Source organism: Microcaecilia unicolor, chromosome 3 (assembly GCF_901765095.1).
Source record: "Microcaecilia unicolor chromosome 3, aMicUni1.1, whole genome shotgun sequence".
Taxonomy (NCBI): domain Eukaryota; kingdom Metazoa; phylum Chordata; class Amphibia; order Gymnophiona; family Siphonopidae; genus Microcaecilia; species Microcaecilia unicolor.
In genome coordinates, this window is record NC_044033.1 from 96647407 (window position 1) to 96791585 (window position 144179).

The 144179-nt window shown below is 41.1% G+C and overlaps 1 long non-coding RNA gene across 1 annotated transcript; it reads right to left on the bottom strand.

The window, feature by feature from the left end:
• Positions 1-56216: 56216 nt before the first annotated feature.
• On the bottom strand, positions 56217-74287 carry LOC115464259. The gene is made up of 3 exons (XR_003941256.1): positions 74214-74287; positions 67871-67875; positions 56217-56233 (listed from the first exon to the last, which is right to left on the bottom strand). It is a non-coding gene; the product is annotated as an uncharacterized LOC115464259 (long non-coding RNA).
• Between the last annotated feature and the right edge of the window lie 69892 nt (positions 74288-144179).

Consider the following 144179-nt stretch of genomic DNA (forward strand, 5'->3'; position numbering starts at 1 on the left):
CCTCAGGTTCAGTATGGTATAGGTCAGTGTTTCTAAGCTTAGTCCTGGAATACCCCCTTGCCAGTTAGGTTTTCAGGATATCCACACCAAATATGCATGAGATTGATTTACAAATACTGTCTCCACTATATGCAAATCTTTTTCATGCATATTCATTGTGGATATCCTGAAAACATGACTGGTAAAGGAGTACTCCAGCACCGACTTGGGAAACCCTGGTATAGGTTATGGAGATGAGAAGAGCTGGTAGATGCCATTGATGTATTAATTTATACCGTAACTATCGGCTTGCTATTTTACTAAGAATTTAGATAGAAAATAATGAAAAACTGTTGTTCATCAGCACAAAATAAATTTAGATCAAAATGGTCTCAGTAGTGCAGCTTTCAGTATCATGTTTACATACCAAAAGACCTGCAGCATGTCGCTTGTCACTGACCAAAAGATCCAAAAATTCTATTTTCATAAATTCACCCACAATAACTATCAAATAATTAAACATGTTTAGATAATGTCCTTAAAGTATTTCTAATATATACTCATCTGAATAATGGAAAAGTCGGGTCAGAGACTTAACCATCCAACATGTTCTGCTAAGCACTGTTTCAAGGATATGTCCCCTGAAACAAAACAAAAAGGGAGAAAATATGCTAAATTCTCCTAAAATAATAAATAGCTGCTAGCTAACTGATTGCATTCATTTTAAACATCAGAAAAGATGGTGGCAGCGTCTTTCGGAAGCTATTTAAACTGCCCACTTAAAAATATCATCAGCTAATATCAATAAACAGAAACTCCTTCCACAAACTTTGATGTATTAATGTGCATTGATGTTTGTTTGGTAATGGGCCAGAAATCTGGAGGAAGGGAATAAGTTGTATGTGTAATATTATGGGGCCCTTTTACTAAGTTACAATAAAAGGGGCCCTGCACTAGCGGCGGCAGCAGCGGCCACTTTTGCCATGCGCTAGGGCCCCTTTTACCACAGTGGGTAAAAGATGGCCAAAAATGAAATGGCCATGTGGTAAGTTTGCACTTTCTGTGAAGCCATTTCGGAGAGAGCACTTACCACTACCCATTGAGTTGGCAGTAAGGGCTCCCGTGCTAACCTGGTGATAACCGGGCAGAGTGCGGCACTGGACAACTACCACCAGGTAATTCTTTCCACTAATGCCAGAAATGCTGTGCGCTGGGGGTGATAGTTCTGGATTGCCACACGATAAGCTTGCATGGGCTTACCGCTGCTTAGTAAAAGGACCCCTCTGTGAAGGTTAGTTCTGTAACTTACTTCAGCCTCTCTTGGTGAAGTGTATTCTCAAGTTCTGTAAAACATACATACATAAATAAATAAATCTTGATTTAGAAGATTGAAAGAAAGGCACATTGTATCTTTTTGCATGCATTCTATCATTCTTGGCTTCACTCCTGACATCAGAATGTGTGCATGCTCACTGTAGTCTCTACATTCTTATTCCACATGTGCTAGGCATCAGCAGAGGAGATGCATATTCTAACAGGGATAATAAAGGTTAAATCCAGAGTTGCTAAACCCTTGAGCTGCAGTTCATTTTTATTTGTATCCTGTCATTAAATTTGACCTTGCATTGATTTCCTTTTTTTTTGTTTGCTATGGACAACCTTGTGTACTGTATATTAATCAAGAGTTCCCAGTTTTGGTCCTTGAAGGTTATAAGCAAGTTTAGTTCTTAAGGTTAGTAAGCCTTGCAATTTAACCTTTTTCTTAGACTACATGCATACATATACATCTGACGGATATTCATTGTGGATATCCTTAAAAAAATCCAAAACAATTATGAATCTCATTGAGAACCAGCCAGGGGCGTAGCCAGACGCCCAATTTTGGATGGGCCTGAGCCCAAGATGGGTGGGCAGAAGAACCCCACCCCATCCCACAGGTGCTTTGATCTCTCCTCTCACCTGCATGCCATATGGTCTCTCAAACAACCCCTCTCTCCCATATACCTTTTAAACAGCAGATTTCCACTGGCAGCAAGCAGAAACTAATACACACTGCTCATGTTGGCCCCACAGCCTTCCCACTGATGCAACTTCCTGTTTTTACATAGGTGGGAATATGTCAAAGGAAAGGCTGTGGGGCCAGTGCTTGCTACAGGCGAAGATCTGCTATTTACAAGGTATACAGGAGAGACAGTTGTTGGGAGATTTTAGTTGGTGGTGTTTGGAAATCCCTGCCAGTCACATCATAGATGTGCTAGTACTGGGTGGGCCTCATCCCCAACCCACCCGGGCCCACCCTTGGCTATGCCACTGAGAACCACTGATGTAATGGAACTTTCAAGAGTAGTTACAGATAAAAGGCATAGTTAATTAGTGAAAAGAAACTAGTAAGTTCCAACAGCTTCTTGGGCAGGAGGACCAGTGTGTGAGGGAGAAAACAAAGGGCACTGGGTGTTGTATACTTTGGAGAAGAGACAGGACTCCTCACACAATTGATGGAAAACATGTCTCAGTGTCAGGTACAATCTCTTACAACAGTCCTAGAGCAAGTGTTAATGAACACATCTACATTTTGCAAATACATGTACAAATTATATTACAATCAATGCACATACTTACTTGCACCACCCACACTGTGCCCAATCCCTGCCCGTGTGCATTTCTCAAATGAAAATGCATACCATGCCAACAACACATGGACTTCTACATGCATAAAGGTTTCATTGATCCCCATTTATACTTGTTCTTGGTGCCTAATACTAGGCAGTTACTAATACAAATTTCCCCTTAACTGCATTTTAATTTGCATATTAATAGGGAAATGTTTAAAATAATGGGTACATTAAATTTTTGGTCCAGCAAGCATGTTTTCACAATGGAATCTCCACACAGAGTTTCCCTTTGAAAATATAGCCAATAGGGAGAAATGACATTGGGTCTTATGCATGCACATCCATATACATTTGCTTTAAAACAGGACAGAGAGGGTTCAATAGCACAAAACACTATACAAAGCACAAAGCATACCAAGAGCCTTCAAAAATGGGACAAGTCATTGTATTCCACAGCATAGATCAATCTTGTACCCCAATGACACAATCTTGTACATCAATGACACAACATGGGCTGTGTTTCAACTTGATGTACCTGCATCAGGGTTTGTCTGACTTCAAAAGTTCAATATGGACATGCTCAGCATCTCAGCAACAGTGTGTAGAATTATTGATGTTAACTGGCACCAATTAGGATTAGCATGTGCATCTGGTTGCACCCTATTCTATAGCACTGGGTGCAACCCCAAAGGGGGTGTGGCCATGGGAGAAGCATGAGCAAATCTGGGGCATTCCAAAAATTTGCAGGCAGTGTTATAGAATAATGGGTCAGCCAGGATTTACACCAGGTTCAGCAGGCATAAATCTGGCACCCGGAGAATCGGTGCTAAGCACTATTCTATAAATGGCACACACCCTTTATAGAATAGCGCTTAGTCGATCTTTTCCAGTGCCCATTTTTGACCACCATTTAAAGAATTTCCCCTAAACCCCAGATTCTATATTTGGCACCTAGATTCCTCATGGAGATAAACGTGTATCTTAATTGGCAGAACAAGGTAATCAGCATTTTTAACAGCACTTAACAAGCAATAATGAGCACTAATTGGCAATAATTACACAATTTATGTGCAGAAATCACTAAGCATATTCTATAAAGAACTATGCCTAAATTGCAAAGCGTGCAGTTCAAAATAAATGCGCATAGCTTAAAAGGGGCATGTTTATAGACGCATTTATGGGCATTCTAAAATTTCCACGCATAATTATAGAATACGGGTCAGTGTGCCTAAATGACGTGCACTGATTTACACCAGGTTTTTACTGGCATAAATGAATGCACATAGATTTAGATTCTATGTTATCGACTATGTTTAGAATATGTTTAGTTCTGTGTGGATGTTTTAGGCACTGTACATAGCATCTAGGCATAAGTGTATAACGTTCCTTCACTGAACTCTCTCTGCCCTGACTCCATCTGTATTGGACATAGGAAAAAGTAGCACCATTTTTTCCCATCAGTACTGGGCACAGAAGGGTGGAATTTCCAGCAAGACTTTTTCCATGAGCTTTGAACTAACAGGAAAAGCTATGAAAATATCCCTTTATTTTTTTTTCTGACTTACATGTATAAATAAAAAGTCAGCTCAAGTGTTATTGCATATATCTCGATATCTCACTTGCTGCACAGGGAAATTACACTATTTTAGGTAAAAAAAATCTAATGTTGATACAAGCGACTTGAGTTGTGAACCTGTTATTAAGAAAGCACATGGCAAGCTTGCTCAAACAAGAATAATTTACTGCACCATAGAAAGAAACAGAATGCATATTCTTTTTCTTAGCAAACAAGGGACATGAGGTACTTGAGCAAGGAAAACAAACCACTCTGAATGTTAGGATACCCCTAATGAATATGCATGAGATGTATCTGCATACAATGGATGCAATACATACAAATATATCTCATCCATGCTCACTATTTTCAAATGAGTATCAAGATTTTCACCTAGATACACTAATGTTTCTATCTTAAGTAACTATTCCACAAGGTTTTTCAATGTATCAAAACACTTTTATTCTTACTCCACTTTATTATATTTTATTATACAAATGAGACGGCATGCTCTGCTCTGAGTATGTGGAGATGGCTTTGGTGTTGTGATGTCACTCTATTTCCTATTCATCAAATTAAGAGCCATGCTTGCATCACTTTATAAGCAGATTCAATGTGGCTTACAACAAACTATAGGATATATAACAAGGAATAATGCATGAGAAAGTAATTGGTTGTAAGAATCCAATTTCACAATACAGTATCATAAACATACTGGGATAACTATGGCAGAGCATGCCATCTCATACCTCAAGCGTTCCTCCTTGGGTTGAAGAAATGTCTGAAACCACAACCAAACGTAAAAGAGTATATTTTTTGAAGAAAATTTTTACATGTGCGTAGAAATTGGATGTCTAGCACGAACTGGACATTTGTTTTTCATGTCAGATAAGTTTATTATCACCTATGAATACTATGCAGGACTGTGATTATGGCTGCAGAATTTGAACTTTTTCCCGTTGTTGGAAGCAGTTGAATATAGCATGAAATAATAATATGAATAAGACACTGTAAAACATGCTGTGATGTTGGGAAAATAATAGAAGAAATGGTATTGGCAATCTGGTAATCAAGTGATGATGATGTATAAAACAAAAGAGTAGATCTGGAGATCAGTCCAATTGATTGTTTGAGAATGAATGGGATAGTGAGTGATTGTTGAGGTATTTTGTAGTGTTTTAAATTTGTTTAATAAAATTTAAAACACACGGTGCTCATTGTCTAAGCAGATAGATGCTAAAAGTGTCCAGATCCTGATTTTAGAAAGTCAGAATTTGGATGCCTCACACTGAAGTTCATTTAAATAGCAAGAGGGTAAGCTATGGAAATGTTTTAGGTTGGATTAAGGAATGCCCAAAAGTTGGACATCCAACAGGGATTTTCGAATGGGAAGAAACATCCGTGTCTAAAAAAGAAGGATGTTTTTACCTAGACCTGTTTCAATAATGTCCAAGTTGCAAAAGGTTGCTCTAATTGAACAGTTGACCACTGGAGGGATTAAGGCATGACCCCTCCTTAATCCCCCAGTGGTTGCTGTCTTCTTCCCTCTCTCCTGAAAGTGAAACTAGAAAGGAAAGCCAATCTCTATGTCAGCTGCAGGTTTTATGGCCATTCTGAACAAAACTGCTAGCATGTCAGAGAAGTAGCCTAGTGGTTAGTGTAGTGGTCCTTGAACAAGGGACTCAGGTTCAAATTCCACTTCAGAACTTGATGCCACACACTATAGTTCTTCAGATGTGAGTCGGAGGCTTTAGCAACATGACTGCAGGTATCAACATGTAGGCAAGAGGCATTTTCTTTCTATTCCATCAGCACTGGGACCTTCATTTATTTATTTATTTATTTACAGTGAGTTTAAAAGTACTGCCAGATATAATGATGACTCCAATTCATTTGGCATCTGTGGGTTAAGGCCCCAGCTGAATTGGCAACACAGCTGTGCTACTGTATTCATGATTTAATGCACTGAAGAAAATGTCAAACAGAAGTTAAGGTTATTTCTATTTCTAACACCAAAGACATTATTAGGCTTTCAACAAAATCAACTCTAGCATCTGCAAGCTAACAGAATCAGAACTACAATGGAAAAACTGGAGTATCAGCTCTCCTATGGGCTTGCAACTTATCAGTGATGCTGTTACAAGTTTAAAAAGGCTGCACATACTATTGAGAAATAACTCCCTAGGGAACTCAATAATTAGATATATGAACCTTCACAAAAAAGCTTCAGGCAAATCCTGTATTTTGTGGGCTTCCAGTGATTAAAGTAAAACAAAAAAAATTGCATTACATGAATGCCAGTACATTGATATAAATAGGACCATATGCAGTAAAGATTGTTTTAGCTACACAAAAGTTTGCATGCTCTGGACGCCTGTGGACACTGTAAACTGGGGTAAGTGAGGGTAACATTAGAAGCTTGGGAGCTGATAAATATCCAGAGGAGTGACTGCTACCCATATATTGACAGACTGGGAGAAAGACCTTGGAGTGATAGTATCTGATCTCAAGGTGGCAAACCGCTGTGATAAGGCTGTGGCCACAGCCAGAAAGATTGAAAGCTACATAGAGAGAGAGACATAAGCAGCAGAAGAAAGAAGTTTCAATGCCATTGTACAAGTCATTGGTGAGATCCTAAGTATTTATTTATTTTCTTTTTTTTTTTTAAACTTTCATCCCGCACTATCTTACTACTAATAAATTAAAAAACACAATATGCAATACATAAAACACAACAGAGACAAAAATGGTATGGGGTTTGTGCTACAAGATGTATGAAAAGAGACTTGAAGACCTGAATATGTATTCCTTACAGGAAAGAAGAGATAGGGGAGATATGATACAAATATTTAAAAACTTGAAAAAATATTAATATGCAAGCACATTTTTTCCAGAGACAGGAAAGCAGTAAAAAAGAGAGAACATGAATTGAGATTGCAGCGTAGTAGATTTAGGAGTGACATCAGGAAATATGTTTTCATAGAGAGATTGGTGTATGCCCAGAATATCCTCCTAGTGGACGTGGTGGGCACAAAATCGGTGACGGAATTCAAAAATTTATGTTAGATATAGAGAACAAACCTGTATATAATATGTAAACTGCTTTGGTTGTACCACAGAAAGACAGTATATCTAAATGTATTATTACCCATTACCCATAAATGCAAATGAGTCCTACATGGTTTTTGCATATTCCCTCTTTATTTTCCTGTACCAACCTTTTTGAGGCTTCTACGCTGCATGCATGACCCTTGAAGCAGATGAGTTTGTTCCGTCGAAACACGGCCCCATATCGGATCTGGTACACCAGTGGTGCTGAATAAAGATTGGTGCATTTTATATCTGGCTGTGAAGATTTCTTGGTCCATCTCTTCTTTTTGGAATTCTTCTTCCCCAAAATTGCAAAGGTAGATCAGGATGGGCTGGAGTGGGCTTCAATGGCAACTCCAGTAGTTGAATAGTGCTTAGGTGACTACTCCAAAAGTTGGGAAGTAAGGCCAGTGCCAGGCAGACTTCTATGGTCTGTTCCGAAAATAGCAAAAACAGGTCAGGATCAAGTATGAATATTTTATATCACATCTTTATCATATGCTATGAGTGTGGGTGTTATATATCTCTACTGGGAGGGGAAGACATCTTAAAGTTGAAATTAGAGTGTAATGTTAATTAACAATATGATTGGATTGTTGGTTTAATTGTTATCGATAATAAATGTGGAACCACTCTTCATATTATTGGCATGGTGTTGTTAAACTATTAGTATGTTCTATCATTATCATGTTTGCTTGTTAAACTACTATTATGTTCTATCATTACCATGTTACCCAAGATCCTTCTATAATGCTAAATGTATATCTTCTTATATGCTTCCACTATTCATGATGTATTGTAAGCCACATTGAACCTGCAAAGAGGTGGGAAAATGTGGGATACAAATGCAATAAATAAATAAATATTATGGCATGATATAGAACTGTCTATCCAGCTTATTTTCAAAAGAGATCGCCGGCCATCTTCTGACACAAATCGGGAGATGGCTGGCCATCTCCTGAAGCCGGCCAAATCGGTATAACAGAAAGCCGATTTTGACCGGCTCCAACTGCTTTCCGTCGCCGGGACGGCCAAAGTTCCAAGGGGCGTGTCGGAAGGGTAGTGAAGGCAGGACAGGGGCATGCTTAAGAGATGGGCACCCTCGGCCGATAATGGAAAACAGAAGGGCGTCCCTGGTGAGAATTTGGTCCACTTTATTTGATGGAAGAGAGCCAAAATAGCTCAGACAACAACCACAAAGGGTAAGAGCACCAAAAAAGTTTTATTGGGTCCTAATAAAACTTTTTTGGTGCTCTGTTCCGCTCTCTTTGTTGTTTTGTGTGTTTTTTTGTGGGATACTTGGACTCTCTTTTTGTCTGTCCCACTTTCTTTGGTCCCTTTTTTTCAGGTCCAAATCCCAAAACAGTACCCGAACTGACCAGATGACCACCGGAGGGAATCGGGGATCACCTCCCCTGACTCCCGCAGTGGTCACTAACCTCCTCCCACCCTCAAACAAACAACTTTAAAAACTTTTTTTGCCACCCTCAAATGTCATACTCAGGCCCATCGCAGAAGTATACAGGTCCCTGGAGCAGTTTTAGTGGGTGCAGTGGACTTCAGACAGGCGGACCCAGGCCCATTCCCCCCCCCTACCTGTTACTTGTGGTGAAATATGGGAGCCCTTCAAAACCCACCCGAAACCCACTGTACCCACATGTAGGTGCCCCCCTTCACCCCTTAGGGCTATGGTAGTGGTGTATAGTTGTGGGGAGTGGGTTTTGGGGGGCTCAGCACCCAAGGTAAGGGAGCTATGCACCTGTGAGCTATTTTTATTAATTTTTTTTAATTTTTAGAAGTGCCCCCTAGGGTGCCCAGTTGGTGTCCTGGCATGTGAGGGGGACCAGTGCACTACAAATGCTGGCTCCTCCCATGACCAATTGCCTTGGATTTGGCCGGGTTTGAGATCGCCGGCGTCGGTTTCTATTATCGGCGAAAACCGAGGCCGCCCATCTCAAATCCGGCCATCTCTGATATTTGGCCGGCCCCAACTGTATTATCGAAATGAAAGATGGACGCCCATCTTGTTCGAAAATACGGTCGGCCCCGCCCCTTCGCGGCGCCGTCCTCGGAGATGGGCGCCCTTAGAGATGGGTGTCACTGGTCAAAAATGCCCCTCCACATGTGATAGACATGGAAACACATTACCAACTGCCCTGGTTGTGATGCCAGGGTTCAGTCATGAAAGAGTGTAACCTGCAAAGAATGGCCAGTGCAGCTCTGGCTGCCTTGTTGGGCTGACTGGATGACCATGCAAGTTTTATCAGCCTCATTTATTGTATAAATTAGGGGCAATCCTATAAAGGTTGCAAATAGTTAGGGGCCAAGATGCAATGCACTAAGTGTTAATTTTATAACAGCATCTGGTTATCAGATTACATTATTGAATACTAGCATAAGCAAACATTTATGTGGAAAGTTCTATATATATGGTGCTGAATATTAGGTGTTACTTCCGCAACAAACTTTCAGTAAGAAAAAGTGTTCTAAATGGGTCAGAAACTGCAGATCCACACAAAAACACACTTACGTGCACATTTATAGAATAGCGCATAAGTGCTTCTGCGCAGATCTGCAGAGGGGCATGGCCACGGGAGTTGCATAGGCAGGACAGCGGCGTTGCCTTAAAATATGCGCAGTGTTATACAATTTGAGGGATCTGCACATAACCTATGCGCTGGGATTTACACCTGGTTTTATGTGAGCAAGTGCAAGGTGATGCACGTGGGAAAAAAGAACCCGAATTATAGCTACGTCATGCAAGGTTCCACATTAGGAGTTACAGACCAAGAAAGGGATCTGAGTGTCATCGTTGATAACACACTGAAACCTTCTGCTCAGTGTGCTGCTGCGGCTAGAAAAGCGAATAGAATGTTGGGTATTATTAGGAAAGGTATGGAAAACAGGTGTGAGGATGTTATAATGCCGTTGTATCGCTCCATGGTGCGACCGCACCTTGAGTATTGTGTTCAATTCTGGTCACCGCATCTCAAGAAAGATATAGTAGAATTGGAAAAGGTGCAGCGAAGGGCGACTAAAATGATAGCAGGGATGGGATGACTTCCCTATGAAGAAAGACTAAGGAGGCTAGGGCTATTCAGCTTGGAGAAGAGACGGCTGAGGGGAGACATGATAGAGATATATAAAATAATGAGTGGAGTGGAACAGGTGGATGTGAAGCGTCTGTTCACGCTTTCCAAAAATACTAGGACTAGGGGGCATGCGATTAAACTACAGTGTAGTAAATTTAAAACAAATCGGAGAAAATTTTTCTTCACCCAACATGTAATTAAACTCTGGAATTCATTGCCAGAAAATGTGGTGAAGGCGGTTAGCTTAGCAGAGTTTAAAAAGGGGTTGGACGGTTTCCTAAAGGACAAGTCCATAAACCGCTACTAAACGGACTTGGAAAAATCCAAAATCCCAGGAATAACATGTATAGAATGTTTGTACGTTTGGGAAGCTTGCCAGGTGCCCTTGGCCTGGATTGGCCGCTGTCGTGGACAAGATGCCGGGCTCGATGGACCCTTGGTCTTTTCCCAGTATGGCATTACTTATGTACTTCTTGCACCCAAAGTTGAACATGAATTCCATCACTATTACTACTACTACTACTACTATTTAGCATTTTTATAGCGCTACAAGGCGTATGCAGCGCTGCACAAACATAGAAGAAAGACAGTCCCTGCTCAAAGAGCTTACAATCTAATAGACAAAAATAAAGTAAGCAAATCAAATCAATTAATGTGTACAGGAAGGAGGAGAGGAGGGTATGCACTTATCCTGGGATGCCCGTTATAGAGTACTATTCAGCACCAGTTTCTTTTTGGCACTGAATATTGAGAGTCATTTACAGAATTTCCTCCTTAATGTCATGCCAACAGCAGACCTGAAAATTCCATGTGGAAAAAAACACACCTAGGTGTATTCTCTAAAGTATGCCTAAGTTTTATAGATTAGGCTTAAATGTTCTTATGGTAATAAAATACATCGAGCACCTCTCCACATGATCAAATTTAGTCGTGGCCATTTATGCTTCATTTTACTTGGCATAAATCTTGAAGCCTAAATTAGGTGCAAAGTGGGTTTATTCTATAACAACATGCATAGATTTTAGAAACACCCATGACCCGCCAATGGCCATGCCCCCATTTCAACTAAGCACGTTACAGAATACGCTTAGCAAGTTCTGTGTGTAAATCTTAATGTTAATTCGTGCTGATAATTGTTTGGTAAAATCCAATTGACAGTGCTGATTAGCTAGTTAACCAATCAAGTTACATGCATTGATATTGAATATGCTTTGATTTTCACGCAGAAAATAAAGTGTGATATATAGAATCTGGCAGTGAATGTGCACACCTAAATGCAGCATTTTAGTGCATAACTTACAATATTCTGTAAATTACACACAAAAATGTGGTATACACTCCATGCACCTTACCCTGTTCATGTCCCCTTTTCTTGTTATTTTGTAGCAAAAAAACAATAAAGCATCTGAAATTATGTAAATAATTTTAGTTGAATATTTAGCAGGCCATTCAGACAAATCTATGACTGCATATCGCCAGAGAAATTGCATGCATAAATTGATCTACTTAACTTGTTCTTCTATCTTGACCAAGCCTCTGTACATACCTTTATTCAACCAGTGCCCTTATAAATGTACATGTGCTCTCAAATATTAAGTGAGAAGTTAATCCCTGAGGCAGTGTGAGTTATGAAACTTGAATAGGGAAGACAAACTTTGAGGGCAAAGAGTTGGACCATTTATGAGAAATAAAAAGTTTCAAATTGCATTTATAAAAGTATAAAAATAGACTTACAATGGACTGGACTCTCATGTTAATTTTCTTATTTTGAATTATGAGCCTTTCTCAGATCTCTGTTTTTGCAGGGACTTGTAATTTAAGTTATGCAAATACTTTTATTTGCACTTTTTCCCCCTGTTTTTCCTTTTCTTCTAATTATTACTGGTATGTGCTTATTTGAAAAAAGAATTATGGGGTAAGTTTTTAAAATCCCACTCTTCACTTCCTTAAGAGCAGAAGTAAGGGGAAGGGACAAAACAGAAGCCAGAGGAAGGAAACACAACCTAGTGGTGCTGTGTAGCTGGGTTGGATTAATACTAGTAGGTTACAACTGCCAGAAATCAACCATCTCAGTACCTGGAAGCTGGTGTTGGCTAGGTACTATCCAACAAAACCATAGGGGCAAGGGAGGCCAAATGTTAGTTTTGGTCACTCTTTACATTGTTACAAAGTCTAATGGAAATACATGAGGGAAGGGGTTAGAATAAGAAGGGAGTATAGTATGGTCATCACAATAATAAATATAGTAGAAATCCTAGCTGAAATGCAAGCACTAAAATAGTAGAGATGGGCTGTTGTTTTCAATGAAATGTTATCTGCCAAAAATAGTGCAACTTATGTGCAAAGAGGTTACACTCTCCTTAAAGAGTGCATACTCACGATAATGCACACCTGCACATGCATGCTTGATGATTCATGCATGCACACATTATCAGGAAAAGAGTGCACACCCTTCAAAAAAAGTGTCCCCTCTTTACATAGGGGTCCTTTTACTAAGTTGTGGTAAAATAGGGCCTGCGCTAACATCAGTGCATGTTTTTGATGCATTCTAAGGCCCCCTTTTACCACAGCAGGAAAAGAAATGGCCATGTGGGAAGTGAAGCACTTGCTGTGCGGCCATTTTGGGGTGATTTTTAAGTCTCCCAGGCTAACCTATCAGTAACTGGGCAGCACATGGTACTGCCCAATTAATATCTGGTAAGCACCGGAGCTACAAAATAGAAACTATTTTTATTGCACCAGAATTGGCACGCTTGGGGTGGTAGATTGACACGCGGCAAGCGTGTTACTGCACACCAATCCATAGTGCGCAATCTTTAAGAAAAGTGTGCCCTCCTTATAGGTAGTGTGTACTTCTTGGCAAAGAGTATACACTCACTATGACATTTTTTTCTGGAATGGAAAAAAAAGTGGTGGTGGGGGGGAACAATGGAAACATATTTTGGTTACCCATCCCTATTAAATAGCTTGTCTGGCAGGCTACAAAGAGAATCTAGGATGTTGGATATCCAGGGAACAGCTCCATTAGCCTGAGATGATAGAATTCAGTGAGCAGCTAGATCTGTCTGGCAAGCATCAGACAGAAGTCCTAGTGAAAATGGAGGCGTTCATATAAGTGGGTGAACTAGCAGGTTGCAAAGAAAACCTAGGAGGCCAAGTGTTTAGATAATGGCCATAAAATATTAGCAGTTAATAAGATCACTAAAAATGTTGTGGTTAGACATGGGAAAGGAAGGGAGATGTACATGAATTAAATGATGAATTAATATGCTCATATACTTAGGATACTGGCTTACAAATGATAAAGATGTTAGCGGGTAGCTGAGGTGTGTCCTTGCTCTTGACAACAGGAATAATTGTGCAGACTGGAGGTGCCACTTGGTATGTTTCTGTCACCACCTACATTTTTAGTAGGAAAAAAATATTTCCATTATCGGTCCAATATATTTAAAATATCTGCTTTTAGAACTATTTCCAATCAGGTATTTCTGATATTTGCACTTCAGAGGCCAAAAACAATTTGGATGAATTGAATCTGCTGTGATGATAGCTTTCTGCTAGTGGTCTGACAGCTTCATTCAACATTTCAGTTGCTTTCCCAGCACACATCCTTTGAATTCTTTGCAAATATTGCTTTCCATTATTTAAATGTAGAAATCGCACCCGTTAGGTGGACAATGACAGGATGCAGATTTAGAAAGAGGAAATCAATGCTCAAATCAAAGCAAATCTTAATTTTAACCTACCTTTCCTTTCAAAGCTGAAGGCAGAGAATAACATATGCAAAATGCTTGCATCTCAGTTGTTGTGCAACGCAGTTTGACAAGCAACCGTTATTTAAAATGTATTTGAATCTTTTAAAATTCTTGTGGATGATCGCCATTCATACCAAAAGAGAACAGTCTATAGATATTTTATATCCTCAGGCTGTGCATTAATTTTGGAACAGAAAGAATGAGGATTCTCATCCCTTTGAAACTTGCCATATATACATGTACCTGAGAATATTTGCATCTGCCTTTTGTGTAGATAGATTTTCTTTGAAAAACAATGCACTTAGACTTGAAAATCCAATCTGCCTGCATTATTTCCGCAACATACATCACCAAAATGCCTCTCCTAAATGGACTACACCTATGAATGTTGTGGAACAATGTGAATTTTTTTAGCTGCTTTAAAGGAGGACAATTTCAGAGAGCAATTTAAGCAGGTAAATTGTTACTTGTCTTTAGAATTTTCTTTGGATATTGTGTTCTAAGTGGATGATAATCAGGAGATTTAGACGGATAAAAGCATGGTTGACTGCATAAAACCCCCAAAAGATTTTTTACCTACCTCTCTCTATGTGGTAAAAGTACACATGCAAGTCATCGTGTTTATATTTCCTAGGCTTCATTAGCTATTTTAATGGTACCCAAGCTTTTCTTTTTCTCTTGCCAATTGTATTTATTTAACATGACATGCATGTTTTTCTAATTTCATGGGGTACGATCGAACCAGTGGTAGCATTTGCAGTACATTATAATCATTTTAGCACAATAATCATGTTATTCATAAAGACCCAGTAAGAGACAAGGAAACAGAATGATATTGATGCAGGGCATTTCACATAGAAAATGCATATTGGGATCTCCTTGCAGTAAAGTTGGTGAGTATTTTGCATTTTCATTAAGGATGTGCTTTCATTTTTTGATATATAAAGCCATTTTCAGTTCATATACCTCTAAACAGGCTAAATTGACATGGGTCCTGAAAATCCAAGTGTTTTTAGGACCCATCACACAGCATTTGTTTTTGTTTGTTTGTGTGAGCTCAAGAAGGGATCAACCCTATCACCCTTGGAAGTAGCAGCTCAAAAGATTGCAATTGAAGCCAAATGACCTGTATAACAAAGTAAAAGTCAAAGAGCAGTTATCCCCTGGACAACAGAATGGAGGATCATATTGGACCAATTTTTGTCTAATCAAGCTGGTCCAATGGACACTCCTTCAGGAGTACAATGTGCTATCTGCTAAACAGATAACATTCATTCATTTCTAGCTTTACTGCATAGTTTCAGTGGTTTTATCTGCAAGTCTTCAGCCTCTGAGCCCAAGGAGGGCATGGGTTTCAGTCCCAATGGGTTTCCTAGCCAGGGTAGAACTACCTTGTAAAAGCTCAAGGAATAAGCATGAATTGTTTCACTTTTCTGCTGAAACCTTTTGACATGAAACCTGCCTCAGCCTTAAATACAAATTCCATGTTGATGATGTCATCATGAATAACATCAGCACCATTTCCTTGCCATTCCCCTCTTGGTTTTCAGAGGAAGAGGAGTTTATGTTAGTAATATGTAGGTTTCAGAAAGAAAAGGGGCATAAATTATCAGATTTAGAGAACCCATACAGGGCTTAGGGTATAGCAGGACTATGAATGTGTTTGAATTTATACCAGACAAAAGTTAGGATCTGTTCTGCAGAGCAGATAGATATCACAGCGAGAAGCTTGACAGGAAATACATTGAAAAGAATACTGCCATAGGAACCAATTTTTCAGAATTATTGGGGTTGCTAAGCCTAATGCCAATAACCCCTCCTTGGGCACATACAAGGAATTCTCTCAATATTGAGAGTGCTCAAGCACCCACAGCACCCACAGAGCCTTCTCCTAGGACTACTGCTAAAATTGGTGCCATGTTATCCCTGTTCTGGTAATTTGGGGTCTTCCTAACAATGTTTTTGCTGATTTGCCCCTCTCCTACTGTCTTCAGATATTCTTGTTATTATTGTTGCTACTTTTTTTCTACCACTGTTTGTTCCACTTTGCCTTTCTTCCAATGTCTTGGACACTTCATGCCACTATTAATAAACTTTGTCCCTCTTTTTGTGCTGTAGTCCCTACTGGACCTCCTGTTTGTTGCTTGTCAGTAAGTATTCTGTGCTTGTGTCTCCAATGGGGTTCCTCTGCTTCCTGCTCCTAAGGTTCTGGGTTTGAACAGTGAAGACCTGGTAGCCAAAAGAACCTGAGACCTATATCCAAAGGGAATATGATCACTACAGGCAGAAGACCCAACCATATCATTCCCTGGACTTGAGGGGCCATGAACTGTGGGGGGCTTGTTCATGGACTTAGCCCGCTCACCACTTTGGGGTTTCCTCTACTGATGAGAACTATTATCGCTCCACATGGAAGCTCGGTATTGTCCTTTCCATAATTAACTTCTAAGATGTTGCATATGGCATAGATATTCAACAAAACAAATAGAAATGTTAAAAATATTTGCCTTCTTTTTCAGTGTTCATATTTTCTGCTATGAATAAGCAAACAGTTAATTGATTTTGACCATGGGATGAGAAACACACAATCTCTTGTTTCTGTTTTCATCCAGTATATTAAGCAACTATAAAATTCACAAAAGATCTTGATTACAAATGCTTTTCAAAAACTAATACAAAGAATCATGAAAATCACTACACAATATACTCTCTCCTACAATACGTACCAAAAGACACTTAGATTAAAAGACCGACCCTATTATCAAATAACAGTTCAAAACTGATGAGCCATGTTTTCATGATATCTTCTATCTTGAATATTTCAGCAATTTCAGGGTTTTTAAATGTTGTCGCAATCCACCTGGAATAGACACATTTTTTTAAATATCTCAATAAATCAATCATTGACTTTTTTAACCTAATCTACATGGATTAGCATTGCACTTTACATTTAATCAAGACATCCCTCTTCTCTCTGTGGATGCTGTATTACTACCTTCCAAACCAGGACTAGATTACATCTGCAGCCTGCAGCATGTGCAGGACAGCTGAGGTAACAGAACTCAGGAGAACACCTCATATTATTAAAAATGTTCTATGAGAAAAAAAGATATGTTATAGCCTGATGCGATTCCATTCATTTGCCTAGTCTAGCTGAGTACTTTGTATGTAAAACCTAAATGAAAAACAATCTTTTTATGTATACAGCATATAATGCCAATTTACATGAATGACTTTTTCTCCCTAATAAAAAAAGTAATTTGATAAATATACAAAAGCAAAACAACCATGCGCTGGCGTTCCTGGCCTGCATGGCACCCGGGGCGGCGCGCCAATGCGCCCCCCCCCTGGGTGCAGCGCCCCCCCCCGCTACATGACACCTCTCCCCCTCCGGCGAAATGACACCCCCCCGGGTGCACGCCGCTGGGGGAGGTGCCGCGGCACGCACCTGCTCCTCCAAGTTCGCTAAACTTCGTTCATTCGCTGCAGCTCCCTTTGCCCCGGAACAGGAAGTAACCTGTTCCGGTGCAGAGGGAGCTGCAGTGAACGAACAAAGTTTAGCGAACTCTGAGGAGCAGGCGTGCGTCGCGGCACCCCCCAGCGGCGTGCACCTGGGGCAGACCGCTCCCACCGCCCCCCCCCCTTGGTACGCCACTGGTGCTAAGGTTAGCTAGGTTTGATATTTGTGGGTCGATATTCAAAGGAACTTATCTATAGAGAGGTAATTTCTATAAAGTGGGTGCTTAACATTTATGTGCCAATTGTGCATATAAATGATTAAAATAACAATCCATAATTGGTGTTAATTGGTACTCATTTGGATGTGTGCATGGATCTGCCCTCCACCTTATTCTATAAAATAAGAACATAAGCATTGCCATACTGGGACAGACTGAAGGTCTATCAACACCAGTATCCTGTTTCCAACAGTGGCCAATCCAGATGACAAGTACCTGGCAAGATCCCAAAACAGTAAAACAGATTTTATGCTGCTTATCGTAGAAATAAGCAGTGGATTTTCCCAAGTCCATCTTAATAATGGCTTATGGACTTTTCTTTTAGGAAATTATCCAAACCTTTTTTTTAATTCAACTGCTTTTAAAGCCAACTGCTTTTACCACATTATCTGGCAACAAATTCCTAAGTTTAATTACATGTTAAGTGAAGAAATATTTTCACTGATTTGTTTCAAATTTACTACTTAGTAACTTCATTGTGTGCTCCCTAGTCCTAGTATTTTTGGAAAGAGTAAAGAAGTGATTCAGCTCTACCCATTCCAATCCATTCAGTATTTAATAGACCTCTATCATATCTCCCCTCGGCTATCTCTTTTCCAAGCTGAAGAACCCTAGTCACTTTAGCCTTTTCTCATAGGGAAGTCATTCCATCCCCTTTGTCATTTTCATCACCCTTCTATGTACCTTCACTAATTCTGCTATATCTTTATTGAGATGTGGTGATCGTAATTGTACACAGTATTTGAAGTGTGGTCACACCATGGAGCGATACTAAGGCATTATAACATTCTCATTTTTCTTTTTAATTCCTTTCTCTTATAATTCCTAACATTTAAAATGTTATGGTGCATAGCTCAAAAGAGGGCATGACCATGGTAGGGGCCTGGGTTGGTCAGCGGTGATATCAGAAATTAGGCGTGATGATATTTAAAAGGGTCATTTATGCACCCAACCGCCATTAGCTGCACGTCAGCATTTACACCAGGTTTCCAAAGTTGGTGCAAGGTCCATGCTAAACTAATAGAGCCTGTTATTCCAAAAGATTTAAATAGCCAGAAGATGCTCCTAGCCTTTTAAATCACCTAACAGGGCTAACTGGACATTTTCAGTGGCACAACTGGATAGTGCTACTGAAAAAGCTCAGTTAGCACTCAAGCAAACCAACTATTTTGGGGGTGTACCAGAAGTGGAGTTTGCAGCCATTTAAGTTCTGATATTTGGCACTTAACCGGTTAAGGTGGCTGCCTAAAATACAGACCTATATTTATGCAGTTCTTCATATGTTGTTAAGTGTCAAATATCACACTTAACTATGTTTGAGCCAGCTCTCTATATCCAGAAATTCAATGCTGGAGCCTGAATATGGCCTGGAATTGAATTTCCAGGTTTAATCCTGGTGACAGTTGGCAGCTGAATTCCGGGACATATTCTCTAAAGGGCGCTTCACATAGAGCCCTTTATAGAATTTCATTTTAGCATGGATCTTCTCAGTGCCAAATTTTATGTGCCATTTATAGAATTTCCTTCATAGAGCCTCTACATATCCTGTTTCATTTCCACGGCATTATCTGATTAATGATGGGTTGGTCTTGGGCAGAGTCAGGACAGAGACTGGAGTTGCCTGAGCACTGTCAATATTCAGTGGTGATATACATATGACTATCCAGCAAAAAGGTTGTCCTATGTTAAAGGGTATTTATCTGGGTACCACCTCTGAAGATTGGCAGTACCCAGGTAAATCCCAGCAGACTGCTGAATATCTAGATATTTGGTCCTGGTACCTAGACTGAAGCCAAGACTGAGTATCTCTAATTCAGCCAGTGATATCCAGAATTTAAAAACATTCCCGCCGATATTCAAAACCATTTAACCTGCCAGGAACGGCATCTAGCTGGTTAAATGGTACTTAACCGGCTATCCGCAGATATTCAGTGGGAGATCTCCGGCTGTCTCCCACTGAATATTCCCAGTTAGCACAATGTAACCAGCTATCAGCCAATTTTTTAGCGCATCGCTTGCTAAGTTTGTGGCCAAATGTGGCCAGCGTCAATAGCAGTCTATCTTTGGCCGCTATGAACTTTGGCCTCTATGTTCTTGGGTGCCAAAAATAAGCCAGATATTCAGTGCTGGTCACCAGAATCATCCCGGCATTGAATATGTGGCATCACTGCCAACCGCAGGAATTAGCCAAGCTAACTCCCATTGTCTGAATATTGGCCCCATTGACTTCCACTGGTTGAGTATTGCCCCTTATGTTTTTTGAATGACTAATTTTATACACATATATATCCAGGTGATTTTGTAAGAACCTACTCCCCAGAGCTGGAAATGTAATATACAGTGTATGAGATGTGCACATATAGAAATGGCACATATATGCATATTGTTAGGGTTATGCAATGCACACCATTTTATAAAAAGGATAATGTGGGTATACTAGGGATGGGCAGCCAGAAATCTTTGTTTTGTGTCTTTTCCCATATCAATTTTATTCCTTCTCCTATGTTTTATCATAGGATGAAAGTAATCGAATATGCACTATTTTGAAAGAGAGAGCGCTATGTGCAAAGAGGGACATCTATTTCTGAAGGAGTGCACAGTATGCATGCATGAGCAATGGGTTGTGCATGCGTGATAGTTCACATATGCGCAATGGGTGCCCTCTGCAAATAGTACACACTCACTCAAAAGAAGGTGTACTAATATTGAAAAACAATAGAACATGAATTGCAGTGCTTTTTTCTGTTTGGTTTTGATTGATAATGACATAAGATATGTTGTTGACATTTCCCATATTATTCCAAATGAATGCCCATCCCCGGTGAGCACCATAGGTGGCATGCTTACATTGGGCTGGGGGTTGGTTGTATACTGGGCAGGAAGCATAACATATAAGTAGGTTATAAATGCCTGATTACACTAAATTAGATATGAACCTACCTCATAAAAGGGCCCTTCTACAAAGCTGTGACAAAAAGTGGCCTTAGCGTGCCCTTACAGGGGTCTTTTTTTTGCGGCCTAAGGTCACTCTTTGCCATGGCCGTAAAATGACCAGAGTTTATTAATTATTCCTACATAGCATTCATTATTCTTATATAGGGTTAGATGTACTAAAGCATGCAACCATCTGAGTATGTGCTAATGCATTTAATGCATTTTGGGGCTGTTTTACAAAATGCAGGAGTTTAGCGGTAGTTCAGAAGTTGGTGCGTGCAGTTTCTCTCGGTAGAAAATAATGTTCTATTTGGTGCGTTCAGTTTCCCTCGGTAAAAAATAATGTTCTATTTTCTACTGCAGGGGGCGTTCCCAGCGGTAATTGGCAGCACGGCCACATTGTCGCACGCTACCCGATTACCATAGGGTTAGAGCATGAGCCCTTACCGCCAAGTAAATAGGAGGCAGTAAGGGCTTACGCGGTAAACGGCCAGGCACTAATTTGGAACTTAGCGCCTGACCATTAATGCCGTAAATAGAATTTCTCAAACTAAAAATGCTTTACTTCCCACAATTTCTCAAACTTCTACTCAAAATGTCAGTAGATTCATGATAGGATCTATCAGACAAGTGTACCTGCCTCCTCTTTGGCTAAGTGAGCCAGACATATAACTAGGGGCGGTATTACAATCTTCATTGATCCATTTTAAGTTTTTTTCTAATATCCCAACTTTATTTAACCAAAAAGATTTTTTTTAATCATTTATACTTTTATGAGTATCTCTATCATTCTTTATAGTCCACATTCATAAGAGGTAACGTGGAGGGCATAATCGAAAGGGGCACCCATGTTTTCCTGAGGAAGTCCTCGCAGGACATCCCAGCGAAGGGGGTGGGGAAACCCATATTATCGAAACAAGATAGGCGTCCATCTTTCGTTTCAATAATACAGTTGGGGACTCCCAAATCATGAAATTTAGGTCAACCTTAGAGATGGTCGTCCTTGGAGATGGTTGTCCCCGATTTTTGGCAATAATGGAAACCAAGGATTCCCATCTCAGAAATGACCAAATCCAAGCCATTTGGTCATGGGAGGAGCCAGCATTCATAGTGCACTGGTCCCCCTCACATGCCAAGACACCAACCAGGCACCCTAGGGGGCACTGCAGTGGACTTCACAAATTGCTCCCAGGTGCAAAGCTCTCTTACCTTGAGTGCTGAGCCCCCCCCCCCAAACCCACTCTCCACAACTGTACAGCACTACCATAGCCCTTATGAGTGAAGGGAGCACCTACATGTGGGTACAGTGGGTTTCTGGTGGGTTTTGAAGAGCTCACATTTACTACCACAAGTGTATCAGGTAGGGGGGTTGGGCCTGGTCTGCCTGCCTGAAGTGCACTGCACCCTCTAAAACTGTTCCAGGAACCTGCATACTGCTGTCATGGAGCTGGGTATGATATTTGAGGGTGACATAAAGGCTGGAAAAAATATTTTTTTTAAGTTTTTTTAAGGGTGGGAGGGGGATAGTGACCACTGAAGGAGTAAGGGGAGGTCATCCCCGATTCCCTCCGGTGATCATCTGGCCATTTAGGGCACATTTTTGTGGCTTGTTCGTAAGAAACAAAGGACCAGGTAAAGTCATCCAAGTGTTCGTCAGGGACACACTTCTTTTTTCCATTATGGGTCGAGGATGCCCATGTGTTAGGCATACCCCAGTCCCGCCTTCGCTATGCTTCTGATACGCCCCCGTGAACTTTGGTCGTCCCTGCGATGGAAAGCAGTTCAGGATGCACAAAATTGTCTTTCGATTATGCCGATTTGGGCGACCCTGTGAGAAGGACGCCCATCTTGTGATTTGTGTCGAAACATGGGCACCCTTCTCTTTCAAAAATAAGCCTGATAGTATCTCTTGAATTAAAGATGAGTATTTAGCTTTTTAGCTGTAAGCAGCAGTACAAAATGGAGACCAAACACTCCATTTTGTACTGCTGCAACAGCTAAAAAGCTAAGTACTCATCTTTAATTCAAGAGATACTATCCAGCTTATTTTGGAAAGAGAAGGGCGCCCATCTTCCGACACAAATCAGGAGAGGGCGGCCTTCTCTCAAGGCCAGCCAAATCGGCATAATCGAAAGCCAATTTTGGCTGGCCTCAACTGCTTTCCGTCGCAGGGACAACCAAAGTTCACGGGGGCATGTCGGCGGTGTACCGAAGGTGGGACGTGGCGTGGTTAAGAGATGGCCGTCCTCGGCCGATAATGGAAAAAATAAGAGCGGCCCTGACGAGCATTTGGCCGACTTTACTTGGTCCCTTTTTGTTCACGACCAAGCCTTGAAAAGGTGCCCGAATTGACCAGATGACCACCAAAGGGAATCGGGGATCACCTCCCCTTACTCCCAGTGGTCACCAACCCCCTCCCACCCAAAAAAAAAAATTAAACATTTTTTGCCAGCCTCTATGCCAGCCTCAAATGTCATACCCAGCTCCATCACAGCACTATGCAGGTCCCTGGAGTAGTTTTTAGTGGGTACTGCAGTGCACTTCAGGCAGGCGGACCCAGGCCCATCCCCCTCTACCTGTTACACTTGTGGTGGTAAATGGGAGCCCTCCAAAACCCACCAGAAACCCACTGTACCCACATATAGGTGCCCCCCTTTACACTTTAAGGGCTATGGTACTGTTGTACAGTTGTGGGGAGTGGGTTTTTTTGGGGGGGGGTTGGGGGGCTCAGCAACCCAAGGTAAAGGAGCTATGCACCTGGGAGCAATTTGTGAAGTCCACTGCAGTGCCCCCTAGGGTGCCCAGTTGGTGTCCTGCCATGTCAGGGGAATCAGTGCACTAGGAATGCTGGCTCCTCCCACGACCAAATGGCTTGGATTTTGGTCGTTTTTGAGATGGCCGGCCTCAGTTTCCATTATCAGCGAAAACCGAGGCTGTGCATCTCTAAGTCTGGCGATCTCAACATTTCGGTCGACCTAAATGTTGAGATTTGGCTGGCCCCGACCGTATTATCGAAACAAAAGATGGACTCCCATCTTGTTCGATAATACGGTTGGCTTCGCCCCTTCCTGGGGCCATCCACGGAGATGGGCGCCCTTAGAGATGGCACCCCTGTTCGATTATGTCCCTCCAGGTTACCTCCTTATGAATGTGGACTATAAAGAATGATAAAGATACTCTTGAAAATATAAATGATTAAAAACAATCTTTTTGGTTAAATAAAGTTGGGATTATTAGAAAAAAAATTTAAAAATGGATCAATGAAGATTGTGATACTGCCCCTAGTTATATGCCTGGCTCACTTAGCCAAAAAGGAGGCAGGTACACTTTGTCTGATAGATCCTATCATTTCTCTATTGACCTTTTGAGTAGAAGTTTGAGAAATTGTTGTGAAGTAGAGCATTTTTTGAGATTTAGATATAGAGCAAAAAGAGAGGGAGAAACAGCATACACAAAAATTATACAAACCAAAAAAGCACAACTGGGCCTTCAAGACTGAGACATAGGAGTCCTTTATTAATGAGTGACTCGACACGGGCCATGTTTCGGCATCAACAGCACCTGCCTCAGGGGTCGATGTGCAGTGAAATTCAAATCCTCAGAGAAAAATGCAAAAATATTAAAATAGCATCGGCTGTCAAAAGAGACGATGCGTCGGAACTCTCCTGTGTGAACGTCGTCGGCCTTGCAAAAGCCAAAGTGCTAAGAGGTGGCTGAGCACACAGGAAAATCACATGCTAAAAGTAGTACAGGCCACTTTTTAGCACATCTTTATAAAAGGGCCTCTTTATTAGTATAAAATCCCATTGCATAAAATAGGACCAACAGTGTCGTAAGCAACATGCATTACAGATTTAGATTGTGAATTGTGTCCTTACTGTGCATTATTCCTGCATAATGTGTGCTATATCAGTGTGATTTATTTAAGAAGAACAAGCACTAATAACAAAAGCACTACCCAAATAAAATGTAATGCTGGCATTAAACCAGTAGGTAACTTGTATTACCTTTTTTTTTATTTAAATTTTGCTACACCTTTTTCAGTAGTAGCTCAAGGTGAGTTACATTCAGGTACTCTGGATATTTCTCTGTCCAGGAGGGCTCACAATCTAAGTTTGTACCTGAGGCAATAGAGAGTTAAGTGACTTGCCCAAGATCACAATGAGATTTGAACTGGTTATCTCTGGATTATAAAACTGGTGCTCTAACCACTAGGCCACTCCGCCACTCTTTGCCAGTTTTGACACAATACTTACATGTAGATATATCTGGCAATGCAGTTGGGTAATATATATTGCCTCATAACTATAATATAATAAATATCACCTCATAACTAGCTATCAATAAAGATCTCCATGAAAGAAAACTTAAAAATCATTTAAAATAGAATACCAAGAAATATTGAGAAAATCCACTATTACAAAATCCAAGAGAGAGAGAGAGAGAGAGAGAGGAGAGAGATGAGAGAGAGAGAGAGAGAAAGAGAGAGAAAGAGAGGCTTTGAGCCAGTGTTAAATTCATAAGGACTACAAAGGCTCAAATTGAAATTATCTCACCCTGCAGTGATAAATAAAGTAGCTCTGGTACCTAAATCATGACACTAACTATACGTTTCGATTTTTTTAAGTAGTGATTAGGTAGATACTCAGGGGAACCCACTAGCCTTCACAGAGATAACAGCCTCAATATCAACTTAAAAAGAGACTTGAATTCTAACCAATCTCATGTAATGAATTGAAATTCTATAGCTTTCAGAGGAAAAAAAAAGATAAAAAAGCAATGTGGCTCCATTCTCTAACTTGCTGTCAGGAAATATAATTTGTGCTCTCGGTGATTCACCTAGCTCATATGCAGCATGCAAATTTATTTCCCTAATAATCAGACCTGGAGATTGCCCAAGAGGATTAATAGCATCATTCCTTATGCACTGGCTGCTTCTTGGACCGCCAGGATATTATGCACCTCTGACATGGAAAAATTGTGTTAGTTCTACAGAGAAAACGCAAGGATATTTGTCCTGCAAGACAATATAATAGGCTGGTGCATCATCAGATTGCAATGTCATTTCAAAAACCTTGAATACAAATAATGTACAGTTGGGGAAATGTTGGTGCAGCATCCTTTAATTCACTGGCCTTTAATTCCCAAGTATTTTTACATGTTATTGTTGTAGACTGCAGAATAAAACAGGCAAAGAGAAAATATTTTTTTCAAAAATAGAATTTCTTCATTGCTATAGTTTTACTTCTACTATTATTCCACTTATACTAAAATATAGGAAATTATTGATTGCTCTTTTTAAAATAATCTTCTTCCTAAAAATTAGAAATGCAATGCAGTTTAACAGGACCTTATTCAATAAAATTATTCCATAGGCACTAAAATGGGGAGAAGTCATTTATGAATAAAAACCAAAGGGTTCATCTTCACCAAGACTAATGCATACAATAACTAAATAGTAAGCCTTTGTATAAGAAACACTGCACTTTTTTCATGGTCTGCCATCTTTTGCATTCTTCATGAGATCTGAATGATGTTCAGAGAAGGGGAAATGACTCATTGAGATGATAGGATGGGAGAGAGAGGAAAAGTTATCTCTGCAAAGAGTTATTATTGAGCTTTCTCATGCTTCTGGCCTTGGTGGAAGGAAGACAAAACCCTAGGCAAATAATTCCATGTTTTATTTTGTGTTATGTTACTTATGAGCAATATGTGACATCGTGGAATATGTGACATAAAACTCAGCAAGAATTTTTGTGAAATTTAGGTATGGGATCCAAATGAGCTCTTGACTCATTTATATCCGTTGGCTGAGTTTTATAACACATTCTTCACATGTTAGACAAAAAAACAGGAAAACAAAATCCTGATGAGTAAATACAAATAGAAGTACAATGAGAGTAAAAAGAGAAGGAGCAAAGAGTCCAACATATTAAAAAGATAACTCCAACTTATTCATGATTTAGAGATGGGAGTTACTAGCGAGGTAATTAAATTTGCTGATGACACAAAGTTATTCAAAGTCATTACCTTGCGACAGGATTGTGAAAAATTACAGAAGGACCTTACGAGACTGGGAGACTGGGCGGCTAAATGGCAGATGACGTTTAATGTGAGCAAGTGCAAGGTGATGCATGTGAGAAAAAAAGAACCCGAATTATAGCTACGTCATGCAAGGTTCCACGTTAGGAGTTACGGACCAAGAAAGGGATCTGGGTGTCGTCATTGATAATACACTGAAACCTTCTGCTCAGTGTGCTGCTGTGGCTCGGAAAGCGAATAGAATGTTGGGTATTATTAGGAAAGGTATAGAAAACAGGTGTGAGGATGTTATAATGCCATTATATCGCTCCATGGTGCGTCCGCACCTTGAGTATTGTGTTCAATTCTGGTTGCCGCATCTCAAGAAAGATATAATGGAATTGGAAAAGGTGCAGCGAAGGGCGACTAAAATGATAGCGGGGATGGGATGACTTCCCTATGAAGAAAGACTACGGAGGCTAGGGCTTTTCAGCTTGGAGAAGAGACGGCTGAGGGGAGACATGATAGAGGTATATAAAATAATGAGTGGAGTGGAACAGGTAGATGTGAAGTGTCTGTTCACGCTTTCCAAAAATACTAGGACTAGGGGGCATGCGATGAAACTACAGTGTAGTAAATTTAAAACAAATTGGAGAAAATGTTTCTTCACCCAACGCGTAATTAAACTCTGGAATTTGTTGCCGGAGAACGTGGTGAAGGCGGTTAGCTTGGCAGAGTTTAAAAGGGGGTTAGACGGTTTCCTAAAGGACAAGTCCATAAACCACTACTAAATGGACTTGGGAAAAATCCACAATTCTGGGAATAACATGTATAGAATGTTTATACGTTTGGGAAGCTTGCCAGGTGCCATTGGCCTGGATTGGCCGCTGTCGTGGACAGGATGCTGGGCTCGATGGACCCTCGGTCTTTCCCACTGTGGCATTACTTATGTACTTATGTATCAAAAATATATAAGATAAAGAACAATCCATGCATCAATTTGGCATTAAGCAAAATAACCGAATAAGCAAGACTCAACACAGTTGTGTTTCAGTGTGAGTGCCTCCGTCAGGAGTCAAATGTTCCAATTGCTTCTTATTCTAGATACGGATGCAAGATTTTCAATATAAACAAAATGACTATATCCTGTATTGCAATGAGGCACACAGAGGGGGATAATTGAATGGAGACGCCCATCTCCATGGCCGCCCATCTCCAAGGACGGGGGCGCGAAGGGGTGGGACAGACCATATTATCGAAAAAAGTTGGCGGCCATCTTTTCTTTCGATAATACAGTTGCTGCCGGCCAAATGCCCAGGATTTGGGAGGATTTGAGATGGTCAGCATCAGTTTTCAGCAATAATGGAAACTGAAGCTGGCCATCTCAAAAAACGACCAAATCCAAGCCCTTTGGCATAGGACGGGCCAGGATTCGTAGGCACTGGTCCCCCTACATGCCAGGACACCAACCAGGCACCCTAGGGGGCACTTTTAAAAATTTTAAAAAAAACATTAAAATACCTCCCAGGTGCATAGCTCCCTTACTGGGTGCTGAGCCCCCCAAAACCCACTCCCCACACTCTACACCATTACCATAGCACTTATGGTGAAGGGGGGCACCTAGATGTAGGTGCAGTGGGTTTTGGGGGGAGGAGTTTGGAGGGCTCCCATTTACCAGCACAAGGTGGAAACAGGTAGGGGGAGATGGGCCTGGTCCACCTGTCTGAAGTGCACTGCACCCGTAAAAATGCTCCAGGGACCTGCATACTGCTGTCATGGAGCTGGGTATGTCATTTCAGGCTACATAGAGGCTGCAAAAAAAATGTTTTTAAAGTTCGTTTATTTTGGTGGGAGGGGCTTAGTGACCACTGGGGGAGTCAGGGGAGATCATCCCCGAGTCCCTCTGGTGGTCATCTGGGCAGTTTGGGCACTTTTTTTGGGATTTGGACCTAAAAAAAAGGGGGTCCAAAAAAGCGGACCAAATTCTCGCTAGGGCCGCCCTTCTTTTTTCCATTATGGCCTTGGGCGCCCATCTCTTAAGCACGCCCCGGCACGCCCGTGTCCCGCCTTCGCTACCCTTCCGACACACCCCCCGGGAACTTTGTTTGTCCCTGCGACGGACTGCAGTTGGGGGCGTCCAAATCGGCTTTCGATTATACAGATTTGGGCACCCACGAGAGAAGGGCGGCCATCTCACGATTTGGGTCAGAAGATGGCCGCCCTTCTCTTTCGAAAATAAGCTGGACAGTCTCCTCTGAAGAACATCTAAAAGTCACAGATATAACAGTAGCCTGTTAGATACTCTTGGAATATTTGACTCCTGATGCAGGCACTCACACTAAAACATGGTTGTTAAGAGTCTTGCTTCTCCAATTGTTTTGCTTAATGCCAAATAAATGCATGGATTGAAGTTTATCTTATGTGTTTTTGATGAATAAGTTGGAGTATCTTTTTTGGTCCCTCTTTTTTTTTTTTACCTCATACTTTTCATTCATTCTTCACATATTGTTATAGCTGAACATTTCTTGTGTTCTTGGCAATGACAACATGAGACAATATTTTTTTTATTTCCTTTCTCTCATGGTGGAATTAAGTCTTAAATCCAATGCCCATGATCTCTTTCTGCTAAGGATTGACCTCAAGTACCTGGTAGATTAGGGGGCATCAAGTTCCAGTCTGTGATTCAATAGTTACAAATAGGGTGCACCCTTCACACAAGCTCCACCTCTTCAAAGCAAAAATGGTCTCTGGCTTAGGGACGCCATGCATCCCTTATTTCTCCCAAGCTCTGATTCACCCCATAGTGGCTAAATTGAACACGGGGCAGGAGCAGTTCCACTTTCCTCCTGCCCTGGCCATGCTTTTTTCCAAGATGAGGTTCCTTATCCCTTTCAATACATTAAAACCTGTATGCAACAACTTTTCTATTGGTTGGTTTTCACAAAATTGCACATCAATAAGCAGCTGTCCACAAATTTGCATCACAGCAGCTTACTAATGTGAAGCTTACATAAACATTTGAATGCTGTATACTTCATGCAAAAATTGACTATGATTGTGAAAAAACATTATTGCTAAAAGGGATTTACACATAAAGGACCAACTTCTATAAATGGCACTGAAAATTTGGCTTTGAAAAAAAATAGCACAAAGTGCTATTTTATAATCCAGTGTTTCTCAAGTTGGTCCTGGAGTATCCCCTTCCCAGTCAGGTTTTCAGGATATCTATAATGGATGTGTATGAGATCAGTTTGCATACACTGCCTCACTAACTTTGCTGCGAGGATTTACACCAATTGAACCCTGGTGTAAATCCTAGTGCCTAAATTAGGTATGGATCCCCTTATTCTAAAAGAGCATATGTAAATTGCAGGAATGCGCTTAAGCCTTCCATGACCCTCCCATTTTTGGCCTAAGACCCTACTGCCACCCATTGACTTAGTAGTAAGGTCTCATGAGGTACCTGGGTGGTAGGCATGCAGTGCGAATCCACTGCCATTTACCACCAGGTAAGTGCCACACAGTAGAAAATAGGAAAATATTTTTGGCATGTGCCAAATTCAGATTACCACCGGGGCACGTGGTAGCCAGGAGGTAATGCTGATTTGGTGTGCGCTGGAACGCGCATAGGCCCTAATATGCCTTTGTAAAAGGGTCCCTTAGTATTTAATTACCTGACATACTCCTGACCCACTCATGCCCCTCTCATGTTAATGCCCCCCCCCCCTTTGTAGTTATGCACCATATAACTCAGGCACTAAGGGGTCCTTTTACTAACTAACAGGTTTAGCATACGCTAAGTGATGCCTATAGGAATATAATGGGTGACATCATTTAGTGCAGGCTAATCATTAGTGCTCACTAAATCCATTAGTGTACATTAGTAAAAGGACCACTAAATTAATAGAATAGCTCCTAAGTAACTGTAAATTGGTACCAGTTCCTTTCCTTTCCGAAATATTTTAGATTGTACACAGCTCTGTTCTGCCATGGCAGCGAGAGTGGTATAGCAAGTGTTAATAAACCTAAACCTAAATAGCACCCACTAAAAATGGCCTTAGTGGCCTCCCACTTAGAGGGGCATAATTGAATAAAAACGTCTATCTCCATGGGCGTTTATCTCCGAGAACGGGTCCGTGAAGGGGCGGACCGAACCGTATTTTCAAAAAAAATAGACATCCATGTTTTATTCGACAATTTGTGAGCTGGGCGTTTTTGTTTTTCAGTGATAATGGAAAATGAAAGCGCCCAGCTCAAAAACGAATAAATCCAAGGCATTTGTTCGTGGAAGGGGCCAGTGCACTGGTCCCCCTCACATGCCAGGACACCAACCGGGCACCCTAGGGGGCACTTTTACAAAAACAAAAAAAAAAGGTAAAAGAGCTCCCAGGTGCATAGCACCCTTCCCTGTGTGTTGAGCCCCCCAAATCCCCCTCAAAACCCACTGCCCACAAGTCTACACCATTACTATAGCCCTAAGGGGTGAAGGGGGGCACCTACATGTGGGTACAGTGGGTGTGGGGGGGGGGTGGATGACTAAGCATTAAGCAGCACAATTGTAACAGGTAGGGGGGGATGGGCCTGGGTCCACATGCCTGAAGTCCACTGCACCCCCTAACAACTGCTCCAGGGACCTGCATACTGCTGCCAGGGAGGTGGGTATGACATTTGAGAGTGAAAATAAAAAGTTGTGAAACATCATTTTTTTTGTGGTGGGAGGGGGTTAGTGACCACTGGGGGAGTCAGGGAGGTCATCCCCGATTCCCTCTGGTGGTAATCTGGTCATTTAGGGCACTTTTTAGTGCCCTAAATTCTAGCTACAAACGCATACTTTTTTTCCATTATCGGTGAAAGGCGCCCATCTCTGTTCGGGTGATAACCATGCCCCAGTCCCGCCTTCACCACGCCTCCGACATGCCCCCGTCAACTTTGTACGCTTCCGCGATGAAGTGCAGTTGAAAACGTCCAAGTTCGGCTTTAGATTATACCGTGTTATTCATTTTTGTGAGATAAACGTCCATCTCCCGATTTAGGTCGGAACTTGGGCGTTTTTCTCGTTTGATTATAAGCAAGATAGGTGCCTACACGGCTTAGTAAAAGGGCCCCTATGATACTAGGTTACTGATGCTCTTTGCTTCCACAACGCTGCTGATCTTTGTCTTCTAAATCCCTGAAGCCACATCTGCAATTAACCTAAGCACCAAATCTGATCTCCTGATGTTTGTTTGCTCCTGGGGACTGCTATACCACTGCAGAAAGTAGGATAAAGACGTTTTTCTAATGTAGGTATGATGGATTTGTTTTTAGAAAATGTGCTAAAGCTATAGAATGGAGGGTAACAGGCCTGGTAGCCTTACTTGCACATTTTACAAGTAGGTATACACATAGATGGAGACTGGGCAGAGTGTAGGTTGCCATAAGTGCTCATGCCTGAATTATAGGTTTCCTGTTTCATGCCCTTACCCCCTATGTCCCTATTGGTGTCCTTATGCAGTGATAGGAGAATCTCATTATTATACTGCATGTTTCTATCCCATTTCTGCTTGACAACTGAGAGTCATCTTTTCCACCAATTCTCACTCTCTGTGATTCCCATCTCTTTGGGCCAGTGTCTCTGCCATGCACTCTTATTGAAATTCATGCACATTAATTTTATGTGTATATAGGGGAGGAGTTCCTGTGGATGGCGGTGGGGAAATTTCAGACTAAAATCTAGGTTTCCTTCCAATAAATATGTGAACTGGTCTTTGCCCTATTCAGATGGTCAATCTACCACCATCAGTCAAGTCCTGGGGAATTCTTCAAGTTTAACTAACAGGAATTCACTCTCCCTAGGATTATACATTGGAACTGGTTCCTAACATTTCCTGGAAGAACCTCAACCAGTTCAGTTTTCAGGATGACCAAAATGAATATACATGAGATAAATCTGCATGCAATGCATCTATTTTATGTAAGTCTACCTCATCCATATTCATTGTAGATATCACAAAAACTAGTCTAGTGTCCTCCAGGGCAGGTTTGGGAAACACTGCATTAGAAGATCTGCAATAATCAGGCTTGAGTGATAGACCAGAAGAACACAATTACCACATCTCCTCCCTATCAATCAAGTCTAACTTTAAGATTCTGTTTCAGTCTTAGGATTTCTTCTCATTAACTCCCCAAATTACTCCATCTGTCTTATCAAAGACCTTTAACTGTGAGCTTTCTTCTGCACTTTCTTAAAAACCTTTTTTTTTTTTTTTTGCAGGGTATACCCTCGTTTTCTCATCTCCAAGTGGCATGGATAATAAGCAATGTATCAATTCTTTGAGATCCTGACTGATATTTGTAATTTGGACTGGCATCTGCTGGAGACAGAATGTTGGACTTGCTGCACATTTGTTATGATGGGCTGTCTCTTCATGTTCAAGTGTACAGTGCTGCGTACGTCTAGTAGCGCTATAGAAATGATAAGTAGTAGTAGTAGTATGATCATTATGAAATCTTATGTTTTTAGAGCTGAACGCTTTAGACTTTCTCCACTTGAGCAGCTACAGACTTTCTCTTCTTTTGAACCAAGGGTGCTTACAGGAGTAAGTAATTACAAATATGTTTCAGGAATACAGAGGTCAATTCCATATATGGAGCCAAAAAAAAGCTGCGCTATTCTAAAAATCTCACCTAAAATTAGACACAGTTTCTAGAATATGTGGAGCGCCTGTTCCCACAACTAAAATTTAGGTGTGACAATTTACGCCAAATAAAACATGGTGTAAATGCCTACTCCTAACTTAGTTGTGAATCGAGCATATTCTATGACAGTATGAATGTCCATGACCCACCCATGGCCACACCCCTTTTGAGATCTGTGCATTAGAATTTATGTGCACCATGTTACAGAATATGCTTAGAACGTTGCGTGTGTAAATTCTTATTAGTGCCAATTAGAGCAGATAATTGCTTGTTACTGGCCAATTATCAGCTCCAATTGGCTTGTTAACCAATTAAGCTGCATGTGCATTTTGGCCACACTACCAAATTTGTATGCACAACTTTAGGTGCTATATATAGAATCTGGGGGATAGGGGCAATTCTATAACTAGATGCCTCCATTTAGGTGTCCCAAGGCAGCACAGTAGATCATTTTAATATGAAAGAACCAAAGCATCTTTGTTCTGTTATACAATGCTAGTGTTAACCCAGTATTGATGCACCTTACATTGATGCATCTGCATTTATGGCAGCCATAGAACTGGCATAAGTACAAACTCCTAAGTGTGGCAGGTACCTGCATAACTATCATTATTCTGTAAGTTACATGCATAAGTGGGAGCCCATCTATGTCCCACCCATGCTCCACCCCTGTGTATATCATTTTGCAAATACATACTATGTAAGTTAAGCAGGGATTGACAGAATAGCGCTTAGCCAGAATTTTTGCATTGAAATATGTATGTATGCGTAAATGCAGGTAGTGAAGCTATAGAACTGGCTTGATAGAAGGTAAATCTTTAAAGTGGGAAACAACACTTTATGTATGTATGTACTGTTTATATGTGTAAACACCTAGAAGAATGCATATAAATACCAAAACTCTACCTAAGGGCCACTGTTCCCCCTAAGCTTAGCAGTAAGGTATCTAGCATTGAGAGAAGGATTTTGTTTAAATACGGGAAACAACATAACATTAATATTTTGAGGCTGCACACCCCTTTAATTTATACACAATCCTGCCAGTGGGGGTGCTGTTTCACTATCAAATTTTCAATAGTGAGGGACAAGCAAGTTTTGCAGGACTCCAGGAAACCCACCTGTCCCTCGTGACTGAAAACATACAGAAATGTTAACTAATAGTAGTAGTATTGAAGCATCCCCCACCCCCACTGGCAGCAATGTAGTTAGAGGACTCCCACCCAGCTTAGAGGGAACAGTGCTAAGGGTCATTCTGCAAATAAGCACACATCTCAAATAGTGCACAATTTACAGATAGGTGTACACATAGGTGGAATCTGGGCAGAGTGTGGACTGGTGAAAGTGCTCACACCTGAATTACAGGCATGTATTTCACCTGTTACAAAGAAAAGTAGGCACCTACTTTCCTTAGTAGAATAGGTACCACATAAGTATCCTCTGCCACACAAGTGTATATTTGAGGAATTATCCTTGACAGAGGGCCCACAAAAATTAGAACTACTATTCCATCTTTAGAACAGCAGTTCTACATTTGCATTTTACTATTGGGTCTATCGGTATGACATTATCTTCATTTTTATCTCTCTCTCTCCCTCTCACTTTCTTTGTTTTCTCCAGTGATACATATACAGTTTGTTTTGGTAGAGTATAAACCTTTGTGTACTTCATAATTGGTATGTGTATTTCTAGTTGTATTCTCACTATGCATTATTAGCATGCTTCTTTCACTCACTTATTTTATTCTCTGTTTACTTTTATATTTCCACTATTTTTAATAGACATCTCACACACCTTTTGAATATTTTATCATTTTTAAATATTCTTGAGCACTTTTACATGATTTTATTCACTTATTCTTATCACTGTTATTATATATTAATATTCATATTTGCACATTATTTTTGTGTTTCTTAAGGACCCCTGAAGAAGGCTAACATTTTGCTGAAACCTTCAGTGTTAGGTCATTTATATTATTTTAGAGTACCTTCTGTACGCTACCTTTTTGTTCCTGATGAAGATTGACCATTTGGGTCATTTGTATCATTTGAAGACTGACTATTTGTGATTAAAGAGAGCCTGTTTTTACATCTTGTCTTGTGGCTATTGGCACCTCCTGTCTCCTTTTTTTTCTTGTTCTACTATTGGGTCTAATTCCATACTTCATTAAAGTATTGAAATCAACTGTTCACTTTGTTGGCATGTGATGTAACATTTCCTTCAATAAAAATATTTTCAATAAAAAAAAAAAAGAAATCAACTGTTCATATCTTTCCTCTCTAGCTGACATCTTCCTCAATATCTTCTTGGTTTTTCATGCCAAGTACAACCTGTCCACTTCTATTCTTTTTTTTCAGTTATTCCCTTAAAGGACAACTAATAAAGCTTCATTTGAAAGAGCACAGAAACACAAAGAGAAAAAGACCAATGTCCTTATACTCTACCTTATAAAACTGGAACAAACAGTCCAATGTGTCAAACAAAGTCAAATGCAAAATCTGTCCAAATTTTAATCGATAGCACCATAGTGGGAAAATTGCAATCTCGTGAACATTCCATAAGTAGGTGCTATCAGAGAGGCCAAATAAATTGAAGAACTCTAGTCATTTATTCACTTGGGTGGCTATTTATGCATGTAAATGGCCTTTAAGAGAAAGCCAGCTAGTAGAAAAGTATGAGCCATGATCTGATTGCGTGTACTTTGGCAGTGGGTGTGTGTATGGGTGGAGTCTTGGCAGAGCATAAGTGGGGAGAAAGGTGCACATGTACATTTTACAATATTAAAGAGACAGATTTTAGAAAGGATGTCCAACTCAAAATTAGGATGTCCAAGTAAGTACATCACATATGGATGTCCATTTCTCATGTATTTTGGAACAGGATCTGCAGACATATAGCCTGTTCTAAATATATGAGAAATGGATGCCCAAGTGCTGGCTATGCCCAGCATGAACATCCATTTTACAAACTGAAACATCCAAACAATGAATGGAGCAAAACAGAGGACATGGGAATCTTTTTGGCAGCATAGGAATGTAATAGTCATGTAGACATTGATGTGGAGGAGTAGTTTAATGGTTACAACATCTGCTCGTGAATTAAAGGATTCCTGCTCAAATCCCACTGCAACCCTTTGTAATTTTCCTTTTTTAAAATAGTGATCCCTCCAGGGAAACAAAAATACCTACTGTGACTCCCTTGCACCCTCCAGTGGAGAACTGCTCAGTTGGAGCACTTTTCTGTGACTTGGCCATGCCAACTACCAGTTCTAAATGCAGGTGTCCAACATTTTGGACATAGATGTCCCTTCTTCTTTTGAAATTGGAGTTGGACGTCCATATTTTGGCTCCACCAAAACACATCCCCTTGCCATGTAGACTTACTGCAGTTTTAGATGTCCATATTCTATCTTTATAAAATTGCAGTATTGATATCTAAATGCTGGTTTATAGACATCCAAAACACAAGTACAGCTTATAAAATAAGGGCAAAAATATTTTAGGGATGTGCATTCATTTGAAACCAAGAAGTAGTAGAGGATGACGCAAACGACGACAACCTGGGAGATGAATTTCAAAGTTCTTTATTGAAAGCACCAGAAAATATGAGTGCCTGTTGGTCACATTGCATTACCACCATTGATACATCAGACAGCAAGCAGTCTGAACCAGTAATCTATGCTGCAGTCCTGCAGCAGGCACACTTTCCAGCTTATAATCGAAAGAGAAAAACGCCTACATTGCGACCCAAATCGGGAGATGGGCGTCTTTCTCCCATGGGCGCCCAAATCGGTATAATCGAAAGCCGATTTTGGGCGTTTCCAACTGCAATCCGTCGCAGAAACAGGTAAAGTTGATGGGGGCGTGTTGGAAGCGTGGTGAAGGCGGAACTGGGGCGTGGTTATCGGCCAAGGAGAGATGGGTGTCTTTAGCTGATAATCGAAAAAAAAGGCGTTTTCACCGCGATTTTGGGTCACTTTTTTTGGACCGTTTTTTCACGAACAGGTCCCAAAAAAGTGCCCCAACTGACCAGATGACCACTGGAGGGAATCGGGGATCACCTCCCCGGACTCCCCCAGTGGTCACTAACCCCCTCCCACCAAAAAAAAACACTTGAAAAACTTTTTTTCCAGCCTCTAGGCCAGCCTCAAATGCCGTACCCACCTCTATGACTGCACAATGTGTTCTATCCTGTGACAGCCTTTCCCTGGTTCTGATGTGGCTCTCGGGTGAGTGTGACACCTTTTCTGTTATGCGCACTGCAGAGTCACATCAGCAATGCATTGTGGTGGGTATAGGGTATTGGGCTCCGTGATTCCACTAGCTTGTGGCAAATGCTCACCATGTTGGTAGTTGGTAGGCTCTACTCCCATGGTGCTTTTCCCCCTGCTTACTGGGTCAGAGTGTGCCCTGTTTTGTTTTCGGTAGTCCATGAGGTAGTGGCCATTTTTGTAACACAGTTTTAGATCCCTTTCACGTGTTAGCCACGTTACAGAACTTAGTTCTTCCCTTGAATGTGGCTGAAAGAGGGCATTGTACACCATTCTGCCAGCTCTGACATACTGCTCATCTCAGTACCAGGGAGACTCGTTGCCAGTGGGGCACAACCTCTGTTCTGCAGTTAACTGTGAGTAAGCTTGCTTATTCCAATAAAGGACGTTTTCGGAGAAATTAGTCTTCAGGTGTCAACTGGTGTGCCAATGTTATATAGCAGCAACCAGTCCTAGAGGCCTGCGTGTATGCAGGTCCCTGGAGCACTTTTAGTGGGTACCGCAGTGCACTTGAGCCATGCGGACCCAGGCCCATCCCCCCTACCTGTAACACTTGTGCTGGTAAATGGGAGGCCTCCAAAACCCACTGTACCCACATGTAGGTGCCCCCTTCACCCCTAAGAGCTATGGTAGTGTACATTTGTGGGTAGTGGGTTTTGGGGGAGGGGAGGTTGGGGGCTCAGCACCCGTGGTAAGGGAGCTATGCATGTGGGAGCGTTGTCTGAAGTCCACCGCACTGACCTCTAGGGTGCCCAGTTGGTATCCTGGCATATCAGGGGGGCCAGTGTACTACGAATCGTGGCCCCTCCCATGACCAAATGGCTCAGATTAGGACGTTTTTGAGCTGGGTGTTTTTAGTTTCCATTATCGCTAAAAAAAACAAACGCCCAGCTGTAAAAACGTCCATTTTTTTCGAAAATACGGTCTGTCCTGCCTCTTCGCGTACCCGTTTTCGGACATAGACGCCCATGGAGATAGGCGTTCGCATTCGATTATGCCCCTCTTTGATTTGACTGCTAGAGTTTAATTGTGACCCCTAAGGCAGGTGGCTGTGTCTGCCGAAACACTTGACCGTGTCAGGTCCATATTTTCTGGTGCTTTCAATAAACAAATTTGAAATTCATCTCCCTGGTTGGTCATCATTTGTGTCATCCTCTACTACTTCCTGGTTCCTGCTGACTTCTGTAGATGCTTCTTCCTGTTTGCGTGCTTTTACCCCATTCATTTGAAACGATATAGGAAATGTCAAACAACATTTCCTATGTTGTTTCATGTCATTGGCAAACAAAAATGATCAGAAAATAAATACAATTTGTTTTTGTTTTTCTTGTGCTGTGAAAAATGTACACTCTTCATGAACAGTGTACACTGTTTCCTAGAGAGCACTTGTTTTTAATAACATTGCCTCTGTGATGTCATGATGAAAAAAAATGGAAACGAGATGGGAAACAACACTTAAGGACAAACAATTCCAGAGTAAAAGAGGAAAAAATACAAATATTGGTGCAAAATCCTTCTCTCAATGCCAGACACACTGGTAGGCACTAGTGGTAAAAATGCACTGCTGTGGGATGCTCTGAGGCATCCCATGGTAGTTTGTTATGGCAGAGAGTAGGCATGCCCGGTGCTAATCAGGTAGCATGGGTACATTATTGCACTCTGCCTGATTAGCACAGTAGTAGCATGGCAGCCCTTATCACCTCCTAAATAGGTGGCAGTAAAGGCTCTTGCTGTAATGGCCATGTGCTAATTGGGAAATTAGTGCATGGAAATTACAAAAAAAATATGAAAAGGCAGCCATTTTACTGTCACACTAAAAGTGGCTGCAGCACACTGAAAGCCCGTACACTAACAGCACTGGCCATTTTTTTAGCATTGCTTGATATAAAGACCCCTATATTACTAAGGGGCCCATTTACAAGGCAGTACTAAAAAGAGGTCTTATGTGCCCTTACGCAGGTCTTTCCCATGCGCTAAGGCCTTTTTAGTACAGCAGTAAAATGGATGATTTTTGTATTAATGGCCATGTGTTAATGTTTAGCATGTGGCCATTAAAAAAGCTTAGTGTGTCAACCTTTACTGCAACCAGTTTTGTAAACGGTAAGGGCTCATGGACTAAACACAATGTGAAGCACCATTTTCTAGCCTTTTGACTGCGTTACATTGTGGTTTAATGGTGGGCTGAAGTCCCTTGAGACAGCCTGATAGGGTGAAACAAGGTGCAACAGCAACAAAGAGAGTCCAAATCTCCCGTAAAACAAGGTGCCCTTGTCAAGACCTATTTTGGATAAAGAATTTTGAAGTGAAACATTTGATTTCTTATATGTGGAAACTGAAGGCTGATAACATGCTTACAGACATTATAAATCTACTGCATTGCCAGAAGCTTAGAAGGTTACTTACGAAACTCTTTGCCTTTGCTGAAGACAAGTTAAAAAAATATATGATTTTTGTAATGTTTTTGAAATTATCTTTGCTATTTGAACACTTCTCTTGATAATATTTTGAGGTGAATGGATGGTTGTTTTTTTTGTTGTTGTTGATGTTTTTTTCTATGTTTAGAGTGGCTCTATCCCCTTAATTGTATAAAAGTCGCCAAAAATTGCTTACACAAATTTGGGCATGTGCCCAATTTGTATGCACAAATTAATTGAATAATGAGCCAATTAGTACCAATAATTGGCTTTTTAACAAGAAATTATTGGTGTTAATAGAAATCAATTAACATGTGTGCATGTAAATTTAGGCACGTGATTCGTGCCTAAATTTTATGGCTGCATCTCAGAAATGGGGGGCATGGAAATGGGAGGGTCATGGGTGTTTCAGGATGGAGCATGAGCGTGAATTCCAGGTATGCATGCAATTATAGAATAATGGGATTCTGCGCATAAACGTAGGTGCAGGCATCTGCACCATGTTTTCATTGATGCAAATGGACATGCCTAAATTATGCATAACCCCTGTACTTAAGCACTATTCTGTAAACCATGTCTAACTTTAGGCACGGCTTATAGAATAGCGCTTAAGCATTTTTTTCAACAATTTTTTAGGTGTGATTTATAGAATTCACCCCTATTTGGGCACTGAGGTCCTTTTTCTCCACTTTATTGTAATAAATTTAAAAAAAGAGGGAAATAGTCTTAAGGTATCCAGCATTGAGAAAATGATTTTGCTTCAATACAGGAAACAACATGATATTAAAATTTTGAGGCTTGCACACTGCTATAATTTATGTACATTCTGGTACATAACCAAATGCAATCATTTACACCAGCTAAGGGGGTAGCATAAGTGTTTTCACTCTAAGGGGGAAGTTATTATCATGGGCCACTGTTAGGACAGGATTCTTTACTATTAACCTAGGGTTAATAGTAAAGTAACCCGTCTTAATGGTAGCCCATGTTGATAGCTCCCTCCCTAAATGGAAATATGCTTTGGGCCACTTGCACTAGTATTCTCTAAAGAAAAGTAGGCACCCACTCTTCTGTATAGAATAAGCTTCAAATAGGCACCAGTGCCTTTAGTGGACACCCTGTTATAGAGTAACCCTTCATATGCCAATCAGTAGCAACAAATAGAGGCGGATATTTCAGATAGCAAGGCTATTAGCAGGTTGAAACCCTATAATGGTTTTGTCTCTGGGGCACTGTCCTTGATCCATTTCTATTGACTCTCCTCTTTCTGCTACCCTTCAGGCTTGAGGACAGGAGAAGATCATCTCTTCTGGATTATTTCTCTTATACTTCTGATGCTCTGCTACAAGGTATAAGGGAGGAGAGCCACTTCCATGGCAAATTAATGTCATTGACATAGTCTATAACATATAGCTAATGACAAAGTACATCTTGATGTTCTGCAGTGGTAGCATTCCAGTCTCATTCTCTCTTTGCTCCTCACAACATACATTCATATATATTTTCCATGGCAGGGCATCAGCACATGTTAACTACAGCTTGAGAATTAGCTGAGAAGCTCAAGGTAATCTCACTGTCCTTCACTCTTTCATTCATTTCTCTGTGGGCTATTCAAACACAAGAAATATGCTCTGCCACCTCTCGCTTGCTGTATTGCAGAGCTTATCTCTCTCCACACATTCAGATTCTACAAGCTCTGTTTCCTTACAGCATTACACTCATCTTTCTGAAAGAGCTTCACCTTTTTAAATATTATTTATAAATTAATTTATAGTATTTTCATCCCATTATGTCACATAAGAGTTGTGGACATTTTTCTCTAAGAACTTACTAGCCTGTAGCCATACCTGATAATCTAAGAGCCTTCCACTTCTATGGCTAGCCCCATCACTCCATTTCTCCTAGGGATAGCTAAAAATACTGTATACTTCCATCAGTTGAGCAGATATGGGCTTATTTGCTCCCTTTCCTCTCACAGCATCAGCCTGTTACTACTTTTCTTCTCAACAGAAAGCTTGGAACTATTTTCAGTGCAAACTTGTAATGAAGGTTTCTGTATAAGACTCAGCGTTACTACCTAAAGATAAAACACTACTCTATAATTTCAAAAATGAACAAAACTACTGCATTCTCCACACTTGGGAATGTAATTATACCTTAGGGACAGAGGATTCTTACAATGTTTCTGACAGTAAGGGTATGCATTTCTTTCCATTTAATTGTGTTTTCTATGCACATAAGATTTTCACACACATAAAATGGGACTTGCAGTAAATAATATATGTTAATGCATGTCATCATATGCTGATGTGAGAGCACAATGTTGTAAATAGAACCCCAGCCCTTTATTTGAAAGCTTGGTAGAAAGATCATAATTCTGATACCAGACTAAAACATGAAGGTTGATGACTTTTGTCACGTGTCTATATTATGTATACTGCATATTTTCCTGTTATGTCTAGCTATTCTATGAGTTCTGAATATTCTGAAACCCACTGTCGGACTTAGAAAACAATTTTAAAAGCCACAAAGAGGGCAGGAGGCATTGGGCACCTTCTTCCCTGTTCCCCCGTGGCTATCTATGGAGTGGAGGAGTGGCCTAGTGGTTAGGGTGGTGGACTTTGGTCCTGGGAAACTGAGGAACTGAGTTTGATTCCCACTTCAGGCACAGGCAGCTCCTTGTGACTCTGGGCAAGTCGCTTAACCCTCCATTGCCCCATGTAAGCCACATTGAGCCTGCCATGAGTAGGAAAGCACAGGGTACAAATGTAACAAAAAAAATAAAATATCTTCTCTTGCCTAAGAAAGTCAAACAAATCAATGATGCTCAACAATAACTTTGATGAGTGGTTTTAATTATGGCCTGAGGATTGCAAACTTAATTAAACAAAAACAATAAGGTAAAATGCACAATACACACATGTTTTATCAAACCCATATCTTGGTAATCTCCCTTAGAGTGGGGTGGCCAGCATTAGAGACACACACAGGGCACATAGCTTTTGAACCTTTTCACCAAGCCTTCTATTTCAGGCTTTTAATTCAAACATCTTGAGCACCCATACATATGACTTATACAAGTCAGATATGTCTCAGAGATCCACTGGACTTCGGGGCTCGAATAAACACACCTTGGCCTACTTGTATCTTTGTGAACCTTTCTTTTTTCTATCAAAGTCTGAAGTTAGTCATGGCTATTTTGCCTTCATCACTCATAGCTCTGGTCCGCTCTGTAGAAGATGGAGATTCATTGATATCACCATTGACCCAAGTTCATTCTTTCAGCCAGATTTGGTTGGCTATTCTACTATGTGATTTCTATGGGGAATCTGACCTCTCAGCACATCCCAAAGCAGCAACATCTCACTTGCAATGGGCCCCCACTCTCTAGATCAGGCTGTCATCCTCCTTCAGAGTCATGGTCCTCCATAATGTCTTGCAATGACCAACCAATGATAATGTTCCTTCTAGTTCTCTACACAGAAATGATGTGACCATCCTCTTTCAATATCCTATGTCAGTATAATACAGGGCCAATGGAAAATGAATGTGCTATTCCTATGATTTTCCCTTACATTTTATGTTAGTGTGTCATAGTTATACGGTTATTCCCCTTAAGGTAAACTATAAAGGGCCACAGGAAAGGTGAAAAATTCTAATCACATGAGAATCTTGGGTATCAGTTTATCCCACATCATTTCCCGGTGTACCATCCATATTATGGAGATTGAGCACCTGTAGTTTACAGTTTATTAATTTATATTCTGCCTATTAATTAGGCAGATTCTATAAAATATACATAATCAGAAAGATCATCATACATAATCATCATAAGACTTGTAAAACACAACAACAACCACCACAGAAATGCATAATAAAAATAGATAGATCAATGTTGATTCATGTTCACCCATTCCTAGACATTCAAATTAATTGTACCTATTGCTGTACTTCAAAAAGATTCCATAAAAGGTGTGTCTTCAATAATTCTTTAATGGGCCCTTTTACTAAGCTGCATTAAAAAGTGGCCAGTGCTATCCCCAGCATGGGTCTTTCCTGCATACTGAGGCCACTATAAGGGCGGCAATAGAATGGCCTCATTTTCCATTATTCTCATTCATGGCCACACTCTAATTTCATCAGCAGCGGCTGGCCATTAGCACATGAGCCCTTACCGACACTTATTTTGAAGGCAGGAAGGACTCACAAGCTAATTGGTTAGCACACAGCGATGCAGCTATGCTAACCGATTAGTGTAGATGCCTACTCTCTGTCCCTAGACATGCCCTCAGTGCTAAAAAAAAGTCCACGCTATTACCAAAACTACCACAGGACACCTAAGCTCACCCTGGAGTAGTGCTTTTTACCCTGCAGTAAGCACATGATAGTGATTGCTGCAGCTTGGTAAAAGGGCTCCTAATTTTGTTAGTATCATTGCCAACCTAAAGTTACTGCCTTGTGTATAGCTAAATTCATACATGGGTTCAATAAGGGAACAAGTGACAACATATCAAAATGCACATTAATTCTTGGAGGTATGTGAGAGAACAAAGGGGCACTTTTACTAAGCCACGGTAAGGTTACTGTGCGGGTAGCATGTACCAAATTGACCCTACAGCTGAGGTAGTATGGGCACTCAGCAGTAGTTCTGAAGTTGGCGTGCACAGTTTCCCACAGTAGAAAATAATTTTTCTATTTTCTACCGCAGGAGGCATTCCCAGCGGTAACTGGCAGTGCAGCCACATTGCTGCACACTGCCTGATTATCATACGAGTAGCACGTGAATACTTACCATCAAGTAAAAAGGTGGTGCTAAGGACTCAGGCAGTAAATTGCCACACGCTATTTTTAATATTACTGCATGACCATTTACAGCCCCATTTTAAAAAAGGCCTTTTTATCTGCCGTGGTAAAAAATCACCCAGCATGCACCAATTTCACGTGACAAAACTAGTGCAGCCCACTTTTTACTGCAGCATTGCAGGATCCACAGTTCCACTTCAATCTTCAGTTAAAATTTTAGGAGTCATTTTGGACAAACATCTAGCATTCAGACAACAATATCCAACGTTGTTCACTGTTGTTTCTACGAGCTTTGGATGCATCATTCCATGTGACACTTATTCACTCAAGGAGTTTTACAGGTATTAACTCATGCATTTGTGATTAGTAAACTTGATTACTGCAATTCTCTCCTCAATGTTGTACATGTATCTGACAGTCTATGACTGCAAAATGTGCAAAACTTGGCAGTTAAACTAATCACTAATTCCCATACATTTGATCATGTCACCCCTTGTCTACAACAGGAACATTAGGTACCAGCTGCTCACATGATAACTTATAAAATATGAGTCCTTACTCACAAAACCCACTACTCAGCACAGCCAATATATCACTCTTGTCTTCTGACTCCTTACACTCCTTCCCAGTCCCTTATGTCTTCACAACAAAAATGGTTAATGATCCCCTCTCTCCACATCATATCTTTAGAGACTATCAAGTTCAAATCTTTAGTGTGACAGTCCCTACTCTGTGGAATTCCTTGCCATCATCCTTAAGACTACAATCTTCCCTTTCTACATTCAAATCAGAATTGAAAACCTAATTTCATGATGCATATCACGATTCAACAATAGACCTGAGAGAATGATTACACCTCTACCTTCCTCCTGCCTTTGCTCCTCCTGGAGAGCAGGTTGCAGTTTGTAGATAAACAATGATGTGATCTCTTATCACTGTTTACAAAGTTTTTTTCTCTTTTTCTTTTATCTCTCTTTCTTTTTCTTCTCTCTCTCTCTCTCTCTCTGTCTCTTTCCTATCAATATTTGTAGTTTTAGCTCATTCATGCAGGGACTCTTCCCGTGAATCATATTTTGCCAACCTTCAAGTTTGACAAGACAGAGGTCTACATGTGGTATAGTCGATCTAGGTCAAATCTGACATGATTCATTTGCAATTTTATCTATAAACAGAAAACAAAATAACAATATTGGAATCTGTTTTTCTCTTCTCAAAAGAACCCATCTTTGCTAGTATAACTGAGTAGGTCAGAAATATTCTAAACCAAAATGTTTTTTGCTGTACTTTGGACAAAAGAACACTGCCTCTCAGACAAGACAAAATGTCATTATGCAGATATGCACATGGGAGCCATAAGCTTAGCTCCTATTGCTGCCCCCGAGGTGAAGCAGCAGGAGGAACCAATGAGATGATGCTAATGTGTATGTTAATAGTATTCTGTTAGAAGACGTTGGGATAATTAAACATGTACCCCCTCTTTAAGAAAATACTGAACACATTTTCTTCTGATGGCTGTTTAGAGGAATTCTAATCAGCTCAGTCACTTTTAAGATTGCTTGAGAAAGAAATTGGAAGAGTGCACAGCACCTAACTGTATTTACATGTACAAAGAAACCTACAAGGTCTGTAAAACATTACAGTCTTTTATTTTATTTTTAAGTGAACATTTACAATATATCTGAAGTCACAAATGTAGCAAAATATTACAGAATTAGAAAATAAATAAATATAATAGCATTCAAATCAAGTGGTAACATTTGTATTAAAAAGTACATTAAAGGGGATTTAAAATCTCTAACAGAGAGAAATAAAATGGACACAAACAAAATACAATCAAATTTCTTTTGGTCTCTACTACAATAGCCACCCCATTTTTTTATAATTGGGCCTGCTCTTTGAAACCATAGTAGAAGGGGCCCAGCATTTGTCTTTTAAATACAATTACAATGGTATTTTTTAATGAAAAGAATAGTGGAAGTTACCAAAACTGTGGATCAAATATTTCTCTCTCTTGATCTTAACCAAATGACCGAAGAGCAAAGTCTTCTTATGCTCAAAGAAAGACTGCTATATCTGGTTTCTCTTCAGATCTAGTGTAGAAGCCATGATCATTTTCTATCAATCTCTTCCTGGGAATACCCAAATACTATATGACAGTCACCTCCTATATTGACTGGATCACCCTCAATGAAATCTAACAGGTTTGCCAAGTGACTTTAGATTTTTAGGACAGGATAATTTACTCCCGGTTCTAGCTCACTGCTTCCATAAACTCAAAGTCCTGTTTTCATAGACAATACAATAGGGAAATCAGAACTACAAGTTCCTACATGCAGTGGAGTAAAAGCAAGACTGTATTCATTGGTCCTTAAATCTTGACCCATCTGGCAACTCTACAAGAGCTGAAAGTGGCACTCCATAAAATGTTAAAAGCTACCAATGGAGCCCAAGTACCATGGGAAACTATAATGGTTCCAGGACATATTCAGTAAAACTCTGCCTCCCAGGTACGTTTGATGTTATAAAGGGTACATGTGCAGATATCATAACTCTTGCACAGTGGACATGGAATGATTATAATTTACTACAGAATGAGGCAAAAAAAGTAACCCCCTAAAGTTGTTCGCACTTTTCTCAGCAAATACTTGGAATTTGCTTTTTATGTGCAGTGTGGAATGAGATTATCTTTAAACACGACAAAGTTACAGACTTTTTAGCATGACAAGCCAGTGATTTTCATGCATTCAAAAATGTTTGCACTGTAAAACTACCATTATTTGGAAAGAAAAATGGGGTACCAGCTTACTGTTAATGATGTCACACTGATGTAGACTTTTGTCTGAGGAGCAAAGTTGGATACCTATCAAAAGCTTCACCCAAAGCTGCAAACAATCACAACCTCAAGAAAGTGCTGCAGATGACTAGTTAGCACCAAAGTGGAAGCCAGATACTTTGGGGGGCGTTCCAGGGGCGTTTCACGGTGGAGACTGGTTAGCTCCCAATATTTAGAGCTAAATGACACTGTTTAGTGCATAAATAGGACCACATAAATAGCAGTCCTATTTTTATACAGTAGCCCATGGCTGGTTAAGTTTGAATATTGATTTAACCGGGCATACTCTAGCTGCCTTAAAAAAAAATTTACAAACCAAAAAAAAAAACAGGCAATGGTCCACAATCAGAAATAGATGTCACAGAACAAGCAAACCAAAAGATCACAGGTGCTGTATTATTTATTTAAACAAAAAACCCAACATGGCCATGTTTCACCCTCAGGCTGCATCAGGGGTAATAACTAATAAAAACTAACAAATGAATTAAAATCATATAAAAAAGCAAATAACAAAGCATAATAAATAATATTTAAAATAACTTAATAAAACACGTGGAGGGGCATCTCGAAAGGAACATCCAAGTTGGAAAACAGCAAAATCCAAGGGCAGGGAAACCCATATTTTCAAAATAAGATGGACGTTCATCTTTCATTTCAAAAATATCATCAGGAACGTCCGAATCCTTAAATTGGGACGTCCCTAGATTTGGTCATCTCTAGACATGGATGTTTCTTTTGGCGATTTTCGAAACCAAAGACGTCCATGTAAAAAATGACCAAATGCAAGCCATTTGGTCATGGGAGGAGCCAGCATTTGTAGTGCAGTGGTCCCCCTGACATGCCAGGACACCAACCAGGCATGCTAGGGGGCACTGCAGTGGACTTTGTAAATTGCTCCCAGGTACATAGCTCCCTTACCTTGTGTGCTGAGCCCCATAAAACCTACAACCCACAACTGTACACCACTACCGTAGCCCTTACGGGTGAAGGGGGGCACCTAGATGTGGGTACAGTGGGTTTGTGGTGGGTTTTGAAGAGCTCGCTGTTTCCTCCACAAATATAACAGGTGGGGGAGGGATGGGTCTGAGCCCACCTGTCTGAAGTGCACTGCAGTTCCTACTAAAACTGCTCCAGGGACCTGCATGCGCGGTCATGGACCTGAGTATGATATCTGAGGCTGGCATAGAGACTGGCACAACATATTTTTAAAGATGTTTTTGAGGGTGGGAGGGGGTTAGTGACCACTGGGGGAGTAATGGGAGGTCATCCCCGATTCTCTCCGGTGGTCATCTGGTCATTTTGGGCACATTTTTGTGCCTTAGTCATAAGAAAAACAGGTCCGAGTGAAAACATCCAAGTGTTTGTCAGGGACATCCTTGTTTTTTTTTTTATTATGGGTCTAGAACTTTCAAGTGTTAAGCATGCCCAAGTCCCACCTTCGCTACACCTCCAACTTGCCCCCTTGAACTTTGGCCATCCTTGCGACGGAGTGCAGTTGGAGATGTCCTAACCCGGGTTTCAATTATACCGATTTGGACGTCCCTGAGAGAAGGACATCCATCTTCCGATTTATGTCGAAAGATAGATGTCCTTCTCTTCCGAAAATGAGCCCAATAGTGGAACACCAATGCAGTGGTATCCAACAGGTGACATATAATTGTCTAAAAATTACCTAATACATGTAAAAGTGCCTTCCACATGCACTTATACTTAATTGATGGCAGACAATGAAATAATAAGCACAATGCTATCATGAAACCCCCCCTCCCCAGAAATTATTCAGTTCAAGTCCACTACAATTAGTAGTTCCAATTCTCATAACACTGGGGGGTCAGAGGTGCGGACACAAAATCTCTCCACTGCAAAACACTACACACAAACTTGTGCAAAAACACACTCATAACCTTACCAAACCATAACAGCACTAATTCCAAGGACAGGACGAGCTACAACCGTATGCGTGGAAAGGCAGAACTGTAATTACACCAGGCTCTAAAACACCAATACACTACCTCGTGAAAAAACAAAACAAAACAAAAAGGGCTGCAAATACTACACACTAGCAGGATACTGCACCTTGATCACACATGAAAAACACATGACACAACAGATATGAAGGCAAAATACTGAACTGGAAAGTTACCTCAAGAAGTCAGACTCAGCATGCAGCAATACTAGAAAAACTGAAACTTACATGCAAAATATCACAGATGCACAATTCCAAAAGCTGACATATTCCAATTAATAAATTCTGAATAAAATACTTTTTTTTTCTACCTTTGTTGTCTGATCATTTAGTTTTTCTATTCGCTTTGGTCCCAGTGTCTTCTGTTTTATGCAGTGTCTTGTTTCCATTTGATATTTTTTCTCTCACCATGTCCACCATCATCCTGTGTCCTGTCTATCATCTGTAGCCCTGTCCCTATCCTTTCTCCAGTTTCAGCATCTGCCTTCAAAGTGTTCCGATCCAGCCCTTAAATTCAGCAATTTACCCTCCATCCATATCCAGCATTTCTCCTTACTCCCCTCCATCCATGTGCATCTACTTTCCTCCCCTCCCCTACATCCATGTCCAGCATTTCTCCTCTCTCCCTTCCCCTACATCCATGTGCATCTCCTTCCTTTGTCTTTCCTTCCCTCCATTCATGCCCAACATTTCTCCTCTTTCCCCTCCCTCCCCTCAATGTCCAGAAATTTCTCCTCTCTCCCTGGGCACTGCCCTCCCATCCATGTCCATCCTTGCCCATCGATGCTACTCTCTCCCCTTCCCTCCTCCATCTATCCATATCCAGCAATTCTCCTCCCTCCTCTCCATGTCCAGCAATTTTTCCTCTCTCGCTGGGCCCTTCCCTTTCCTCCCATTCATGTCCATCCATGTCCATCCTTGTTCCTCTCTCCCCTTCCCTCCTCCATCTATCCATATTCAGCAATTCTCCTCCCTCCCCTCCATGTCCAGCAATTAATCCTCTCTCCCTGGGCCCTGCCCTCCCATCCATGTCCATCCTTGTCAATGCTCCTCTCTCCCCATCCCTCCCACTCCCATGTCCAACTGCCCGCCCTCTTCTTGCTTCTTGTTCAACTATTTAAATTTACCTTGCTCCGCCTCTGATGTCTGCACAGCGTCAGTGAAAGCGCTGCCTGTCTGACGTCTCTCCACCAGCCTTCCCTTCGCTCGTTCGTTCCCTCAGTGCCCCGCCTTCTTCTGATGTCATTTCCTCGAGGGCGGGACACAGAGGGAACGAACGAGCAAAGGGAAGGCTGGTGGAGAGATGTCAGACAGGCAGCACTTTCACTGACGCTGCGCAGACGTCGGAGGTGGAGCGAGGTAAATTTAAAGTGCCAGGGAATCGGGGATGAAGCGGAGGACTGGAGGCTCAGGCTGACTGAGGCACGCTGCGCGGGGCCCCCTTAAGCATGAGGCCCTATGCGGCTGCCTCGGTCGCCTCAGCCTAAGACCGGCCCTGGGGGCATTGTTAAGAGATGGCCGCCTTCGCCCGATAATGGAAAAAGAAGGCCGGCGTTGACGAGCATTTGGTCGGTTTTACTTGGTCCATTTACTTTTAGGACCAAGCATCAAAAAGGTGACCCAACTCACCAGATGACCACCGGGGGGAATCGGGGATGACCTCCCCGTACTTTCCCAGTGGTCACCAACCCCCTCCCATCATAAAAAATAAAAATAAAAACATTTTTTGCCAGTCTCTATGCCAGCCTCAAATGTCATACCCAGCTCCATGACAGCAGTATGCAGGTCCCTGGAGCAGTTTTAGGGGGTACTGCAGTGCACTTCAAGCAGGCGGACCCAGGCCCATCCCCCCCACCTGTTACACTTGTGTTGATAAATGGGAGCCCTTCAAAACCCACCCGAAACCCATTGTACCCACATGTAGGTGCCCCCCTTCACCCAAAAGGGCTATGGTAGTGGTGTACAGTTATGGGTAGTGGGTTTGGGGGGATTTGGGGGGCTCAGCACCCAAGGTAAGGGAGCTATGTACCTGGGAGCAATTTCTGAAGACCACTGCAGTGTCCCCTAGGGTGCCCGGTTGGTGTCCTGGCGTGTCAGGGGGGCCCAGTGCACTACGAATGCTGGCCCCTCCCACGACCAAATGCCTTGGATTTGGCTGGGTTTGAGATGGCCGGCATCGGTTTCCATTATCGGCGAAAACCGATGTCGGTCATCTCAAACCCGGCCATCCCTGACATTTGGCCGGCCCCAACCCTTATTATCAAAATGAAAGATGGCCGGCCATCTTTTTCGATAATATGATTGGGTAAGCCGCTTTACGGGGCCGCCCTTAGAGATGGCCGCCCATATAGATGGCCGGCCCTGTTCGATTATGCCCCTCCACATCACTATATCTCAGGTGACCCCTAAGAGGGAAGTGGGAATTACTGATAAATATTAATAGACATTAAGTGATTGAAGGGTGATATATTCAACCTTCATAGAAGATATGTAGTATCAACAATATGTCATTACTGCTACATGGGGGGGTGGTTAACATCAGTTGCTGTACTATTGGTGTTATATATGTATATACTGATGTTGAAAAGCATGTTTGTGTGAGGGTATAGGTAGTGTTATCTTTAGTGGCTGAGTGCACTACACAAGTATGTACATACTTTATTAATAATCTAGGAACGCCTAATGTGCAGTGATGGTTCTATTGATTCTACCACTTATCCCCTAGGGAAAACATGGTAAGAAGGATAAACTGAGCATATTAAAAAAATCAACAAAAAGTTTAAGTAATGGTAGTATCTAGTACTAAGTGTATATTGGTGATATTAAATTTTAACTGACAGACCCTTGACCATTCCTCTAACGTTTGGAGATGCCTTCTCATTTTAATTACATTTCATTACTTTCTGAAGGGCTAAATCAATCATATAATATACCATATAATCTTAAGGCTCTTTATATTAATCTAATATCCCTAGTACCTTAACAAGTTTTAATTAATTAAACAATTCAATAATACTAAAAGATGTAGACAGCAGTCTAGCAATGAGAGGGGTGCTATCTAGTCTTTCAGTGTCACATTTATGATTATCTTCTAATTGGTGGGAGGTTATAGAGCTTATTTATGAAAGCAAAAAGGTACTTGGTCAAAATAGCCCCGACAAAATGGCCCCCCGACAAAATAGCCCCAACAAAAAAGCTGCAAACAAAAAAGCTCCCCGACTTAATAGCCTTTGACATAACAGCCACTGTCAGAATGGCCTGCCCACAATATAGCCCTTGATAAATTAGCCCCCCGTGACAAAAGGGCCCGATCAGGCTGCCCAGAATATGGCACTGCATTTCTTTCCTAATAATCTTACCTTACCAAACGGGATAAGGTTGGTAAAACTATGAAAATGATGACAATATTGTTTTTTTTTATTAGCATGTTGATGGAAGAATAGTTTCCTTAAACAGCAGAACAGATCATGAATACCAGTTGGTAGCTACGGAATTTTGTTTGTTTATATATGCTTTATACAATGCTATGCTGGTTGGAGCCTTTGTTGGTGAATATTTCACTTGTAGTTTATCATCTTTTTCTGTGATGTGTTATTTTTTTCTAGGGGGCTATTTTGTCTAGGAGCTATTTTGTCAACGGTTATTTTGTTAGGGGCGGATTTGTCAAGGGCTATTTCGTTACAAGGCTGTTTTGTTGGAGCTTTTTTGCCGGGGCTATTTTGTCAGGGCCATTATGTTGGGGTGTTGTTTCTATGCTATGGTATTGACGAAAACATGTTTAATATGGATGCAAAATATTAGTAGTTGAAACAATCTGAAAGTTGAGAGTGAATAAGACTCTCTACAATTTTAACTATGAATGGTAAGTTGGAAAGTGAACAGTAGTTTTCAACAGAGGCAACACATTTAAATGTATCTTTAATTTGGGGAAAGACTGCAGCTGTTTTTTCGTAATGAGGGGACTATACCTTCTAATAAAGTAGCCTGTACCATGGTATGAATGAAAGGAAGTAAAGTTACAAGAAATTTCTTAAGGGCAAGAGAAGGAAGTGGATCCTGTGGAGCGGTAGTGACATGCATTGATTTTATACCCTTTTCTAAATCTGTTTTAGAAGGGAGATGGAAAGTAGCAAAAGTACTATGAAGGATATTAGAAGTATCAGTCTGTGATTGATGAATATTAGTCAAAGAATGAAAAGCTTTGTGAAGTATTAGAATGTTATTATTAAAAAAAAGTCTGCTAGAGATTGAGAAAATGGAATTTTGTCCTTAGTAATCTATGTTATATGAGATGTAGTTAGAGTCTTTAAATGTTTTGTATAACATCACAGTGTTAGAAGCTTTAGTTATTTTTCAGTATAGTACTACTACTACTACTATTTAGCATTTCTATAGCGCTGCAAGGCATACGCAGTGCTGCATAAACATAGAAGAAGACAGTCCCTGCTGAAAGAGCTTACAATCTAATAGACAAAAAAAAAATCAAATCAAATCAATTAATGTGTACAGGAAGGAGGAGAGGAGGGTAGGTGGAGGCGAGTGGTTACGAGTCAAAAGCAATGTTAAATAGGTGGGCTTTCAGTCTAGATTTAAAGGTGGCCAAGGATGGGGCAAGACGTAGGGGCTCAGGAAGTTTATTCCAAGCGTAGGGTGCAGCGAGACAGAAGGCGTAGGCTTTCTTTGCAGTAAACAGAATCTCTTTTATAGCAAGAAGCTATTTGTAAATTTGTAATGAGGTTAGTGTAGGATGACATCATCTCTGTTTTATATAGGTACTTGGGGGCAGTGGCGTAGCCAGACTGCCAATTTTGGGTGGGCCTGAACCCAAAATGGGTGGGCATAAAATTTTCTCTCTACCCCCCTCCCCCAGCAAAATTTAGTCACACTAATCAGATGCATTTGTCACACAGGGTAAAGTGCTGCTTTTCAGTGCATCAGATTTCAGACAATTTATTTAATAGCCTAACACCCTTTTCAATGAGCTTTCAGAGGCCAAAACCTCCTGCCTAAGGTCAGTATAATGCTGTTACGGTATCCTCTCCTGACCTAAGGAAGGAAGTATTGGTCTCTGAAACTTTATTAACAAAGGTACCATATTACTTTATCCTAAATTAAAAATAAATTTATTTTCTTTACCTTTGTTGTATGGCCATTTACTTTTTCTCATTGTCTCTAGATTCTGCTTTCCTTCGTTTTTGCTTAACTCTTCTGCCACGGTTTCCTGGCCATTTCTCATTTTTCTCTCCTTTTTCTTTGCTTTCTTCAATATTTTTCTGCCTCTCTCTCTCTCTCTCTCTGTCCAGATTTAATTCATTCTTACTATCCATTCTTTAATTTCCTTCATCTACTTATGGCTTTTCATCTTTTTCTCACCCTTGTTCTCCCCATGCCCCTTCCTCTTCTTCTCCTGTCTTTCACTACTCTCCTTTTCCATCCAGCAGCTCTCTTCTTTCTCTCCCCATCCTTCCAGTGTCTCCCCTCTCTCTCCCCATCCTTCCAGTAGTCTCCCCTCTTTCTTTCTGCATTCTTCCATCCAGCGTCACCTCTTTCTCCCTACCCTTCCATTCAGCGTCTTCCCTCTTTCTCCCTACCCTTCCATCCAGCGTCTCCCTCTTTCTCTCCCCATCCTTCCACCCATCTACCCTCTCTCCTGATCCTTCCATCTAATGTGTCTCTCTACCTCCTTCTAACCAGTGTCTCTCTATCTCACTACCCTTTTCTGTTCGGTGTCCCTTCTCTCTCCACATCCTTCTAGTCTCTCCCCTTTCTCTCTGCATCCTTTCATCCATCTCCCCTCTTTCTCTCCCCATCCTTCCATCTGCTTTTTCCCTCTTTCTCTCCCCATCCTTCCATCTGCTTTTTTTCTCTTTCTCTCCCCATCCTTCCATCTGCTTTTTCCCTCTTTCTCTCCCCATCCTTCCATCTGCTTTTTCCCTCTCCCGATTTAGGCCCGCCAGCGCCAGCCCTAGCTCCCATTGCCGGCCACTGCTGCTTTTCCTATTGAGCAGCAGGGCTGGCGCTACAAAAAGAAGAAGCGCTCAGCTGACTGAGCTGAGCGCTAACGACAAAAAAAGTTGAAAAAAAAAGCGCAGCACCTCCGCAGGCAGCCTTGAGGCATTGACTGCTGGCTCTGCAGGCTCCTCCCGTCTCTTACACCACTGCCCCTGCGTCGCTCCAGGGGCAGTGACGTAAGAGACGGGAGGAGCCTGCAGAGCCAGCAGCCAATGCCTCAAGGCTGCCTGCGGAGGTGCCGCACTTTTTTTTTTCAACTTTTTTTGTTGTTAGCGCTCAGCTCAGTCAGCTGAGCGTTTCTTCTTTTTGTAGCGCCAGCTCTGCTGCTCAATAGGAAAAGCAGCAGTGGCCGGCAATGGGAGCTGGTGCTGGCGCGGGCTTGGAGGAAAAGTGGGCGGGCAGTGTCTGTGCGCTTGGGTGGGTGGGCCAGAGCTGAAATTGGGTGGGCTTGTGCCCACCCAGGCCCACCCGTAGCTACGCCCCTGCTTGGGGGAGGTGAATTTAAGAAGTAAAAGTATGTTATTATGGGGAAGAGATTTGGGTGAAGAGTTGAGTGAGTGAGTGAGTGAGTGAGTGACTATGTATGTGTTAATTTGAGTAAATGCTTACAAAGTTGTAACCAGATTGTTATTCATTCCAGTTAAACTTCAGGCTATGTTTTCATGTACAACAAACTTATTTTGGAGAAGTGAGGAAGAGTGTGGATCATTCCTTCACACTTGGTGGTCTTGGTCCAGAATTCAACTTTACTGGTCTGACATCTTGAAACATTTGGAGACTTTTAGAGGAATATCTATCCAGGGAGTGCCTACAAATTGTCTTCTGGGATTGGGCAACAGACACAGTAAAAAATGGAACAACACTTCAAAAAGATGGGTCTTGCTGCAGCAAAATGTGTTATTTCAGTCTTTTAGAAGCAGTGGCGTAGCCAAGGGTAGGCCTGGGTGGGCCCAGACCTACCCACTTTGGACTCAGGTCCACCCAGTAGCAGCATATCTATGATGTGGCTGGCAAGGATCCCCAAGCCCCACCAGCCAAAAACTCCCAACAACTTATAAATAGCTATTTACAACAACTTGTAAATAACAGATCTTCGCCTGCAGCGAGCAGCGACTGACACATACTGTTCGCACCAGCCACACAACCTTCCCTCTGATGTATTCCCACCTATGCAGAAACAGGAAGTTGCTTCAGAGGGAAGGCTGTGAGGCTAACATGAACAGTGTGTATTAGTTGCTGCTCGCTGCTGGTGAAAATTTGCTTATGCGGGGGAGGGGGGTGTTTGAAAGACCATATGGCATGCAGGTGAGAAAGGGAGAGACAAAAACACTTGTGGGATAGGGTAGAGATCTTCTGCCCACCCATTTTGGGCCCAGGCCCACCCAAAATTGGGTGTCTTGCTACGCCCCTGTTTTGAAGTGTCAGGATGGGCTTATACTTCAAAATTAGTCATATGTTAAAATAGTGAGAGAATTAGAACATTTAATATACAGTAAAAACACTAGGGTATATATGATAAGGGCCATGAAGAATGGATATGTTTAGATAAAGTGGTACAAGAAGGGGTTGAGGATTGAGTGGTTTGGGGATAGGGAATTAGAGAGGGGCAAGGGAGAGACTTGGTTGGGTTTAAACTTATTGCTTTGAGCTGTTGTTTAAAGTTGCCTTTCTTGATGTTCCTGTTCTGCTTAAAACAAATAACACATTGATTGGGAAAGAAAAAAAAACATCTTTTAGATCCAAAATTTTTGAACAAGGAACATTTAAAATCCTTAGGTTCCAACCTAGCAGAATTCTCAAAGAATTTCAACTTTTTGATGCAAACTAATCTTGAGAGATTTGAGCCTGGGCATCCAGTAGCTGGGTAACAGAAGATTCTGACTGTGTAATTTTATTAACTTGAGTCTCAAATTGTTTCTATAGGTCTCTAACTAAAGAAATATTATTTAAAGAAACAGTTATAAATAAAGAACAGACCTTATATGGGGCTTCTAGGGTATACCAGACTGCATCTAGTGTTATTTCTGCTGGTTTATGTAGAAGCTGCAAAGCAGAAGCACAAAGGTCTAGCTCTTCTTGCCAAATTTCAACTCCTCCATCCATGCCAGTTTCTGGAACTTAGGAAGCTTCAGCTGATGACTCAACCTCTACCCCAGATTGATCAATTGAGCTACTGTCTGGGACTTGTGTCAATACACTTGCCAAAGTAGAGATATACTCAATCACAGGCAACAGTGTAGACTGCCTCTCCACCACAGATACATCAACATCTCCTCCCACTGCTCCCTTCTGAACAGTTTCAGCCATGCCATACTGACATAAAGAAGTGGAAGGGCCTTGCTGGCTGAGTTAAATCTTGCTCTCTAGCGCAGGGCTCTTCCTAGCTCTGAGATCAGTGGAAGTGCCTGAGACTTGTGAGGGCTGTGAGAATATAATTATTTTGTCTCACTGCAATGGTAGGTCATTCAATGTCTGGGGAAGAGGACCCTTCAGTTTTGGCATGCTCAAAATACGCCACAATAAGAAGTACAAGTGAGGAAAACTCAGAGTAACTGCACACACTCTCTAGTCAGTTGACATCTTGAATCTTAGTCTTTTCCAAAGTAGTTATTCATACATTCAAAATATTTTTCAGTGTTCTTTCCTTGACCAAACAGTTCTCTTCTTCTTTGTTTTTTTCCAGCTCAATTGGAATTGTGCTTTATTGGACAACTCCACTATAATCCTTCATATACAATACATGTAGTTCAGCCATCACAGCAACAGTCCTGGACTATTTATTTATTTTTATTTTATTGCATTTGTATCTCACATTCCCCCACCTATTTGCAGGCTCAATGTGGCTTACATGGATTTGATAACATTATCATAGCAGGATATCGGATACAGTTAGTAATGTGTAGCGATTAAGGAAGGGGAGAGGGAAGAAGGAAGAGAGTTGTTAGGGTAGTTATGGAAGGTGTGTGTTCATAGTTGAGTGGACTTAGTGAGGTTATAGGTTCTCATTGTAGGCCTTGTTGAAGAAGAATGTTTTCAGAGATTTTCGAAAGATAGATGTTTCTTTGATTGCTAGTGATACATAGCATGGTTCTTTATGGAACTTGCTATACTTGTACAATGTTTCTGGCTTCTAGTTGTTGCCATTGCACAGTAGGTGATGTCATTTCTTCCACCCTCCCTTTAGAGTTGTGCATGTTGCCTCTCTAACTTCTTTGGCTTTATTGGGTCAAAGAGCAGGAGCTTAGCCCAGGAAATAAACATAAGTCACCCACATTGTAGAACATAATGCTGCAAGAGCCAAAAAAATAAAAACAGGCCCATATGAATGAAATTTGATAGCAGAAAGCAAAGAAAATATATGTATGCTTCTATTCCTACACAGAATAGAAAACAGTTACATTATAAGGCCTAGGGGCCAATATTCAGTTGGCGAGAGGCACCCCACATATGTGCTGCAGTTGGCACTGACCCCGGATATTCAATGCTGGGCTGTTTCCAGTGACCGACATTGAATATCCATTTTTGGACGCTGGAACTTAACCGGTTAAGCTGATATTTATTGCTAACCAGTTAAGGTCCTAGCAGTTAAAAATATAAGGGCTATTTATGCATTCTTATTTAACTGCTAAACCCAGTACTGAATATTGGTGCTAACTGGTTAAGTTGCATGATATAGCTGGTTAGCTGCTATCCTTGGGATTCTATGTAGCATGTCTAGAGCCTCTTTTACTAAGCTGTGGCAAAAGGAGGCTAGCGCTAGTGTATTTGCGTGTTTTTCATGCACACCGAGGTCCCCTTTACCGTAGCGGGTGAAAGGGAAGTCTCTCTTTCCTGCAGGAAATAGCTGTGCGGCAAGTAAAGCACTTGCTGCTCAGTCATTTCAGGGACCACTGGCCATCACTCAGCCAATTATTATGATTTATATTTATTTTGAGTCTAATATTAATTTGATTGCCATCAATAGGCTGAACAGGAAAATTACCTGTCATCCTTAAGTCTGTAATCATGTTTGATAATAGTGATACTTGTTCAAAACAAAAGGATGAAACTAACCTTTGCACAAAAGCCTCTGCTGTTGGTATTAACAGCTTCTCAGCTATTATGCTTGAGGAGTAATTATTTTACCATTATTACATACCAGGCTTTTAACAGAACAGTTGTTCCCTCCATTTAAGCAGTAAGTTTTATAATTTATTACATTTCCTTGGTCATCAACACACTGTACAAACAGTGGGCCGCCAGTGACCAATTACATTAAGGTTAAGCAACATAACTTTAAATTAGGAATAAGCAAATGTGTCTTCATCAAGGACCTGCTGTGTTTTCACTGCTCTTTATGAGATGATACTAAATGTGAATATGGAGCACACTCACTGGGACCAATTCCTGTCGGCCTGAAAATGGGAAAGTCTCAGGCATGCTCAGGTCTAGAGCTAATTAATGGGATAACATCTGCTTTAAACAGTTGATGCTAGTCATTCCTATCAACTTTACCATGATAGTCCATGAGAAACTGTCAAATGTTTAAGTATCTATTATGGACTGTATTAATCTCTAATATTAGTCTAGTATTTGTGAATGGGGGAAAAACATGAATTCAAGAATTGTTTGAATTGTTTTTAATGATAGAAAAGACCAGTAAAACAATCCATTTTATACAAAAAGAATGCTGACATTCTTTTATCTTAGTACTCATAAACACAGCATGAGCCCTTGAATAAAAATACTGGGGTGTTGTAAAGGAAGCTTGAAAAGTGATAAGCACAGACTTTTACTTTATCATCTTGTGTACAACATGCACATGCCTTGATTTCAACTGTATTTGAATCAAGGCACCAGACAAAAAAGTCGCCACTATATTTTCTGATTATAAAAAGCATTCAGTATTCAATAAATTTTAAAATGGAATTTAAAAATTGTCATTTATGACAAACACATTGAAGAATTTTGAGCACATACCTCATATCTAGATTGGATCTGTTCATTTGACCCCCATAGTTACTGTATAAAGTAATGAATGGATGAATGAGAAATGTTCAGTGGATCCTTCTGTGTTACTTAGGAAAATTGGGAAATACTATTGTTTAATCTCTGGAAAAGCAGGTAGAATATGCAGTTCTAATAATGTGTGTGCTTGATATACTCAATTAGCATAGTACAAAACGCATTGACTTTATTGGCAACACTGCAAAGAATAAACAGGGTGCAAATAATACAGACATTACATTAGCAATCACTTATCTTTATCGCTGGCTCAAATGTCAACAACATTGAATAGTTTTTTTATAATTTTTTTGCCTTCAATCCCTTTTAGTAAAAGGGCCCCTTATCAAAGCACATCATTAAAAATATTGATTGCCAGCCTCTATGCCAGCCTCAAATGTCATACTCAGGTCCATGATAGTGCATGCAAGTCCCTAGAGCAATTTTAGTGGATGCAGTGCACTTCAGACAAGTGGACCTAGGCCCATACCCCCCACCACCTGTTACATTTGTGGAGGAAACAGCGAGCCCTCCAAAACCCACCAGAAACCTTCTGTACCCACATATAGGTGCCCCCTTCACCCGTAAGGGCTATGGTAGTGGTGTACAGTTGGGGGTAGTGGGTTTTGGGGGACTCAGAACACAAGCCTTACAAACTACCTCACCAACCCATTCAGCTATTAAAGTCCACCTTCTATACTATCCTGCCTAACACCTTCCTTCTCTCTTCCCTTACTTAATGTTTGTACATTTCCAATTGTATCTGATATCCTGTACATTACCAATTGTATCCGTGATCCTGGAATGACTATGTCATAACAAAACTCTGTAAGCCACATTGAGCCTGCAAACAGGTGGGAAAATGTGGGATACAAATGTAATAAATAATAAATAAGGTAAGGGAGCTATGTACCTGGCAGCATTTTACGAACTCCACTGCAGTGCCCCCTAGGGTGCCCCATTGCTGTCCTGGCATGTCAGGGGGACCAGTGTACTACAAATGATGGCTCCTCCCACATCCAAAGGGCTTGCATTTGGATGTTTTAGACTTTGGTTTCAAAAATCGCCGAAAACCACAGATGTCCAAATCTTAGGATGTCCTTGGTATTTTTGAAACAAAAGATGGATGTCCATCTTTTTTCAAAAATGACCTTATCCCCGCCTCCAAATCTGGACATTTTACAAAGACGTCCAAATTCCAACTTAGACGTTTGTTTTTTTTTTTTAATGTCCCTATATGTAACGTTATTACTGACTTGATGTTGAAATAAAGCTGCGGCCAAGTTTTCTTCCACTATAAAGTTGTGTGTGTGTGCTTTATTTGTGAGAGAGCACTGAAGCAGATGTGAGTGCTACTGTTATGGAAAATATATATGTGAAAAAAAATTCTACATCACATTACCCACCTAGTGGCCTGCCTTTAAGCATTTTCCATGTATGTTCAGCACTGCCACCTATGCAGATATGGCATTAAATATATGTTTTGTTTTTTAACTGTAGACATTCTTTAAAAAACCTGCTCTCTGCCTAGGCTGAATGTTTTGCCTCAGGTCTCTTTTTCTATATTTCTATGTTTCTATATAATTTTGTCCATACTGTAGTACATTGTGATGGAATGCATTAAAAGAAATTGTTCATTTTGATCAGTACATTTTATTAATCTCATATTCATACAGCAGATCCAAAGCTACATGTATAATTAAGATATATAACTATTTTATTTAATTATGTGAAAATATTTTGTGGTTTATTTTCCTGTGTAGCCAGGGCCGGTCTTAAGGCAAGGCGGCCGAGGCGGCCGCATAGGGCCTCGCACTCAGGGGGGTCCCGCGTGGCGCGCCTCAGGTCGCCCCGCACCGAACGCCCGAGCTCCACTCTCCCACCCTCCCAAGTTCAACAACGCACGACGGCGACGGCGATGTGGTGGGGGTGGTCCGCCCCAGATGTCAGCGGGAGGTGGGGGGGGGGGGGTGCTCCGAGTCCTCTCCCGCTGCTCGCCCTGTCCTGCCTTTAAAAAAACAATTTGAAGCGCTGGAGTAACAGGCAGCAGCACCTTGCGTCTGCCCTGCTACTAAAAATCTCTTCGACGACGTCGTTGGGCCTTCCCACATTGAGTCCCGCCCGCCCTCGCGGTAATTGGAAGTTACCTCAGAGGAGGGCGGGACTCAATGTGGGAAGGCCCAACGACGTCATCGAAGAGATTTTTAGTAGCAGGGCAGACGCAAGGCGCTGCTGCCTGTTACTCCAGTGCTTCAAATTGTTTTTTTTTAAAGGCATTGAGGGTGGTGGGCGGCAGGGGAATGGAGCTGGTAGGTGGGGAGGGACTCAGATGGGAAAAGGGTGTGGGGTTCTCAGGTGGGGGAAGGGTGGGGTGGGGAGGGGGTTCTCAAATGGGAAGGAGACTGAGGTGGGGAGGGGGTTCATGGATGGGAGAAGCAGAAGGGAGTGGGGAGGGGGTTCTTGGATAGTTGAAGGGGACAGGTGGGGAGAGGACTGGGGTTCTTGGATGGGAGAGACTGGGGAGGGGGTTCTCGGATGGGAGAAGGGGACGGGTGGGGAGGGGACTGGGGTTCTTGAATGGGAGAAGGGGGTTCAAGGATGGGAGAAGGGGGTGGGGAGGGGGTTCTTGGATAGTTGAAGGGGATGGGTGGGGAGGGGACTGGGTTTCTTGGATGGGAGAGACTTGGGAGGGGGTTCTCGGATGGGAGAAGGGGACGGGTGGGGAGGGGACTGGGGTTCTTGGATGGAAGAAGGGGACTGAGGTGGGGAGGGGGTTCTTGGATGGTTGAAGGGGACGGGTGAGGAGGGGACTGGGGTTCTTGGATGGGAGAAGGGGACTGGGTCTGAGAAGGGGCAATATGGGAAAATGGGGGCCATGCCTGGGGCTGGTGGGAAAATGGGGCATGCGTGGGTCAGGTGGGAGAATGGTTCTGAAAAGGGGGGCCCTAATACAAGGCATGTGGATGAAGGGGGCTGGAACTGGGGGCTGAAAAGGAGGGTAGGTGGGATAAGGGGGCTAGTACTGGGACTGAGGCTGAAAAGGGGCAGGGGCTGAAAAGGGGACAGGGAGAAGTGGCTGGGGGGCTGAAGCTCGGGACTGGTGGGAGAAAAGGGCTGGGGCTGAATTGGGGGACTGGTGGAATAGTGGGGCTGGAACTGGGGGCTGAAAGAAAGGGGCAGAAAGAGGGGCAGATCCTGGATGAGGGAGCAAGAGGAAGGGCAAACCCTGGATGGATGGAAGAGGGAGGGCAAATGGTGGATTGAAGGGGCAGAGAGAAAGGGCAGGCAGTGGATGGAAGGGATAGAAAGGGCCGACAGTGAATGGATGGGGGAGAGAGAGAGGGCAGACAGGGGCAGTTGGTGGATGGAAAGGGCAGAGATAGAGGGCAGATGTGGATGGAAGGTGCAGGGAGAGAGGGCAGACATTGGATGGAGGGAACAGCAGAGAGGGCAGACACTGGATGGCAGAGAGAGACCAAAGACAGATGCTGGATGGAAGGAAGACAGTGAAAAGAAGATGAGGAAAGCAGAAACCAGAGACAACAAACTGTAAATAAAATATATATTTTAATTTTTTTGCTTTAGGATAAAGTAGTATTGTAGATGTGTTAATAAATGTTTATAATAGAACATGTAAACAAGGTAATCTTTTTATTGGACTAATTTTAATACATTTTGGCTAACTTTCGGAGAACAAAACCCCCTTCCTCAGGTTAGGATAGGATACTGTAACAGTACTATACTGTACTGACCTGAGGAAGGATGTTTTGGCCTCTGAAAGCTAAATGTATTAGTTCAATAAAATGGTATTTTATTTTCTATATTTGTTTTATTTCTATTTGTTAATTTGTAAAGTGGTGATTGGTATTTGTTAGCTTTTTTCAAATTTACATCTGCTGTCTTTATATTTTGCACAGTACTAGGGGACATTTTCTGTTTCTATGGTGTTGCATTGTATGCAGAGTCTGGCATCTTGGGGGTTCAGTTTATTTTTTGTCTAAATAGAAAGTTTATGATTACTTATTCTATAGTGGATTAGGGTGTATCTGTGTTTGTGAAAAAGACATGGCTTTCAGTTGGCATTGACTGTGCAGGATCGACAAGCCCTGGAGCTGGGGGCCTTGGAGCTCGGAGGGAGGGGTGGCGGGCCCTGGAGCTAGGGTGGGGGCAGGGCTAGGGTGGGGCCCCATCAAATTGGTCTGCATAGGGCCCCGCACTTGCTAAGACCGGCCCTGTGTGTAGCTTATAAGGATTATAACTAGAGGCAGATTTGGTTTAAGAGCAAGTAATATGAATGAATATGATTAATCTGTGATTTGAGATACGTGAAGAGAATAATAGGTTATGATTTCACAACTTAACCACTAAAGTAGTATTATCTGAATGTTATATAAAATTGTTGAACTGTTAAATAATATTTTGCATGTACCAATGCAATTCATATATATATATATATATATATATATATATATATATATATATATATATATATATATAAGAGAAAATATGTAATGGTGAAATAGAAACAAATGGGCAATGAAAATGAATTCCTACAGCCAAATTTTTCTCCCACCTGCAGCACAGAATTTTTTAAAAAAATTATTTGTATTTCAACCGCATAAAACATGATGTGAGGCGCACAGAGTATGATCTTCTAAATGCGTCCTAATATCGTAGGTTGGCATTGTTATAGTCAGTCTGTGAATGAGGAAGGGTAGGTTTTTACTTTATTTATTTTAAACAATTCTAGTCCACCTGCCTTGCAGAAATTCTAAGTGAGATACAAACATCAAACCACAGCAAGATATACAATACAGATATTACAATATATCAACTAAAACATTTACGTACAGCTTAGAGCAATGAAGTAGTGGAGCTTGGAGTTGAGTTGTGCTGCTGAGGCCTGGTAAAAAGGATATTGAGCTCTTTTAGGATCCTGAGTGGAGCTGGTTATTTACATATGAGACTGCTTGTGATATAAGCTCCTGCCTCAGTTGCCCTAATGGGAGGGCTGCCACTGACCTGACCCCTCACTATGGAATACACTTTCAGATCCCTAGCATAGGGAGCACAACTATAACCAGGTTCAATTAGTTTTGAAGACAATTCTATTTAGGGATGCTTTTGGAGATGTCTACTGATCATTTTTCTTATGTTATTTTCTCTGTTATCAACATGACCTACCATTAAGATGGGCTATTTTACCACAACTTGTGCTATTTTAGCACAGGTCCCATTTTATGCAATGAGATCTAGTTACTACTAACCCAGGTTAACCCATCTTAATAATAGCCCATGTTAATAACAATAAGTTATTTTATGCATTTTTGGTTGAAATCTGCCTTGATCATTTGTTGCTAGGTGGACTATAAATGTATTAATTCATAAATAAACCTTTCAGTTTTTCGGTTCAACACAAATGTAATCTAAAGATTTGAGTATATGGCAAATTTTCTAGAAGACCTACCTGAGCAATAGAACTGAGTCAATCTGATATATGCTTGCCAAGGGAGCATGGCCTGTGGAGTTACAGAGGAGTAAGTGCTGGGCCTATCCTTTTCAATATCTTTATAAGTGACACTGGGAAAGGGAGAAAAAGGAAATTATGCCTGTTTTCATGTGACATTAACATTGCTAGCAGAGTAGACATGCTATAGGGAGTAAATAAAATGTTTGTTTTTCTTTCAATTGGAAATGTGGCCGAACACATGACAACTATGTTTTAATCCACATCAATACAAACTCATGCATTTGTGATTAGAAATCCAGAGGTCAGTAATAGTTTTGCAGAAATGGCAGTCACCAAACAGGAAAACAAAGTCAGGAATCATAATCTATGATGATTGTTCCAAAGCAGTCAAGAAGGCTAATACAGTAAGCTGTATTAAGACATATATCACTAATAAAAAGAGGTAAGTAATTTCACCTTTCTATGGATCTCTGCTATGATTGCACCTCAAATACTCTGTACAGTTCTGGAGAACTTATCTACAGAAGGGCACACATGCCATAGAGACATTTCAAAGCAGGATGGGGCGCCAAACTGTGGCATAGTTTGCACTACAGCCTTACACTGAGAGATGTAAACATTCAAATATCTAGCAGGCTTCCATAAAGCATCATATAGCTTTATTCTGTAGAATGGAAAGTTCGAGAATAAGGGGTTATGATGTGAAACCAAAGTGTAGGATATATAAAAGAAACGCAGTGACCCAAAATACTTGTGTACTAAGGGACCCTTTTAATAAGCTGTAGTAGGGTTACTGTAACAACGGTACATGGTAAATCAGTGTGTGCCGTGAGCCATTTCCGACACTCAAAAAAATTATTTTATTTTTTTTAGCACTGAGGGAAGCATGCTGCCTGGTTTTCATTGGGTTAGTGCAGGATCCTTTACTGGTAAGTGTTTTCCTAGGAAATGGCTACACGGCACGTGCTTAACTTACCACATAGTCATTTCTATTTTTTTTAATTGCATTTAACAAAAACATTACAAGTATCAACTTGACAAGAAAAGCACCATAAGGCAATATTACACAGTAATAAGGCAAAACTAAGAACAGGCAAAAAACAAGTGCTATGTCAGTCCACAAACTGAGAAGAGAGATCTGAAAGGAAAGATCTCTGAAAGAAGGGTAAACATGAAAACTTATGAAGAATTACTTGAAAGAGAACCTATCTATACAAATCTTCATCTGCTCTTATTCACCTGCAGGTAAAGGAATCTCCGACTTGTTCGTTTCCAGAAATGATTTCAACTGGTTAGGGTAAAAAAAAGATAAACATCCCAGAACCCAAAATCACAAGGAAATCTCAAAATGAACTTGGAACCAATTGCAAGCACTTGTTGCTTCATCTGAAGAAATAACTTTCTACGATCTTGAGTGCTTTTATTCAAATCAGGAAATATCCATATTTTCTGACCTATTAAAAGTTTTTGTCTATGACAAACATATTCAAAAAGTTGAGGGTGGGATTAATAAATCGCTGGAGTTCCAGACTGTAACAAAATCCCACATGCAAGGTAGACACCAGCTTAGAATCTACTTGACCTTCTCGGTCTCCATTTGGGAAGGAAAAAGGCCTCAAAGTTCTCTTGGATATTAAATATCTAAAAGAGCTAAATGGATCAATTCAACCCTATCTTCATCATCGGCCAAAAAAACCTTCCAGAGCTCAACTATGTTGATTTATTTATTTTCTATTCTTGTTGTTTTTTTATTACTTGTTTTACCGAGCTTATCACTTCAGACTTAAATTAGAAAATTTAAATAATCAATAATCCCAAGGAGTTAATTCACTCCACTGGCTTCCATACAGCATCCAAGCTAGTCTATCCAACGATGAGCTATGGTACTGAAAGAAAGTGCCCGCAGTGTGGTTTTCTCTAGAGTTGTTATTATTATAGATTATAAGTAGCTCAAAAAAGTCCAGTGCAGGCTCAGAGAAAACTGATAAACTATTTATCAAAAATCTATACTATTATAATGCTGATAAACTGATAACAGCAAATTGATATGTTGAATGAGAATCAATAGGTTTATTATTATGATTTCAAGTTTACCAAAGGTTAATTTCTTTTATCTATGCTAAACGGAACAGTTTCCATTCTTTTAATGGCCCTTTTACTAAAGGGTTGGCACGCGGCAATAGGTTTGCCACACACCAATCCAGAACTACTGTTGGGTTACCGCAGCAGCCCGGCGGTAATTCCACCCCAGCATGCGCCATTTCTAGCACTACAGAAATTTATTTTCATATTTTTACTGCTAGGTAATACGGGAGCCCTTACCGCCACCTCAATGGGTGCTCCCCCCGAAATGGTCATGCAGCAAGTGCGAACTTACCTCATGGTTATTTCTTTTGTCAGCCTTTTTAGCATCTGTGGTAAAAGGGGCCTTGGCATGCAGTAAAAATGCACACTGCCACTAGCGCAGGGTCTTTTTTGCCACAGCTTGGTAAAAGGGCCCCTTAATTGGCATTCCATGATATAATTAATTATTTTAATTCTTACTAAGCTCTTGTGAAAATGAAAATCCTCTGAACAAAATAATCTACTGCTCAACAGAAGTCCTGATTCTCCGGAAAAGACAACCCCCATGATACACACGACTTCCACAATGCATAATTTATTTATGGGGATTTTTATTTATTATTTATTTATTTCCCATTCCTGAGTTGCAGTTGCATAAGACTATGGGTATGGTCTGTTTTTTCAAGTCTGCTGATATAACAAACAACTCATGGACAGATGTTTTTTTCTTGGTTTATGCAGATCTATTGATGCATACAGCAGTGAGGAGATTGTAACAGAGATTCCATGTAATTGATTCAGAAAATGTTTTACTCCAAATTGCAAACATCAGAAGGAAAATGGTTCCTGCTGTGATTCAAAGCCGGCTTCTTCTTCTGTTTTTTTTGTAAAATTATGCCTCTGCTGGGGATGTAGAAACAAGTAGCAGATTAAACAGTATTGGCAAACATTATTTTAGAGTAATGAGATGCAAAATAATAACAAGTAACTCATGTGGTCTTATTTTTTATTTAACTAGGTGGTTATGCAATACATTATACCATACTGTACCCAAAAGACATCTATTGCAACAGTCATTATTTTAGAACAAGTTCCACATGGAAATGCCAGCACTTATATGTGGAAACGACATCCACACGTAAGTATCGATTTTACAATGGTTGTGATTTAGATCCGGAAGTACTAGGCAAGTCAAGATATCCACATTTAAGGGGTCTTTTACTAAGGTGTACTAGCCAGGGGCGTAGCTAGGTGGGACGATGGGGGCATGGGCCCTCACAGATTTAGCCCTGGCCCCCTGCTTTCACACACCCCCCGCCGCCACTGACCCTCCCCCACCGATGACCCTCCGTGCCACATTCGACCCCCCCCTCTCGCAGGACGTCAGGACTCACAGAAACAGAATCAAGATCAGCGAACGCTCCGGACTCGGAGACCGGCGCTGAAAGGGACTTCGGCTGGCGGGGGTTGGGGACCCCCACCTGCAAAGGTACCTGGTGGTGGCGGCAGTGGGAGGGGGGTCGAAAGGGACAGGGAGGGGCAGCAGCGTGGGTGGGGTCAAAATTGGTGGAGGTCAGCGGCACCGGGGGGGGGGTCTAAAAAGTGCCCCCTCACCTCAGGCTCTGGACCCCCCTCCTGCCAAAGTCTGGCTACGCCCCTGGTACTAGCATTTTTAGCTTGCACTACAAATCAACTGGTGCTAAACGCTGAGATGCCTATTATATCCCTATGGGTGTCTCAGCATTTAGCGCCAGCTGATTTTTAGCACAAGCTAAAATGCTAGTGCACGTTAATAAAAAATCCCTTTAGAAAAGAGGCATATTGTGGACATGCCATGGGCAATGATGAGGTAAAAAATACTAGTGCACCTGCTATAAATCATGTACAAATGCTGACCTCACTTGTCTATTGGAACTAGTGCCTGGTTGGTGGTTGCAGAAGGAGATCTGAGAGCTGTACAAGTTCCTGATTGTCAGCTGTGCCCATGCAGATGTGTCTTTGTTTAACCTTCATTGCTCTGCTCTGTTTTCAGCCTTTGCCTTCCCATGTCCCCACCCCCGCCTCCTCTCCCAAACTCCCAGTGTCTGCCACCTTGCCATCTGGTCAGTCTGTCTGTCTCTAGGAACTGTCTCTTGGTTTCTGACCTGTCAATAATCAATCCCCAGCAACATAGGAGCCAACTCCATGGGTGCTGTGGGTGATTGAGCACCTCTAATTTTGAGATAATTCCATGTAAGTGTCCAGAGAAGGGTTATTTCCACTGGACTTTGAGAAGTTGGCTCCTATGCCCAGCAACCAGTGCCTTTTTTTTTTTTAAGGTCTTACTGTTGCCTGCTAAATTAGACCTGGATATTCAGTGCTGTATTGGATATCTGGGCCTGAGTGGACATGCTGAACACCACCACTTCTGTAGGCCCAGAAGTCCAGGGGAAAAGAAATATATTAAATAGACAAAGGAAGCAAAGCAGGATAAGGAGGTACATCCTTTGTTCTTCTATCCTAACTTAAAGGAGCTACCTTCTTATTCTGCATTGTTTCCTGTCTGTTTAGTATCTTGTAATGAAACTGTACCATAAACTGATTTTTATTGTTGTTGTTGTTGTTCAAGAATTTTCTTCAATAAAAGAATTATAATTTTGGAATTCTACTCTTGAAGGACAATTCTATGAAGGAGGTGCCAACATTTAGATGCCTATCACATGCATACAAGCTTAGAATACTAGCTTCTACATATATAGGAGCACAGTATACTGGCTAATGCTATTTTGTAAATACTCGACTATCTTGCATAGCATGTATTTGCAAAGGAGGGTATGCACATGGCTTCCATATGTATGTCCCTGCTGCATTTGGGGGTCCTTTTACTAAGCTGCAGAAAAAGGGGGCCTGGGGCGGAGCAAGATGGCGGCAGCAACATCATTCCGCGAGTGAGCCTTCGGATAGCGCTGTGTTAAACCTACACCTCTTGGTAGATTTTTCTTCTTTAAAGATTTATCCTACCTTTCTTTCCTTAACGATGCCGCATACCAAGAGGAAGGGGGTTTTGAGAACCGGAGCCCTGCCGGTACGAACTTCGACTCCAACACAGCTTTCTATCCAAGGATTCCTCGCGAGAACCCCTGCTACGACACCGGGAAGCCCTGCTGAGCCCGCTGCCCAAGGAGAGGCTGAGCTTCAAGGGCAGGACGTTTCATTGTCCCCCCCTGTGCGCCCACCAGCACCGCAACCGGCTGAGGTCGATGATGGACGAGTAGCCCCTAACCGTGCTGACGGGAAAGGAGAGCTACTACTGGGCCCCCACTTCGACGCTACAGCTGAGGCCTGTATAACAGCAATGGCTGAGAGTCAGATGGCACAGAGACCAGGAAAATCTTTAGTCTCCTCGCCGGCGGTGACTCTTGAGGCGATATGGGAGACTCTACAGACGGTGATGGAATCAACTAGCAAGATTGAACCGTTAGTAGGTAATGTAAAGGAATTAACTACTGCATTTTCCTCTATGAAAGAAGAGGTAACTGAAAAGATTCAAAATCTGTCAATTGAAACTTCTAAATTGAAGGAAACCTCAGTTAAACTAATACAAGACAATATGCTGATACATAAAAGGTTTGAACATTTTGAAAATTATAATAGGAGGCTAAATTTACGATTCTTGAATTTTCCACGGACTTCTATATACCCTCCATTAGAAATTTTTAAAAGGTATTTGGTGGAAAATTTAAAATTTACCTTAGAAAATGTGCCTCCAGTGAATAAAATTTATTATCTCCCTACAAAGAAAGCAATACAAGCATTGGAACAACCGGATTTAAATGTATCAGAACTACTAGAAACGTCGCTGACTGATATAACTGAGCGGCAAACTTTGCTGGTCTCATTCATATTTCCTCAAGATTTAGAATCTGTTAGGAAGATGGCTTTGAAGAACTTACAAACCCCATTTTATGGGGGGAAAATCTGGGTATTCCCAGATGTTACTAAACAAACTCAAAGTAGAAGGAAAGACTTCTTAGCACTTCGTGCTGAAACTTTGTCTTTAGGAGCCTCATTCCACTTGAACTATCCTTGCAAATGCAATATAAAATATTTAGGGGTAAAATATGTTTTCTTTGAATCCGAACATTTAAAACAATTTATTTCTCAGAAAAAATTATTATAATGCTTCTTGAATCTAAACCTTTATGTTTCGCCTTAAGACTAGAATGTTGGGAATGTAATTATATTTTTGGGGGTTAGTAATAATCTGCTATTGCTTTATTTCAATCTTGAGATATGTTGAAGTAAATTTCTTTCTCCTAAGTTAACGGCTCATAGCCCCTCGAATTCGGTGGTCTAATACAAGTTTTGTAATATTTTCCTGATTTATTTGTTTAATTATGTGATAATTTCTTAACTGTATTACCTACTCAAGTAGTAAATGCTTGTAAAAATGTGAAAATGATAAATAAAAAAAAAAAAGAAAAAGGGGGCCTGTGCTGGCATCAGTGTGTGTTTTTGGTGCGCGCTGAGGCCCCCTTTTACCGCAGTAGGTATAAGGCTGGTTTTTTTTTTTTAAGAAAGTGAAGCACTTGCCGCGTGACCATTTTGAGGGTGAGCACTTACCACCACCCACTGAGGCAGCAGTAAGGGCTCCTGTGCCAACCTGGAGGTAACCTTGCCCGATTACTGCCAGTAAATACCGGTGCTACAAAAATAAAAATATTTTTGTAGTGTCAGAAATAGCACACGCTGGGGGTGGGGACTACTGTCGAGCTGCTGCAGTATCTCTTTGGTACTTTCGGTTTAGTGAACAGTAAGCTCACGTTGGACTTTCCACCGCTTAGTAAAAGACCCCCTCAGGGACCTATGCTCTATGACTATTATTTGAATGTTCTAATTATGTGTTTATTAGATATTCCATCGCTATTATGCTTGATCATATTATGTCTCTGTTATTTGAATTTCAGTGCTGTTAAATGTGCATATTTTTGGTCCTGTTTCAATGTAGTCCTATTATTATGTCTCAGTTTACTGTTTTCAGGTTTTCCTCTTTCATTTTGTCTAGGAGTATACTTGTTCATTTTACTATTGTTATGCTGTTTACAAAATTGTAATTTTGATGTTAAACTGTACCTACTGTACACCGCCTTGGGTGAATCTCTTGGTGGTTGATAAATCCCAATAAATAAATAAATAAATAATATAAATGCAGGCACATAAATGTCAGGTATGCTAATACTTGGATATACTAGCATTCTATAATGGAAACTAGGGGCCCCTTTTACTAAGCCGCGTAGGCGCCTACGTATGGCCAATGTACACCAAAATGGACTTATCACCCGACTACCGCGTGGCTCTTGCAGTAATTCATTTTTGACGTGCATCCGATCCGCACATCTGAAAAATATTTTGTATTTTCTGGTGCGTATAGCGGATGCGCTCCAAGTGGCATCTGACATGCGTAGGTCATTACTGCCTAAATTCTTTACCGCTAGGCCTATGGCTGGCGGTAAGGTCATAGACCCAAAATGGATGCATGGCAATTTTGATTTTGCTGCATGTCCACTTTCGGGAAACAAAAAGAGGCCTTTTTTTACAGGCACGCTGAAAAATGATTCGACACGCACTTAAAACCTGCGCCTACACTACCGCAAGCCACTTTTCAGCGCGCCTTTGTAAAAGGACCCCTAGATGACTACGTTATGTCATAGAATAGTCTACTGCGGGGTCTCAGGGTACCTAAATGGAAGTGCTCAGGTATAGAATTAACACCTTTTTTTCCCCTCTACAGTGTCTCCTTTACTGAAAGAATTATGCTTTGGTCTTGGAGTTCAGTACTCTTCCCCCTCCCCCAACTCCCACTAGGGTTGCCAATTAGATCCACATTCACCTAACAGGGTTGATTAATTCCTGGGCTTACCCTAATGCCTTGCTTTTCTTATGGAATCCACTGGGGAAATCAGGACCACAAGTCCCTGCATGCAATGGGGTGAGCCCAGGACTGGATCAACCCTATTGGGAAAATCTGGATCTAGTTAGCAACCCTAATTCCCACTCATCATATAATCAGTGAATTTTTTTCTAGCAAAAATGTGTCTACTCAAATGCCAGACCATTTTTTAGGGGTGGAGTTATCACAGAGGGATCCATCCCACAACAGCCAGACCTCATAGAATCTATGAAAAGGCAGAATTGGTGTACAGATCCTGGACCTTTTCACAAATAGTTGAGGGCAATGGGTCACTTTTAGCATGCAGTGGAAAAAGTTCCAGTACTCAGTACTCCATGAAAAAAAGCATTACTGATACAATTCATGCCAGGTTTTCTCCATGAGCTCAAACCTTGTGAACCATCTATCCTGGGAAGAATTCAGAAATGGGGCTGTACTTGCAATGTTTATCATGCAGTAGGACAGTGCTGATGAAGATGAGTCCATTTGCTACTGAGCAGAACTCCTCTGATGCAGGGGTCCTTGTGGGGAGTTGCTCACTCATAAGACTCTTCTACCTGCTGCAATTGCTAAAGACTCCTCCTGCACATTACTCTCTGTATTATTAAGCTAAGTATTTTGTTTATCATTTTTTACTTTAGAGATACTCTACATACTTCAGCAAGTTTATACTGAGTTTATATTTAATTGCTATGCATGTTTCAAAGATTTTGCATTAGTCATTACCATTTTGGAGAGTTTTGATTAGAAATAGAGTTTTTCTGACTGATGATGGTGAGTTTTACTATAGAGACTGAGGGGTCCTTTTACTAAGGTGCACATTTTTTGGCCGTGCGCAGGATCATGTTTCAGCACACCTGCAAAAAATGCCTTTTTTTGGGGGGGGACTGAAAATTAACATGTGGCAAAATGAAAATTGGCACACGTCCATTTTAGGTCTGAGACCTTACCGCCAGCCATTGACTTTGCGGAAAAGTCTCATGCGTTAACTGTGCGGTAATGATCAATGTGCGTTCAAATGCCAATTACTGCCCGCGTGCCAGAAAATAAAAATATTTTATTTTGATGCGCGTAGGGGATGTGCATCAAAAATGAAATTACCACCTGGGCCATGCAGTAGCCAGGCGGTAACTCGGAATTGATGCACGTTGGGCATGAGTAAGCGCTTACGCTGCTTAGTAAAAGGACTCCTGAGTAGAGAGTTGCACAGGGACAGAAATCTTACCCATCCCCGCCCGTCCCTGCTAGAATCTCACCCATCCCCACCCATCCCCACTAGAATCTTACCCATCCTCACAAAAATTTAACCCATCACAACCCGTCCCCACCCGTCCCCGCAAGAATTTAATGGCACATAAAAGAAAATTCTGGTCAGCTCCCTCAGTCTCTCTCTGAATTTGAGCCACATCACTGTAGGCAAGGAAGGAATGGAAGCTGAAACTTAGAACACTCTGGTGTGCACATGTAAGATTTGTCTCTGATTTCTGGCACTGTGTGCTGAGAGGTCACCACATGCACGCACCAGTAGGTCAGGTGTCAGACCTGAGGTCTGCGCATCAGCCCGGGAGCAAAGAGGATTAATTGTAACATAGTAAGTGACAGCAAATAAAGACCTGAACGGTCCATCCAGTCTGCCCAATATTCACACTCATTATCAATTCATAATTAATTCAACGAGTGTGATATTATATACTTTCTTTCGTGTTTCTGGAACATAGACCATAGAAGTCTATCTGGCCCTATACTTATGTTCCAACTGCTGGAGTTCTCGTTGAAGCCCACTCCAGTCTATTCGTCTTCTCATTTGTGGGATACAGACTGTAAAAATCTGACCAGCACTGTCCTTATGTTCCAGCCACTGAAGTTGCTGTTTAAGCCTTTTCTAGCCCATCTTAAATCAGACTGCCATATATTAGACACAGACCATACAAGTCTGCCCAGTATCGGCCCTAGTTAATCACAGCCAGAGTCGCCATCTAAGCGTCACTTGACACATTCACACACATGCAGCCATTTAAGGTTAGGATTTTTATAACTTCCATTTTCTAATTAGAGATCCTCTGTGTTCATCCCAAGCCTTTTTGAATTCCATCATCATTTGTGTCTCTACCACCTCCTTAACGGAAGACTTTCCACATTTGTGCTGTTAAAGCAAGGAGGAGGAGGAGACAGCACTCAAGGTACTCGATAGATGAGAGGCTGATGCAGTGCAGCTTACACTTCCACAGGAACCCCGCAGAACTGCTTCCATCCCTGCAGGAGCCCCGCAGGACCTGCTTCCATCCCCACGGGAATCCTGCAGAACTGCTTCCGTCCCCACAGGAACCCAGCAGAACTGCTGCCGTCCCTGTGAGAATTCCGCGGGTTCAATTTAATCATGATTTACAGATTTATTTTTGTGTATTATGTATCCTGTCATCACTGTGTCCAATAACCTGCACCCCTGGCACTTAAACTCGTATAATAGCAGAGGCAGCCTTCCATCATATCAAAGGTTGGCACATGGAGGCTAATTTTATAACAGGGCAACTTCTAAAAGCAGTATTTTAGTCATCTCTTTTAAGCTTGTTTTAAAGGAAGTTCCTAATTTAAAAAAAAAAATAAAGTACTTTTGCAGTGGTCTTCACTAATTTTTAAGTTGGGGGTGGGGGGGACACTTTGGATCCAAATGAGCTGAAGAAGAGCTGCCAGATATCTTCCCATGCTAGGCCATAACACTGCCCCAGCAGCTCACCTTCAGACTTTCCATTGGAGATATCCTCAAAGACCTGGGTGTTTCCAAAAACATTCTCTTTTTAATAGAGAAATGCCTTGTCCATCAGGCATGTGGGTCTTCCCCCCCCTCCCATTCAATTTCCCCTTTCTGTTGTGAGCTTGGGTAGAAAGGCAGAGAGTAGAGAAAAAAAACAGAATGATGTTGAGGGCCTTGCATTGATGAACATCTGCCCTGAGGCAGGCAGCTACATCCGCCAAAACACAGCCCATGTCGGGTCTTCTTGTTTTGGTGCTTTAATAAATCTGCGTTGAGCTATATCTCCATGGTGGATTTGGTCATTGTGTCATTCTCTACTCTTGCTTTGGCTTCTGTGTTTGGATTTCTGTAGAGAGTGTCTTCCTGCTTTAGAGAAACTTTCAGTGCGCTACTGCAGCTTAGGCATGCCCAAAAGCTGTTATAGAATTGGTGCACATTGTAGTGCCTACCTCTTGATGCCAGTTTATAGAGTAGCCCTATAGTCATACACTTTGTTTGTAAAGTTTCGTATTTCTTGCTGAGTACCTTCATATGGGGGTAGATTCAGTAATGGTGCCCAAAGTTAAGTGGAAACTGTCCTTATAGAATACTAGCTTAGTCATTTTCATGCCTAACTTGAGGTGTGAGTATTTATACCTGCCAAAACCTGGTGTAAATGCTTGCACCTAACTACTGTCAGGCACAGAGATGGAAGTATTCTATTACTCTGTGCCTAAATCCTAAGAATTCCCATTACCTGCCCATGCTCCTCCCTTGGCCACACCTTCCTTGTAGTTGAGCCCAAGATTAATTAGTTGCACAGGTTATAGAATAGGGGTGCTGAGCAAACACCTCCATAACCAGTAATTAGTGACAATTTGTGCTTGTTAATGTGACCCCTCCCCCACTCCTTGGGTTCAAAAAGGATATAGTCTGAGCCGAGTGTTTCACCCAGGAATGAAGAAGAGGCACAAAAAAACCCTAAAAGACTTAAATTAATTAAAAAAAAACTTATTTTATTCCGACATGAACTTTATTAACACAAACAGATTATTTAACAGCACAATGGCATTGATCCTCTGTTATTTTATTCCCACAGACCCACTCTATTCCCTACAAGACTCAACTTTAAAGCAACTTTACGTCAGATAAGTAACAGTTCACTTTCCTAAATCTGAAGTTTAAGCATGCATGCAAAAGATTATGTTTTAATGTAAGTCTCTTAACTAGAATTGATTCTTTGCTTTCTTTTCTTTTTCAGGTTCTTCCTCCGGAGAATTCAAGGTAAGTATACATTTTTTCCTCTTTATTTCAGGAAAGTTCAAAAGGATACTTTTGTTGACACCTATTCAGCCGGTTTCTTGTTGTCGGGTTCTGCTAACCGTTGGGTACCATAGACTTGCTGCAGTGTTGAACCCTGGCCAGGGTGCAGGATTCAGGAACTGAAGTGTACCTACTACTCTAGGCTTTAATAAAGCAATAACCCTAAAACCTAACTAAGCCACACAATTTCAGATGCCTACTGCACACACTTCCTATCTAACTTCCCAAAAAAACATATAATTGATGATCCCTATTCTATTTCCCTTCCCCAGAATTTAATTAAATCAAAGAGTGTGCTAAATAATATTTTTTTAAGAATTACTGGCAAAATTCTCAATTTCAGAAATCCTTTTTTTCTTTAAAATCATTTAGGAATTTCATCTTTCAGGATAGCTTTTCACTTTTTAACTCTTTCCAAAACCATCTAAGTTTAAAGGTCTAAAGTGTTCTACAGCTATCACTGGAGCAGGACCTCTTTACCATAACACATTGAGATGATATCAAGATTTATTAGATCCTTTTATCTCCAGTACCAGTTCACTGCCATTCATTCCCCACTAAAGCCCTTAAATACGCGGCAGGCTTTCAATTTAAATTACCAACTGATCACCTTTCACAGCACACTCATCAGGTCCCTTTTTAAATACTTTTTACTTTATTTTTACACAAAATTCTCCCTCAGCTGAGCACTGCTCCTAAACACAGCTCTGCTCAGCTCAGCACTCACCTCCCAACTGTTTAACTGCCAAGCTTGGAACCCTTACCCTAGCTCCTGCTGCCAGCACGAGCTCTACATTCTAACTTCCCTAAATACATAAACCACAGCATTTTAAAATCAAAATAACCACTTTTAAACATGTACACATAAACAACATGTTCAAACAATGTAAATTTGTACCTTTTTTATCCCTGAAGCCTGAAAACCTCCCTTTTTCATCCGTGCACGAGCCTCCTCCCACTCCATCCACGAGACAGCCTCCGGCTCGCGCCATCAGCTGATTCTCCTCTTCTCTCGCGCCTCCTCCGTTACCTGGCGCGTGCACCGTCTCTCCAGCGCGAACCGCTTTAATAACAAAATAAAAACGTCAGGAGAGAGCACCGGAGCCCTCTCCACACCCTCCTGTCTCACCTCATCTTTTTTTAATCTTCAGAACCGGCTCTCCCGCTTAATAGAGCCGGTTCCCTTTAAACTAATGGCTTTCCGGACCCTGCGTCAGATGCATGCGTCTGACGTCAATGCGCGACGTCAGACACTGACGCAGGGCCAATCAGCGTCCAGACTACCCCTCAGGCCTCCCGTTCTTCATCTGCGCTCCGGCCCACTCAACCACTAACCCCGCTCCTGCTCCGCTGCAACTTGCAGCGTCTATGCCGGTCAGACCACCGCTTCCTCGTGCCCCACCGCCTGAACTCAGCATTTTTTTTAAACCCGCTGCGCTACAAGGAGCGCGACTAAAAACATCCAGCCACCAGCACCCGATGTCCCCGCTGCCGCCTGATCCTGCCAAAAGCCCCAAGCCCAAAAGCAACCCGGGCTCCGGCGCGATTCCCAGCTCTGCGCTCCTGCACTCTGCCGATCCCCTCCTAAAAGCGGCCCCAGGTAAGTTTATTTAACCCTTGGGTTACATTAAGGCCACAATTGATTATCACCCACTAAGCCATTACTTTAAAGTGTATCTGCAATCCAAATCCAAATTTGTGCACCTAACTTTGGGCGACCTATACAGAATTTGGGTGGTGGTGACCTTGTTATTTAGGATCTAGACCAAATATCAACAAGACAACAGCTACTAAAATATTGAAGGAAAGGAAAAGAAATTCATATTGGTAGTATATCACCTAGATTACAAAGGTGTTTACCCTTGGCCTTAGCACTAGGGTTAATGATGCTGATAGCAATTATGCAGTATTCAGGTAAAAAGCAATCTTTCTGGTGTACCTTTGGCTATAGCAAGCATGTTTATAACCTGATGCAGTGGGAGATAGACAACAGCTTTTGATGGAAAAATTAAAGGAACTGTATGCATTTAGTAGACCCCTGAAGATAACAATTTTCTCTCCAAATTTCTTGAGCGTGCTATTCACCGCCACTGCCTTGATTTTCTCTCCTCACATGCTATTCTTGACCCACTACAATCTGGTTTTCACCCTCTCCACTCAACCGAAACTGCGCTTACTAAAGTCTCCAATTATCTATTACTGGCTAAATCCAGAGGTCAATATTCCATCCTCATTCTTCTTGATCTTTCCGTTGCTTTTGACACTGTCGATCACAGCATACTTCTCGATAACCTGTCATCACTTGGATTCCAGGACTCTGTCCTTTCCTGGTTCTCTTCCTACCTCTCCCTCCGCACTTTTAGTATTCACTCTGGTGGATCCTCTTCTACTTCTATCCCTCTGCCTGTCGGCGTACCTCAGGGTTCTGTTCTTGGTCCCCTCCTCTTTTCTATCTACACTTCTTCCCTTGGTTCATTAATCTCATCCCATGGCTTTTCCTACCATCTCTATGCTGATGACTCCCAAATCTACCTTTCTACCCCTGATATCTCACCTTGCATTCAAACCAAAGTTTCAGCGTGCTTGTCTGACATTACTGTCTGGATGTCTCAACGCCACCTGAAATTAAATATGACCAGAACCGAGCTTCTCATTTCCCAACCCACCTCCCCGCTCCCCCCGTTTTCTATTTCTGTTGATGGCTCTCTCATTCTCCCTGTCTACTCAGCTCGAAACCTTGGGGTCATCTTTGACTCTTCTCTCTCCTTCTCTGCTCATATCCAGCAGATTGCCAAGACCTGTCATTTCTTTCTTTACAACATCCATAAAATCCGCCCCTTTCTTTCCGAGCACTCTACCAAAACCCTCATCCACACCCTTGTCACCTCTCGTTTAGACTACTGCAATCTGCTTCTTGCTGGCCTCCCAATTAGTCACCTCTCCCCCCTCCAGTCGGTTCAAAACTCTGCTGCCCGTCTCGTCTTCCGCCAGGGTCGCTTTACTCATACTACCCTCTCCTCAGACCCTTCACTGGCTCCCTATCCTTTTCGCATCCTGTTCAAACTTCTTCTACTAACCTATAATGTACTCACATCTGCTGCTACCCAGTATCTCTCCACACTTGTCCTTCACTAGACCCCTTCCCGTGCACTCCGCTTCATGGATAAATCCTTCTTATCTGTTCCCTTCTCCACTACTGCCAACTCCAGACTTTGCGCCTTCTGTCTCGCTGCACCCTACGCCTGGAATAAACTTCCTGAGCCCCTACGTCTTGCCCCATTCTTGGCCACCTTTAAATCTAGACTGAAAGCCCACCTCTTTAACATTGCTTTTGACTCGTAACCACTTGTAACCACTCGCCTCCACCTACCCTCCTCTCTTCCTTCCCGTTCACATTAATTGATTTGATTTGCTTACTTTATTATTTTTGTCTATTAGATTGTAAGCTCTTTGAGCAGGGACTGTCTTTCTTCTATGTTTGTGCAGCGCTGCGTACACCTTGTAGCTCTATAGAAATGCTAAATAGTAGTAGTAGTAAATGACATATTCTGGCGTTTATGTCACAAACCATGTATTTAAATCAAGAAGGTCCTGAAACAAAGAACACACAAAAAAAACGTAACATTCTCAAATTTCTTGGCAAACTGTTATTATTAAGAACTTCCAAGTTTAACTTGATATGTTGCCTTAAAAGTAAGATCTATTAGGCATAATCCAAATATTCAGTTTGGCAGCCCCAGTAAATCTAACAGATTGAGATGGTACCCGCCACATAATATTCACAAAATTAACCCAGTCTGAGAAAGATATGCCATAAAACAAAGAAAGAGTAGATATGGGAAAACAAAAGAAGACATGAAAGAAGACAAAAATCAAAGGGCTCCTTTTACAAAGCTGCACTACAAATCAAAGCGTGCTGAATGTGAAGAAGCCATGGGAATAGAATGGGCTTCTTCACATTCAGCACACCACTAATCAGCAGTGCAACTTTGTAAAAGGAGCCCACAGCAAACACCTACTCATAATCTCTGTCTTCAGCAATATCCTATATACCTCCCCAGTCCAGATGTTCTCTTCTTCCACTTAGCACAAGCACCAGAAGACTGTGAAATGCAGATTTTTTAGGTTTCAGGATAGAAGCTGTGTTAAAATTAAGACATAAAACATTATGTAGTCCTTATAGGAAATTTGAGTGAACATATCAGGACCTTGACAGTACGCATATACGAAAGGTATGCCACATTAAGGTATCATATTTATGCTTCCCTATTATTGCAGCATACCTCTTTCACTGAAAGAAATTTAAAGAGGGCTTTTAGATTATCGAAACACACAAGAAAAAAAACACCCACACATAAAAGATAACACCAGTAAGAACATTTTTCGAATCATATCATTCCACTGATAAGCATATGACAAATATACTAATAGAAACTTGAAAATTATCCATAAGTACATAAGTAATGCCACAATAGGAAAAGACCAAGGGTCCATCGAGCCCAGCATCTTATCCACGACAGCGGCTAATCCAGGCCAAGGGCACCTGGCAAGCTTCCCAAACATACAAACATTCTATACATGTTATTCCTGGAATTGTGGATTTTTCCCAAGTCCATTTAGTAGCGGTTTATAAACTTGTCCTTTAGGAAACCGTCTAACCCCTTTTTAAACTCTGCCAAGCTAACCGCCTTCACCACGTTCTCCGGCAACGAATTACAGAGTTTAATTATGCGTTGGGTGAAGAAACATTTTCTCCGATTTGTTTTCAATTTACTACACTGTAGTTTCATCGCATGCCCCCTAGTCCTAGTATTTTTAGAAAGCGTGAACAGACGCTTCACATCCACCTGTTCCACTCCACTCATTATTTTATATACCTCTATCATGTCTCCCTTCAGCCGTCTCTTCTCCAAGCTGAAAAGCCCTAGCCTCCTTAGTCTTTCTTCATAGGGAAGTCGTCCCATCCCCGCTATCATTTTAGTCGCCCTTCGCTGCACCTTTTCCAGTTCCACTATATCTTTCTTGAGATGCGGCGACCAGAATTGAACACAATACTCAAGCTGCGGTCGCACCATGGAGCGATATAACGGCATTATAACATCTTCACACCTGTTTTCCATACCTTTCCTAATAATACCCAACATTCTATTCGCTTTCCGAGCCGCAGCAGCACACTGAGCAGAAGGTTTCAGTGTATTATCGACAGCGACACCCAGAACATAAGATGTTTGAAATTAAAATGATCAAGCACTTCAAAACAACTACAAATGGATTTAAGAGACACATTTTTAAAACTTCTCACAAGACATTGTCTTCCTATTATTCTGCTGCTTCTACATGTGTCTCCTTCACCTTTCTTACTCTTCTTTAATTCATTGCATATTTTAGCAATAAATATTCTTTAAAAATATAGAGCCTTGAAGGACACCTAAGTATAACACCTGTACCTCCATCCTTTTACCTTAGAGTTCTTTAAAGCTTGGAAAATAAATGCTGATGCTAAAATTCATTCTTAGTTTACAGTACGGTACATTCTTATCTCATTCTCCAATGACCTGAAGAAGAGCATGTAACTTTTAAAAGCTAGTCATGTCGTGGTTGGTTTGGGTTGTGTGAGTTATGTATAGTTATTAGGACAATCCTATAAGCCAAAGACAACCCCTGCTAACTTTTGAGAAGAACTTCAAAATGCTGACTGCTGTAAAAGAGTAAAAGGAATACAGTTGGGTCTGCCAGTGTCATTAATGATTGTATTAAAAAGATAAGAGATTGGTCTTCATCCTACTTCCTTAAACTTTATGCTGATAAAACTAAGATTATCTGGTTTAGTTAGAACATGAATATTATTCTAGACCATATACCAGTTTTCACAGGTAGTCCCTTTGTTATGGAAAAGGTTCTGAGAGATTGCTTGACTCATCTTTGGGTATGGGATCTGATTTTCATAATTTGAATAATAAACTTTTCTTTTTAATCTTAAACAACTCTGATTAGTACATTCTTATTTTACTGATTAACATTTTATAATAATTGTCCAGTTGTTGGTTCTTTCATGACGGGAATATTGTAGTGCTCTTTCTTCAGGTATTTCTGTGAAATTCTTAAATTCTATTTAGTTGATACATCACATTTCAATATACTTCTATATTGCTGATAACTTCAGGTTCTTAGTGGTTTGCAATAATTTAAAAACAAGACAGCTTCTTGGACGGCAAAAACTAGAGAATCTTATTCAAGAACTAATTTTAACAAACTTCTTAAAAAGATAGATTTTTACATTTTTCTTGAATAAGAAAAAAAGATAACCGAGTAGCAAAATAAATATTAAAATCACTCCAGGACCTCGATACTTGAACTGCAAGAAGTCTATCAAACATTTTAAATCTCTTTACTCTCTTAAAAGACAGAAGGATGAAAAGTGAATTATGAAATGATCTTCTATCCCTATTATTGGAAATAAATTCTATATGATCCATTATATAAATTGGGCATTCACCATTTAGGATCTTATATAGAAAGCAAAAGAATTTGAACATAATCCTAGCCTCTATAGGCAAACAACATAACAACAAAATATGAAGACATTTTATCCTTCTTCTGCAGTGAAAAAATAATAATTGGATTTCAGTGTTCTAGATTGCAATTGTCAGAGAACTTGTCTAGGTGCATCCAAATAAATAAGATTACAATAGTCCAATTTAGACAAAAGCAATGCCTATACCAATAATCTGAAATGCTCAAATTCAAAATACTTTCTTATGTGTCTTAAATTCCTCAATAACCACCAGTATCCTCACAACAGAAGAAAGTAAATACCTAGTTTGATCCACCATTATATGGTCCAACAAAGGGTCAGGATTGTTATCAAAAAGTAAATATTTGGTCTTATTGATGTTTAACTTGAATCAATAACGTAGCATCCAGGACCTAATCAGTGTTAAACATCTTTGAACAACTGATGATACTGAATTTATAGATGAGAAAATCGGAATTAACACTGTTACATTATCGGCTTAACTGTAAGTGATGCAGCCCTACTCAATTGCCCTTCCCTGGTTCCTTCTCACACAGTACTTCCCTCGCCCTTAATTTTCTTGTCTGTCTGTATTTTTAGATTGTAAGCTCTATTGAGCAGGGGCTGTCTCTGTGTCAGGTGTTCAGCGCTGCGTGCGTGTAGTAGCGCTATACAAATGCTAATAATAATAATAAGTTCCAAACCTAAAGAATGTAAAATGATATTAAACAGTGTAAGTGACAAAGGAGACCCTTGAGGGACTCCACACGGATTTCTCAAACTATTTGATAACTTTCTATTATATTTTACATTATATGATCTAGAAACCAAAAATCCTCTAAATCACTTCAATACATTACCATCAATGCCTATATAATTAAAGTTTGGAAAGCAAAATATCATAATCCACCAGATCAAAAGCTGACAATAGATCGAGCTGTAGGATTAAACCCTCACCATTTTGACATAGCATGCACCAAACAGTGTCATAAGCAGACACAATAACTGTTTCTGTACTATACTATATTCGAAATCCTGATTGGTTAAAGTGGAGAACATCATGTTGCATTAAGTATGAATTAAGCTGATTATAAACTAAGCCCTACATTAATTTAATGAAAAATGGAATTGATGCAAATGGTATGGAGTTAGAAATTGAACCACTAAACTCTTTCAAATCCTTCATAATGGGTGTTATCATAATTTCTCCTAATGTTTCTGGATAGAGTCCTGAATCCGATGAAACAACACAATCAAAAACTCAAAAGGAGGTGAATTCATCAAAGAAGGTAGAAAAAAGGTCCAATATACAGTGTGATTTAGAATATTTATGAAACAGTGATTTAAATAATGTCCAATCAATAGGCAGAAAATCTGTCCAATTCCTATCATCCACTCACGTCAAAAGAACTAGTTGTAACCTCATCTTTCAGTCTGTGTGAAATTTGAGAATAAGGCTCTAGCTTTTAAGAGTTTATCCTGAAAATAAGATGCCAATTCAACAGCTGTAGCAGTTATATCACCATCTAATTGAGTGAGATTGGAAGTATCAGATAGTCTAGTGACTAGTTGGAAAAGAGCTTTTACATTTGATACATCAGTACCTATCAACTTAGAATACCACAACATTCTTTTAGTAATCAAAGCAGTTTTTATCAATAGTGTTTACCTGTTTCCTCTCTCTTTTTTAAATATTTAAAATTTTCTGCCACTTTCTCTCAAGTGTCCTGCATATTTGTTTTAACCCAAGCAGTTCTGGGTCAAACTATTTGTTAGTCTCTTGTATAATGCTCAGAGCCAGAAACAAGCAGCGGGGAGTGGTGGTAGTCCATTTACTTGGCTGGTGGGGCTTGGCCTCCCTGCCAGCAAAGGTATATCTTTCATGCCCACATGGTGGAGGGGAAGAGAGAGGAATGTGTTGCCCCCCTAGCCAACCCCTGGCCCCACCCCAAATTGCAGGGCTGGCTATGCCCAGAGAGAGAGCTTGTCGTTAAAAATTGTCCAGTATACCACTGGTCAATTCTATTTTCACCTTTATCCTACGCCTCCTCATTCCAGAGCTTCTGTTCAATTGAAAGATACTCGCTTCCTATGAGTCTTTCAGGCTCATTCTCAAAAGAGAAAAGTGTCCAAAAAGTGACACAAGTCTGCATTTGGACGTTTTTCTCACAAAAACATCCAAATCAAATCAGTATGTTCAAAACCACTTTTAGACATTTTTCACTGAAGTCATTAAAAGTGTGTCTAAATCTCAAGGGGGCGTGCCAGAGGCATGTTCAAGGCAGGACTTGGGCGTTCCTAAGACTTTGACGTTTTTCAGCCATAATGAAACAAAACAAAAACATCCAGGACTAAAACTTAGATGTTTTGAACTAGACCTGTTTTTATAAAAAAAAAAAAAAATAGCTGGAATGGGAATTGAACCCACTACACCGGAATCACAGTTCACACCACTAACCACTAGGCTACTCCTCCATAACACAAAGAAGGGTGCCCTTACTCCCTCAGTGGTCATTAATCCCCACCCACCCCAAATAAATGTGATTAAAATATTACTTGCCAACCTCATGTTATACTCATGTCCGTTAGAATAGCAAGCAGGTCCCTGGAGTAGTCTAGTAGTGGTGCAGTACACTGCAGACAGGTGGACATAGGCTTCTACCTCCCCTTACTTGTTACACTTTTGGAGGAAACTGTGAGCCCTCCAGAACCCTCCAAAAACCACCAGAAACCCAATGTACCCACATATTGGTGCTCCCTTCACCTGTAAGGGCTATGGTAGTGGTGTACAGTTGGAGGTAGTGGGTTTGGGGGGGGGGGGCTCAGCAGACAAGGTAAGGGAGCAATGGTGAGATGCGTACCTGGGAGCATTTTATAAAATCCACTGCAGTGCCCCCAAAGATGCCTATTGCTTTCCTGGGATGTCACTTTTCCACTATTCTACCTGATGCCAAGCTTTCTATTTTTTTTAATAACATCCTAGCCTTGTGCCTATTGTTTATTAGAATATTTCAGCTTTGAATTCAGATCTATAGATAAAAAGGAGGTCTCATTACATATATCTAAATACCAGAGTACTATTTTTCCATACTTCATAGCAAGAGTGTACATTCCCTAATTATCTGTCCAAATACAACTGAAGCTTTTACCTCCTCAGTGCATGTAAATGGTTTCATCCCTGTGTGGATTCTTTGGTGCAGTGTTAGGGTTTCTTTCCAACCAAAGCTTTTACCACACTCAGGACATGTAAATGGTTTCACTCATGTGTGATACTGTCTATATATCAAAAAATAACAATGGGGGGGAAGTCTCAACAAGTGCAGCAATTGTTTAAGCATGAAACCTATTGCACACACAAAAAGTCATCATAGGTTTCATGCTTAAACAATTGTTGCACTTGTTGAGACTTTTTCCCCCTATTGTTATTTTTTGATATATATAGACAGTATCACTCTGCTTGTTTTGGTTTTGATTTTTCAATAGCATTAGCAGTAGTGTGGATCGGACTTTACTTATGTATTTTTCACTCATGTGTGGCCAAAGCTTTTACCACACTGCATACATGCAAATGGTCTCTCCTATGTGGACTCTTTGATGCACTGTGAGATTTACATTACATCCAAATCTTTTACCACACTTAGAACATATGAATGGTTTCACTCTATTGTGGATTTTCTTGTGTATTTTGTACATTTTGCATTTGGACGTTATTTGTTTGAAAATGGACCAAAAATGAAACGTCCAAATCACAAAACGTTGTTCCAAACAGTATTTTCAAAAGGGAAAGATAGATGTTCTTTTTTGTTGAAAATTACCTACTTTCCTGTTCTAGATTTGGACGTTTTTGAAAAACGTCCAAATTCAGAAAATGCCCCTCTAAGTCTACTATGGTCTCTATTGCAACCTTACAATCAGTATCTCTCTCTCTCTCTGTATATATATATATATACAGTGGGGGAAATAAGTATTTGATCCCTTGCTGATTTTGTAAGTTTGCCCACTGAAAAAGACATGAGCAGCCCATAATTGAAGGGTAGGTTATTGGTAACAGTGAGAGATAGCACATCACAAATTAAATCCGGAAAATCACATTGTGGAAAGTATATGAATTTATTTGCATTCTGCAGAGGGAAATAAGTATTTAATCCCTCTGGCAAACAAGACCTAATACTTGGTGGCAAAACCCTTGTTGGCAAGCACAGCGGTCAGACGTCTTCTGTAGTTGATGATGAGGTTTGCACACATGTCAGGAGGAATTTTGGTCCACTCCTCTTTGCAGATCATCTCTAAATCATTAAGAGTTCTGGGCTGTCGCTTGGCAACTCGCAGCTTCAGCTCCCTCTATAAGTTTTCAATGGGATTAAGGTCTGGTGACTGGCTAGGCCACTCCATGACCCTAATGTGCTTCTTCCTGAGCCACTCCTTTGTTGCCTTGGCTGTATGTTTGGGTCATTGTCGTGCTGGAAGACCCAGCCACGACCCATTTTAAGGCCCTGGCGGAGGGAAGGAGGTTGTCACTCAGAATTGTACGGTACATGGCCCCATCCATTCTCCCATTGATGCGGTGAAGTAGTCCTGTGCCCTTAGCAGAGAAACACCCCCAAAACATAACATTTCCACCTCCATGCTTGACAGTGGGGATGGTGTTCTTTGGGTCATAGGCAGCATTTCTCTTCCTCCAAACACGGCGAGTTGAGTTCATGCCAAAGAGCTCAATTTTTGTCTCATCTGACCACAGCACCTTCTCCCAATCACTCTCGGCATCATCCAGGTGTTCACTGGCAAACTTCAGACGGGCCGTCACATGTGCCTTCCGGAGCAGGGGGACCTTGCGGGCACTGCAGGATTGCAATCCGTTATGTCGTAATGTGTTACCAATGGTTTTCGTGGTGACAGTGGTCCCAGCTGCCTTGAGATCATTGACAAGTTCCCCCCTTGTAGGCTGATTTCTAACCTTCCTCATGATCAAGGATACCCCACGAGGTGAGATTTTGCGTGGAGCCCCAGATCTTTGTCGATTGACAGTCATTTTGTACTTCTTCCATTTTCTTACTATGGCACCAACAGTTGTCTCCTTCTCGCCCAGCGTCTTACTGATGGTTTTGTAGCCCATTCCAGCCTTGTGCAGGTGTATGATCTTGTCCCTGACATCCTTAGACAGCTCCTTGCTCTTGGCCATTTTGTAGAGGTTAGAGTCTGACTGATTCACTGAGTCTGTGGACAGGTGTCTTTCATACAGGTGACCATTGCCGACAGCTGTCTGTCATCAGGTAATGAGTTGATTTGGAGCATCTACCTGGTCTATAGGGGCCAGATCTCTTACTGGTTGGTGGGGGATCAAATACTTATTTCCCTCTGCAGAATGCAAATAAATTCATATACTTTCCACAATGTGATTTTCCAGATTTAATTTGTGATGTGCTATCTCTCACTGTTACCAATAACCTACCCTTCAATTATGGGCTGCTCATGTCTTTGTCAGTGGGCAAACTTACAAAATCAGCAAGGGATCAAATACTTATTTCCCCCACTGTATATATATATATATATATATATATATATATATATATATATATATATATATATATATATATATATATATATATATATATATATAGATGGATAGATATATAGATAGATATATAGATATAGATATATATATATATATAGATAGATATAAATATAGATATAGATATTCCACATTTGATATACCACCTTCCTGTAGATACAGTCTCTGTCTTCCCTGTTTTGGTGATATCTTTAAAGATATTTTATTCTGAACCATGGACTTTTGAGCAACTGTCAACCTTTTCTAGTTTAAGACCTGCTCTATCTCCTTTTTAAATGTTGCCAGCAGCCTGGTTAAAGTGGAGACCATCTCTGTGGAATAGGATCTACCTTCCCCATAATGTTGCCAGTTCCTAAAAAATCTAAATCCCTTTTTCCTGCACCTTCACTTTGTCCATACATTGACATTCCAGATATCTGCTTCAAGAACCTCCCTTTCATATTTTCCTAAGTTGTTGGTACCCACATATGCCAAGACAGGAGGCTCCTCTCCAGCACTGTCTATAATCTTATCTAGGTGACGCAGGAGGTCTGGCACCTATGCACCAGTCAGGCAAGTGACCAAGCAATCTTCATATCCACCAGCCATCCATAGATATAGATATAGCTATCTGCCTGCCTAATGATCAAATCTTCAACTACAAGGCCATCCAAACTCTTCCCTCCTGGTCAGAAGCCCATGAAGACACATCCTTTGTGTGAGCAGATATTGCATCCCCTGTAGGGTAAATCCTGGCTACAGGATCACTTCCTGCTTCTCCACAGTGATGTTCATCATTTGTGAGATCTTTTCTTCTATGGCAGCACAGAGGTTGCCAGACTAGAGGTGAGACTTCTTTATTATGTCTCTGTAGGCCTCCTCTATAAACTTCTCTGTCTGCCTCAGACCCTCCAAGTCTGCTTTTCTAGCCTCCAGAGATTGAACCCATCCCCTAAGTGCTAGAACCTCTTTGCACCAAGTACACACATATGACTTCTCACCAACTGATAGATAAACAAACTTGTGACACTCATTGCAAAAGACTGGATAGCACCCATCTCGGTGCTGGACTGCTGCCTGCATTTTGTCATTGGTAATTTCTTAATTAAATTGCTAATGGAGTGGGAATATGTAAACTAAAGTCTCCTAAGATTGCTAGTTATATGCTAGGCTATGCTAATATTTAGGGCTTTATTATTATTATTATTAATATTATGAGTAGGTTCCCCTACTGAAACTGACTGAGATATGCTAATTAAATTTGTAGTCACCTAATTGGTTCAAGGGCCTATAAATCAGAGCTCAAGCTAGTTGGGAATTAAAGTCTAAACTGAGGCTTCCTGCCTTTTAGCTGTGCTTTATACTGATACTATAGTAACTGTAAAATAGCCCTCTTAAATGCATGGGACTGTAACAGAGACTTTATATGCTAAGAAAAACTATTCCTTAAACTCCTTTGCTAAGTGAGGAGAGTAATTTAAAATAAAGTCCATGAGGTTATCTATTTAATTCTAAGTCTACCTTTTACCATATTTAGAAACAATTTCCAGCAACTTACCAGTGAACATCTCTCCCTCTCTGGGAGTCTTCTCACAGCACCTGTTCTGGAATGGGTGGAGAGAGAGGAGATTGTGTGCTAGGGGAGTAAGTGGGGTATGTGTATGCAGAGGGAGGGGATGGGTGGAGGGACTGGGTTGTGTGCTGGGAGAGGGGTATGTCTGCAGGGGAGGGGATGGGTAGAGGGATGGATTTGTGTGCTGGAGGTAAGGCGTGGACATGTGTGCTGGGGTAAAAGGGTAGTGATTGGGGTATGTGTATTGAGAGGAAGGGGTGGGTGGAGGGAGGGGGTTGTATGCTGGGAGAGGGGTGGGCATGTGTGCTGGGGTAAAAGGGTGGTGCAGGAGGGTGAATTTTACCTTTATTGAAAATTGGTCAGAATGAGCTTTTGTCTGGCACAGACTGCTAGTTGGTGTGCTCCCTTGTCTGCTCTGTGGGCATTTGGGGAGAAGGTTCCTCATCCTCTTGGTCTGGTGGCTGCTTCTGTGGTTGCTGTTTCTCCTCTGGCAGTGTCTGTCTTCTTTGGAGAGCCAGGTTGTGCAGCATGCAGCAGGCCATGAAAAGTTTGACAACCTTTTTAGAGCTGTAGAGGAGCTCCGCTCCGCAATGATCCAGACATCTGAAGTAATTATTGAGCTAGCTAAAGGTCCATTTTATGATGGTGTGGGTGATATTATGCCTTTTGTTGTACTCCTCCTCTGTCTCATTTTTGGACTATAGGAGTTATGAGCCAGGTTCACTGTGGGTAGCCTCTGTCACCAGTGGAGGGAAACAGAATAAGTCATGGGTGTGTATTGGCTGGTAGGGTGAACTTGTGGAGGTGGGGTAATGGTTTCTTGGGGCATCTAGAGGGAGGGATTGTATTGAAGGTTAGGAGGTATGGGGTTTAGGAATCCTAGGAGCCAACCACTGGTGATCTCCCCTCGGCCAAACCTACAGTAGATTCAAGTTTGAAGTTTAATAGTACTATGAAGACTAATGAAAGGGTGGTATATCAAGTACTTATAAAACTTGAAACTTGAATCTACTGCAGGTTTGGCCAAGGAGAGATCACCAATGGTTGGCTCCTAGTGCTATTTGTATATATATTGATTAACCAAGAGAGAGAGAGAGAGAGAGAGAGAGAGAGAGAGAGAGAGAGATCTATGTATATATACACATACAGATATATTTATTTATTTAGATTTTGCTCACACCTTTTTCAATAGTAGCTCAAGGTGAGTTACATTCAAGTACCACTGGGTATTTCTCTGTCCTTGGAGGGCTCACAATCTCATGCCCACAGTCTCCCCCTGGGCATCATAAATGGCCTGTATGTTCATGGAGTGATATGATTTTCTATTCTTGTAGGTATCCTCTTGTGCCCAGAGAGATAGGGGAAGGTCTGAGTGTGACATGTGTGCAGTCAATAAGGCCTATGACCAAGAGGATGCAGTCTATGATATAGAACTGAGCCATATTTTTTCTGGAATGCCTGGGTGGTAATGGGGAAGGTAATCTAGTGTGAAGTGTAGGTGAGGAAGGCATTGAGAAACTGGACAAGACAGTTGGAGATGGCAGACTGGGTGAAGCTTGCATTAACTGCTAGTACTGGGAGAACACACAGGTAGGGAGGTATAATGGGAAGTGTGGGGGGTTGAGGACAGTGAGGGTTTGGTGATGGAAGGGGGCAGATACATAGGAAGGGATGGGTATGGCTGGGGGTGGGGCTAGCAGATTTGGGCAAGGAGCTGAGGAGGTAAGACACAGAGGAGGCAAGGCAGGAAAAGTGAAGTTTAGCCACCAAAGCATTCAGCACATCCATGATTGACGTGCAGGTGTCCCACCACCATAGGTGCAACCCACTGACCCCAGAAACACCACTGTGCACATCTCCACCTACCACACCTCGTGAGACCAGCAGCAGCAGCACCCGCATCAGCACAAAATCATGAAATAAACGCCATCTGCCCAAACACTCACTCTTCTGTTACTAACAAACAGTCCTGACATACACAGCTGCAGCACAAAGCAGCCACTCTTCCATCACCAGCAAACAAACACACAGTTGCAGCACAGAGCACAGGGATGAACTGGAAGTGGACACAATAGAGGAACAATGAAAGACAGAGGACAAGCAGGTAGGGAGGTATAATGGGAAGTGTGGGGGAAGGGGGCCAGATATGGAGAAAGGGATGGGTGTGGCTGGGGAGAGGAGCAGATGTGGGCAAGGAGTTGAGGAGCTAAGACACAGAGGAGGGGAGACACAGAGGAGGCAAGGCAGGAAATGTGAGTGGTCAAAAGGCTTGGTCTGCGCCAAACACACAAAGGTAACAAAGTACTCAGCAACTCTCCTCTCAGCAAATTCACACATGGGTCTAAATACAAATTTAGCCTTACCCTAGATGCTTTTAAAGCAGGTCTAATTCTGCACATTTTTCTTTCCACCCCCCACAAGTTATTTTGCTATCTCTTATTGCCAAAAAAAAAAGTTCATCACGTAATACCACCCATTTCACGTCCATGAAATGCCCTCTCTGGGAACGTCTCCCTTACGGTGACTATCAGATTTGGACATTTTTTGATTATACACTTCAAATGTTTTTTTTTCTGTGAGAAATATGTATGTTATGCCAGTTTTGGGATGTTTTCCTTGCTTTGATTATGAGCCCCAAATTTTAGATGGACAAGTATAAAGTGTTACATGTATGGAAAAATATTCTTAACTATAATTATGTGATGTTAAGTCATCACCCAGAGAAAGAATGTTAGAGCCATTGTGGACAATAAGTTGCTATTCTCAGATCAGTGTACATCAGAGGTCAAAAACATTTATAGAAATTTTATAGAATGCTAGGAAATTATTCAGAAATGAATAGGGAATAAATAGAGAATAATACCTCTGTATTAATCTATGGTGTAACTAAACCTTGAGTATTGTATATAGTTCTGCTTGTGGCAGAACTTGAAAAGGGCAATCAACATGAATAGATGATGGCATGGCTTCCCCATGAAGAATAGCTAAGATGGTTAGGGTTGTTTACTTGGAGAAAAGGCTTAGAAGAGATATTATAGAAATATAGAAATTGAGGTGTAGTATGGAATTGGCAATTAGAGAATGACTGTTTACATTTTCAAATAATATTGAAACAAGGAAACACCCCATGGAAGTAATAGGTGGCATATTTAACACAGAATGAAGAATCTATTCTTTCACTCAACACAAAATAAAGCTGCAGAATTTGTTGCTTGAAGTTAGCACAGCAGGTTTAAAAGTATTTAAAAAATTCACAGAGGAAAAATTAGGATTGAGACAGTCACAACTTATCTATGGGTATGAACGATAAGGAATGGATCAGCTCCTTAGGATCTTACCAGGTGCAGGCGACCTCAGTTGTCCACTGTCAGAAATAGGATGCTGGTTTACTAGATTTTTGGTAAGACTCAAAAAAGTACATCTTATGTTCACATACTATGTCCTCAAGCCACACTTAACTGATCTAATTTTCAGAATGTCCATAATGAATATGCAAGAGATTTTCTTACAGTAGAGATCACATGTTTGCAAATCTGTTTCATGCATATTCATTGTGAAAATCCTGAAAACTTGTGAGTTATGAAACAACACTGAGAAAGACTGTCTTTAAATAAATTGATATTTGTGGTTATTTTTGTGAATAGACTGAAGTATGTTATTAAAGAATATTTAGTGACTTCACTAGTGTGCTACAAATTATATATACTTGTTTTTACAGACAATGTCACAGATAAAAATTCAGCAGTGTACCCATCATTTAATCTTTACACATATAACTGGACATTTAAATATGTGCATATTTCAGCAGCAGATAGCTCTATAAGTGCCACTTAGAAAAATCCACATATAACTTTAAATGTCTGGTTATACTTTTGAAAGTTATACCTGCTATTTATCTATTGGCAGCTAGACATATAAATTATATGTTCAACAGCTGAATTTCGCTACTGAATGTATGAGTTTTTACTTTGATCTAGGCCCATTTTCTCCACTTTTTCTAACCCATTACTTTGGGTGTTTTATGAATAATAATGGCCAAAATTATATACATAGAAATGTAGATGTATATATACAGATACAAATATAGATCTAGATAAAGACAGAGATGTAGATGTAGCTGTAGACAGCAATATAGCTTTGATTGTTGATATACAAATGTAGACATAGATATGGATACAAATATAGATATAGTTGTAAACATAGATGTAGATACAGATAGACACCTAGGTGTAGATATAGATAGACACAAATATAGATCCAGATATTGAAGATGTGTGTGTGTGTGTATAGATAGATAGATAGATAGATAGATAGATAGATAGATAGATAGATAGATAGATAGATACTGCTGGGGGAGTAAATCTCCTCCACTCGACAGAAAACAATAATATTTGGGTGTATTGATCTATAAAATACTTCTATTTTGTTACAATTTAGGTAGCACACAAACCTCTCATTCCTTTCCTTTTTTGTTGAATACCTTATTATTGCATTAGCATTCAATGCATCCTTGCTTTCTTTTGCTCATTCAACTACATCGGTGACAATTATATTTTAGCAGGGCTTTTTTTGAGGGGGTACTGAGTACCTGCATCTTTTCCATTGTCTGCTAAAATTGACCCATAGAATCCAAGTTTTAATGATAGAGCTCAGGTTCTACACACCAATCCTGGCTTGTCATAGATTCTATGAGTGCTCCTCCTCCTTACCTACAAATGCACTCAGTCTGCGGCTCCTCACTACCTCTCCACCCTCATCTCCCCCTATGTTCCCGCCCGTAACCTCCGCTCACAGGACAAAGCCCTTCTCTCAGTACCCTTCTCCACCACTGCCAACTCCAGGCTCCGCTCATTCTGCCTTGCCTCATCCTATGCCTGGAACAATCTTCCTTTACCCATACGCCATGCCCCCTCCCTACCCATCTTCAAATCTCTGCTTAAAACTCACCTCTTCAATGCTGCCTTCGGCGCCTAACCGCTTGAGAAATATAGAATGCCCCAATCTATCCACCCTATCAGATTAACTGTTCACTCGTCCTCTAGATTGTACACTTGTCTTTAGATTGTTCTCTTGTCTTTTAGATTGTAAGCTCTTTCAGCAGGGACTGTCCTTCTATGTTTAAATTGTACAGCGCTGCGTAACCCTAGTAGCGCTTTAGAAATGTTAGGTAGTAGTAGTAGTAGTAGTGGTTGCAGGGGGCCTGGCTATTGTGGGGTGGGGCCCTCAGTGATCACCCCACTCCTAAAAGGTGGCCTAGCATTTGAGTACTGGCACCTTTTTTGCTAAAAAAAAAAATATCCACACTGTATTTTAGAGACTGCTAACATAGATACCTTTACAGGCACCCATTAGTTTTGAATTTGCTCTGTTATATCCACCTTGGCTCTTGCCATTAAAAAATGCACCATTCTGCTAATCATTTTGGCAGTATGATCAAAAATATATATTTTTTTCTGAAACCTATTTTCCTGTATAATGTTTGCTTACAGAGACCACATTCCTCCAACCTATCAGATGTGGAAACTTTCCTTTCACTAAGGGGCCCTTTTACTAAGGTACACTGAAAAATGGCCTGTGGTAGTGTAGGCATGGATTTTGGGCACACACAGAATCATTTTTTAGAGCACTTGTAGAAAAGGCCTTTTTAAAAGTTTTGCCGAAAATGAACATGCGGTAAAATGAAAATTGTCACGCGTTCATTTTGGGTCTGAGACCTTACCGCCAGCCATTGACCTAGTGGTAAAGTCTTATGCGGTAACCAGGCAGTAATGACCTACACGCGTCAAATGCATGTCAAAAATATAAAAAATTATTTTTCAGATACATGTTTCAGATGCGCACCAAAAATGAAATTACCACAAGAGCCATGCGGTAGTTGAATGGTACCTCCATTTTGGTGCACGTTGCGCATGCGTAGATGCTTACGAAGTTTAGTAAAAGGGCTCCTAAATAAGCTGTGGACATGAAAATGTGGAGCTATTCATATAAAAATGCTAGGAGTACATCTGTGAAATGCTAAAAGCATAGTTTAAAAAGCTATCGAGATTGAAAAAGTCACAGTTTGTGCAATCAGAACATTTTTTTTGTTTTGTTTTGAACAGACCCTAACATTTTCTAAGCATGTTTTACTGTATTTTTCTAGCTTGATTTGATATCTCTGCAATATGAGTATAATCTTCCAAAGGGGGATTCTGTCAATGTGGCTAATCTCATGCAGATGTGCTATAACTTCTAAACTGTTGTGACACTGTCCTTAAAATTGTCTAAAAAAGGAATTTAAAAAAAAACACAGAAAAAACCAAACATTTTACCAACCCGGTGTGGTCAATAATTACTCTTTAATAACATTCATATTACAAACCAAAGTAGCAGTAAGAATTACCAGTAGAGTATTAATAAACAGGAATAAGTTAATAGTGCATAAAGGTTTTCCAGTGGAACAGTAGGGGAGTTGAATATTCTTTTCTTAAGTCAGCTGTAAGTAATTACTACATGGTGTGCTTCTGACTATTACCATAACAGAGCAATTGGACGTGAAGAATGGATAATAGCATGGACATGGAAGTAGTTTTAGGATATCAGCAATGAAGCAGGCAAGGGCCCTACTCATGCATGAACCTTTAAATAAGTTGAGAAGACTTTTTCAATGGCATTTAGCCTAGCTAGAAATTTGAAGAGATCAATCTAATAAATTATTTAAAATAGCTTTACAAAGAAATTCCAGTGGTATGTAAATCATGGATGCTGTGCACTCCCATGCAGACAGAAAGAGCATACCCTGAGTTGTGCTAATAATGTAATCATAGGCTCATTTTTATTCCTTTTTTTAGAGTCGTATGTCCCTCTTTCTGAGTGTGTCATTTGTTCAACCAATATCTATTCGATGTTCAGGTATTTAAACAAGTATATAATTTTGTTTGCAAGGACAGTGCTTCTATCTAAAAGCGAGTTAGTCCGCTTCGATGATTTACTGATGCATATAATTCATTTTAAAATATTATTGTAGGAGGCATTCAGGGGGCTGCAGCTTCTTGTTCAGTTTTGCCCATATGATTTGCAGTAGGACTTTTCTTGTTAGATTAGAGGCAGTGATATTGTCTATAGACAGAGCACATGTTCTCAGATTAAAATAGCTTCAGACTTTTGATACTGTATGTATGTAATACAGTGAATGGCTCTATTATGTGCTGTAGGAGATGCATTGTTGCTATTTTACTTGTGGAGATAGTCTGAATACTTTCATGTCATTCACTGCTCTTGCAGCAGCATAGGACATTCCATTAGAAAATTGCAAGAGACGTAATCTTTTTCTATGTGTACAAACCTCATAATCGGGGTCTTTTTGACAGGCATTTCCACATTCTGCAAACTTACAAAATGAATAATTTAATTTCTAATAATCATACACAAAATATCTTCACTTCTTCATATTTATTAAGCTTCTTGTCAGCTTTACCCACTGAACAATGCAACTTGCCTAACCTAAAATATTTTCTGGGACCGCAGTTTTAATGTCATTTCTGTTCATAAAGCAGTGTTTCATAGACTGAAATAGACATTTATAAAACTCTGAAGCCTTGTCCGTGGAAACTATTATAAAGAATAAAATTATGGAACACATAGACAAACATGGTTTAATGGGTCAGAGTTAGTATGGGTTCAGCCAAGGGAAGTCTTGCCTCACCAATTTGATTCATGTCTTTGAAGGTGTGAATAAACCTGTGGATAAAGTTGAGCTGGTTGCTGTAGTGTATCAAGATTTTCAGAAAGATTTTGAAAACGTTCCTCCTGAAAATGCCATTCTGTGGATTATGAATTGGTTATTGGACAGAAAACTGAGGGTAGGGTTAAATGGCCATTTTTCTTAAAGGAGGAGGGTGAATAGTGGAGTGTTGCTACACTGGGACTGATGCTGCTATTTAACATATTTATAAACTATCTGGAAATCAGAATGACAAGTGAGATGATGAAGGGGATCTTTTACTAAGCCGATGTAGCATTTTTAGTATGTGCTAATGATTAGCATATGCAAAACGCTGGAGATGCCTATATATTCCTATGGGCGTCTCTAGCATTTAGCACAAACTAATCATTAGTGCATGCTAAAAATGCTACCACAGCTTACTAAAAGACTCTCTAAATTTGCAGATGATACAAAACTATTCAAAGTTGTCAAAACACATGCAGATAGTGAAAAATTACAGGAAGAGCTTAGGAAACTGGAAACCTGGGCATTCAAATGACAGATGAAATATAATGTAGACAAATGCAAAGTGATGCACATTCGGAAGAGTTATATGAATCATAGTTACCTGAAGCTAGGGTCCACCTTAGGAGTCAGCATTCAAGAAAAATATCTAGATGTCATAGTAGACAATATAATGAAATCTTCTGCCCAGTGTGCGGCAGCAGCCAAAAAGGCAAATAGGATGCAATGAATTATTAGGAAAGGGATGGTAAATAAGACCAAGAATATTGTAATGCCTCTGTATTGCTCAATGGTGCAACCTCACCTTGAGTATTGCGTTCAATTCTGGTCACTGTATCTCAAAAAAATATATAGCTGAATTAGAAAAGGTTCAAAGAAGCTTGACCAAAATGATAAAGGGGATGGAACTCCTCTCATATGAGAAGAGACTAAAGAGGTTGGGGCTCTTCAGCTTAGAAAACAAACAGCTGAGGGGTAATATGATTCAAGTCTACAAAATCCTGAATGGTGTAGAACGGGTAGAAGTGAATCGATTTCTCGGTCTTTCTAAAAGTAAAAAGATCAGGGAACACTCAAGGAAATTACATGGAAATTCTTTTAAAACAAATAGGAGGAAATAATTTTTCACTCAAATAATAGTTAAGCTCTGAAACTCGCTACCAGAGGATGTGGTAACAGCGGTTAGCATATCTGGGTTTAAAAAAGATTTGAATGAGTTCCTGTAGAAAAATTCCATAGTCTGCTATAGAGATAAAGGAGAAGCCACTTCTTGCCGTGGGATTGGTAGCATGGAATGCTGATACTATTTGGATTTCTGCCAGGTACTAGTGACTTGGCTTGGCCACTGTTTGGAATCGGGATACTGGACTAGATGGACCATTGGTCTGAACCAGTATGGCTACTCTTAATTTCTTATGTTTTTATGTTCTAAATTTATTTTTAGCATTATGGGCGTGTCTGGGGGGTGGAGAGTGGGTGTGCTCTGCACTAATTGGTTAGAGTAGCTACATTGCTGTGTGCTAACGAATTAGCACATGCTTAATGTGTGAGCCTTTACCACCTACATAATGGGAGGCGGTAGGGGTTTCCGAGCAAATGGGAAAATTAGCATGTGGTCATTAATACAGAAAATAGAAAAAATTGGACATTTTATCCCACCAGAAATCATAGCCTTAACATGCCAAAATGACTCGCATAAGGATACACTAAGGCCACATTTTACCAGTATTTGGTAAAAGGTTCCCTTTATTGGTTATTGGAATTCCAGGTTTATTCAGTGATTGCTGTCCCTTGTAAAGGGAGCATTCTTCTACCGCATGGGAAAGGAGCCCACAGGCTTGCTGCTCCTGGATTCCTGGAACAACACTGCGGACACCGGAACTCAGGATCAAGAAAGTTTTATTAGCAGGGGGTTTCAAATCCAATAACCCTGTTACAGTGTCCACCCGGATAAAGCCCCCAGGCCTTATCCCCCTTCTTCAGAGGGAAAAAAAGTACAAAACAAAACATAGAACAACAATCCTCAGGATATCTTCTCCAAAATAAACACAATCCTTGGAAAACAGTCTTTCTACTCACTCGGGATTTACCAGGCCCAAAGGAATCCTTCTGCCACCTTTAGTTCCACTAGTGTTCAGGCCCCCTATGGGGGTTTTCTTCCCTATTCAAAAGGGTAAATCACCGTCCCACAGGGCCCAGCAGGTCTCTCCTACCACCCCATAACTCAAAACAATACATCATTTTCCAATGGCTCTGCCCTGGTCAGTAATAGCCAGCCACCTGCCTTCTCATCTCCCAAGTGGTATACCTCTAGGCGGGGACAGGGCTGGCAGTTTCTCCCCCTTCCAACCCTCAGGGCCTTCTTCAGTACCTTCAGGGACTAAGCAGAGCAACCTTGGCAGACTCCCATTCCATGGAAGCCGGCTCTTCTTCCTTAGGCTGTTCTAGGGCCAGGCTCCTTCCTTCCTCCACATACTCCATGGCCTCTCTCCTTTCATTTGTCTCCTCTCTCCCCTGGTGATCCAAAGCCTCCAGAAAATCTTCTCTCCCCTTTTCACAGCTGGGGGGAATTATATATTGACGGTGAAGCCAGGGAAACTGAGCTTCATCCTTCCATCTCCCCCTAGTGGAGAAAGGAGTACCTTGCTCACCTCGCCTCGAGCCCGGGCTCCCCCTAGTGGGAAGGGAGTTCCATTCCCTATTTTACAGCCTCCCTTCCTCTACTCCTCTTACAAGGGCTTCTGGGACCTGTAGTTCAGGACCTGACTGCTTCTTTGGGGAATACAGAATGTTAGCCTTGTCACACCCTGCACATCAAGGAGGTTATCTGAGCAGTTCACAATTCTAAAATTTTGGTTGCTCTTCTTTGAACCTTTTCTAATTCCGCTATATATTTTTTGAGATGTGGTGACCAGAACTGAACACAATACTCAAGGTGTGATCGCTATACAGAGGCATTATTGTATTTTTGGTCTTATTCACCATCCCTTTCCTTATAATTTCTAGCATCTGGTTTGCTCTTTTGGCAGCCGCTGCACACTGAGCAGAAGATTTCAGCGTATTATCTACAATGACACCTAGATCTTTTTCTTGAGTGCTGACCCCCAAGGTGGACCCCAGGCCACTTTTTACTGTGACGGGAAAAATGTGTTTTTTGAGTTGTTAATGGCCGTACACTAATATCAAAATAAGCGCATGGCCAAAATAAGCGTACTGCCACCTATTTAGTAGGTGGTAAGGGCTCACGTGCTAACCTGATGGTAATCAGGCAGCGTGCAGCAATGTGCCAGTGCTGCCCAATTACCACCGTGAAGCCTACTCCCTGCCCTCTATGCTAGAAAATAAAAATAATTTTCTAGCGGGGTAAATGGCACATGGCAAACTCAGAACTACCGTCAGGTATGCCCGGCATCCCATGGTACTGTTGTTTTGCCATGTGGTAACCCTACCGCTGGCTGATAAAAGGGCCCCAAAATGAGGATAACCTTTTTGCTGACTTAACTTCATTTGCTTACTTAACCAATTAGTGGACTGAATATCATCATTAACTGGCTAAGTACTGGCTCCACCCAAACTCTGCCCATGGATCACCCTGGAACTAACTAGACAGCGTCATAGCCATCAGAACTTATATTCAGTGGCACTGCCCGGTTAATTACTACTGAATATCAGTGCCCAGGGCACTGAGCACCTCATAGCTGGGCAGGAGTCTTTCCTGCCCAGTTAAATGGCTTTGAATATTGGGTTGTATATTTCTATTGCATTTGCTTTCCCTATTGAAACATATATTTGCAGTTTCTTTAATTCTACTAAATTTCAAGTTCTGTTTTAAAGGTCACATACATTCTTCCTGGTTAAAAGATGCCATATTTTGATTTCAATCTTTCCATCTGTTACCTCCTGTCAAGAAATGGCTTCCTCCTGAGCACTGTTGCTTTATTGAGATCCCCGATTATGATTACCTTTTAACAAACTGCATGAGAACTCTGATATTGGTTTATTTGAAAACACCAGTACTTGTGGATAATGCACCATGTGGAATACAAAAGTCTCTGGTATTTTATTGCAGGTAATTTATTTGATGGCAACCTATGCAGTCTTTCAATTTCAAAATATTTTCTAAAACATATGTCCAACCTCCATAAAATTTATAGGGTAATTGCCTTTTACCCTCTCCAAATTTCCTGCCATATCTGCTCTGAATATTTAAGTCCTCAAGATTTCTCTCCTTCATGGTGACTGAGTTTAATTTTGTCTATATCTGAATCAAGGCACACTCTACCACAGAGGTTCTCTGTTCTACCTCAGTTATACATTTCTGAAAGTCAGCCAATTGTTCCATTAAAGCTATTACCTCAGCTTTTACTTCTCCAATCACATTGCCATTATCCTTCAAAAGATCTTTCACCATCTGTAAATTATTATGAGGGACATTTCTACTACTTTATTATGCACTTTTGTATGGGGAGAGACCAATTCCTGTTCAAAACATTTTAGTTCTTTATTTTGATTTGAATGTTTATTGGATTATCATATAATATTAAATAACATTCAACAGTGTAACAGAATCTCAGCAGGATCCAAAAACATTTTAACAATAACCCATGCCCATCCCCCAAATGAGAAACTAATATTCTTTTCTTTCCAACAGTTTAGAACACCTTACAAAACCATAGCCCTATATCTTACAGATTATATCCTGTAAATAATTTGTTGCATTGTTGGTATCTCTAGGCCTCTTGTCTTTCCACCCATTAGACAAAAGGGGTCCAGACTTTCTTGAGCTACTCTAATCTAATGACTCACAACATAGTCAATTTAGACAAGGGGTGAGCACCACAGTCCTCGAGGACCACAATCCAGTTGGAATTTTGAGATTTGCACAATGAATATACATGAGATCTATTTGCATACAATGGAAGCAGTTCATGTAAATCAATCTCATGCATATTCATTGTGGAAATTGTGAAAACCCAACTGGGTTGTGGTACTCGAGGACTGTGGTGCTCACCCCTTGTCTAAATTGACTATGGTTGCCCATAACTGTTTTAGACATTAGAAATACATTCCACAGAAAGGGAGGGAACAATTCAGCACTAATAGTGACAGATTCTTTTAGCCAAGGATACATCCTGATTTCCTTCCTTCCACCTCTTGGGGCTTGTTATTTTCCATTTCCTTGATTTTGTTTGCATATCTTGAGTTCACTTAGAGGGGCATAATCGAAAAGGGCGCCCAAGTTTTCCTGAGGACGTACTCACAGGACATCCCGGTGAAGGGGCGGGGAAACCTGTATTATCAAAACAAGATGGGTGTCCATCTTTTGTTTCGATAATACGGTCATGGACGCCCAAATCGCAAAATTTAGGTCGACCTTAGAGATGGTCGTCCTTAGAGATGGTTGTCCCTGATTTTCGGCGATAATGGAAACCGAGGATGCCCATCTTATTTGGTCATGGGAGGAGCTAGCATTTGTAGTGCAGTGGTCCCCCTGACATGCCAGGACACCAACCGTGCACCCTAGGGGGCACTGCAGTGGACTTCAGAAATTGTTCCCAGGTGCATAGCTCCCTTACCTTGGGTGCTGATCCCCCAACCCCCCCCCCCAAAAAAAAACCCACTCCCCACAACTGTACACCACTACCATAGTCATAAGGGGTGAAGATGGCACCTACATGTTGGTACAGTGGGTTTCTGGTGGGTTTTGAAGAACTCACATTTACCACCACAAGTGTAACAGGTAGGGGGTGGGCCTGGGTCCACCTGCCTGAAGTGCACTGCACCCACTAAAACTGCTCCAGGGACCTGCATACTGCTGTGATGGAGCTGGGTATGACATTTGAGGCTGGCATAGAGGCTGGCAAAAAATATTTAAAAAGTTGGGTTTTTTTTAGTGGGAGGGGGTTAGTGACCACTGGGGGAGTAAGGGGAGGTCATCTTCGATTCCCTCCGGTGGTCATCTGGTCAGTTTGGGCACCTTTTTGAGGCTTGGTCGTAAGAACAAATGGACCAAGTAAAGTTGCCGAAGTGCTCGTCAGGGACGCCCTTCTTTTTTCCATTTCTGGTCGAGGATGCCCATGTGTTAGGCATACCCCAGTCCCGCCTTCACTATGTTTCTGACATGCCCCTGTGAACTTTGCTCATCCCCACAACAGAAAGCAGTTGATGACGCCCAAAATTGGCTTTCGATTATGCCGATTTGGGTGACCCTGGGAGAAGGACGCCCATCTCCCAATTTATGTCGAAAGATGGGCGCCCTTCTCTTTTGAAAATACGCCTGCTAGTCTTTCCTAGATAAGATAGGAAAGACACAAAGAAATCTGGTGAGATTACTGAATTCTATCTGGAGGCCGTCAAGACTGAATCAACAAATAATGCAGTGGATGAATGTTATGTAGAGGGTTGATGAGGCCAAAGCATGAGTAGAAGCTATCAGGTAGTTAAATTTTTTTGTGAAAATAATGCCTTTTGAGCAGAACTTGTGAAGGAGATACAAGTGATAAAGGAGGAGAGATGGATGAATTGAATGAAATTTTGCCTCTAGAATTGAGCACCTACAGCAAAGAACACCTTTTTGAAAAGATGGGAAATTGCATATGAAAAGATCAGTGCTGTCCTTGGGAAAATATGTAGCTGAGCTGAGAGCTCAAGTGACAGATATGGAGAATGGTTCCTGAAGCAATAACCTAAGGATAGTTGGTATTCCCAAGATTAATGAAGGGAAGCAAGCTGGTGATAAGTATGGTGCACAAGCTTTGAAAGAGATGTTACAATTTGATAAGCTCAACCCAGAGTTTGTGTTGGACAGGGCCCACTGTGTCCCAAGGTCTTTTAATTTGCAGAAACATTTTGATCAAAATGCACAAATGATAAACTAAGGGATGGATTCTGTGGAAAGCCTGAAATTGGGACCATTGGAACTATGAGGTCATCAGGTGTTTATTTTTCTGGACTTTAGCATGGATGCACAGTGAAGGTGAATGTTTCTTTTCTGAAATGAAATGGGGCTTTTATATTCACAACTTGTGATCTAAACTGTCTTACCCTGGTCATAACTCAAAGTGGAGGCTGATGGGTATTAGTGTTTGTTCAATATGCTGTAGCCCCTAGACTAGACTTTGTTCACTCAGACCTGGCTGATGGACAATACCTTGAATTCATCTGTACTCTGTCACTCAGCACTCTCTCACCATTTTAGTTCACTCGTCTGATGAGTTTGGGAATTGGTTCACAGTTACGAAATTGCGGTCCTGGGAGTTTGGAAAAATATAACTCTCGTTTGGGCTGGACTGTGGTCCCAGTTCTCCTTCTCTCCAAAACCACCACACTCCACACAGTAGTCTTGATCAAACAAACTCAGCTCATTATTATAAAGTCTGCAATGACAGCAATTCAAACACTTTGCAATCTAACTTTCGAAAATCTCTGAAAACATTCTTCTTCAACAAGGCCTACAATGAGAACCTATAACCTACTAAGTCACCCCACTAACTCACTCAATTATGAAAGCCTACCATGCCTTAACTACCCTAATCACTCTCTTCCTTCTTCTCTATTCCCTTCCTTGATCGCTACACATCACTAACTGTATCTGATATCCTGATATGACAATGTTAACAAATCTATGTAAGCCACATTGAGCCTGCAAATAGGTGGGGGAATGTGGGATACAAATGCAATAAATAATAATAATAATAATAATAATAATAATAATAACTTAAACCAGTTTCAAGTCTTCTGATATTCCTCTCAGGGAACTCCTGTACCACTCTCTCATGCATATTCATTGTGGGTATCCTGAAAACCTGATTGGCCAGCTAGTCTCTGAAGACTGGGTTGAAATCATTGGCCTAGAGTGCTGAAAGCCAGCATATGTGTCAGCTGGCATTCTGTTTCTAGCTAATGAAAATACTAGAAGAGCACTATATTACATGAATAGTAGCTTATGGAATTCAGTGCAGCTTACAGCAAAGAGACTGGCCATTCCTGGGAATTTACAATATATAGAAACTAGCATATCTCATTGAGAAATGACAAATTTGCAAAATAAAAAAAAAGATATCAACAGTTTATAAAATACATTTTATACAATGGACATTCCCGGGAAATTGCAATACACTAAGACTAACTTATCTAATTGAGAAATAACAAACTTGCTAAAGAATAAATTTTCAGACTTATGAAATATTCTTTAATTAGATTGTTGTTTTATCTATCAGTAATGAATTCCAATAACTAGCTGCTTGGTAGGAAAATAAGAATGAAAATACTGTTTCACAAATAATCTTGTTTGGATTGGGATAATGCAGAACCAAATACCCTCAAATTTGGATTGGAATTTCTAACAGATTAATCAAGGTCTGCATATAACCCAAGGCCTGTCCTTGCAAGATAAGAAAAATTAAAGAGTATAGTTTAAAAACCATTTGTGGCATAACCAGTAGCCAGTGTAACCTTAAAATCAAAGGAGTGACTCTCTAGAACTTAGAGGCCCTACATATCAACTGTGTCGCTGTGTTTTACAGCATCTGAAGTCGCCTTCAAACTGACTCTTTACACCCTACATAAACAATGTTACAGTAATCTGTATGAGCTAGAACCAAAGTTTGAGTTATCAATCTAAGGGCTCTGTTTACTAAGGTGCGCTAGCGTTTTTAGCGCATGCAAAAAATTAGCACGCGCTAACAGTGTAGATGCTCATAGGAATATTGTAGGTACCTACACAGTTAGTGCATCCTAATGGTTAGCGTGTGCTAAAAGCACTAACGCACTTCTAGCGTGGCTTAGTAAACGGGGCCCTAAATGTTACAAAATTGAAATTTGCTCTATTTCATTGAAGTTTCCATATTAATCCAAAGACCCTTGTAGTAAATACATGTATTTAGGATTCAAACAGTTATCCAGAACCACCCCAAGGATTCTTGGACTAGATTCCAAAACATATGAAACATGATTCATTTCAATACTTTTGGTCATTAAAGTATTGAAGGTGCTGCTCAAGACCAAAAAGTTAGTGTTATCTCTACTACGTTTTAGTTTGAATGCTGTTGCCCATACATCTAAGACATCAATTCTGTTTTATATCTGAAGTAATATCTTGAATGTTATTGTTGAATAAGAGGTGCCTAATAATATCATCAACATATATAAATGGGTAAGAACACATTCTATCTAATATTAGCCCTAAAGATGCCATCATTACAATAAACAATATTGGGGAGATTGATGAACCTGAGGGACTGTATAACACATTCCATGCTGACAACATTTTCTGTGACATCTTCATTTGATAAGAACATTTAGTCAGAAAACCTTTAAACCATTCATAAGCTGCTCCCCCCCAAATACTGTAATAGTCGAGCAAGCTCAATAGTATCTCATGATCCACCAGGATGAAGGCGCTCGATTTATCAAACTGATTTAGCAAGTCTCCTTTTCCTAATCTCCTTGAAATAGTAATGCAGCCAGTACTGTTTCAGTATTATAGTTACTTCTACTACTATTACTACTTATCATTTCTATAGCGCTACAAGGCATACGCAGTGCTGTACACCATACACAAAAAGACAGTCCTTGCTCAAAGAGCTTACAATCTAGATAAGACAGGTAACAGACAGAACAATTAAGGGTAAGGCAATAAAGAGGTGAGAATAAAAGGACAGGGCAAGTGAGTAGTGGTTAGGAGTCAAAAGCAGTGGTAAAGAGGTGAGCTTTAAGTTTGGACTTGAAAACGGCCAAAGACTGGACTAGATGTACAGGCTCGGGTAGTCTATTCCAGGCGTGAGGTGCAGCAAGATAAAAGGAAAGGATTCTGGAATTAGCAGTAGAGGAGAAGGGGACCAGATTGAGAAACATGCAAGATCCTAGTGTGCTAGATATTCACTAAGTTGTAAGACTATTATTCCCTCCATTGTCTTTACCAAAAGTTGTAGAAAAAAGTTATTGTTTTTTTTTTTTTTTTTTTGGGGGGGGGGATATCTTCAGTGAATATTCATGAGAGATTTGCAAACAGTGTATGCAGATTTCATGAGTCTTCATTGTGGATGTCCTGAAGGCCTGACTGGCTGGGTTGCCTGCAGGACCGGGTTTGGGAACCACTGGGCTACCATTTGGCTGCGTTAAGGGGTCTTGCATTTGTTTGTTTCCGAAACTTTTTTCAGGGTGTGGCATGGGCAGAGAGTGGGTATGGCAGCATTAGCCAATTAGTGCATACCCTTACTTTGACTGCAGCTGTTCTTTGTCATTCCTCAGAAGCTATCTAATATCCTCCCACTTAGTCACCTCTCCCCTCTCCAGTCGGTTCAAAACTCTGCTGCCCGTCCTGTCTTCCACCAGGGTCGCTTTACTCATACAACCCCTCTCCTCAGGTCGCTTCACTGGCTCCCTATCCATTTTCGCATCCTGTTTAAACTTCTTCTACTAACCTATAAATGTATTCACTCTGCTGCTCCCCAGTATCTCTCCACACTCGTCCTTCCTTACTCCCCTTCTCGTGCGCTCCGATCCATGGATAAACCCTTCTTATCTGTTCCCTTCTCCACTACTGCCAACTCCAGACTTCGCTTCTTCTGTCTCGCTGCACCCTACACCTGGAATAAACTTCTTGAGCCCCTACGTCCTGCCCCATCCTTGACCATCTTTAAATCTAGATTGAAAGACCACCTCTTCAACATTGCTTTTGACTTGTAAGCACTTGTACCTCTCGCTTCTACCTACCCTCCTCTCCTCTTTCCTCTACACATTAATTGATTTGCTTACTTTATTATTTTTGTCTATTAGATTGTAAGCTCTTTGAGCAGGGACTGTCTTTCTTCTATGTTTGTGCAGCGCTGCGTACGCTTTGTAGCACTATATAAATGCTAAATAGTAGTAGTAGTATAATTAGTTGTATCACTCAGCTTGGCTGTCGTACATTTCAGAATGGGAGTGAGTACTTTTGTACCTTTCTCTAGTGGCCAGCAGATAGGCTACCAGGAAGATGGCATAGGATCAAGGGCTCATGCAGTCTTCCTAGCTGATTGAACAACTTTCTGACATGTAATAAATTAAGGACGCTAAAAACTGACCAAGAGTCAGATCGGGACAAAAGTTCAGTGACAGAGGAATATAAACAGTCCTGAGTCTGAATTATAGAGCTGTAGTAAGACGTTGAAGAGTAGCCTAATGCTCTTGGAGTAATAAATTCTAACTTCTGGAATTTCATTGGATTGCCTTACAAGACTGAATCCTTTTGAACCAAACCTTGAGGTTATAGAAGCATCTCTTTTTTTCTATAGCTTCAATGCGGACACATTGTTCGGCTCACTTGACGATCTTCTTTTAAAGGTCTTTTTCAAGACCAACTACATATTACAATATTTCAAGGTAACCATATTTTGGAGATTTATCCATTCACACAGCTACCAAGACTCCTTAGGCAGGCCTGCGGCTGAAACACAGATCTGTTTGAGCCTTCAATAAATTGCTTCAGATATTTGTCTGTTGCCCTGGTCTCTTGAGTCATTGGCCCACTTCCCACTGTCTTTGTACTCCCAGAGTTGTGTGTACATATTCCACATTTGTTTTTCATATTGTAGGTCTAACTAGTGTTCAGTGCTGATTGTCACTTCTTGATTGTCCTTGCATTCCACACTCTGATTGGTCAGATTTTGCATGTGACCTTCTCCCTTCAATTACTGAAGTTCTGTCAAACACTTGCATCAGTGCCCTTAGTGACATGTACTATGCCTTAGTCTCAGGCACTGATCTTATTGAGCCCTTTCATTGCCCTCTAGCCTTGTGCATTTTCTTCTTGCTCCCATCTCCCTGCAAGGCAGAATCTCTTTTTTGGCTCAGAGCATGCAGTGCTACACTGCACTTCTCCTTCCGTGGAAAGCAGGCCTTCTTTTCACCTTTTGTCTAACCTTTTAATCAGTGGCATAGCTAGGACTGAATGGGACCTGGGTAGAAAAATTGAGGTGCCCTCCCCCTTCCCCATAACACCATTGTTCCCAAGGTAGTGGGGCCCGGGGGGGAGGGGCAGGGAGAGGGAGAATGCACATTTTCCAAAGCTGACATATTACAATTAATAAATTCAGAAAAAAATACCTGCTCTTACACATGAAAAAATGCTATTTGTTTTCTAAAATTCAACTTTAGAAGGACTGAAGCACAAGTGAGAACTTCAACAAAGCTGTAAATAAAGATGACATAGCTGAAGATTAGACACATTGGGATGACTGCCCAATTCATTTCTTTTGGGCCCTGATTCCATTTGACATGCAAGTCCCAAAGCCTGTTTATACAGGCACATCCCCATTGCAAGGTACATGTTGAAGCTAAAAGCTGGGATTTGAATAATTGTACTGGCTTACTCTGAGAAGCAAGCAAGAATAGAATGTGTGGATTATTACAAGGAACTTTGTATGTTTTTAACTTTTGGATAAAATAAAATACCCAGGGTATAAAATATTTTTTATGGTTCTCTACACCGTCTGCGGTTAAAGTTGTAGCAGGATTTATTGAACATGAGTGAGAATAGAAACAGCTATAAATAAAGGGCAGTGAAAGGCAGCACAGTGTCCCTTGTGATTTACCCAGGACAGCTCAGGATAACTTGATTTCAATAATAACCAAACCTTAAGATATTTGAAGAAAACTAATTTCCTGTCTAAATCAAGTGTGAGGAAAGGCAAGAGAGCAGCCTAGAGAAAGAGGATGAAGGTGGATTTTGTCTTACATTTTGTTTCAGTTTTTTACCCAACACAAAAGGGAAATTATTCATCCACACATCATTCTTGTACCTACACTATCTGACCCCTTCTTTCTCTGCCTGTGGAAGCACTTGTCCGTAAAAGCAGGTAACAGCTGACTGCTCTTAGACTCTACTGCTTAATTAACTGCCCAGTGAGAATTACTGAAATATTTATATAATTCTTATTAGGCACTCATTAAAGTGAAAGGTACAAATGCTGTACAAGTGTCTGAGAAAGCATTAACAGAGAGAGTTAATACTCCAATAGTGCAAAAATTATTAAAGCAATGCATAGCCATTAAGAGTAACAGAATGGACCTTGCATACTGGTACATATCTGGCATTATTTGACTTAAAAAAACAATAGTTCTATCATTGTATTGTACTTCCATTTTTAACTGTCTCTAGTGGTCAAACAACTGTGGACAATGAAATCCAAACCTAAAAATGTGTGTGGCATTCTATACAGGCACTTGTTTTGTAACCTGGAGCAATGGAGAGTTAGGTGATTTGCCCAGATTCACAAGGATCTATGTGAGAATCAAACCCAATTTTGCTGGTTTTGAGGCCCCTATGCTAACCATTAGGCTACTCCTCCACTCCTGAATACAGCTCACCATGAGCTACTACTGAAGAAGCTGAACTAAATGCAAATAAATGATAAATCAAGATGTCATGACAAATTGAACTGAACACATTACAAATTTGTTGACTATAAAATTAAACACAATATATTTTTTCACATGTGTTGAGTCTGCATAATTGAGAGTATATGAAGTCAAAACATCAGGCTCAACAAATTTCCCAGCTCAAGAAGTCCAAGTGGCATCTGAATATGTAGCAACCTTCCCTAAGAGTCAGGTGACCAGGGCTTTTTTTGAGGGGGTACTTGGGGGTACTGAGTACCGGCACCTTTTCTATTGTCTGCTAAAATTGACCCATGGTCTCCAAGTTTTAATGAAATAGCTCAGGCTTTACACACCAATTCTGCCTTGTCATAGATTCTGTGACTGGTTGCAGGGGGCCTGGCTATTGTGGGGTGGGTCCCTCAGTGATCATCCCACCTCTAAAGGGTGGCCTAGCATTTGAGTACCGGCACCTTTTTCACTAGAAAAAATGCACTGCAGGTGACACATTTAACTTTACAGTCTTTTCCGACCTTATACTTAATGCTGTGCATTTGGATCCTGAAAGACCACATCATGTGGCAAAATATTTGGGGAGGAATTATATAACCTGTTCTATTTGAATCCTGGAATTCAGGTCTCTAGCAGACCTGCATTTAAAGGGCAATTCTAATACTGCATTACACAGATCTATACTGTCCAGATCTCATACCATTACAGAACTGCCTTAATCAAGTTTTCTCCTGGTTTCAAAATAATTGACTTCTTAAATCTAGCATAGCTGTGGCTTGGCTGACCAGATAATCTTCATAACCATCTCTTGCCCTGCTGTTATAAGGATTGTCTATTCAGCTTATTGATTCATTCAAATATTTATATATATATTTTTTTATTTTAGTCACATTTGTACCCTACACTTTCCCACTCATGGCAGGCTCAATGCGGCTTACATATTATATACAGGTACTTATTTATAGCTGGGGCAATGGAGGGATAAGTGACTTGCCCAGAGTCACAAGGAGCTGCAGTGGGAATCAAACCCAGTTCCTCAGTTCCCCAGGACCAGAGTCCACCACCCTAACACTTAGGCCACTCCTCCACTCCATAGGCCATATACCATAGACCATAGACCATCAATTACAATTTGATCTTCACATTTCATCAGTAGTCAAGTGTTGTTTTTAATGCTTTATGTCAGTTCCAGAAAGTACAGAGGTCCTGATATTCAAAGTGATTTAACCAGTCGGCAACAGCCGCTCACAGGTTAAATCACATATATCTAGCTATCTGTGAATATTAATCAGAAGGTAACTGGTTATGTCCATTGAATTTTCAGAGTTAACACATAACCAGGATCCAGTTATCTCGGTGCAGTTCCAGGGGTGTTTCAGGGCTAGGTCACACTTATGACCCAATTGGGGAAGATTAGTGCATAAATCGTTATGCGCTAGATGATGGCTGGTTAGCGCTGAATATCGGCTTAACCGGTTATCAGCTTTTGTCCAAAAATGAAAATGGATATTCAGTGCTGATCGCTAGAAATGGCCCGGCATAATATATCTGGGTTCAGCATCGGCGGTGGGCTTTAACCACACTGCTCGCCGCTGACTAAAAAATTGGGGGGAGGGTAAGTTTTTTAGGCAAACAACATCAGCAAATAACCCTTCATGCTCTTCCCACAATCATACACACAAAACTATTTCCAACCTTTATCCACAAAGTTGCACAAAATGTAAGCTTATTCAAAACATACTATAATTTTTAGAAGATGTGCTCATAGATACAACAGACAACCATAGACACAACAGTCTTTTTCAATGTCCAGGCTTATAATCATAGCACGATTCTTCAACCAATAGCCCAAAGTACCAAAAAATTGTGAAAATAAATTCATGTACACTTAACTTGCCAAAACAGAAGCAATAGATAGGGACCCCATCTAGACCTGTCCCCACTCACACAAACTTCCTGTTGTGAGGGGGTGGGACTAGGGAAGGCTTTCTGGTGATGAGACCACAGGACATGAAATGTTTTGATTGCTGACCAGCTGGTGGACCCAAAGCTCATATTGAGGTTTAGGTTCTGGCAGTGGCAGGCAACATCAGCAGCAATTTCAGGTATAATACAAAGGGACACAGGGCTGGGGGAGGAGGGATGAAGGGAGAAACAAATGCAGGACCATGGGGGGGAAGAGTAGAGAAGGACCTGGGGTGGGGGATGCCAATGCAGGATTCAAAAGGAAGGAAGGAGAGAGTGGCAAGCTAGATATGAGGAAGGACATAGACACAGACAATAAAGAGTTGCTAGAGAGGCAGAGAACATAGGCACAGGGATATAGAGGGGCTATGCTGGCCACAGGGGGAGGGATAGGGACAGAGATGGGCATTGCTGGATGGAGGGGGGGGGGGGGGAGAAGAAGAAGAGGGAATTTCTGCACATGGATGGAAAAGAGGAGGAGGAGTGTAAATGTTACAGATGAATGGAGGTGAAGAGAAGAAAAGAGAGGAGGAAATGTTGCACATGGAAGGAAGGGTATTGAAGAGGAGGGAAATGCTGTACATGGATAGAAGGGAGGAGAAGGGAAGAGAGAGTGAGACGATGCACACAGATAGAGGAGAAGAGAAAAGAGAAAGAGGAAATGATGTGTATGGATGGAGGGGCTAGGAAAAGATGAGCTTCCTTCTCAAATCTGTTTAGTTTTCCATCATGAAAGATCAGTGCCAGAGATAAATGTGAAGTGAAGAAGAAAGTAGGCGAGAAAATAAATGACAAGTGGACAGGAGGCCTTGGGATCAGACTTAAGAGTACAGACAGGAAGGAGAATCAGAGACCAGAAACTATATGACTAGAAAAATAAAATCACCAAACAACTAATTTTATTTTCATATGTCAGTGTTGAGAATTTATATCTGCTGTCTTTATATCTTACACTATACAGGAGGAAATGCATTTCTTTCTATTTCTTTAGTGTTGTGCTGCATGTAGAGTCTGGGACTTAGGGGTTAAGTATAATTTTTGTTTGATTAGTACTTTTATTTTTTTGGTCATTTATTCTGTATTTGAAGAGGGACTGTGTTCTATATGTATAAGTTGCAGGGGGGTGGTCCAGAAACCCTCGGACCAGTTCTGTATCCGAAGAACTGTGGTAGGCAAGTGAAGATTAAAAATAAGATGATGTTTATGTTTCTTCACTCATTTGATATACCACCTTTACATAAGTAAGGTCATAGCAGTTTACAAAACAAAACAATGGCAGGGAAGGGGAAAGGAACTCCAAGTTACTGACAGGAAAGAACACAGTCACTCAAAGAGTTCATTCTCTCCAAACAATGGCAAAAAACAACAACAACACAAACCATATTCCATGTACTGTGAGTCACCAGTGAGCCGGCTACGCCAGAACAATTAGTCCACAGTCGAAAGAAACATTACAGGCAAGTTTGAGAAAATGACTTTTGAATGATGATTTGAACTTAAGGAAAGGAAGTTCAAACCTGAGGGAGGGCAGAAGATCATTCCAAAGTTTAGAGGCCAAGAAGAAAAATGGTGGCTAATGTGGCTGGCTGTGCGCTAGTGCTGACACAATCCATTCACTTTGAATGGTGGGCTGTCGGCAATGCTGCGCAGAAGCCTCTAGCGTGGCTTAGTAAACAGACCCCTTAAAATTCTCAGTGGTTTGACAACGGTTATGCATTGATCATTTATAATAACTTTATCCATTGGTGAAAAATCAGATGCTTCAATTGCAACAATAAATTGGATATCATCGGCATAGATTTTGTAAGACAGTCCTAAACCAGCTATGTGAGATATGTGTGTATTTATGGAATTATGCATAGGCACCTATTTGGTATATGCACATACATATAAGTATTCTAAATATTTATATGCATAAAATGTGCATAAATGTTAGAACCACTAATGGGATCGATATTTAGCCAGCAGTGAGGAACACTTTTTTTTTAGCTGCCACCAACGTTATTCCTGGGTATTCAATGCCATATCCATACACCAGCACTGAATATCCGAGTTTATCTGGCTGGCTGTCTCTTATGCAGTTAAGTGTGATAGTCAGCATTTAATGGCATAAGCAAAACTGTACTGAGATAGGACTGATTTTTATGCAGTCCAATTTGACTGATAATCTTAAGGGGGTAGTGCTGAATATTGGTTCTTAATCATATATGCGCTGGTTCCACCCCTGGACCACTCACAAAATAATCAGCTTTGGGTTTAGCAGTCAGTGGTGACATTTAGTGACACCAACCAGTTAACTGCCACTAAATATCAGGGGACAGCCCCTCACAAGTGATTTAACTGGCCAGGAGCCATTTCTGGTCAGTTAATTCACTTTGAATATCGACCCCAATATGTTTAGGGAGTCTCCCATCTATAAATTTTAAAAATATGTTTCTTATATTTTTATATGTATACTAAATTATAATTGTTCTAATACATATTCAAATGTTTTATTACATAAAATAAGTAAAATATAACTAAGGCAAAACTTTAGCTAACATCACAAGTATTTTCAGCATTGATGGATAAAAGTTTGAAGGAAAAAAATAACATAAAACTATCTTGCAAAAATAAAAACAAGTAGAAACTAACAAAGTCTAACCAGTTTCCAGTCAATACAATGCTCTGCACACACATATCTTCTTCCCCACAGCAACTAACCCACATGGAGAAATTGCTCCCCGCCACAACCCAGATAATCACAGCCAAGCCTTCCAAAGTACTACTACTACTACTGCTTAACATTTCTAAAGCGCTACTAGGGTTACGCAGCGCTGTACAGTTTAACATAGAAGGACAGTCCCTGCTCAAGGAGCTTACAATCTAAAGGACAAATGTACAGTCAGTCAAATAGGGCGGTCAAATTGGGGCAGTCTAGATTTCATTACTACTACTACTACTATTTAGCATTTCTATAGCGCTGCAAGGCATACGCAGCGCTGCTGAATAGGTATAAAGGTTAGATGCCGAAGGCAACATTGAAGAGGTGGGCTTTGAGCAAGGATTCGAAGATGGGTAGGGAGGGGGCTTGGCGCAAGGGCTCAGGAAGTTTATTCCAAGCATAGGGTGAGGCGAGGCAGAAAGGGCGGAGCCTGGAGTTGGCGGTGGTGGAGAATGGTACTGAGAGGAGGGATTTGTCCTGTGAGCGGATGTCACATCTCTTCCTAAGTCCCCTCCTTGCCCCTAAAACTGTGTACCCCTACCTATAACTATTGGAAAGTTATAAGTGCCGGGGCATATACACACACACACAACACCACATTCCACAGCATTCAAAACCACAGTACACACAGACATTAGAACAATCTCTCAAGGCTCTTCGCGGAGAGAACCCAGGCTAGAATCCTATTGTGGTGAAGCGTCTCCACAACTCACATAGGTGTGATCATGTCTCTCCTCTGTTGATCAAGGAACACCAGTTACCAGTCTCAGCAAGGGTCAAATACAAAATTCTATGGGGTCCTTTTACTAAGGTGTGCTGAAAATGGACGTGTTGCAAAATAAAAATTGGCACGCGTCCATTTTGGGCCTGAGACCTTACTGCCACCCATTGACTTAGCATAAGGTCTCATGCGTTAGTTAAGCGGCAATAATGGTCTATGTGCGTACAATGCCAATTACTGCCCAGTTAGTGCTGCATGCTGGAAAGTTTCCGGCATGCTTAGTGGATGCGCGTAAAAAATGAAATTACCACCTGGGCCATGCGGTAGCGGGGTGGTAGTTCAAAATTGATACACATAGGACATGCGTATGCGCCTATGGCTTAGTAAAAGGGCCCCTCTTAGTCTTCATGAGACACTTATCAACTACACCCAGTTAGCTTTCTATCACTCCCCACATCACAGATCTTTTCCATCCTTTATCACAGGCTTCCCTTCTGACTTTACTACTACCATCTCCGATTTAGCTCAATCATACCTATGCCACTACCTTTGGTTACCTTGGTCCTCACTTGTGGATCTCCCTACCAAATCACAGCCATTAACCTCTCTCAAGCAATTCAAAATTCATCTTAATTCATATCAGTCCTACTTCGGCTAACCCAAGCTGCCCTTTAGTGACTGTCTCTGTTCTGTCTTCTATTTCTCTTCTCTCCTCTCCCCTACCTGATTGCACTCTGATATCTTGTTGTTTTTTAATTATTGTATTTCCGTTCATCATTTTAAGTATTTTATTACAAACTGCCAAGTGGCACCCTCAAATAAAATAAACAAATAAATCAGGATATACGCAAAGCCAATGAAAGAGAGGTGAATGATATTATGCTTACATGTATAAGAAACTCAGTAGATTAGCGTATTTTAAAAAAGTCCTTGCAGATTAATACTCATGCAAGTTCGTTTTCCTATAGGAATGTACAGAAAAGTGAGAATCAGATATCCTTTCCATTCAGAAAATGATTGATGAAACACAAGGGAAAAATAAATTGAATTACGTTTATAATCTCTTGAGGAACCATAATTACATTGTAAAACATTCTCATGAAATTTTGAAATCTTTATATCACTCACATTATGACTTCTTGTACGTGATCAATAATAATTCTAATTAAGAACAATTATTTTAGAAAGGATAGCATGAACTTTTAGACATCACTATATTTTATCTCATAATATTTAATTTCAAAACTCTGTGCATTATGGATTCTAAACCTTTTAATATGAATAAAAATTCTAAAAATGCAATACATTTAGTATCATTTTCAAATAAAAAAAATGTTCACTCAATCCTGGGGCTCAGTGGCAGTGCTATGCATTACCACACATTAAAAAAAAAATCTGTGTTTATTTCCTTCCTGTCAGTCAGGTCTTCTACTTCCTGTGAAAGTTAGGCCTGGGGATGCTAAAAAGGCAGAGGCAGTGCTTAAAGTGCCAATCATTATACACCAGTGACCCCTAGTGGTTGAATTTAAGCCCCATTTCTGCAGAGGATCAGAAAGAGCCCTAGTGCAGGGGTGACAAACTGCATGCAATTATATATCATGCATATTTTTTAGGAGAATCTTAAAAACCAGACTGGTGTGTGGCCCTCCAGGGTTGCAGTTTGTCACCCCTGCTCTAGTGCTGTCACTATGATGACTGGCTTAAGACCAGAGAAGTCACTGTGCAAATCCTGCTGATGCTTTTTGTGACTATGGACAAGTCAGCCGTGTTAAACATGTGCGTTAAGCAGGATGCACTAAAGTGTTCCACATTACTTTTGGCATCTGCGCATGTTAACTGTGTGGTAATTACATTATTTAAAATATTTTTGGAGGGGGGCTTGTTGGAGGCAGAGAATGAGTGTGGATGTCCTAATGCTAATCAGCTAGCACATCTACATTACCGCCATGCTAATTGGTTGGATTGGATTGGATTTATTAACTTGATATACCGCGATTTACTGTACATCAATGTCAAAGCAGCTTACAATTTCTAGATGTTTTAATATACAAACTCGTAAATCTTTTATAACTAGTCCATCTTAAAAACTAACATCCATCAGTTATAATATTGTTGAAACAGTAATGACTTGATAAGTTTCTGAAAGCAAAATAAGAAGAGACTTCATGAAGACCTTCAGACAAGGAATTCCATAAAAACTGTCCCACATATGAGAAAGCTCTTTTCCTAGTTGATGAAAGCTTGGACATTACCTGACTTTTCTTCCCCCTTTCCCTCTCTAAGTTCCCCACAACTGTCTCCTACCATACATATACCTCATTATACCACAATATCACTTTGTATTCATTCATACTATGTATTTGTTCAAACCGTAATCGGCTAACACTGTTAATGGTTATATGTAAGTCACATTGAGCCTGCAAAAGGTGGGAAAATGTGGGATACAAATGTAATAAATAAATAAATAAATAAACAAATAAATAAATAAGATGAAGAAGTCCTTTTTGAGATGAACTCAATGCCCATAAAGGGAAATATTTAATTAATTTACTTGAGACATGCACAGGACAACTTTATTGAAGCACTTTATATATAAGACATGACAATTTGAAATTGATGTGTTTGGAAATTGTCAGCCAGTGCAACTGATATAAAATTGGAGTAATATGCTCCGTTTTCTTAATTCCAGTGATGATCTGTGTAGCCGCATTTTGCACTAGCCACAACGATTTTAAACTGACTTTACTGGAGCCAATCAAAAGAAATTTACAGTAATCCAACATGCTGGTAATAAAAGCATGTATCAGTTTTATCAAGTTGTCTTTGGTCAATTTCAGGAGCATTTTGGAAAGAGAAAGGCACCCATCTTCGGACACAAATCGGGAGATGGGTGTCCTTTTCTCAGGGTCGCCCAAATCGGCATAATCGAAAGTCGATTTTGGGCGCCCTCAACTGCAGTCTGTCGTGGGGACGACCAAAGTTCATGGGGCCATGTTGGAGGTGTAGCAAAGGCAGGAGATGGGTGTCCTCGGCCGACAATGGAAAAAAGAAGGGCGTCCCTGATGAGCATTTGGTCGACTTTACTTTGTCCATTTGTTTTAACGACCAAGCCTCAAAAAGGTGCTCAAACTGACCAGATGACCACCGGAGGGAATCGGGGATGACCTCCCCTTACTGCCCCAGTGGTCACCAACCTCCTCTTACCCTAATTTCTTTTTTCCAGCCTCTATGCCTGCCTCAAATGTCATACCCAGCTCCATGACAGTAGTATGCAGGTCCCTGGAGCAGTTTTTAGTGGGTGCAGTGCACTTCAGGCAGGCGGACCAGGCCCATCCCCCCCATCTGTTACACTTGTGCTGGTATATGTGAGCCCTTCAAAACCCACCCGAAATCCACTGTACCCACATGTAGGTGCTCCCCTTCACCCCTTAGGTCTATGGTAGTGGTGTACAGTTGTGTGGAGTGGGGTGTGTTGGGGGGGGGGGTTGGGGGGTTGGGGGGCTCAAAACTGAAGGTAAGGGAGCTATACACCTGAGAGCAATTTGTGAAGTCCACTGCAGTGCCCCCTAGGGTGCCCGATTGGTGTCCTGGCATGTCAGGGGGACCAGTGCACTACGAATGCTGGCTCCTCCCAAGACCAAAGGGCTTGGATTTGATCGTTTTTGAGATGGGCGTCCTCGGTTTCCATTATGGCCGAAAACCGGGGACGACCATCTTTAAGGTCAACCATCTCTAAGGTCGACCTAAATGTTAAGATTTGGGCGTCCGCGACCATATTATCGAAACGAAAGATGGACTTCCATCTTGTTTCGATAATACGGGTTTCCCTACCCCTTCACAGGGACGTCTTTAGAGATGGGCGTCCATAGAGATGGTCGTCCCCGTTCAATTATGCCCCTCCACGTGTTTCATTTGTCATAGCATACACATATAGTAAAAGCAAGATTTCACAACATGACCTATTTGCAATTTGAAATTCAAAGCAGAATCACATCGGACCTCAAGATTAACTATAGCCTACGATAGCAAAAGAGGTTTGCCACATATCTCTGGCAAAACTCTCAAGCTGTTATGTTTGCGTGAAAGCCACATGGCTGATGATTTATCCACGTTCAGAAGTAAATCATACCTGTTCATTCTGTCTGTTAGAATCTGTAGTCTGCCATTATACTCCAAGATAATTTCCTCTTGATTATCTTTCATAACAATTATAAGCTGAATATCATTAGCAATAAAGTAGAAATCAATGTCCCAGTTCTCCAACAGCCCTACCAATGGTTCCAAATACAAATTTTAAAAAATAGGCGAAAGAAGTGATCCTTGTGGATCCAGCACACTAAAGGTACCTTTTACTAAGCCACGCTAGCGATTTCCATGAGGCAAATGCAACAAAGCCCATTTGAATTCAACGGGCTGCATTGCATTTGCCGCACAGGGAATCACTAGCATGGTTTAGTTAAAGGGGCCCTAAGTGAGCACAATGAGTAAACTAAAAAGCAACCACTCCAGTACTGTTGATTTAATACCAATGTCAGTGAGACGTTGAAACATCTTGGGATGAGATACTGTGTCAAAGGCTGCGGTAAGATCTAATTGCACCCAAAAGGCATCATAGCCTTGATCAGCCTTTACGAGTATCTCATCAACTATCTCCAGCAACTAAGACTCTTTACTATGGTCACAGCAGTAGCCAGACTACCGATGGTGCAATAAGAATCTTGATTTAGTTGAAAAAAATTAGATTTTTCCAGTGCTTTTGTCAACAAGGACAAATTAGAAATTGGTTGAAAACCTGAGTACCCGTCTCTTGCACTTTTCCCCGTTTTTATAATTGAAGTTACTATAGCTTCTTTAAAGCAAGTTGGAACGGTGTCATTACTTAAAGAGAGATTAATGAGGTGAGCCAGAAATGGAGAGATTAATTCTTTGCATTGAGACAAATAACAAAAAGGGACTACATCTAATAAAACAACTGATGAGTTAATTACTACTACTACTACTACTATTTAGCATTTCTATAGCACTACAAGGCATACGCAGCGCTGCACAAACATAGAAGAAAGACAGTCCCTGCTCAAAGAGCTTACAATCTAATAGACAAAAAATAAATAAAGTAAGCAAATCAAATCAATTAATGTGACCGGGAAGGAAGAGAGGAGGGTAGGTGGAGGCGAGTGGTTACAAGTGGTTACGAGTCAAAAGCAATGTTAAAGAGGTGGGCTTTCAGTCTAGATTTAAAGGTGGCCAAGGATGGGGCAAGACGTAGGGGCTCAGGAAGTTTATTCCAGGCGTAGGGTGCAGCGAGACAGAAGGCGCAAAGTCTGGAGTTGGCAGTAGTGGAGAAGGGAACAGATAAGAAGGATTTATCCATGGAGCAGAGTGCACGGGAAGGGGTGTAGGGAAGGACGAGTGTGGAGAGATACTGGGGAGCAGCAGAGTGAATACATTTATAGGTTAGTAGAAGAAGTTTGAACAGGATGCGAAAACGGATAGGGAGCCAGTGAAGGGTCTTGAGGAGAGGGGTAGTATGTGTAAAGCGACCCTGGCGGAAGATGAGACGGGCAGCAGAGTTTTGAACCGACTGGAGAGGGGAGAGGTGACTAAGTGGGAGGCCAGCAAGAAGCAGATTGCAGTAGTCTAAACGAGAGGTGACAAGGGTGTGGATGAGGGTTTTTGTAGAGTGCTCGGAAAGAAAGGGGCGGATTTTACGGATGTTGTAAAGAAAGAAACGACACGTCTTGGCGGTCTGCTGGATATGAGCAGAGAAGGAGAGAGAAGAGTCAAAGATGACCCCAAGGTTTCGAGCTGAGGAGACAGGGAGAATGAGAGAGCCATCAACAGAAATAGAAAACGGGGGGAGCGGGGAGGTGGGTTTGGGGGGGAAAATGAGAAGCTCGGTTTTGGTCATATTTAATTTCAGGTGGCGTTGAGACATCCAGACAGCAATGTCAGACAAGCACGCTGAAACTTTGGTTTGGATGCAAGGTGAGATATCAGGGGTAGAAAGGTAGATTTGGGAGTCATCAGCATAGAGATGGTAGGAAAAGCCATGGGATGAGATTAATGAACCAAGGGAAGAAGTGTAGATAGAAAAGAGGAGGGGACCAAGAACAGAACCCTGAGGTACGCCGACAGGCAGAGGGATAGAAGTAGAAGAGGATCCACCAGAGTGAACACTAAAGGTGCGGAGGGAGAGGTAGGAAGAGAACCAGGAAAGGACAGAGCCCTGGAATCCAAGTGAGGACAGGGTATCGAGAGGTATGCTGTGATCGACAGTGTCAAAAGCAGATTGAAGAATCTGTTCTACCTCAGTGCTAGTTATTAATCGAAATTGATCCCAAGTTCCTGAAGGTTCAATGAGATGAACTGGCTTTACTTCTCCTTTAATTAAATCAAAGCAATCAGTACTACTACTACCTGATATATCATCTGCATCAAGGAAAACAACTTGCTATCATAGAAATTCATATAATGCAGTTAAGGAATTGTCTGTAACATCAGTAACGGACAGGTTAGTGCATCCACAGTGCAGGAGCCCTTACAGCCTGCTAAATAGGAGGCAGTAGGTACTCCTGTGGTAAATGCTTTAAATGCTTACTTAGTGTATGACCAGAAACAAAAAAAAAAAAAAAAAAAAATGGAAAATAAAGTCCAATTTGATGGCCATGTTAGAAATGGATTAAGCGTGCAGTAAAGGTTTGAGTAAGGGTGCACTAAGCCATTTCTTAAAGCAGCTTAGTAAAAGGACCTTTTACATTCTAAAACTCTCTGGAGACAAGGAAATGCTAACAAATTTGAATGTAACTTTCCTTGAGCTAAATAAAAAAACAAACAAAATGAATAGGAAAATGATCCCTGGGTAATTACGAATAAAGGTTCATGGGTGCTAAATTCCAGTAGCACTTCAGAGGACACAAAGAGAAACTTAGAAGGTCTTTTGCTAAAGATTAGCACATGCTATCTGCAGCAATGTTCATAGGAGTAAAATGGGTCCTGTGGTAGATAACTAAAGCTAATCTTTAATAAAAGACAACCATTTTTAATTATATTGTTTTATGAATGTTTTTATGTAATTTTCCCTGAACAGTTTCAGGATGGGATAAATGATGATAGAACTCAAAAGTGAAAACAAATGAAAAAGAGGTAAACGTTTTCTGTTTATAGCTATTAACTATCATGTGCATTGTAAAATTGTATCAAATATAAGTGTCTATTTGTGGTTGGTATTGTGGCAAATTGCCACCTATTCTATTTGTGATGCCAACATTTTATCATGGAGTTTAACCTGCATGGAGTGGCTGGTGCAGATCTGGCCACCTTATTGGGCAGACTGAATGGACCATTGGGGTCTTTATCTGCCATCATTCACTAGTTACTATAGAGCTCATTTTCAATAGATAAAAATTTCCAAAAAGTGACACAAAGCCGCATTTGGACATTTTTTCTAAGAAAAATGCCCCAATTGGCATTTTGGATGCTTTTCTATGAAGTCCATCAAAAGTGCATTCAAATCACAAGGGGACATGTTGAGGGCGTTTCAAATGCAGGATTAGGGCATGCCTAACACTTGGACATTTTACAGCCATAATGGAACAAAACAAAAATGCCCAGGACTAAAACCAAAATGTTTTGGTCTAGATCTGTTTTCAGAATGAATAAGGCACAAAAAGGTGTCCTAAATGGCCAGATGACCACAGTAGAGAATCAGGGGTGACAACCCAAAACCCTCCAGTGGTCACTGACCCCTCCTACCCCCCCCCCCAAAAAAAAAAAAAGTAAATAAAAATATGACTTACCAGCCTCTATGACAGCCTCAGATGTTAAAGACAGGTCTATTAGAGGAGCATGCAGGTACCTGGATGTCACGTCTGTGGCCGTGACCACCCTCAATCTTATCCTGTTTCTGGGAGTCAATGGCTGTTCTGGCTTCTGCTTGTCTCTGTGTCTGTCTCTGTCTTAGTTTCTCTCTGGCTCTGTGTGCTGATTGCCTTACTGGACCTCACCTGTGTGGGCTATGCCTCTTCCAAGATGGCTGCCGACTCCTCTATGCCAGTATCCAAGATGGCTCCCACTGTTCCTTCCTGTGGGCTGACTTCTCTGTGTGTCAAGCCTCTGTTTGGAGGCAAGGAGATTGTTGCAGCTGTGCCTCTGGTGTTGAAGGGCTTTATTAATCACTTAGAGACTGCAGCCCTTGCCTTTGCATTTCGTCTAAGGGCCCTGGTATGTAGAGTGCTCTGTACACTGCTACATTGTTTCTCTGTGTATGCTTCTGGTGTATGACTTGTTAGTTTGGGCACAGCTTTGTTTGTTAGCCTGTATACAGCTTTATTAGTTCTCCTGTGTTTGCTCTGTGTATGTTTCTGGTGTATGACTCGTTAGCTTGGGCACAGCTTTGTTTGTTAGCCTCTGTACAGCTTTACTAGTTCTCCTGTGTTTGCTCTGTGTATGTTTCTGGTATATGACTGGTTAGCTTGGGCACAGCTTTGCTTGTTAGCCTGTGTACAGCTTTACTAGTTCTCCTGTGTTTGCTCTGTGTATGTTTCTAGTATATGACTGGTTAGCTTGGGCATTGCTTTCCTGTTAGCTTGTGTTCAGTTTCCTAGTCTTCTCGTGTTTTGCTTTCTGGTTTTCCCCGTGTGTGTTTTCTTTTGCTTCTGGAGCTTCAGCCCTTGTTTTGGCTGTTGCCAGTACTCTTTGATACTGGAGCAGCTGCCTTAGTCTTGCTCCTTGACCTGCCCAGAGACTTTTGCTTTGAACCTGACTACTGCTTTGCTAGCTGCCTGCCCAGAGACTTTGCTTTGAACCTGACTACTGCTTTGCTAGCCGCCCGCCCTGAGACTTGCTTTGAACCTGCCTACTGCGGGAACTCGGACATTCCCTGCCTGTCTGCCTTGCTTTCGCCTAGGTGCCTGGGGGCACTTCTGTATCCTGATTCCTGCTGTTCCTGCTTGCAAGTTCCAGTTCCGGTTTTTCCTGTAAGCCATGCCGGCTGCCCGAACCTGAGGGCTCAACCCTCGGGGAAAGGTGGCTAAGCGTAGGTGAAGCCAGTCCAGTGGGTTCCGCTCCAGTGGGTTCCAGTCCAGCGGGCTTCACTCCTGTATGTTCCAGTCCAGTGGGTCCACTCCAGTGTGTTCCAGTCCAGCGGGCTCCACTCCAGTGCACACCCGTCCGGTGCGTTCCAGTCCCGTGTATTCCTGTGTAGGACTCCAGTCCGGGGTTCTGGTCCAGTCTTGTTTCGTCTCTACCTTGAAGGTGATCTTGCCTGCCACTGCCGCTCCACGGTAGTGGCCCAAGGACTCACGACCCAGTGCTCCCAGGGAAGAAGCCTGACAGTATACCAAGGTCCTCGGGAACGCAACAGGGAACGCGACACTGGAGTAGTGTAGTGGTCAGTGCTGTGCATAGTGAGGGACCCAGGTCCCTATCTTCCTCTGCCTGTCACACTTGTGGTGGAAACTGATCCCTCCGAAATATCTGGCTAGTGGGTGTGGGGGAATGAGCAGGAGATGAATGGAACTGTGGAAGGGTGAAGGAGCAGGAGATGGATGGGACTAGGGGGTATGGATAGAGGGAAGGGGAACAGAGCAGAAGAGGATGGGACTAGGGATTGTGGGTGGAGAGGAGAGGATTAGGAACAGATAAGGAAATAATGGATAGGTGAGATGGAGTGGTAATATGAGGAGATAGTGAATACTTGGCAGTTTTAGATATGAATGAGGGTATATTGATGGGTCATGAGAATGAGTGAAGGTGTGAAATGAGGGATATGAGAAGAAGGCAAGAAAAGGGGATGGTGTGGTGAAAGGTTGAGAGAGACATAATGTAAATGACATGGAAGACTGGAGAGAGAATGAGATCCATTGAGTATGGGAAGAAAGAGGTGGGGTACTGGGAAAGGGGATGGGAGGAAGGGGATGGATCTCTGAAGGGGTTGAGTGAGGGTGGAAATGGGGTTAAAAAGATAGTAAAAGACATAGATTTATATTATACCAACCCAAAACTAATGGAGGAATGGGAGTTCCTAATTTTCAGTTGTATTTCCAAACTGCTCAGCTCCGTATTTTATCTGAGTTGTTTTCTGGCTTTTCTAAGGCCTGGATGCATTTTGAGCAATCATGGATCGGTGATACTCCACTCTAGGCAGTAGTCCAGCTCCCAAAATCTAATCTCGAAGCTCTGCTGAAGATGCTCCTGAAAGTTCTTGGACTCCCTCTTTTTATGTGGTGTGGAATTCTGGATGTTGTTTTTTCACAAACGCAAATATTTTTTTGGAAATGTCTATCTGCCACACCCCGGGCTTTCTGCCTGGTTGCTTTTACAAAACATACAAGAAGTGGGAGTGTCAGGGGCTCCACACATTGGGCCAGATCTGTGAAGAGGGGGAGTTTATCCCTTACTCGGAGCTGTAGAAGAGTATGGGCTTTTAGACATACATCAGGTTCACAATTTAAATGTTAAAAAAAAGAAGTGCTGAAATAGGATTTGAACCTGGGTCCCCTGGTTTACAATCCACTGCATTGACTACTACATTACCCTTCAAACCTACTTACTGCTGTGTCCAGAATGCCCACAATATTTAATGTTTTCAGGAATCTTAGTTTCCTTTTCTGGTGTCAATTTCAGGTGTAAGGGAGAGGGACAGTAACCACTGGGGCATTAAGAAGGGGTCATGCTTTAGTCCGTCCAGTAGTCAGCTACTCAATCAGGGCACCTTTTTATATCCTGGACGTGATTGCAACAAGAAATTTAGGACGTCCTTCTTTTTCGACTTAGAGGTTTTTTCACATTTGATTATCACTCTTGGACATACTAAATTTGGGGCCCTTCCTAGTCCTACCCTAAACACATCCACAACACACCCCTTTGCTATTTGGACGAACTGCAGTGTAGAATGTCCAAATTCTGTCTTTGAAAATCACAGTATGGACATTTTTGGCAGATGGCCTTTTTTGGAACATTTTGAGACACCTATCTGCTTTGAAAACTAATGCCTTAGGCACCTAAGGGGTCTATTAAAGGGTGTTAAGCCCTAATGTGCGCTTAGTAGATGTGAAAATCCCTTTTGTTAAAAATTTATCTTTTTGCATTTGCTAAGCATACATTATTTACGTTTTTATATTTCTTTTTTTGGAAGAGATGGGTTGGGGCAGAGAATGGACATGGATGCGCTATTCAGCTAGCATGGTGACATTTGCAAATGCTAATTGGATAGCGCACCATAACACGGGAGCCCTTACCACCTCCTACATTGTGTCAATTTTTGTTCAGGTTGTGCATGCTAATGCAAAAACATTAGTGCATGAACTAAAAAATAAATACTTGAAAATGCCTATTTCCTGAGCACATTAGACATGGTCTTAACACATGTGAAAGTCCCGAGTTAGCACATGCTAAGCACATTTCCTAGCACCCTTTAGTAGATATACCCCTATGTGTTTTTGTAAAATAGGTTTAATAGTTGGCACCTTCCTATCATAAGCAACCTGTTATAAAATTACTCACTAACACAGGGATAGTTAAATTGAAAATTGCCCTCCTATGTTTGGGTAAAAAAAGTATACGTGGATTTCCATAGCATGTACACTATTCGTTAAGAGATACAATGACTGGGGAGGAAAGGAATAAAATGGCATGCATACATCCCATCCCTACCCTTACCCCCTCTTTTCACAAATAAGAGATTTTACTGCACACAACTTTTCAAAGGGAAGTAAAGTGCATGAGATTCCTTTGAAAATTTGCTCCAATATAAATCCTTGCATATGTTAAATAATGGGGGTCATTAACTAAAGAGGTCCTTTTACTAAGCTGTGGTAAAAAGTAGTCTTAACCCACCCATAAGGGTTTTTCCCTTATGCTAAGGCCATTTTTACCACCACCGTACAAATAGTCTTTTTCTAATTCTTATATTAAATGGCCATGCTATTTAGCATGTGGCCATTAAAAAAACAATTAGCATATGCGCACTTTCCACACGTTGTGTATGTTGTAGGTGGAAAGGGCTCATGCGTTATTCCGGTGCTAATCAGTTAGCATGCAGTAATGTACCTGCACTACCTGTTAGCTTAGGAATGCCCACTCTCAGTCCCCAGCCACACCCCCTAAAAAAAAAAATAAAAAAATTAGTGTGTGATTAGGAAATGCACATTTGGCATGTTCCACAACATGTCTGAGTGAATCCCATGGTACACCATTTTAAGTTGCATTAGGTGCATATTAACACCTAACACAGCATAGTAAAAGGATCCCTAACAGCACGAGCTAAAGCCATTATCACACATCATGGCCCATTTCATAAAATGGGCTCAGAGGCAGATAATATACAATAATAGCTTAAGCACATGCTGTTAATAAATGACTCCCAATGTTGTCTATTCAAAATTCTCACTTACTTTCGACCATGTGCAGGCAGTTTCCAAAATTGTGTGGCCATGGATATATTCAACATCAATGAAAAAATCCTTATGGTAGTTGCCACAGCTGCTATGGAATCATATGAATCTAGGAATCTGTTTATTCCTTAATTACAATTACATCCAGATGATGTGGAGGGGCATAATCGAAAGGGGCGCCCAAGTTTTCCTCAGGACATCCTAGCAGGACATCCCGGCGAAGGGGCGGGGAAACCCATATTATCGAAACAAGATGGGCATCCATTTTTCGTTTCGATAATACGGTCGGGGATGCCCAAGTCATGAAATTTAGGTTGACCTTAGAGATGGTCGTCCTTAGAGATGGTCGTCCCCGATTTTAGGTGATAATGGAAACCAAGGACGCCCATCTCAGAAACGATCAAATCCATGCCAGGACACCAACTGGGCACCCTAGGGGGAACTGCAGTGGACTTCATAAATTGCTCCCAGGTGCATAGCTCCCTTATCTTGTGTGCTGAGCCCCCCAAACCCCACTCCCCACAACTGTACACCACTACCATAGCCCTAAGGGGTGAAGGGGGGCACCTAGATGTGGGTACACTGGATTGCTGGGGGGGGGGGGGTTGAAGGGCTCACATTTACCACCACAAGTGTAACAGGTATGGGGGGGATGGGCTTGGGTCCGCCTGCCTGAAGTGCACTGCACCCACTAAAACTGCTCCAGGGACCTGCATACTGCTGTGATAGAGCTGGGTATGACATTTGAGGCTGGCAAAAAATATTTTAAAAAGATTTTTTTTGGGGTGGGAAGGGGTTGGTAACCACTGGGGGAGTAAGGGGACGTCATCCCCGATTCCCTCCGGTGGTCATCTGGTCAGTTCCGGCAACGTTTTGAGGCTTGGTTGTAAAAAAATGGACTAAGTAAAGTCGTCCAAGTCGTCCCAGTCCCGCCTTCGCTACTTTGGTCATCCCCGTGACAGAAAGCAGTTGAGGATGACCAAAATCAGCTTTCGATTATGCCAATTTGGGCGAGCCTGGAAGAAGGACGTCCATCTCCCGATTTGTGTCTAAAGATTGGCGCCCTTCTCTTTAGAAAATAAACCTGAAAGTGATAACATAACAATAATGTGTGCTTCTTTCTTAAAAGAAATCAGCAAATGATAATGTAAAAGAGAAATAAAGAAATGACAGAGTCAGGCAGGAAAGTAATTTTTCCTGATTTGTTAATGACTTTTCACCAACTTGTAAAAATAACCTCACCCTCCACCTACTGAACTCTATAATGGTAGGAATTCACAGATTTTGTGATACAACTGATAATTTTCTAAGAAATACAGAGAACAGCCTTGTTATTATTTTGTTGACATTATATAATTGACCTTGTTCCAATCTATCATTGGTACATTCTCAAGCACTCGGCATTCTAATAACTATTATGTAAGAAAATACAATAGGGTGTAAAAATGTCTAGTGCTCGAATATAACATACTAAAACAATTCAGAGGGTGAGAAACCTAAAAAAATAGAAGAAGGTTGGGGATGGCAGTGAAAAGTATCTCAGTATTATATGTAGAACATGTTCACTCCAATACCACAATCAATGGAATTTTTGCAACAAAACTGGCCTTAAAAACCCATCTGTCATATGATTATGTCCTGCTGGTTATTCTGATCATTCATGTTCTTGGTCCAAAATCAACAAGAAGCAGAATTCTACTATTTTGTTTGTTGTGCATTTCTTTTGTCTTTACTTTTGTTGTTTTGTTTTTTTGAAAACACAAACTCTACAGACACCTGAGGAAGAGACTAAGATCTTGAAAGTCTGGATAAGTTTGTTTAGATATCTTTCTACTATCTTTTTTCCATCAGGAGATCTTAAATGGCATGCTTTCAGTCACACAAATCCTTAATAAGTGTCTTTTATTTTTTAATTGTTAATTTATCACAGAGTACTACATTCAACTTGACCATTGGTTAGACTTGGTTAGTGCTAGAGTTCTTTTACTATATATAATTGTAAAATAAATATCCATATTTACAGCAAATATACACCTAGAATTTCTACCACTGACCAATAAAGTGCTGAATCAAACCCCGAGAACCAAGCAAAAGACCAAAGAATTATACGACAACAATATACAAAGCAAATAATTTACATGCTGTCATATTTTTCAGTTCTTGTATTTATTGTTATTTAACATACAACCAAGAACATCCAAAACTAAACATGTGTGTTTTGCATAATATACAACATACTGTACTATAAGGAGACCCTCACAGTTTAAACTGGGGGGGGGTAACATTGACTGAGGCCGAGGGCAGTAAAGGTATGGAAAGGAGAGGGTGACAGGTAAAGTAAGGGTGGGAGGGGGGGAAGAGTGACTAGGTGAATGGTAAGGTTTAGGCAGGCTAGCAACAAGGTGAAGAAAGGTGATTGGTTAGTTAAGGGTGATGAGGATTGGTGGAAACAGAGAGTGGAAAAGACAAGGAGAAACGTTTTGGCGGTTTAGAATTATTAGGCGGGTGGGTAGGAGTGGGTGAGGGTGGATAAGGTTTAAGGTTTTTGACCCCTCCCTGCCCGCCCGCTGTGGTGGTGGGTGTTTTAATTTTAAGGAGGAGGTTAGTCAGATATGGGTTTTACATGGGGAGAGGTGGGAGGGAGTGGAGGTCGAGTGTGGGAAATCGGTAGCAGCTTTTGGGTGATTGAGCCTGTGGTATGGGAATAAAGAGGCACCAGAGGCGGTTAAGTGGATATTTCTTAATGATATTGGATGGAAAATAACTCAGGGGCGGAACCGCCACAAGTAAAAGGTGGCTTGAAGGCACTGTAAGTCACATGGGAAAAAGGGGGTAATGTGGGGAAAGTCAGAGCCAGTTTCGTTACCAAATGGCTTAGCCCTGTTAAACCACTCAGGGAAGTTTAACAGGGTGATAAAGGAATTGTATGTTGTTAAAGAAAGTTAAGTTGAGGAATTGAGTTGTATATTGCTATGTGGTGAATAAAGCTGCTGCCAAATTTTATTCCAAAATAAAGTGTTGTTGTGTTATTTAAATATAAGGATTCTGAATGGTGATAGACTGACTGATGTGCGAATGTCAATGTTATGCTTTTCTGTTATACAGGCAAAGAACAGAATTTGAAACAGGAGTCCATATTTGCTGAACCTTGAACAATTTATTCCACTACTCATCAGCATTTGCCTCAAATTTATACACAATATTGTTCTACCACATGTTAACATCAATATTAGAATCATCTTTCCAGTTCTCCAATATTTGTTTAATTGTCCCCAACTCAATTCAAGAGTTAGGAATAATTTTCTGTAATTTAATACCATAAAGAAATGGTGGGGGGAAAGACCTCAGATGACTGTGGTATCCTTAAAAAGCTATAGTAATGTAATATTACAGCATCAAAACCACAGTTCACAGCTTCTATCATAAGTCACAAACCATCCCAACCATTCCAATGCACAATGTTTTGTGAAAAATTATTGTTGGTACATTTCTTTCAATTAAAATATAGTGTGACATGTTTAATTTTCATTCACAAAATTAAAAAAAAACTGGAATTTGAACTTAGCTTTTATAGCAATCTAAGGCAGTAGAAGCATGATCCCGATTCCAATGGGGACCTGTTTCACCATACAGCTTCCTCAGGGGATTGGATACTTCCACCAAGACCATTATGCTCATATCACCTCTCTCCTCAAATCTCTTCACTGGCTTCCGATCAGGTACCACATACAATTCAAGCTTCTCCTACTAACCTACAAATGCACTCAATCTGCAGCCCCTGACTACCTCTCTACCCTCATCTTCCCCTTATACTCCTACCCGTAACCTCTGATCACAGGACAAATCCCTCCTCTCAGTACCCTTCTCCACCACCGCCAACTCCAGGCTCCGCCCTTTCTGCCTCACCTCACCCTATGCCTGGAATAAACTCCCTGAGCCCATACAACAAGCCCCCTCCCTATCCATCTTCAAATCCTTGCTCAAAGCCCACCTCTTCAATGTCGCTTTCGGCAACTCTACCCAAGAAATCTAGACTGCCCCAATTTTTGATTGACTGCAATTTTTGTCCTTTTGTCCTTTAGATTGTAAGCTCCTTTGAGCAGGGGCTGTCCTTCCTTGTTATTTGTACACCGCTGCGTAACCCTGGTAGCGCTCTAGAAATGTTAAATAGTAGTAGTAGTCGTGCCTTCTTTTGTGTTACTGCCCGTTCAACAACTCAGTAAGAAATAAGAAATCTAGCAGCAAGGCCTCCAGTACCAATATATGGGTTCTAAGACCCAAAGATCTCCAGATGACATTCTGATAATTAATATATTTTTACATGTTAATGCATCTCTGAACATGCTGCCATAGACTCTTCCCAAAAGATCTGTAGGTTTGGACAAGATAGCATATGGGCAAAGGTTTCTATGTGGGATTTATATGACCAGTAGAACTTGCTACTACCTGCCATTTTGAGCCACATTTACCAGGACACACACTACCAGGTAGGCAATAAACAATACTGTGTGAGTCATTACTGCTGATAGATTGATTTTTGCTAGCATCTGATCCATTAGGCTGAGCTCAGTTTCTCTTCTAGGTCTTTCTCCCAAATTTTGTCCATACTTACAGAAGATATTTTCTGAGTGCTTCTAAAAGCCTTGTATACCTGTATGGTCACTTTCTGTGAAATACTTAAGAATTCACATATTCATCTTAATAAGCCTTCATGGCTCCTTATCACAAGCAACAAAAAGAGTCCAAGAGGCATATTTTCAAAGCACTTAGCCTTCCAAAGTTCCATAGGTTTCTATGGAATTTTATGCCTCCAAGTCTCCCGCAAAAACACACAAGAAAACAACAAATTGTTTTCTTGTGTGTTTTTGCGGGAGAGTTGGCGGAGTGGAGGAGTAGCCTAGTGGTTAGAGCACCAGTCTTGCAATCCAGAGGTGGCCAGTTCAAATCACACTGCTGTTCCTTGTGACCTTGGGCAAGTCACTTAACCTTCCATTGTCTCAGGTACAAACTTAGATTGTGAGGCTTCCTGTGACAGAGGAATATCCAATGTACCTGAATGTAACTCACCTTGAACTACTACTGAAAAAGGTATGAGCAAAATCTAAATAAAATAAATACATACAAATACAGATCCCCATTTACCAAGCGGCAGCAAAATTGGGCCTGTGCTGGCTTCAACATGTGTTTTTGATGCATACTGAGGCTTGTGATAAGGAAACAACAAATCGAGCGGAAGATATCCAGAAAGACCAGACTGAAGTCACAGATGTTAAAAAACAAAATGATTTATTAGGACCATACACAGTCCGTGTTTTGGCCAAAAAGGCCTTCCTCAGGGGTCTAAAACAAAAATATAACATGTATATAATAAAATCATATAGAAACATATTTCATGCATAGTACTACACGTAATATATAAGAAAGTGACATTAAGATAATGAAAAAATGTTTTATATTATCGGAGGCATAGCAAAGGCGGGATTGTGGGCGTGCCTAACACATGGGCATCCTCTACCAATAATGGAAAAAAGAAGGGCACACATGATGACCACTTGGATGACTTTACCTGGTCCTTTTTTCTTACAACCAAGCCACAAAAATGTGCCCTAAATGACCAGATGAACACCGGAGTGAATCAGGGAAGACCTCCCCTTACTCCACCAGTGGTCACTAACACCCTGCAACCCTAAAAAAAAATTTAAAAATATTTTTCCAGCCTCAAATATCATACCCAGCTCCTTTACAGCAGTATGCAGGTCCCTGGAGCAGTTTTAATGGGTATAGCAGTGCACTTCAGGCAGGCGGACCAAAGCCCATTCCCCCCTACCTGCTAAACTTGTGATAGTAAATGTAAGCCCTTCAAAACCCACCAGAAACCCACTGCACCCACATCTAGGTGCCCCTCTTCACCCCTTAGGGCTATGGTAGTGGTGTACAGTTGTGGGGAGTGGGTTTTTTGGGGGATGGGAGCTCAGCACACAAGGTAAGGGATCTATGTACCTGGGAGCAACTTCTGAAGTCCACTGCAGTGCCCCCTAGGGTGCCTGGTTGGTGCCTTGGCATGTCAGGGGGACCAGTGCACTATGAATGCTGGCTCCTCCCATGACCAAATGGCTTGGATTTGGTCGTTTCTGAGATGGACGTCCTCGGTTTCCATTATCGCTGAAAATCGGGGACAACCATCTCTAAGGTCGACATAAATTTCGCGATTTGGGCGTCCCTGACCGTATGATCGAAGTGAAAGATGCATGCCCCTCTTGTTTCGATAATATGGGTTTCCCCGCCCCTTCTCCAGGACGTCCTGCGAGGACATCCTCAGGAAAACATAGGCGCCCCTTTCGATTATACCCCTCCATGTGACCAATAGGGTATATTATAAGTGGGATATGCTGTATATACCTAGGACAGCATCCTGGAAATGTGAACACTACTCTGTTTGTTTTAATAAGAGTTGTGAGTTAGAACAATTTAATGCTGTAAATATTTATACTTACAGTGGACTTGGGACTCTTGGACAGATATGGAGCACAGAGGGGATTTCTAAATTATAATGATTTTCTTGTGCACAGTTATTTAATTTAATTCACAATTTTAGAAGTATAAAATTATGCTTTAAAGTGTATGGCGTAAAGTTATAAAGGAGCTGGGGGGACTTGGAGTTAAACCCCCATCCTTATGGAAAATCTGTGTTGGAGGAATTATGTAAATAGAGGTTTGAGTTGGGAGAAAATTCTGCTGATAACAAGAAATGGGATTTATTGCAATTTGTTAGTTGCCATTTTAAGAGTTATGATAATAGCATAGCAGAGATAGGATAGACAAACATGAATGATGGTAGGCAATATGTTTGTAAAGGAATAAAATCACAGGTTGATAAGAAGATATGAGTAATTATGATAACGTATAAACGAAATGTCAATGTAAATTATGCACTTTTTAGGATAATTGTGATAAGCCTATTTAAGATGATTATTTCAGTTATCACAGAAAGAGATGGATATTATTTGAAGATAGTTCTCTTTCTGAAACTAACCTCTTAAGAGTATCAGGACCTTTTGGACTCAATGCACCTTGCTGAGCTTTGTAGGTGTTTCTGCTATACACTAGCATGGGACTGGGTTATTGATAATTTTCCTTCTGCCTTTAAGGGCAATGGGCCCTGTTTACTCAGGTGTACTAGTGTTTTTAGCATGCGCTAACGCTAGAGACACCCATAGGAATATATGGGTGCCTCTAACATTAGCATGCACACATTTGTAGCGTGCATTGAAAACACTAGCGTGCCTACAGTGAGGCTTAGTAAACATGGCCCTATGTGTTGGAACCTGCTGAATTGAGCTATAAACTGTGTTTTTTTATTTTTATTTTTTTTTCTGTGTGTTTGGATAGAACTGTGTTTTAAATTCTGCTGCTGGAACAAGCCCAGGCTCTGGCCTCTTACAGGCATCAACTGGGATAATATTTATTTTCTAAAGGACTAGTGACCTTGAATTAGGGTTAGAGGGAAAATATGAAAACCCTAGAACTTCTCTTGAGTGGGACTTACAGTTTGAGAACCCAAAGTTATTTTGCTGATACTGCACTGTTAATCTGCTATGTTCTGGACGGAGTGGCTACATTATCACCTGCTATTGCCTGTTTATTCTACCAGACTTTCCAACCAACAATATTTAAACTGTTTCAATGAAATTCAAGAGAACTGGGCTACTACTAAAGCCAATAGAAACAGAGAAAGATGCTCTTTGGGAAATAAAAGGTTTGCCATTATATACATATTTTAGAAAGACTTTGAAAACATTCCTATTTGACTAAGTAAACATCTGTCATCATAATTATTTCTAGGGAAAGTTGTAAAGCCATATCTTTTTTAGTAATTTGTAATTATTTTTAGTTTTTATACTTTATTGTGCATATCTCAAATGTTGAAGTTTGATTGTTAACTGCTATGAATCCTAATTATGAAAACATCAATTGACTAGAATAGAATAGAAAAGAAAAGAGGACACTAATAATAATACTTTAAGTCTACTACTACTACTACTACTATTTAGCATTTTTATAGCGCTACAAGGCATACGCAGCGCTGCACAAACATAGAAGAAAGACAGTCCCTGCTCAAAGAGCTTACAATCTAATAGACAAAAAATAAAGTAAGCAAATCAAATCAATTAATGTGTAGGGGAAGGAAGAGAGGAGGGTAGGTGGAGGCGAGTGGTTACAAGTGGTTACGAGTCAAAAGCAATGTTAAAGAGGTGGGCTTTCAGTCTAGATTTAAAGGTGGCCAAGGATGGGACAAGATGTAGGGGCTCAGGATGTTTATTCCAGGCGTAGGGTGCAGCGAGACAGAAGGCGCGAAGTCTGGAGTTGGCAGTAGTGGAGAAAGGAACAGATAAGAAGGATTTATCCATGGAGTGGAGTGCATGGGAAGGGGTGTAGGGAAGGACGAGTGTGGAGAGATACTGGGGAGCAGCAGAGTGAGTACATTTATAGGTTAGTAGAAGAAGTTTGAACAGGATGCGAAAACGGATAGGGAGCCAGTGAAGCGACTTGAGGAGAGGGGTAGTATGAGAAAAGCGACTGGCGGAAGACGAAATGGGCAGCAGAGTTTTGAACCGATTGGAGAGGGGAGAGGTGACTAAGTGGGAGACCAACAAGAAGCAGATTGCAGTAGTTTAAACGAGAGGTGACAAGGGTGTGAATGAGGGTTTTGGTAGAGTGTTCGGAAAGAAAGGGGCGGATTTTACGGATGTTGTAAAGAAAGAAACGACAGGTCTTGGCAATCTGCTGGATATGAGCAGAGAAGGAGAGAGAAGAGTCAAAGATGACCCCAAGGTTTTGAGCTGAGGAAACAGGGAGAATGAGAGAGCCATCAACAGAAATAGAAAAAAGTATCCACCATAAATGGCTGCACTTGAAAACTTGAAAGAACATTAATGCAGACCCACTGCAGAAGAACTGTGGGAAATGTTTTATCTATATTTATGAAAAAAAAACCTTTCTGTGTATTTGGTGTCATCCACAGTTTCCTGAACATATTGAAGCAGTGGTCCAAGCCTGACATTCATTAAAAGGAAGGACAAGTTTGCAGATCAACTCTTGCACAGCTCCCCAAACCTTGGCGGGGGGGGGGGAGGAGCACTCCTGTACATACACCGAGTTGCTTCTGGCCAAAGGGAGGCTTAAGTATCCACTTGTGGCTGTTTGCGACAAATTTACTACCAGAAAGAAACTTTTCCTCCCTTTAGTAATCTCTTCAAATCAAGATATCTCTTTTGTGTTGTCCCTTTGGGAGGGGTTTGAGCAGCAGTTTATGCTTTGATTTTACTGTTTTGAACTAATGCTACATATTTTGACGAACCATCTTTTAATATTTGTTGAAGCCTTCCATTAGTAGTCTTTCCAGAAGAGGGTGACACCATGTGAAAGGTCAGACTACATGAAAGGTGCCACAGTGCAAGTCTTCATTGTAACCTTATGCAGAAGGAAAAGAAGGATCATAGCTAAGTACTGAGGCCCATGATGAGTTTGCATGATTTACAACATCAAGACCTTCTCTTCACGAGCTACCTCAGGAAACCAAATGATTGTTGTAGGCTCATCTGCCATCAAGATCACTGGCCTACAATTGCAGCACAATTTTATGGGACTGAACCTTAAAGCTTTACAGCTTGTTTTTGTTTTTCTTGCATTTTAGGGCCTATTCCCATTATTGTTTTAGGAATTTATTATTTTATTGTATTATTGGAGTTATTACTAAGTTTGTGAACCATTAGAAAAGAGTGATAGGATAGATGAAAGACATATGTGTTTTACTGAATGTAATGTTTAAAAAAAACTGTATATTCATCATGTCTTGAATCTTACATCTGTGCCATATGTTGTGCTCACTTCTAGAGACACTCTTCCTGTTCTCTTTACTGCCCAGCTGAAGTAAGACTTAACATAAGCACAGTGAAGAGAATGAAGATACCACCTGCTGATAAGAAATGGGATCTGTGTCTACTCCAACAGATGCTGCCTCATGACTGGAACTCAACCACTTTCCTCCTCCAGAGGTGGAATGCTGAAAATGAAAGCATAAGAAATTCTAGCATGGTCATCCAACACCTCTACTTGTGAGTATAGCTAGAAGAAATTCACAGCAACCCAGTCTGCACTGGTCAAAGGCTTTTTAGGAGAGCATGAGGGGTATTTTTGAAAGAAACGTCTAAGTCAGAATTTGGACTTTTTACAAAGACGTCTAAATTCCGAGGCGGGGAGAAGGTCATTTTCTAAAAAGATGGACGTCCATCTTTTATGTTCGAAAATACCATGGACGTCCTTGAATTTAGACATTTTGCAATTTGGACGTCTTTGATTTTCAGCCATTTTTGAAACAAAGTCGTCCAAGTCTAAAACATCCAAAGTCAAGCCATTTGGACGTGGGAAGAGCCAGAACGTTTCATAGACTGACATGCCAGGACAGCAATCGGGTGCCCTAGAGGGCACTGCATTTAACTTCATAAAATGCTCCCTGAGCCCCCCAAACCCCACTACCCACAACTGTACAACACTACCATAACCCTTAAAGGGTAAAGGGGGGGGGGGGCACCTAGATGTAGGTACAGTGGGTTTTGGGTGGGTTTTGGAGGGCTCACATTTACCAGCACAAGTGTAACAGGCAGGGGGGGTGGGCCTGGGTCCGCCTGCCTGAAGTGCACTACAGTACCCACTAAAAACTGCTCCAGGGACCTGCATACTGCTGTGATGGAGCTGGGTATGACATTTGAGGCTGGTATTAGAGGCTGGCAAAAAATGTTTAAACATTTTTTTGGGGGGTGGGAGGGGGTTGGTGACCACTGGGGGTCATCTGGTCAGTTCGGGCACCTTTTTGAGGCTTGGTCGTTAAACAAATTAGACCAAGTAAAGTTGGCCAAATGCTCGTCAGGGACACCCTTCTTTTTTCCATTATCGGCTGAGGACGCCCATCTATTAACCACACCCCCGTCCTGCCTTCGGTACACTGCCAACATGCCCCTGTGAACTTTGGTCGTCCCCACGATGGAAGGCAGTTGAGGACGCCCAAAATCGGCTTTCGGTTATGCCGATTTGGGCGACCTTGAGAGAAGGACGCTCATCCCCCAATTTGTGTCGGAAGATGGGTGTCCTTCTCTTTCGATTATGCCGCTGCAAGTGTCAGTCTGTATGTTCAACCTCAGTAAAATGAATAGGTTTGTGACTGAAAATATACTACTCAGGTTAATTTTGGAAATTCATTTGTGCAACCAGCATCATCCAACTAAATTTGTCCAGTTACCAATATCTGACAAAATAGAAAAACCTCTTTTCTCAACGACTAAATCTCACATTTAGCTGATCATCAGGAGTAATTTTCAAACTCAGAGGTGCACCTAGACAATTTCTGAAGTAAACTGGATAAACCTTCTGAAAATTGGCCCAATGTGCATTAAAAAAAATATAGAAACCTTGATAATACTTTCTAATTATTTTAGTTGTTTTTTTTTGTTTTCTTTTTTTAAAGCATGGGAGCATCTCCATTAGGTGTCCGTAGGCTTTCTCTGATAATGATTAACCTAGAAAAACATGTGGACAAACCTTGATTTGATAAGCTTAGAGCACTGTAGCATTAAAATCAAAGATGGGCTTGTTAATACTGAAGTAGAAGGAAAAAAAGGCTTTTGACTCCTTTATGATGACTGAGATACCTGACCCTTTCTTGGTCCTGCTAGACCTCTCTGAGCAAGAACAGAGTTCAGTGGTAATTAAAGCAATGGTGGTGTGAAAAAAGTGTGAATTACTTTTACAAGTAGGATTAGATGTTCTTACTGAGTACTGACTGAAGAAACACAGTAGGGGGTACTCAGCAGGCTACCAAAGCCTGACAGCAGTCACTGTGGTCATGGAGCTTTTCAACATAAAGCAAAATTGCAACTTTCCACATGTTCATACCACCAAAATTCTTTTAGAGTTATGGGTTTGAAATGCAAATTTCTTTTCTGGGATTTATTATGCATTTTAGCTAAGGTTATAGAAGACAAAACGATAGCAAAATTAAAGTATGCATAGGATTTACACAAAGGAATTGTGGTGGCAGAAGGAAGGAAAAAAAATCGCAGATTGAGTATATACCTGTACAAGTTCAAATAAGCAGACTAGACCCCTTTGACAGATATCTTCTGTGTTACTATTCTGCTAAGTATCATGGGCCTTATTTTCAATGTTTCTCAATATTCACCTCTCAGGATTGGAACACAAACACTTAAAGAGAAATTCTATAACAGGGCATCAATATTTACATGCTATTTGCACACGTGTGTACAGTGTACTTATACCTGTGAAAATGCCAATAGGGAAATGATATTCTGTAAATGCAAATGCAAGTGACATAGCTGTAAATGCAAGGAGCATGGGTAGGACATGGGCAGGGCTCCCGCTCATGCATGTAATTTACAGATAACTGACAGCTATGCACCTCCTTGCCACAAATGCATTTACACCAGGTCTATGGTATAACAGCAGATGTATAAAGGTAAGATGTGTTGATACAGGTTATGCTAGTATTTTATAATGATATCTTCAAGTTTAAATGGTGTTATAGAATAGGCTTCCCTTGCACATCACTGGGGTTTGTAAATGAAGGAATCGACTTATAGAATTTTTAAACAGGCTGCTTAGGATAAAAGGGAATGAAGGCACCTAATTTTAACCTATGTTATAATGAAACTTGTCTATGGGGCTCATTTTTGAAAGAGAACAGCATTTAAGAAGTGGCATAAAGCAGCATCTGAACATTTGCTTGCCAAAATGTTCAAATCACTAGTTTCAAAACCTATTTTGCAGATGTGTATCTATTCATTTCATCTGCAGCACATCTAACTCACAAGAGGGTGTGTCAGGGGCGTGTAGGGGTGGGATTAGAATTTTCCTAACACTTGGATATTTTTCTGCTATAATGGAACTAAACAAAAACGTCCATGCTTTTTTTGGAGTGTGATGTTCTGGTCCTTTAGCAATCAAGCTTTTCCATTGTTGGCTGTTGTAGTCCATGGAGTACCGGAATGGGATTATGGTTCCGTACTGCTGGATTTTCAGGATTCCTTGGTGGCACAGAGATTTTCCCTTCCTTAGCACCAATGCTATTTTGCGGATTAAGAAGTTAATCTTGGCCTACTGGGTATCTGAGGAAACACCCGCATTGCAGCAATGGTTGGCTAATATGAGAGAACTTGCCCTGTATGAAATCCAGACTTACCAACACCTCTTTCCCCTTACTAAAAAGTGTTATGTGGCTTTGTGGCAAAGATTCTTGGACTTACACCCTTTAGATTATGCATACCCTACTGATTAGAGTCATGATCGCTGGGCCACAAGGGGCGGTAGGGAAAGAAAGTTCTAGGGGAATAATATGTGTAGAGTTTGTGTATAGGTGGAGGTT